At 42.7% G+C, this 144,179-nt stretch overlaps 1 protein-coding gene and 1 pseudogene across 5 annotated transcripts; one reads left to right on the top strand and one right to left on the bottom strand.

The window, feature by feature from the left end:
• Positions 1-6,915: 6,915 nt before the first annotated feature.
• Positions 6,916-91,328, bottom strand: PIK3R1 (phosphoinositide-3-kinase regulatory subunit 1). 5 transcript variants are annotated; one of them, XM_045809818.2, is made up of 16 exons: positions 91,189-91,328; positions 78,937-79,659; positions 33,981-34,073; positions 33,469-33,543; positions 28,046-28,177; positions 27,030-27,231; positions 26,744-26,823; positions 15,593-15,695; positions 14,791-14,889; positions 14,529-14,709; positions 14,234-14,359; positions 13,395-13,537; positions 13,022-13,198; positions 12,856-12,924; positions 12,115-12,285; positions 6,916-11,133 (listed from the first exon to the last, which is right to left on the bottom strand). In XM_045809818.2, the coding sequence occupies exons 2-16, from the start codon at positions 79,271-79,273 to the stop codon at positions 10,944-10,946; spliced, it is 2,178 nt and encodes a 725-aa protein (XP_045665774.1). In that variant the 5' UTR covers positions 79,274-79,659; positions 91,189-91,328; the 3' UTR covers positions 6,916-10,943. The 5 variants fall into 5 exon arrangements, with proteins under 5 accessions (XP_045665774.1, XP_087718227.1, XP_087718228.1 ...); XM_087862101.1 differs by having other exon boundaries at positions 33,409-33,543; XM_087862102.1 differs by lacking the exons at positions 33,469-33,543; positions 33,981-34,073.
• Positions 91,329-137,679: 46,351 nt separating this feature from the next.
• On the top strand, positions 137,680-138,037 carry LOC148110075 (small ribosomal subunit protein uS10 pseudogene; annotated as a pseudogene).
• The last annotated feature ends 6,142 nt before the right edge of the window (positions 138,038-144,179 follow it).

The raw sequence follows: 144,179 nt of genomic DNA on the forward strand, positions 1-144,179 counted from the left end.
GTCCTGTAGTGCCCTGCAGTACAGTGTCCCTGTTCACCAGAAGCTGGCACTTCAGGAAGGTCTCCTGTGCGTGTTGCATGTGCCCTATTGTGGCTGGGCTGCTTTTGCCTTCAGTCCAGTCATGTGCCATGGTTCACTTTGTCTGTTGTGGGCAGGGTTTGGTTCCTGTGTTGTTGTTGGGCTAGTCTGGGGCCACACTGGACTTGAGTTGTGTCGGATCAGGCATTTTGCCAGAGCTGCAATAGCATGGACCTGCAGGGCATTTTCCCTTGTTAGCCCTTGAGATGCTGTCACTGGTGGGCAGGCCCTGTGGTTAGATCAGATGCCTGTCACCAGGCCACTGTGGGGGCTGCATTTGTACTGGTGTGTGTGGACATCTTCCCCTCTCCCCAGCGTAGGAGGCACTTTGTGGTGGTGCTTGCCCCTGTCGGGGCTGCTTGCACTGCCAGGCTTATGGCGTTGGTTTGGATGGGCTCTCACTAAGGATGCATTGGAGGGGGCAAGTCTGCAGGAAGACGCAGGAGCAGGTTGGCAGTGTTACCAAGGTATTCACGGGTCTGCTGTGGGAGGGGACCTGGACCGAAGGCCTGGTTGCAGGGTTCACGTCTGCAGGAGAATGCAAGGGCAGGGAACCGTTAAAGCAAGCTAGGTGGAGAGTGTTGGTGCGCACTGGTTCCTCTAGGTGTCCATGTATCTAGGCTGGGAAGCGGGGAAGAAAAAACTCTATTGTTCTTGGAGAAGTGTCCAGACAATCCCTTCCCATCCCCCACCAGCACACTCTCAGAGCTGTTGCTTCTGTGTCTCATTTCAACAGGGCTATTTGTTGTGCTGTCTGTTGAAGGGCAGGGAATCAGTTTCCTCTCACCCTTTGCATCTGTAGGAGCCAAGACTGCAGATTTTTAAAGTTCTAGGTGTTAAGCTTGCTGATGGTAAGAACTCCTGAATTTTGGCCCCTCTAGTTTTCAAAGCTTCAAATGTCACTGAGGTTTGTCTTCCCTGTGCAGGTTCCCCATGCGTGGGGTGCCTGGTGTGACAGTCTGTTTCTTTCACCTCTCCCTGCCTACAGTGTCCTCTCCTCCTGTGGACAGTCCCGTGGGTCTTTGTAGCTCCTGCTAGTGTCTCCGCCCTTCCCACGCACTTCGATGTGGCCTCTTCTCTACATTTAGCCGTGGAGAATCTGTTCTGCCAGTCTTTGCTGGCTTTCCTAGGTTATTTACACTGATGTGGGTGTTACCTAGTTGAATCCATGGGAAAAGGTGAGCATGGGATCTTCCTACTCTGCTATCTTCCCTGGGAGTTTCTTGTGAAATTACTTCAGGTTTTTCCCAAGTTACCAAGAGTTTTACGTAAAACACGTAAACCTGCAGTGCCGTATTTTAAGCTAGTGACTTCAGTAGACTTCCTAAGCTTACACTATTACTTCCCCTTCTCTTCAGGTTTTAGATTACATATGTTACAGTTTGTGTATTTTTAAATTTTGTTTAACAACAGATATTTGTATTTGGGTATTTTGTATTTGTTTTGTAACCTTTAAACTGGAATTGCAAGTGAATTACAGCCATTACCATATTATGGAATCCAACTTTGTGGTTTTACTGTGACTAGCGAGTTTTACAGTGCCTTCGTAAGTTTTTATGATGTTAAATCGTGTCCTTTTATTTTCACTCAAAAAACTCCCTTCAGCATTTCTTGTAAGGAAAGTCTAGTGGTGATGAGTTCCCTCAGCTTTTGTTTGTTTAGGAAAGTGTTTACCCTTCCTCCATTTCTGAAGGACAGCTTTGCTGGGTATAGTGTTCTTGGTTGACAGGGTTTTTTTCTCTCAATATTTTGGATATATCATCATGTTATCTCTTGGTGTGGAAAGTTTCTGTTTAGAAAACTGCTAATAAACTTATGGAGGTTCACTTGTAGTTAACTTCTTTTCTCTTGCTGCTTTTAAAATTCTTTGTCTTTGACTTTTGACAACTTAATTATAATGTATCTTAATGCAGCCCTATTTGGCTTCAGCCTTTATGTGGTCCTTTTGCCCCTTGGATCTGAATGTTTATTTCTCTCCCCATTTTGGGGGAGTTTTCAGGCATTATTCCTTTAAATACCCCTTTTGTCCTTTCCCTTGTCTTGTCCCTCTGGGATTCCCATAATGAGAGTTTTGTGTTTTATAAATTTTGTAGGCTTCCTTCACTCCTCTTGGTTCTTCCTTCTCTTTGCTCCTCTGACTGAACAATTTGAAATATAAGACATTCAAAATCAACCATTCTTTTTTCTGCATGGTTTAGTCTGCTTTTGAAGCTCCTTATTGAATACTTCACTTATTATATTTTTTCCTCTGTAGGATTTCTGTTTGGGTTTTTTTTTTTTAATGGTTTCTCTTTGTTGAATTTCTCATTTTGTTCATGAGCTATTTTCCTAATTTCATTTAGTTGTGCGTTCTTCTAATTCATTAAAATTCTTTAAGAGAATTATTTTGAATTTTTTGTCTGACACTATTCAGCTCTCCATTTCTTTAGGGTCAGTTATTAGAGTTTTATTAGTTCCCGAGCTTTGGTGGGGTCATATTTACCTGATTTTTCATGATCTTTGATTTCTTACACTGGTACCTACGCATTTGAGTGATTGGTTTCCTCTTCCAGACTTCAATCATTTGCTTTGGCAGAGATAGGTTTTCGTTAGTCAGTTCAGCTCGGGTTTTAGGACATGTCTGCCCTTAACGTTCTTAGGCAGATGGAGCCTGGTGTTAGCATCTATTTTGGGGTGAGGCAACTGTTCAAGCTCCGAGGTCATCAGGAGGAGTGGGAGGGATGGTATGACACTGACTGAGAACAGCTGGATAGGACTGCTGTTGTGGTTCCCTGGCCAAGGGAGGCTGTAGAATGGGCTCCACAGTTGCCTGGATTTTCTGGTCAGGCTTACTAGACAGTCGGATTGGGTCCTATACTGAGCAGTAGGTGGGGCTGTGAATTAGTTTCCCTGCCCTGGCAGGGCAACAAGATGGGTCCCAGGGCCTGCTTGGCTCATTGTTTGGGGATCCAAATTAAGCAAGGGTGTACACTGAATATCCTGGTCAGGGGAGGCCACTGGTTTTATTCTGCAGATAGGGAAAGCCATGACTCTGCAAGCCCTCTGTGCAAGCCCAAGTGGAAGCAAGGCTGTTGGATGGGTTCTGCAGCTTCCTTTGTGTTTTGCTAAGGTTCCCTGGTCAGGCAGGCTGAAGATTGTATTCAGTGGTAAGACTATATGAATTAGTTTCTCTGCCTAGTGCACTGGGAGAAGTAGCTCTAAGGCCACTAAAGCTTTTTGTGGTCTTGACTTAGGCAGACCTGTGCCCCAGGGTCCCTGGCCGAACAGGCCATTGGCTTTGCTCTGTGGGTGATGAGCTTGGCCTGCCTGTCGTCTGGCTTGAATGATGCAGTTTACACGGCCTCTGGGTGTTTTCAGCTCTTCCTGTCCGATGGGCCTGCGGACCATGCTCTGCAGTGGATGGGACTATGACTCAGCCTTTCTGTGTGGGTATGGGCAGACCCGACTTCCGGGTTGGCAAAGATTTTTGTGTGAGGTCCCTAAAAGCAGGTGTCCCTGCACCCTGCCTAGGACCCTGGTCAGACAACACCCCTGACATGGTTCTGCAGATGAGCAAAACTGCTGGTTGGGAGCTACTACTTGGGCTCTACAGGTAGGAGTTTGGTCCGCCAACATCCAAGTGTTGGTTGGTGGAAACCCCTCCTCCTTTCTGTGTTACAATTTGATTGCCAGTGGTTGAGTCCTACAGAGTCCCCTGCGATCTCTATGAGACAAAACCAGAGGAGACGCTCTCAGGAACTGCCCCCCCCCCCATAACTGATTGCTGGATGTCACCCCGGCCTCTCTTGTTCCACTGGAGGAATTGCAGGCTCAGGGGAGATCTCTTGGCTTGGCGTTGCCCTGGCTTGGAGGGACAATGCGGTCAGTGTGCAGCTTTTCCTCTTACCCTTGCAGGGCAGTCCGTCTTGTCCTCTGTGGTGCCCTGGCTGCTTCAGCCCCACTGCCATGTTCTGGGATTCTTTCAGTGGTGGTCTGTTCATGAATGGGGGTTCGGTCATTCCTTCCCCTCACGAGAACAACCATGCCCCAGTCGTGGTTATGTCACTTGCTATTAATAACTATTCTAACAGGTGTCAAGTGCTATCTCATTGTGGTTTTGACTTGTATTTCCCTAGTGATTAGTGACAACGGCCACTTTTTCAAGTGCCTTCAGCCATTCGTTTGTCTTCTAAGAAAAATTTCTGTTCAGGTTCTCTGCCTATTTTTAAATTGGATTCTTTGGGGGGTCTTTGCCATTAAGTGTAATGAATTCTTTATGTATTTTGGACATTAACCCCTTATCTGATATAGGGTCTGCAAACATTTTCTCCCATTCCATAGCTTGTCTTTTCATTTTGTTGATAGTTTCCTCTGCTGTGAAGCAGCTCTTTAGTTTGACAAAGTCCCACATTTAGTATTTATTTTGTAGCTTGTGCTTTAGGGGTCATAACCAAAAAATGCTTGCCAAGAGCTGTGTCCAGGAGCTTTTTTCCTATGTTTTCTTCTAGGAGTTTCATGGTTTCTAGTCTTACATTTAAGTCTTTACAAAATTCTTATTTTTAGTCAGACTTTTTAAGGGGGCAGTTGAGAAAAAAAAGTTTTTAATGGTTTCTGTTCTTAACATACTATACTTGCCTCCTGCCATGCCCCACAGGATTTTGTAGGCCACGTCCTCTGACTCAGTGCCTCATGCTTTAGATAGACAAAATGTCATTTCCAAGTATACTGTCCTTCACATTATCAAGAACTTGACTTCCCGTTTTGACTCACCTGAAGTGACATCAAGCTAGGTAAATAGACATCAGCTAGGTAAATGGGCCCTAATTCTGCTAATGCGTTCTTGGCCATGGTCACTGATGACACAAGGGGCCAGTTCTTAATTGTCGTGATCTGCAGTCGCCAGTTCTGTTGTGGGTTATAACTGTGGCCAAATGGTAAACAGAAAACCAGGGGGTTGAGTCGTCTCATTCATCCACTGAATCACAGCGTCTGCGACTAGACTCACAACTTTACTTTCACAGTTAGGGCGTTAGAGGCCTAGATAGGTGAATTGAGTTGGCCAAGTTCCCACAGCTGGCTAAAGACAGAGCTAAGACCAGCCTAGCCTCCCAAACTGAAAAACAGTCTATTTTCTCTATAGACTCAATGCTGTGAATATAGATGATATCATAAAGTAAAATATATTTCTATCAGTGGCGGTAGCTTTTAATGAAAATACTGGCAGTACGGTTTCAACAACCAGGTGATCTTAAGCAGTGACCCTCCAGCGGCAGTAAGCATTAAAATCAGAGAGCTCAGAGAAAGAGACCGCTGGGTCCTGCTCTCAGAGTGAGTAGTTCAGGGCTGAGGACCTTGAATTTGCACTTGGGACAGGTTTCCAAGGAGTGCTGGGGCCAGTGCTGTTAGTCAGGAAGCCACCGGTCTAAAGCCAAGCTAGGCCGTGTCCTGCCCTCCGTGACTGGCCGCTTGTGCGCTGTCCACCAGGGGAGAACTGTGGTTACATCCCCATCGGGAAGAGTAACCAGCGAACTGTTCTCTGAACTTCTAGCGTTTCCCATCGGAAGGCTGTTCCAGCGTCGGGTGAGGAGCTTTGGCTCGAGTCAGACCACTGAGGTGGGGGTGCTCTAATTGTGGCATGAGCTGAGGAAATCATTTAACATCGAATGCGGATATTGTCTTTAAACTCAAAACTGTGGAAGGATTAAATGAGATAATGCATGGGAAGTGTTGAATGGATACTTGTGTGGTTTATTAATCAGAGATCAGCCAGGAAGGAAAACTGTAGTTCTTATAGAAGGGATTGAATAAATCCAGAGAATTGGTTACTTATGTGAAGGAAGGGCTCAGAAACCGAACAGGTGCTGGGGAGGGAATGCAGAGGATTAGCAACAGCGGAAGGCTGCCACCACCTCTTGGGTTAGACTAAAAATGGAGGCACTGACGGTACAGCTCAGAAGCCAGAGGCTTCTACTGAGCGGCAGAGCGTTGAAACCCTGGAGAGAAGGTTTGTCTGGAAAGCGTTGGTGCCATGGCAAGACTCGGGACCTAGAAGCCAGAGGGCAAAAGACCCTGGGGATATATATAGTTGTCTGTGATACGGAACTGAGGGGGCCGGGCCGGGGGGAGCTGGAAGTGAACTTGTAATTGCCACACTCCGTGTGTTAGTCATTGCTGCCAGGACTGTGTTTGTGAGCCCTTCTCATTTCCGTCGCTGGACCATGCTTTCCTGTCTGGGCCCCTGGCTGTGCCCCACGTTAAATGAGTGCCATATCCATGCAAAGTAGCATCACTGTAGATTTGCTGAGCAATCAAAACAAAGAGGAAAGTTATTTCACATTAACTAGATGCTACAATGAGAACCCTCGATCTGGAGTGTAGTTTAGCTCCCTCTCGAAGCCGCGTGTCACACCCCATGTCACACTTTGCCATGTTGAACATTGCTTCATACTGTCCCTGTACTGTGGGTGTTCAGTACATGCCAACTATAGAACAGAGACAAAAACAGCTGCCTCAACAAAGCATAGTTTGTCAAGAACAATTCTGAAGGTTTGGGGATGGATGGTGGGCAAGGGAAAGGACTGACGGACAGTGGCCACACAGCAAGAACGTGCTTTGCAATGACATCACCTAGAGATATTTGTATTCGTCATTAAGGATGTAGTGAAATTTTGCCAACAACACTAACCGGTCATTCTTGCGACTAGTGTCTTTCTCACTTTACAAAAATGAGATAATGTGATGATAGGATGAAAACAGGTAGGTGTGGGACTATGGGAACAGCAGCAGCATTTGTTAACCAGAAGAGGGAAAGAGCAGGTTTAGAAGTATTTCTTACATGATAATGGAAATTTCAAACCACAAGTTTCAAAACAACCTTTATTCTGTTTGAAGACCTAATACAATGCATCAAAGCAACGTAACAAGACATAGCTCCACTGGATCTGTAGTTTGAACAAAATGTCAAGGAGGCGCGCTCCCCCCACCCCCCAACCCAAGTTGCCTTGTAAAGGCAAAATTACAACTGACCATGACATCCTCCCTCTCGTCAAAAGACCAACTTTATTTTAACAATGTCATATAAACAGACTTGTAAAAACATTGAACAGATTGTAGCTTTAAAAAATACACACATATAAATGAGTTTTTTGTTTCGTTTTGTTTTTTTTAAATAGCAGCATCCTGGGCAGCTAATGCTATCTCATGGTGACAAGTTTAATGTTAAGTTGAATAGTGTTTCCAATGAACCCAATTCCGTTCCCTCGCTACTCATACTACTAGTATTTTATACAACTGGATTTGTAAAAAATAAGAATTTGGCATTTTTGAACTTTGTCCCATGTGAGGCATTGTGCTTTAAACTGCCCCTTTCTTAAAAGACCCTGAACTCACATTTCAGGGTCTGCTTTCCAACTACTTGGATAGCATGCATAGCAAAAGCACAGGTGTTAAAACCAGCAGAATTTTTCTCCCATTAAGGAACATCAGTAGGACTCTAAAACACGTTACTAGTTCATAACCAGCTATATGACAAAGCACTTGGTTCCCCACAGTGACAGCTCACATAAACACGTTCTGACTCGACACACTGAAAATGAGGATTTCCAAGTTAAGCGAGTCATTCAGACCAGCTCACCAAAAGGAGGGACTTTACAAAGCAGAGAAAGCCAAAGAATTATGAACTTCTCACTTCACTTGCAAACAATTTTCACCCTTAGAAGACAAAACAAAGCCACTTCAAAGGAAAAAAAACAACCCATACACATATACAAGAATTGTACTAGACATGTGCTTGTTAGGTATTTTAACTCAATGACTGGATCTGTTTTGGCTGAAAGGTGTACTGGAAACAGTCCATGCACATATACATATATACATATACCAAGGGCCATGAACTTGTCAGATGTTGCAAACACATGCTCTCTGCCTTTTCACACGGTTAGGATCTTCCTCTTGTGGGTAGCATCGGGTCCCTGTGCTCCCACCGTCCAGCCCCCTCACAGCCTCGCTGCCGCTAGCTTAGCTTCTGGCGTTTCTCTCTGGGACGCTACAGTGGGTGGGGGAAAAGCACTGCGTGCAGAAAGTGGGTTATCAGGAGTGCCTCTGCTATAGCCACTCGTACTCATGAGCCGCTCAGTCTTATTAGGACCGATCGAGCCCCAAGAGCCCTTCTGGTCAAACATGTAGGACGAATGTGGTGGGCATGCTACATGCAATCAAAAAGGCATCTGGCAGAGGCGAGACCTTATAGGTCCAGGATAACTCCGCATAAACAGGGACTGATGCATCCCGCCTTCACTGCTCAGAGAGGAACCTGCTGCATTTATGTCTGTGAGATGCAAAAATGAGGCAGGTGCCTAAAGACCATGCCATTTGGGGAGAGTGGTGAACCGAAAACGTTAACGAAAGCTATCTTTTAATGAGACATTGCATCTTAGATCTTGTATTTTAGATGTTAGGTGAAAACCATACTGAACATCATCCACGTATGTGCTACCAAAAGAGACCCCACCAGAATGCTAGTTTCTAAACCACGACTAAGGAAGTGGCGGACCCGCGTGGGAAGTGAAGGAGAGTGGTCAGGCCGACACTTACAGACTGCAAGCAGGGCAATCGCAGCCAGTCGTGTGGAGGTGAGAGGGAGACGGTCAGGACAGTCAGGTCTCAGGCTGACAGTCTGGCCGCAAGACTGACTCTTGTCTTGAGAGGAGTAGCCTCATGTAAAGAAGAAAACAGTACATTCTACAGTTGATGATGTCAGCTGCTAGACCGATTGTTTCAAAAGAATTTTTAAAAGCAACTACATTAAAAACCAAAACAGAAAGCCCTCCCCACAGTATCTGAAATGAAGCCGTGGCTGAATCAAAGGAAAACTGCAGTTGCGAGTGGAATTCCCCTAGAACCCACCAGAATAGGGACTGTCACACTGATCCTTTATCGCTCCCGACACACGGACGCTTGCCACCACACAGAACGGAGTTGGCTTGAGTACATTAGGGAGACTCTCCTTTTTGCCCCAAGTTGGAAAGGCCCCTCTAAGACCCCTGCCTCTCCCCCATGGTGACGCGGACCACATACGATCACTTGGGTGAACTGGAAGGACTGTCAGGACTCCTGCGGGGCCGTGACGGTAATGAGCTCTCTGCAGCCCAGCGCACTAGCAGCTCGGATCGTGGCTGTCTGCCTTGTGGGCTCCACTGAGTGGGAAGGTAGGAAAACAACAATGTGCAGATACAAATATTTTCTCAGGTCATGCTTTTTCTGAAATGAATGTTTATTGGCTGTAAGGGGTAATCTGATGTTAAAGAGACACACATTCTAAATGCAGCCAGTATACCTTGCAATCAGTGTTCCAAACAAGGTGCACACTGCCCCGGGAGGCTGGCTTCCTTCCTACGAACTACATTACCTGACCTGCCGCCACACTGCGCTCGGGTTCCGGTACGTCTGTGCTTGGCATTAATGTGTAACGACCAGCAGATCAAAGTGGGAAAACACTGAAGTGTAAGTTATTCACTTCTCCATAATCACGAGAAAGTGCATACCATCTCGCCACCCCTCCCACCGTCCCCCCTGTACATCCCTTTGCTACATCCCCCTCCCTAGATTCAAGAAGTTCACAATTCTTTATGAAACAAACATTACCAAGTACCGTATTTTAAGGGTCTTGAAACAACATTGTTTCCTCAGCGATACTTTGTCATACTTATATATCTTTCTCTTTTTTTATTGAATAAAGCAGCTTTGAAGCTTATCAGGCACTGCCCAACAAAACATTTAGTCCAAAAAATCTGTTATGAACTTTTAACCTTGGGCTAATAGCCAAGTACTCTGTACAAGAAAAACTGTAAAATATTTCATAGTTTTAATTCTGAAGCTTTTCTTTTTTAACTGGCATCCTGTACATTTCTTTTTTTTTTTTTTTTTAAAAAAAGGAAAAGAATCACAGACAAATATTAACACAAAAAAATCTGGGACAGTATTTTCAAGCAACAGAAACGGGCTGGGGCAGCTTATTCTGAAGGTACATTTAAAACTGATATAACGAGGACAATTAAGAATTGCATAGCACTGTGAATTTAGTCTTTAGCAGAACAAAACAGAAGCTATTTGGTGTTGATACAAATACATCTATTTGATAGTTAGTCATCCATTGTTATGTACATATTTTATATAATGAATGTCATTTAAAGTCCTGTTTTCCAAGCTCCGTTTGTCCCGTCGGTGGGGTGGTTTGTTTTTTGAAGTCTAAACGAAACACTTTCTGGCACTCCGCTACGACTGAACGTACGTGAGCTGACGTTCTCCCAAAATGTCTCTTGTGAGCCGAAGTGCCTTTCTGCTACATATCGTTCTTTTGTTAGAAAAGGAAATAATCCACAGTGCGGCGTGTCCGGGTCCACCGTGCACAGCAAGGCCCAGGCCCAGCCAGCCTGGCGTGAGCATTCGCAGGCCGGGGCTCTGGAGCCCATCCACCCTCTAGTCTCCAAGGTCCCCACTTTGAGCTGGTAAAGCTTCAGAAAGCATGAACAAGCACCATGGTTAAAGGCCTCTTTGTCCCTGCACGCAGAGATTTTTGCATTTCTTTTTGTCTTTGTGTTGTGTGTTGCTGTGGCTTAAATTAAACCAAAAAAACAAAAACAAAAACCAAAAAAAACCCCAAAAACAAAAGGAAGGACAAGCGCTCCAGATTAGAAACGCAGGGTCACCGCACGGTGCTAGGCTGCATGTCTTCCCCTCTACTCTTTTGTCGGAAGCTCGAGTCCCATCTGAAGGCAGATGGCTTCGTTTCCGCAGCGCAATGACAGGTCAGGCTGGAGAGGAGCCCTGTGCTTTCCAGAGGCCTCAGGGTGGTTGAACGTCAGGAGCAGGGTCCGAGGACAAGTGCTTCATCGCCTCTGCTGTGCATATACCGGGTAGGCTAGTGTGACGTTGAGCGAGTCATTGTGCTGCACGAGGGAGGTGTGTTGGTAATGTAGCACCAGTTCTTTCAGAGAGCTGTACAAGTTATAGGGCTCGGCGAAGCCATAGCCGGTGGCCGTTTTGTTGATGACGCAATGCTTGACTTCGCCGTCCACCCTGCAGAGGAGAGAGAGAACATACGCCTTTTGAGCTGCTCCTACCTAGACAATTGTTGACTCTGCGAGGTGTTGCTCCTCAGATCGTCATCACGGAAAAGCGTGCTCTGCAGGCCGTGCTCCAGGAGGGGAAGCCTCCCGGGTGAGCTGTCGCCTCGCGGCTGTCACTTACTGGGCGAGCGACGTGGGCCGGTAACTCAGCCTCACTGAGCCACTGTGTGTGCATCTCTAAAATGGTATGTACTTAACACGGTGGCTTTGAGAGAAGGGCTGGGGTGCGGGAAATGCATGAGCTTCCAACCATTACGAGCGGGGCTGGTGTGACGACCAGGGCTATCCTAGGACCAGTATTCGTACGCTTCTTTCGCGCTGGCCTTTCACTTTGCATGTATCCTGTATTCGCCTATTCTCTTGGCCTGAACCCAAAGTTGTTCTTACTTCCTCTGCTTAAATGGAGGGAGATCACGAATATGTCGTGTTTTTAGAACCTTTCCTTCCTAGAGGACACTCACTTTTCTGAAATGATAGCAGTGATCCAAATCTTATTTCTTAAGCACTGGGGGAATACTATGGAAAATAAAAGGAAAATATGCTCTATGATGGAAATGTCTTCTCTTGGGTGCGCTGACCTCAAGACCTGTTCCTGCTGTGGACCTGACCTGTGGGTGGAGCTCTCACGAGAATTACCTCCTACTCGAATGCTATTAGCCCTGGGAGGTTAAAAAAAAAGGCAATGTTGCTAGTTCCCTTGCAAAGACTGAAACGACTCCTGATTAAGGAGTAGGTGGATTAGGCAGGTTTCTAGGCTTCTGCCTAGACTTGAAACAGAGCCTGTCTTCGTCCCTGTTCTACACTATTGCACTGGGGGTTCTTCAGGATGGGAGCTTTTCCAATCCTTGCCCCACGGTCGGGTGGCTGAACGGACGGAAAAGCAGCGCGTCAAGAGCGGGTGACAGGACCAACAGCGGCTGGAGCTACGTACACGACAGAGCAGGCGTAGCAGCCCTGTTTACTGCTCTCCCGGACCAGGAAGGTGCCGTCTCGTTTCCCTCGGAGTAGGTTCTCCGCTTTGTTGCGGTTGCTGCTGCCCACGTTCCAGGTCTTCTCGTCGTGGTGCGGCAAATCCTCATCATCTTCCACCAGCGAGTATTGGCTAGAGAGGCCGGAGAGAAAGGGTCTCCGTGAAGGCCCGCCCCCTCCCGCGCCGGCCGCTTCTCCTCCGGCTTAGCCCTCGGTGCGGCCTCCCCGACCGAGAGCCCCGGGAAGTTCAACTCCCGCTCCCGTCAGGCAAGAACTACCCGGAGGTTCCCGGGGAGAGAGAAGGTATCAACCAATCCCGTCTGTGCAGGTCAGGTCAGGAAATGTAGTGGCTAGGGGCGCTGCCAGTTTTCAAATGGTTCACACAAAACATAGATTTAAGCTTTGGAGACAGACTGAATAGAACTGTGTGGTGGTGGGTTTTGCTTTTTTTTTCTTTCGTCCTGATTGTTTCAGAAACACATGGGATTTTTCAGATGTTCAGGGCCTTCGTTATGGACACTGTCATTTTACGGCACTGTCAGACTGGCACCCCCCTTTTGTAACCTTCTGGACAAGGAGACGTAGTTGACAGAGGATGTTCCAAATGAGGTAAACCCGCTCACTTTTCCACAACCCAAGCAAGTCCTGCGGTTCCCCAACATGAGCAACTGCGCTGCCGCCCCCACCGGCGGTAAGCACTTACTCCTCCGTGTTCTCATTGCCCAGCCACTCATTGAGCTTCTTCTGCCGGACGCCCTTCTGAGTCAGCCACCTGGGAAACGGGAAAGGCAGACGCGTTAATCACGTGTCCTTACTCTGCGCAGCCATCGGCTGTGGGCTTTCAGGGTTCGGCTTCCGAAGGGACTCACATCAAGTATTGGTCTCTCGTCTTTCTCAGCTGGATGAGGTCCGGCTTTATGCTGTTCATGCGTTTGTCAATCTCCCGGTACTCAGCCGCCTGCTTCTTCAAGTCTTCCTCCAGTCGTCGTCTGCTGTCCACAATTTCACTGATTCGGGACTTTAGCTTCTCATAATTATGCATAATCCTAGAGGCAAGAGAAAGGCATGGGTCATTACCTGCTGCATCACGACAGTTTCCCAGTGCTTTTCTTCAGGTCAGGAGTGCTTTCTCGGGCTGTCGTCTGTTTTGTTTTTAATTTTACAAAGTACAGAAAGCGAGATCATCTTTCTAGAGGATTCTGGTTATCTTTAGCACAAGGACAACCCCCATGATTCACCAACCTTTGTATTTCTTTCTCATTGCCTTCACGTTTAAATTTTTCTATGTATTCTTTGCTGTACCGTTCCTGGCTTTGGCACTGTTCTTCAAATATTTTTATGGTTTCATTAAATGCTTCAATAGCTGTTCTTTTCATTTGGATTTCCTACAATACAATGTTTAATAAGCCAATGTCATACCTTCCATAGAATAGGTAATGTGTTACTATGAGACGCTGTCAGGACATTTGCTGCTATTACTCTTTAGCATGTAAGGCCACTAATTCATAAAACCCAGTAAATAGTATCACAGAAGCACACACTTCCTTTGGGAATTTTCCCAGCCTATGACAGCTATGACAGAAGACTGTCTCTGACAATTTCCTATAGTTTTCATCACTTTAAAAGTCATTCCCCTCTATCAGCAATTTAAGGAATCCACGTTGCCTTCTACTCCCTCTGGTGGTCCTAGACACATCATGGCATAGATTAAGCCTCTAGGAAAATACTGCAGTAAATAGCGTCTCCTTTTTTATGACAGGGTATATAATAGTTAAATCTCCATTTTGGAGGTTAGACAGGTTTGTGGAGAGGGGAAAATGTTCAATCAGGAATTATGTCAAATCCACTTAAAACTCACAGCAACCTCTTATGAGTACTTATTATTCTGAAATAAGAGCTTCATTGGAAAGCTTACAGAGACGTATGAATAATAAACAGTGATTCACAAATAATTGACCTTTTCCTCCCACCTGATCAGCAGAAGGTCAACTTTTTACTTTCTTTTTCCGAAAGGACACAGCTTAGATTCTAGTAACTAAGTGTGTTCTGAGACTCTAATGTGATTTTCACAGAAAACTCACCTGGGAAGTACGGGTATAATCTTCATATAATCTATCATATTCCCGACTTTTTTCTTGAAATTGAGCATTATATTCATGTAATTTTTTTCCTACAGCTTCAATATTATCTTCTTTGACAACTTGATCCTGGAAGAATTAGAGCGAGAACTTCAGCTGATGAGGTATTTATAGTCAGTGTTTTGGCCATTATCAAACAAATCTCATTACATGCAATTCATCTGCTTCACCATGTTCTCTAAACATTTGAAAGTATCTTGTCTAAATACCGTAACATGAATATTTCAGTTTTGATTACCTGTTGGTATTTGGATACCGGATAAAGTAATTTCACGTCCAGTTTGGGGTTATACTGAGCTAGAGACTCGTTCCGGTAGTGGTTTATTAGTTCAACCACAGAGTTGAAGGTCAGTGGGTCAGAGAAGCCATATTTCCCATCTCGGTGGAATATTTTGATTAATTTGTTATTTCCTCCTTTCCTGTAGATACAATAAAGGGCATTACAGTCTTCCCTAATGTCTGCTTCCACACCTCAATCTTTGCTACGTTCCCTGACTCACCTTAGTGTAAGAGTATAGTCACCATGCATTTTGGTAGATGCGTCTCGTACCAAAAAGGTCCCGTCAGCTGTGTCTCGAAGTTTCTCATTCACTTCTTCCCTGAAATGAAAAGGACACACAAAGCTCACTTTGAGGATTTAGTGACTGTTTTCATTTTTAAAATAGCCTTAATATCACAGCAAAACTGAGCACAAGGTAGAGTTCCTCTATACCTCCCCCTCCCCTTCCACACTGCATGTATTATTTATATAGAAATGTTAGGAATTTCATCTCATTACAAACTGGAAGCTAAAAAACAAAACAACACAACATACCCACTTTCGGTACTGGTATATCTGTGGTACAAAGTTTTAATTTGTTTTTTTAACCAAACACACTGACAAACGACGAGCACAAAAAGACATGATCCCCAAAGGGACTCCTTACTCCCCCTTCAAAAAAAGCGACGAATAAAAGATGCCTTTGTCAAGTAGGTGTCAGATAATAACACGAACTCCGGACAGCTTTCCCTAGCGGAAAGTGACTTTGGACCCTGCCCTTAGGCAGTGCCACTTCGCCCTGTGCTTTCCTGACATTTCTGTCCATAATGAAACGTGTTGAGTATTTAATTTCCCGTGGCATCCAGGACCCACAGTCCCCCAGCGCTCAGGGACTTCTTTGGTCTTCTTTGGAAGACAACCAACTATGCTTCATGCTTATGTTGGAGGATATCCTAAAAATGGAACTTAGTGCGCCGGTGTGTTTCTTTCTCTAAAACTAGAACTCTCTCTCCGGTGAAAATTCAGAGTGCTTGTCGCCTTACCTTGAGATATCTCCCCAGTACCATTCAGCATCTTGTAAGGACATATTGTTATTCATACCGTTGTTGGCTACAGTAGTGGGTTTTGGTGGTTTAGGAGGCAATGCTGCAGATGAAGGAGAAAGAAAAAGTTGTTTGTTTGCAATCCCAAGTACACTTGAATACTTAGACCTACTTTAAGCTTCTTTAGAAAACTGTGAAATACGGCAATAGTTCCCAATTCTATGAAACAGGGTCATTTGTTAAAATAAAGACATCTTTCAGGGTATGGGTCAGAAAGTAGAAAAGAGGGAACAGCTTACAGATGAGCAAATAAACCGGGCTGGCCATGTGAATGAATTTCAGATTGAATCCAGAGTCCCGGCTTTTTCTACTTCCAGGCTCTAGTTATATTAAAGTTTCAGGCCTGATCGAATCCATCTAAAATAGGAAACCGTGAACATATGAGCAGGAGGAATCACATGGGTTGGCTTTAATTTCCTCCTCTTATTTAATTATAAAAGACAAATTTGGTTTCTGTCCTCCACAAATGCTGTAGCTGTAATAAAACTCATCTACAGCAATATGTTTTAAGAGGAGGAACTGGGTTTCTCTAATCTTAGTATTTCAGGCACTGTTCTGCCAAAAGCCACTTTAAGAAACTCATCTGTGACCTCAATCTCTTCAGTATTCACATTAATAATCTTTTGGATAAATTGTGCTCTATATGCCAAGACGGAGGAAAAATCCTACCCCTCTTCCTCAGTGTCAAATCACTATTCATGTATCAATTGGTGACAAATAAAAAAACACTGCAGTGTTTCTGAATTTCTTAATTGGGAGCAGGGCTAATATTGGAATACAATTTAGGAAGCAAAATAAGGCTAGCGTTTGTAGCTGAATTCTAAGTCACAAGTTTACAAGTTTTAAAGGACCATTAGTATTTCACGCAAAAATTTCAAGTCTATCAATATTTTTTAAAGGCTAGCACTAAATAAATAAGGGGAAGCCAACTCCTTTTCTCATTACAGTAACTTCACAGAAGAGCAGGCAAAGTCTCAGCGTTTGATTTAGAATAGTTTCAGGTCAGCTAGGACTGAGTTGTAATCACTGCCAGGTTTTACATGCTTTCTAAAAGTACCAAGTGTTATCACTGCAAAGTACCACCCTGTCCTAATCCACTGTCAAAAGAGAAAAGCAGCACAAAGGACGCATCCTTTTAATTAAAGGAACAGTATGAACGATACACAACACTATCACCCAAACAGCAAAGGACCTCGATTAACAAAAGACACCAGTGAAAAACTGGAATTCAATTCCTGTCTGTTCAAGTAAGAGAAAGCATTCAGCACATACAGCCTGCTCTGCTTGCTTCCACAGGCAAACAATTTCATGTCCAAGCTATGATCAAGCTAATTTTTATTAAATTACAAGTTAATAAACAGAAATCTAAAGAGGACCAGTTACAGTAGTTGTCAAAAAAAAAAAAAAGCCACAAAATAAACTAGCTTTCTAAAAGAATACTGCAGTATTACCTGGTGGATCCATTTCTATATAAAACATCAAGTCTGTGCCACAATTTCTATCTGTCTTAGCATATTCTAAATCCAGGTCTTCCATATTCCAAACAGTGTTGTACATTTGTGCGAGAGTTTCCTTGGCTGAGCTCAGTTATAAGAAAAGAGTCCGGCTTTCTTTGTAATGGTGTCTTGGAATTCATTTTAAAACCTATAAGGGGCTGCACTGTAACCTATTACATCACACACCCCAGCCAATCAAGTCAGAAAAATGTCACCAGACCACTCCTGCTTCATCATTTCTCTTCCACATCCAGCCCTAGCACAATCCCAACCTCACTGAGAACCTACATTTACTAGACCGGCAACGCATGCATGCTCGTCGTTTCCAAAAGGTGTTTAATTTGACTCTTCACCACCACCAGTGAGTTTTCTAATTCCTTTTTTATTACTCCTTGAGCATGGTACGCTCCGCTGTTGGCAGGTTGACAAAAGCTGATACGCTGCAGCACGGAGCTTTTTTTTTTTTTTTTTTTTCCCCTCACTGCATCTGGGTTTATGGAGAGTCTGATCATGCCTTGGTTTAAATATCTTACAAATGCATCAAAATGGTATAGTTAAGGTATATTTTACAGTCCTTAAATACCTCTTGTATATATTAAAAGCAGAAGGGATCAAGAACTCAGATATTTCACTCCTACAGAATGTACTGACAACTCAGAACTTAAACACTGTTACAAATGTACCACATAAGAAAGCACAATTAAAAGAAAAATCTCCTTCTACCACACACAGTAAAGTTAAAACTAGACCTTAAGGAATAACAATGAAAAATCTTAATAATGAAGATGTATTATTAGCACAAATTTAATGTTACAAGACTAGTCAAGGTAAGTTCTATCTTCCAAAAAGAAAGGCCATATATCAGAATGCAGAGTAGAGGGAGTGATGTTTGCAAACTATTTCTCACTGATTGATAGCATGAGGAGTCTGAAGATGGGCTTAATACTGCTTGAGGGGGGAGAGTGATGTAATCACTTTTGGGATTTTTTTTCTTCCCTCCATCTCAAATGCCTCACTCTGGGGACTATTAATCCTGGTTAGCAATATTTAAATCAATTCGTCTATAAATCTACTAGAGTTCTTTAAAGCCATTCTGCATATAATCCTGCCACCCTTACTAATGTACATTCCCACTGTACACCGTTTCTACGTGCACAGTATAAATCATAGAAAATAGTGGGGCACAGGCAAGGCATGCTCGGAGCACGGCTCACTTGTATCTCGTCTAGCTGAATTCATTTTCCCATTAATGAGGAAGGCAGACTCAACCCATACCCTGCAGCCCACTCCCAGGGGCACTGTTCTATTCCTAAACTCAAAGTCTCACAAAGTGGGGGGTGGGATATGTCCTCAGATAAGGTTCAGAAAAAAATGTTTTGGTTTAAGACAAATGTGTTTCCTCCAGCAAAAGCAGTCCTGCCAGCAGCTGTGGACAGGCTAACAGCCCAGAGGGCCACCCCATGCCGTTGGGAGCACCTGGTGCAAACCAGTCCTGCTGCTGGAACCCCCATGGCAAAACGACCCAGGGAGGAGGGAAGGGAGACAGGTGATTTTCCACGTATCTCCAAAGCCTGGCCCGGCACCAACTTCCAGCCAGGCGCTTTGTAATTACCTCCTTCCCCATTTCTAACCTAAACCCCATCGTTTCCTCCCACTGTGCCCCTCGAGGAAAGGGGGGAGTGTCTCCGCTAATCTCTTATCTGCTCTCCCCAGACAGCACTTAATCAGTCTCTCTCACACTCAACACACACACACCCCCCCCCCCCGCAAAGACAAAACTACAGAAGCGAACCTTTCATACAGGTACAAAAAGCAAAGCAGGGAAGCGGCGAGGGGGGCACAAGTTAAAGGCAACTTACTTTGCAGGTTATGCATGTCTGCAGTTTCGCGCGGCAACGCCAGTATCCGCCAGTGAAAACAATGCCCCCGGCTAGTCCCGCGGCGCCCGCTCCGTGGCCGTGCTCGCGCCGGCAGAGCGCAGGGGCGGCGCGGGACCCTCGGGCTCGCGCGGCGCGACACGGACGCCGGCAGCGGACCGCGGCAGCAGCGCCGCTCACCGCCCGCTCCCCATTGAGAAAGCCACTGGATGCCGGTGCTGTACCCGGGAGGAGGGGAAAAACCCCGGGGCTCGCACGTCTCGCAGATAAAGATCACGGCTTCATGATTAACTTGGGCAGGTTCAAATATTTGCTGAGCTAGGGATTTCGGGTGGGGGAGGGGAGCCCAAGTCAAAGTCAAAGTTGTCATCGGCTAACAAGTGGCCACTGCCAGCCCAACTCGGTCATTTTCGCCGAGGAAATGAGAAGGCCATTGTGAAGGGACCTAAAATAGTCTCTCTAACTAGCTGCAGCGGCGCGCGGGGCTCAAGTGGCCACAGTGAAGCGAGGCACTATGCACGGCCAAACACAGGAAGTGGCTGAGCTGGTTCAGCAAAAATAGAATCAAAGCCCTGCTTGTAAAGGCCTGAACCTCTCCGAACAGCCCAGAACAGCGTGCCTCGCTCGAGTCCACCTCCTCCCACACACTAGCACAGACGGCCCCGCAGGTGTACCAGGAGAGCCCCACGGAGGAACTTGGCAGGGTACAGGTTTGGAAAAGGCCTGCTGGCAGGGGGAGAGGATCCCGGGGAAGACTGCTGTAACTGCATGGATACTCTAGCCCGCGACCACGCGAACCCGGCAGAAAAATCCCGCTGTGCAGCCGCTTTTATGGAGCCGATTTCAACCCACGCTTAACTGGCCATAGGATTGTCTAATAATTAAAAGGCGTGTCTGCATGAAGTTCACGTGGCTGCCAAATGGCGCAAAGGATAGGGCCAGGAGAAGGGTATGCCTTCCCAGAGGATTTCTGTCCTCTGAGAAAGTTGCAGTGAACCAGACTAGAATGTGACCTAAGAAAATTTTCACTGGCATCAGCGAACGATGGACGGCTTTACTGCTATCCCCCAGAACCGTAACAATGTAAAATCACAGAATCACTAACTCTAAAACCAGAAAGTAATTCTAAAGAGCACGTGAAGCAAATCCCTCAGGCTACACACCTAACCCTAATCCACAGGGGTGAAGTGGTTTGCACAGGATCAAGGCACGAGCACCACAACCTAGCCTTCAGACTTTTGGTCCTAAACTCCTTTTTCTCCACCCACTGGCCCTGGTATTCACTTCCTTCTGCCAGAGAAAGTTAAAATTAACAAGTGAAACTGAAGTTAATTTCTTTTAGGCCACATGTGAGAAATTTCACACCTATAATAAACTGACTTTTTCTGTTTTTCTATTTTTAGCTTAGTTACATTTTTTTAAAAACTACCTTCTAATTCTCTGTGAAGAAACACAGTTCTGTCTATAGTATTTACCCTCTGGCTGTGCATAGGAAGGTGACCCCACGGTCCCACGCAGAGCTAAAGGGAGATCTCGGTGTTGACATACAGTGCGTGCAGGCGGGGCCCAGCTTGAGGACCACCTGCAGTATCCAGGAGTGTGCTAACCTCACGGTGCGAGTGGCTTTATGAACTTTCCTGTGGTGCAACTGTTAGAGCGTGAAAAACCTACCTTCCAATGGTAAGAAAAAAGTCTGTAAGTGAATCTTCCAGCTCTTGCCTGCTGATCCCAGGGACATACGGTTAGTTCCGATAACACCCTTGCATCCTCAGCTGCAGAATCTTGTCCTACTTTTAAAATAGTCTTTCTAAAGCTAGAAAGCTTGGAAACATCAGTCTCTTCAGCATACCTGTCTGATATTACATGATTTTTCATGTCAAAACCTTCCAAGATGATAATGTTTTCTAGTCCAACAGTATATTTTCCATCTCAGAAGAAAACTATCCACTGGAAAGCAGTACACCCTCAACTTAGAGAAAGCCACGTCTTAGAAGAGATTTGAGAACTTTGCCTCAAGTTTCTCCCAATATGTATAATCCTCTACCATAGAGCTTCTATTATGTTACTGAAAGTATGAGCTGAGTCTTTTCCCATTCAGTTTTAGTCTTTGAAAAGTGATGGACAAGACGCTCGCTGCTCTTCATTAGCTTAAAAAGGGAGCCCTCTGCTGGTAGAACAGAATCAGTAACTTCTTGGGAGAAAATGCTCAACTTTCTGCGTGGTTCATTCATTTCCCACTATGTCCAAAATTTCAGACAGATTAAACAGGATTTATTTGCAAATAACTAATCAAATGTACAGGTGTAGTATCAACTTGGGAAATGTTTTTCATGCGGCTGCTAAGCACTTAAAAAAAAATCTCACATTTTAATTTCAGCATCTGAGACCCAAACTCAGCCACACTGGACAACTTACACAGATGTTTGAAAACTCACTCTACCCTCTAGATTCCTCAAAGTTTTGTAAAACTCATTTTGGAGGCAAACAACAACAACAACAACAACAACAGGCCACATTTTGTTTCTCAACATGCATGACCTAGTCAGGAAAATATCTTGAATTATGTTTGAAAGGTAATAGAGTGGACACCATCTCACACGTACAAATCACCATCAGATAGTGAGTGTTCCCCAACCAGCTTCCTTCCTGCACGGCGTCTTCAAAAAAAGAAATGCAGTGAGAAGAAAAAAAAGGAAATGAACCAAAATCTTCAAGGGTTAAATGAATGCCTCCCTTCATAATTTTAACTTAAGACAAATGAGGACAGAAGGGCCTTTCAGTATGATGCAAATTCTTTACTCCACATCCAGTGCTCTTACTGATGCTGCACTAGGAGAATGTCCATTTGAATTTCTAAATAAACCCAGATTTACATATGATACATTCTACAAAATATGTGAAAAGGTGTGACTGTTGCTTAGCAGAATGAAGCACTCCTTCCCTCTCAAATGGCTGTCCCTGGAGAGAAGGAGTCTGCGTGGTAAAGACAAAAGCCACCCGATACCCCACCCATGTAGGCACACCTGCAATATGCTTCTTTTTCAGAACACAAATAAAACTTCCTATTTTTCGTTATAACCTAGTGTGGCTTGCCTCTGTTTACTCCTACCCATCTAAATATATGCATTTTTTTCAAGGTTTCATTTCTCACCTTTGAAACAACCCTCTAATGTCAGACCACATTTTAAACCCAATAAAAAATAAATCAGAGAAAAGTAAAACTCTTTGAAAGTCATTTCCCTTTACCTTAGTGCTTGCTTTAGTCTTGGTTGAAAACCAAGCCCAGAGCATTTAAAACAAGATTTATGAATCAGGCTCTTCAGGATGAATGTTTTGCAATGCGCCAGTGGTTAAACATTAACTCTGACAGGTGTAGAAGGGCAGGAGGGAGAAAGAGTCATTTATTTTCCACTCTGGGCTTGAGGGTGCAATATTAGACTTCAATTATGCTGCATTAATATTTCTGAATATATCCGTGAAATCTGAAATATGTAAATACACTTATAATGGGTTTCATTCAGAGCCACCCGTGTTAAACGGTCCTGTTTGTACCTTAGTTGCCCTACAGAGACCTGCGTTAGCTACCTGAGTACCAGCAGGGGAAACAGCACATGATGATTCAAGAAAACCTGCTGTTCAGCTTTAGGTATTTTTACGACTTTTAGTAACAAAGGCAACAGCAGACTATCCAAGTTCTGAGAACCTAGGGACTCTGTGTTTAACCTTTCAAACCTTAGTTCCCCTCCAAATAGGGGAGATGCTTGCTTCACGGGTTTACTGGATGTGCTAAATGAGTGGGTATGCCAAAGTTCTTTGAAAGTTGGTTAGTCTGTCAAAGAAATTTTTAAAAATTCATGTGGATGATTGTTATCCTTTGCTCTATGCTAGGAGAGGCTCAACAGGAGAGGAAGCCTTTGTCATCCCTGAGCAATGTGAGCTGAGCAGAGGAAAATATGAGCTAAGTTTAAGGGGACAAGATCTTAAGGGCATAAGCCCATGGAACGGGCTGATCACTGCCCATCAAGCAGGGAGAAGACCTTCCTGGGACATGAAGTAGATGGCCCTGTTTGGGGCTGCTGTGTACAGGTGTGCGTTCTGTCACTGCACAGAGGCACGTGGCAGGGGCAGGTACTACTGAAATCCAGGCTCCTCCACTCACCAAGCCACACACACGGGAAGAGGCATGATATTAAGTCAGGTACCTTCCTCCCTCCAAGCCGCGCACCCAGCGAGCAGCAACTGCCCAGTGCGTGTGTCTCCGGCAGCTTAGTGGTGAAGCCCAGGCAGGCTCCTAGAGGCCTGGCTCTGCTGGCTGGCAATGTGGGCTCAGGAGGGAAGGGCCTGATGGGACTGAGGAGCTGGAACTGTAGAAGGGGGCCCCCTCTGGTAGGTCCTTAAAGACCAGAGTTGAGCAATGGTAGAGAGAGGCTATAGGGTCATGAGTTTCAGTACTTATCACCTCAATCTCACAACCACCCCAGGGGAGAGGCATTATTCCCATTTCACAGACTAGAAAACAGTTCGGAAAGGCTGCGTTACTTGATATGAACTTGGCAAATAGGCAGCCAAGAGCTGATTCAAACCCAGGTCTATTTGAGACTCACTGTTCTTACCAGCGCATGATGGATGGAGTGACTCTGAGTTTTATCCCCCACAGCTATGAAAATTGCACTCGGGCTCTTTACTATATGTGACCCATACCGGAAACTTCAGGGGCGTTGGACTGGACACTAAAATCAGCCCAACTGCTCACGAAGGTTCCCCAAACCCATGAAGCCGATGCAGCACCGAGCCCCAGGCTCGAGTCCAGGACTGGGTCCCTCACAGGTGACCTCCCCCAGGTGACCCGGTTCTGGCACACACAGTTTGGTTAGCACCACGTGACCTCTCAACCTCTAGGGGCGCTTCAGTCTCCTTATGAGCAAAGGAAGAGCAGAGCAATGTTTTCAACTCTAAAGTGATGCTTTTTACGATACATTTAAAACATTTACTACTTCTTAAAATCTAGTGTATCAGGCCATTCTTTTTGTACTTTGCAATTTATTTTGATCGAAACTTTGAAATTCCTTGAATTAAAATACTGTTTCCTCTTCCCCTTTTCAAACTGTACCAATTCCATTTCAAGTCCCATTTTTTTCTCTAAGTCTTTTCTGTCTACTCAATTACCCGACAAAGTCACCCATCACATCTCTCCAATTCTCTTCATGTTTAGAGTCAGCACCCTCCCTCCCACCGCGTGCTAGTGGTCATTTCAAGTTCTACCAGGTAAAACCTATAAAAGATGTCTGTCTATCCCACAATAGCCTTGCTTCCATCTCCCCCCAAAATCATTCAAGTACTCATTTCTATTCACAACAATAAAGTTATCGCGAATGATTTATGACTGTTCACTGGAGATGCACCGGTTGTGCTTCCAGAGACCTCTGGTAACAGCACACGCTGGGGCAGTGATGAAGGAGTCGAGGAAAATGTCGGATTCTTATCAGGCCTAAGAAATCATTTCTCCAACCAAGAGTGCCCTGCCAGTCATCTGCATGACGCCGTTCCTGAATACAAAGGTGTTCAGGACGAGGACGTTCTTCCTGACGTAGATTGTACGTTTCCACAGGTCAGACACACTGAAGCACTTACTTTCATTCCACAGGGCCTATACATTCTTCAGGATAGCTAAGAGATACCACACAAAGGGAAAGATGGCTCAAACTAGCATTTAGAGATTACTCGGCTTCAATTTCCTTGAAGAGGTCGCATAACTCCTGGGATGGTCTAGGAAACGTTCAATGCATTGTTTACCATTCAACATGGCTGACAGGACTAACCCACCTTTGAAACTGGCACACCAGTTTCTTAGTAGAAGAACGCAGCAGGGTCTGTGACCTAGCAGGCAGTCTGAAGTGTGCACAGTGAAAAAGGGTGAATGTGAATTTTTTTTTTTTTTGGATGGAATTAGTTTGAAACTGATAAGGACATTTAACCGCTTTACACCAGTCAGACTAATTAAACTCCAACACAGATTCTCCTTGGTGTGTAGCAGAAATTCTCAAAAACTCTGTGATAAATTCGTTGGTGGGTATCTATCAAACCCTGTCTGGCTTTTAAGCTTCCATGTCTTCCCGTCTCCATAGGAGTGGGCACTGAGAAGACCGGGACCACCCCCAGCCCTTTACCCCCAGCAGGGCTCAGCTGTCCCTACTCTCGGAGACAGACCTCCACACACGCCCCAAGGAAGTGGGAGGCAGGGCTCCGCCCTTTGGCCCAGGGGCCTGTTTTGTTGTTACTAGTCTTCTTCCCCACCCATGTGTTTGTGGGGGGTGGGGGGTGCCAGCGGCAGTCAGTAAAGGGCTCAAGTGTCATGTTTCACACCTGCCCCTCCCCCCCCCGCCCCTCATCACAGGGTACTTTTAACCTACCACTGCATCTTTTCTATTGATCCCAAAGGCAGCCTCTGAACACCAACAAGGAGTTCCCAAATTCATTAACAAATGCGCCTAGCAGTCACATGAGATGAAACCTTTTGGCCGCCCCCTGGACTAAAGTCCTAGGGCACTGATGACAGACTTCTCTGATGCCATTCACCTACAATTCGGAGTATCCCCACTGAACATCCTGCCTGCTGTGATTTGGAACATTCAGAACGTACCACTCTCGCCTTATGTACAGTTTCTGCTGCCTCCCTACGTTTGATACCATATTCTGGTCCTGTCCACAGGAGCCCTTCCAAATACCTGGACCCTGAGTGGTTACCTACCCCGTCCTGCAGTCCACACAGGTGGGTTTTAAGCCGAAGCCCTACCTCCCTCAGTCCGCCCCGTCCAGATGCACACCGCCAAGCCCGGCTGTGTAACAACTACAAAAGCATGACGTAATTCCCCACGGCTGAACACAGGGGGTCCCCAGGCCATGTTTTTTACAGAGATGAACTGGGTAGTTTGCATGAGTTACCTGTAATAAAGAGTAAATTCCTGATGTTTTATTTTAATTCTAGGCATAAATTAAGACTATAAGCATCATCTCTACTGGTCCTGAAACTTCACTTCACTGTCTGAACCCTAACCTTTATTCCCAATAAAGGTTCTATTAGCTCATTTTTAACAAGCATATAGGCAAAGCAGGGTTGTTTAGACTTTCCACAGTAGAAGAAAAATACATCAGTTTAAATTAAACCCACTGCTAACGTGGTCTACATTTCCTGCTAACTGAATGCCAGTCTGCTTTCAAAGAAGTGTCTGGCCTGCTCTAACTTGCTGCAGTGAACACCCTGGTTTCATACTGCTTGCATTCTTGAAAATGTTTATTTGGACAGACATTTCTCAGCAGACCTGCTTCCAAGACACACATTCCAAAATACTTCAAATTATATAGTAATTATAAATCCCCTACTTTATAAGTATTAGAAAGGAAAACAGGAATGTCAACAACTAAAATGAGCTCCATAATTTATGCAACTGGGAGCAACAAAGTTGAGGGGAAGGGAGAGCGCACCCCACAACCCTCATCGAAAACCAAGATCATCCACAGATGCTGAAAAATCCACAGGTACTGAAACCCAGATAATACTTGCCACAGCCAGTACCACTCAAGCCGTTCTTCCCATAAATCACAAGGTAACACGTTATGGATCACGATTCTACCAGAACTTATGTTCCTCCAGAGAAGGTCTAAAGCCACCATTCTAAAAACGAGCCAGGAGAGAATGTGAAAAGTCCAAAAAGCATTACCTGGTGCAGGCTGTCGTTCATTCCACTCAGTTGAGATTAAAATTTCTATAACTTTTATGAGGTGTTCAGTATTCTCAGAGCTACAAAAAAAGAGAGTTTTCTTAGAAACCTTTTCTTTTTTTTGAAACAACAAACTTACGTGCATTTATACACATTCAAGTCCATGTGTCTGGTATAAAGGTGCACATGTATCTGTGAGCAAGTATCTTCAGAGTAAGTTGAATGATCCCCAGCTTAGGACTACCCCCAACACCCAAAAATACATGCTTCTCTCCTTTCACCTTACCTGGCTGCTGGGAATCTGAAAAGCAGAGGACTGAAAAGTTCAGAGAGTACTCTTGCATTCAGAAGATTCTTGCTGGAGGCTTGAGAGAGCTTGAAGAAATGTTTTAGCAAATACTGAAGCGTAAGCCAATACTGATGAGGTATGTTAGGTGCCCTAATGAGCTTCTTCAACAGCTGGATATACTCTTCAGAGCTTTGTACTTCTACAGAGTTAAAAAAAAAAAAAAAAAAAAAAAAAAAGAAGAAGAGATTGTTTCTAGATATCAGTGACTCAACACCTAGAACATTTCTGTTCTAGCTACAGTAGAACGAGTCCTTTTAAACGAAGTCGTCAGAGGCAGCGACAGGACATTTGTTCTTCTCATTAGAAAAGGCATTGTGAGCAAGTAGAAATCTCAAGTCAAATGGAAATGCAAGAAACTCTCGGTGTAAAAACACCACAAGAGGCTCAGGATGTGCTGGCAGAGGTCTGCCCTGTGATGCGCAGCTTCGAGTGTGACTGGCTAATTTGGAGGAGCCTCAGATAAGTATCACACGTTTTAACTTTGAAGGTTACGAACCACAATTTCCTGTCCCCAAAGCACTTTAACTGAGCGTTGGCTCCTGAGCCTCAGAGTCCTCCCCCCTCAACACATTTTGTAACGGCCACTCGAGGAAAATGGTAAGAACATCCCTGGTCAGTGGGTCCTAGTCCCAGGTTCCCTGAATCCAAAGATGGCACTTGGAACACTGTGGCCTTCAGTGACGTAGTGAACTTTGTTAATGCTGATAAAAGGTTAACAATTAGCCATTTCAACATGTGGCCAGTCTTCCTAAGCAACCGAGAATCTGGGTCTTCTATTGGACGCCCTGGTAAGGGAGGGAACTGGTGCTAATGGGGAGGAAGGGTGTGGGGGGGGGCAGAGTCCTACTATTTTCTAAACACCACTCTTTATATTATGCACCAGTTAATAAAGTTTACATGCACCTGCACATCTCCATATATGCTCATTGAGGTTTTCAGAACAGAAAACAAACCTTGGGCTAAATAAATCATTTCACTGTAAACGGCCACTGGAATGACAGGATTCGGTAAGTCCAAAAGATAGCGTTTGAAAGCGTCTCCTAAAACTTGCACATCGATCATTTCCAAGTCCACGGAGGCAGCATCTGTGACAGAAACATTTTAAAAAGTATTTCAGACACTGTATGTATCAGTTGGGCCCATTTTTCTGACTATTTGACTTAAATGTGACACAAGAAAGGGAGCAACAGGAGGACAAATATAAAATTCTTGAGTATTTATTAGCCGTTTTTCTCACAGGGGTTGTTCCCGGCATTGCAAATAGAACACTTTTCTTTGTGGAGGTCTGTCCCCTAACTTAAAAGCATTTCGCATGATGGCTTATGCCCATGATGCCAGGGGCATGTTCCCAGGAGGTGGGGCAACAATAATAAAAAATCACGCCCCCGTTATGAGCTGAATTGCGCCCCCCACAAGTCATAGGTTGAAGCCCTAAGTCCCACTGTCTCAGAAGGTGAATGTATTTCAAGACTGGGCCTTTAAGGAGGTGGTTTAGCTAAAATGAGGTCATTAGGGCCTGGCTCTGATCCAACCTGGCTGGTATCCTTGTAAGAAGAGAAAATGTGGACACACACAGAGACACCAGGAGCACAAGCACGGAGAGAATGCGTGAGGACACAGGGAGTAGGTGGCCATCCGTAAGCCAAGGAGAGAGGCCTCAGAGGAAACCAAACCTGCCTTGACCTGGGACTTCTAGCCTCAAGAATGGTGAGAAACTTGGTCTGTGTTGAAGCGACCCAGTCTGTGGCACTTTGTTACGGCAGCCCTTGCAAACCAAAGTAACCCCCGGCTATTTCCAAATACCTTCTGGAGGGTCGTTCTCTGACTGAGAAGCACTCTGTCTAGGGATGGCTAATCATTTAGTAAATGCTTCCTAAAACCTCAACAGGAAAGCATGAAATGCAAATTCAGAGATTGCCGAAATCTTGAGTTGCTAAATACTGCATCTCAGAATTCATATAAATTTAGCTCAAGAGAGTGACTGAACAAACAGATATACAGAATTTTAACAGTCGATCTCAAAAATAGCCATAAAAATATTTTTAACACTTTTAGAATGTTTTCCCCTAATTCTGAACTAGCTCGTAAGAAATATAAGATGAGCCCGTGTCCAGTAAATGCTTCCACCGGAAAAGAGGTCAGGCAATTCAGTAACGGGGTGATACTAACCCAAACCATGCTCTGAGGACTCAGGGCAGAAAGAGGGGCTGCTGGGGCAGGAAGGACCACGGGCATCTACATACGAGGAGAGCCATCTGGCTGCTGCCGAAGGCTGCACACCAGTGACGTGAAGGCTGCCTTGAGGAAGATTACCTGGAAACTCGTGTACTCACCGGAGAAGAGGTGAGCTGATGATGAACGAGATGCTACATTTTCAACAGTTATTCTTTCTAGTGTTAACAATTAGTTGGAAAAGAGCACCACTGGAAGTGAAGGGAACACTTCTGGTAATTCGAATTGTAATGTTAGGAATGGGTGAGACAGTATCAAGAACTGAAAGAACTTGGTGACTGACTGGATCAGGTGGTGGCCTGGGAGAGAAGGAGAAGGAACCTGTGTCCTCCAAGGTGTGGGAGCCGGAGCAGGAAAAGGCGGCGTCCTGGACGGCCACAAAGTGAGTGTGATACCATAAATCACTCCGGGTTCAACGTGAAGTTACAGAAGTTCCTGGGACACACCGTTATAAACCAAATCTGTCGCACTAACGAGGCCGACCTTACGAAAGAATCACAACACCAATAAAGCTCAGGAAAGTTCATCTGGTGGAGGATGTGCGTAGGTGAGCTGGAGGAAAAGAATAATTAAACTCAGTCAGTGGAGGGGCACAGGGTTGTACGGCGTGAGTGTTGTACAGAGAGCCAGCGACACACATCTCCAACAACGCCGGGACAGGCAGTGCCGGGTCTGTGCGCAAAGGACCCATGTGAGAAGTAATGCAACCATCAGTGTGCCTGTCAACCACAATTGTGTGTGCATCACTCGAGCGACATTCCACCGCCACTGACCACCTGACAAGCTGCTGGCCCCCTGGAGACCCTTCATGCCCTGTATGCTTCATTTAATAGGTCTCTTGGCCTAGGGAATTAATATCACCTAATTTGTTCATTGTCAAGAATGTGACAAACCATTTGGTGATGTGGTTAAAAAAAATAAAGAAATTAGGATGCTCAATATTCCACAGGCCCCACCCTCAGGCAGAGTTTCTACTGGCTTCTCTGTGCAAGAGCAGTATGGATGAGCCACGTCTCTGTCGTGCCACTTCCCGGACAGTATGGTAATAAGGTGTCTCTCTACTAGACCGAGAGTACCGCGAGGGCATGGGCTGTGGCTCTTCCCTGCTCTTCCTGCTTCCCTCGGTGCCCAGCACATAGGACGTGCTTGCTAAATGCTTGTGGCCTGAACTGCAGCAGGTCCTCAGAGTACGGTGAACTCACCCAAGCCTTCTCTAACACATGAGGTGTACTCCCAAGAGCCTTAAGCCTTTGAACAAAATCACCTTACTTCAAGCCTTGGGACTAGTCTCCGGATAAGCTCACTTTATGTCAAATCCCTGAGTGCTCATAACATAGTATATGGTTTATTTTTTGAATGTAACTTCTGAAGCTCCTTGGAGTTCCTGACTTTGTTCTGCAAGTCTCCTTTTCTGCAGACTATCCTAATGAGCTCCTCCAAGAGCTAAGGACATCTGTCATGTATGGGACGACTTCTGAGGTTAGCTAGGCAAGAACTACACCATCTTTAGCTCTAGGATGGAGATTTATACCCTCCACGCCCCAACTTTTCACTGAGTCTGCTCAAGACAGGTAAACTAGTAAGCTCTCCAGCACGTCACCCCTCCTCCCAAAGGGATGGAGCCCCCTCCGCAGCTCATCTCTACCTAAGTTAGTAGTTCTCAGTTGGGGTTTTCCATTTTATTGCCCTACCCCTACCCCAACCTCCACTCCTAAGAGACATCTGGCAATGTCTGGGGACGTTTTTGATTGTTACACTTTGGGGACCACGCGTCTGGCATCTAGTGAGTAAAGCACAGGTGTGCGGAGGCTGCTAAATAGCCTCATTTTTACCCGTGAGGTATAACTGACAGATAACGCTATTTATCATTGTAACAACAGGCTTTGATATTTGCATATGTGACAAATGATCACCAGTCAGTCCAGTTAGCATCGATCACCAGAGTTACAGAATTTCTCTTTCTTGTAATGAGAACTTTTAAAGAAAAGGCTTGCTTCCGGTTAAGAGAAACCAAAAAATCAGGAGAAAATTCAAGTGACAACAAAGATATAATTCACTTTAGGTCAATACAGCAGGAAAAAAAAAAAGAATATGGGCTTTTGGAGTGAGACCAATGTGGGTGCAAGTCCCAGCTTTGCATGCAGCAGTGACGAATCCTGCTATCAAAGCGTAATGTGGAGATGAAACAAAGTAACTTAGGAGGGTGGGTGCTGACAAAAGTGGGATGTTGTCCTCTACATCCATCCCTTTCAGACACTGGTAACTCACAATTGGTTAAAAGCCATGAATTCTTCTCTCTCTCGCTTGCTCGCTTTTTTTTTTTTTTCTCAAGTCTAAGTGACTTATCTCTGAGCTTCCTCCAAGGTATTACAACATTCGTATGGATTGAAAAATCCTCAAGCTATGAAAAGTCCTGGAGGACCCACTCCTAAATTTAGATAACGTTTACTCTTTCTCTTCTCACAAAATTCACTTTTATCACACAGAATCCACATGAAACCAGTTTTCTACGTGTGTTTTCATCTCAAGTGGCAAAGAAAAGCTGTCTATCAAAATACATTGCTGACGTGATTTTTGGTTAGTTATTCCATCTCAGAGGTGATGTGAAGATTTTTTTCTAAAGCTAAAGTGCATCATTTGTATTCGGTCACATTTAAAAACTTAACCACTATTTCTCAAATAACTCCCATCTCATCGTCTCTGATGTCTACACATTTCCTGTGACTGTTGTTCAGTCTGACCAATTTTCTGACCAAAACATGTATCTCAATTTCAACTGGCTAAGGACAAACTTCAGTTTCCTTACCACTCTGGTCAGGCTGTGACAAGTAAAGGACAAGTGTTTCACCTTGAGTTTTCTGCCAGTCAGGTCCTACTGACCTACTCTGGGGGTAAGGCAGGAGACCCAGCCGCCAGGGCACATGCCCTGCACATGTGGGAGGCTGGCTTCCATGCACGAAATAAAAATGAAAGCTTGAAAATTTTTTTTTCAAACTTCAAACATTTGGGTGGTGCATTTCAGGTGAAACTATTTACTGATAGAGATAGAATCTTTTTTTCCCAGAAACATCTTTTCTAGAAATTGTCATGAGCTGCCTCGACTTCACATTTTCATTTACTACATTCTTTGCACAAGTACCTGTCTAGAAGAGCTTCCTCCCAAACTAGGTTTCGTTCTTTTGGTTTCAGACGTCCAAATTCAATTACGAGAATGTGAGGCAGAGAATGATTTTTCTAAAAGAAAAATTCTGAGAGGGAATGAAGAATCTGAGAGCATCTACAAGTTGATACAGAAGATGAGTTGCTGGAATGATGGCCAGTACATTTATTCACATTTGTAGTTTCATTCCATTTGGAAAAGGAGAGAGGGAACAAATACTGAAGGCACCACTAGGTTGAATTAATTGATATCATTTCACCAACGGTGTGCTGCAGCTGGCCTGCTCCTAAGGGCCACCTGTGCTCAGTTCTTTCCAAGTTGGGGGTTTAGTGATAACACACCGGCAGCCTGAAAATGACCGCGGCAGGCATATTTACACCGTGGAAATGGGCAAATGCTACAAACCAGGCTTCCCCCACCTCCCTGAGAGTCGGGTTTACCAGCGCACCACTGAATAGAACAGTATCATGACGTTACTTAATATAAACATGACATGAAAAAGCAAATAAGCATGAAAGGAAGGAAGACTGAAAAAAAAAAAAAAAAGGAAAATGGAAAAGGTCAGAAGAGACATTTGTTAAATGACATAGACTTATAAATATTTTTTAAGCTGATCCAGATGAATCAGATGTAGCCAACTGCACGGTCAGAAAAAGATGGTCGATACGCAGAGCCAGAGAAATCCTAAGGGGGGTATTTCTCTCCTCTGCAACTCCTGCAGGCCCCAGAGGCTCCTGGCTGTGAGGACAGGCCATATGCCTGCAGGCAGGCATGCACACACACCCCAACTCAGGAGACAAACATCAAAGGTCAGCGCTGGTTTGCACTGTTACCATAATAGGGCGGAGGGAACTGTGTGTGATTTCCGAGCTTCCTTCAAACTTAGAACACTGCACGGTTAAGTTCAAGTTTTTGGTGCTTTACCTGAGACTGAAAGGTAGGAACCGTGTTTCCCATTTGTCTTTCTAGCTCCATGACACTCACCACAATCAAGAAGCTGTCGTAATTCTGCTGGGTTGCTGGAGCTCTGTGTTCTGTATAGAGTTGAACATTCCAGACCTAAGACACAAAACAGACTGAGCATGCAAAACACAGCTCTCTGGAGAACCTGTGAGCTTGCTGCCAGAAAGACGTTCCAGTTTCCATCCCCTATCTATTCTAGATGTGTACCAAATATTCTTGGAAGTGAACTCCTACTATTAATCTTAGCTGGTATGTCAATAATTTTGGCAAAGTCATCTGGCCACTAAAGAGCAAGTTAATTATATTTATTAAATTATGGAGAATTTAATAGTTTCCATACAGTAAGTACACGTTAATATGGAGTTAGAAATCAGACCAAGGTTATTTCCCCGCTACACAGCAACAAAGAGCTATCTGTGTCTAGCACAAGTAGCAAGAAACTAATGAATGTGCAACAGACAAATGTAAATTACAACACCCGTGAAATAAGAATATAACAAGGTACCGGAGGAGCCCCTCTACCAGTTGATTACCTTTCTTTTCAATGGCTTCCACTAGCTTCACAAGAAGAGGCGGAGCAATGTCGGGAGGGGCAAACTGCTCTGCAAGATCTGGAAGGGCCAAAGCTGCAAATAAACAAAATCTTACGATTATGTCTAATTGGGGTAATCAAATGCATGAGACAACAAGGAAGAGAATTTAAATACAAAACAATTTAGTTCTGACACTGGCAAACTCAGGCCTGAGCAAGACCGAGCCCGGTGCTGGGCCCTGCCCTTCAGAAGGATCCTCTCTGGCCATCTTCCAGCTGCACCTCTTCCTGCACTTTAAGGTTTGGGGGCCCAGTGGACAGGCCTGCTTCTCCCCTGTGACACACTCAGAATACTTAGCTAGAATCCAGGAATTCCCTGCCCAACTGGCCCCTCAGGGCCTCGGACCCAGGTCCATCCTCCCCAGGGCAGACTTCCCTTGGGGGTTGCCCCTGGGCCTGAGGCGCCTGGCTGGGGTGGGGTGGGCGGGGCTCAGGGGAGGAGGAATTTGGATGAGCTGAGCCGCAGCAGTGCCAGGCAAAGCCCGCGTGGGTGGGTGGTCCACTAAGGGGCAGAACTTGGAACCCGAGAAACCTAAATTCAATTCATTATGAAGGAATAACTGTCCAGGTAGGAGGATGGGGCAGATTTTACTGAACAGTTCATTAACAGGAGTTATAACTTCAGAATATTTAGACACAAGCACTTGGAAATGATCACTGGCCCCGTGACGTTCACATTAAGCCCCTGTGTACCTGCCACCCAAGCCTCTGTTTGCTGACATGTGTTTTGGTCAATGAGTATCTTAAGAGATGTGATGCTTTCACCAACAGTTTTTCCATGCTTTCTCTCCGTGTTTTACTGACTGCAATGATACAAGAAGAAATGGATGACACACAAAGAATGGCCTTCACCAGTACATTTATAACTGTAGTCTCACTCCAAAAATACACGAAACCATTTCAAGTAAAAATATTCATCTCATAATACACCAGAAGAGGGAGCTAAATATATTCACCTCACTTTTCTCAAACTGCAAAATACATCTAAAGGATAGTCTATATGAAACTATCTACAGGTGTGACCTTTTCATTAGCCACCAACACGTAACTTTTTCAACACTTAAGGTTCATTACTGTGCACTCTTATCTAGGAATTGTTCATATAATTTCAGAAAGATTAAATATTGAATTTTGTTTCAGTGAGATTTTAGTGGTACGATTCAAGGCATTTATTATGTTAAGATTTCGAAGGAAGCCCATCTTCCTAATACTAAAAGTCAGCACAGAAAAAGAGATTCATGATACAAAAGTCAACCTCAGAGAATGAAGTATGATTTGTATCACTTTACAAACCCTAAACCCTAAGTCTAAGAGCCTTCTACACTGCAGTATGCCCCGGCAGAGACAGACACATGTGACCTTGCCACCTAACTCAACTGGCCATTCAGGTCCCCAGGATAAAAGGAGAAGAGCTAGATGAGGGAAGAAAATCCCACAGCAGCACTGTCCACTAGAACTTTCTGTGATGACAGAAAAGCTCTGTTTGCTGTGCTATCCAAAAAAGCAGTGACTAGCCAACTAGCCACATGTGGCTACAGAGCACCTGAAATGTAGCCATGCAGCCGAGCAAAGGAATTTTCTTTTATTGATTTAAACTGAAACAGCTATATGCGCTAGTGGCCACAGTATTATAGAGCACAGTCCTACAGCCTGAGCGAGGACAGATTCTGTCAAGAGCAAACGAAAGAGCTGGCTCCGTGCTACCAAGACCCCTCCATAAAGCCATCCAAGGGGACAGAGCTTCCGGACATCAGGCTCATCGGCATCTGAGCTCAGGACATGCAAAGTCTGTCACAGCTTCCCGGGTGACTCTGTCCAGCTGCAACATCACCGGAACACAGTATGGACTTCATAAAGGAGGGACAGACACTCCAACTAACTTTCTAGATAGTCACGATGCAGGGAGCTGAGTGGGAACGCCGTCTCCCCTGTGTTCCCCATCCCCGCCTGAGCCTATGGAGCACCTGGACAACTTGCTGGGAAGACAGATTCCCAGGGATGACCACAAACCCCCAGAATCGGAAAATCCAGGAATGGAGCTAGTCATCCATTCTGGGTTAGTACTAAGTTTTAGGACATGCTATTATGATAAGCAAATTCAGGTGGGTAACCCCCTGAAAAAAAAAAAAAAAAACCAGCAATGACATCCCCATCCCCCCATGTCTAAATGTCATAATGGGAATATATTTGAAAAGCACTGAAAATAAAAATGTCTTGCAAGTTTCATGTAGTCTATTTCACTAAAAGCATTGTAAAATAAGAAAGGATCAACTGCAAATGAAAGAGCATACCACTGCATTTCCTCTGATAAACTATAAACTACTTCCTTTTGCCTCAGAAGATGATCAGCTCAAAAAAATGTCCTCCCCCATAAATGCCTTCTACAAGTGAGCAAGCTGATATGTATCATCCTATCCGCATATGTGACAGAAGAAAACAAGGGCAGAGAAATATTAATTAGAATTCACTGTAGTGTCTCCCCTTAGCCTTCTCAAACTTACAGGTCTTACTTAGCACACGCCAAGATACAAAAAGCTAAAGATTAACTAGTAAATACACAGTCCCACATGGCCATGCAAAAATCATCCAACTACCATGCCCTGTTCCTCTGTCCCCGTCCCCAGAAATTACTCAGACCTTTTTTTTTTTAACTAAAAAAAAAAAAATCTTTAAAGTTGGCAACTGAAAATAGTATTACTTAATAAAGGGTTATCTCCTTCCAGAATCTTATCAACACCATCATTTCTGCAGGCAAATTCGAAAGTTAAATTAACTGATAATTAAAGATTTCACCTAATTGCGATTGAAATATGCACCCAGCAGTTGTTTTATGACTGGGTTGGCAAATACTACACAGAAAAGGGTTTCCATCTCTCTGTTTGTTCCCTTTGGCTTGAAGAAGAAAAAAGAAAAAAAGTAAAACCTTCTTTCTTTAGTCCTTTCAATGTCTCTGTGGCAAAAAAATGGTAGTTTACCTTCAGTATCCTGAGCTACAAAATACCACGTTATTTCACTCAAAAACGGTTACATCAAGGGGCACCTGGGTGGCTCAGTCAGTTAAGTGTCCCACTCTTGATCTCAGGATTGTGAGATTGAGCCCCACCTCAGGCTCCGCACTGGGCATGGAGCCTACTTGGGATTCATTCTCTCTCTCTCTCTAAAAAAACAAATAAACTGTTACATCTAGTGTTGGAAAAGCACTGTGACAGCCATCAGGTCCCTACAGCAACAGCGGAACTTCTCTCACAGAGCACACGAGAATACGAAGAAGACAGCCAGATGTACTTACAGAGGGTACAGGTACTCTTCTTGTAATAGGTCTAGTGAATTTCCCACTGAGTGTTTAATATTGATAAAAGCTGTATTACTCAAATGTCTGAATCATTACAGCTGACTAAGGTTTTGCAATGGGAGTTTTTTAAGAAGAAAAGTTTTATAAGGAGAGACCTTATTTTTTAAATAACAATTCGGGGATTTTCTATTCTGTAGTATAAAATCTGTGATTCAATACATTTCCCCTTTCAAATATTTAAACACAGGGAATATGAAGCCCTACCCAAGAAGTCTTTAAAGTTCACATTTTCTACTTCAGGCAACAGGATCAATCAACATCAAAAGCCTAAAAAGTATTCTAAAGCAAAATATTAATTATTTCAACAATCCTAAAATCAACTATTCCTCTAATTTTATTAAGTACACAAGGCCAATAATTTCCTATTCCATTACATCCCATTTTAAGAAATTCCGAAAGGAAATTACAATTGCTAGGCACTACCAAATTTGGCAAGTTGTTCTTTGAAAGGTCCATGATAAAGCACCCATATCATATACTTCAATAAACTAAAACAGTGGAATTAAAAAAAAAATACAGGATATACAGATCATATATGGTGGCTATCAAAGAAAACACAAAATGACACAGTATGTTCCCCATGAAGTTTATATATAAATTCTTACTGGGTTTCATCTTTCAGACAAATTTTTATACCTGAACGAGGAATGCTTTTTGGCTGAAGCCTGCTATAGCCAGTGTGAATGCCTGAAGAGCCAAGTCCACTCTTCAGAACCTGGATGAATACACAGATTTGCCTACTACAGTCCAACACCAGTTTCTGTTCCTTTTTTTAAGTATTTATTTATTTGAAAGAAGAGGGAGAGGGAGAAGAGGAGGGACACAGGGAGAGGGAGAAGGAGAGAAGCAGACTCCCCACTGAGCCCAGAGCCCGACAAGGGGCTCCACGCAAGGCCTGTTCCCACCACCCTGAGATCATGACCTGAGCTGAAATCAAGAGTTGGACGCTTAACCGAATGAGCCACCCGGGCGCCCCTGTCCAACATCAGTTTTTTACTTAGTGGGATCCGTTTTCATAAAAAGACATCAGTATCACTTAAGGAGAAAGAAGGCAAGAAAGAACAGCAGAAGGGTCAAGAAGTGGTGAAGCCAAGACATATATTGTTTCAAAAGAGGAAGCAGTCTTCAACACTGATAGGAACACCAATGAATCAATGAATTAGGTGTTCCTGGTTGCAGAAAGAATTTTTGATGACACATCAGATGCTGCGTTTTCCATTAGTTCTATTTTTCTACCTTAACCCTGGCGACAACCAATCACATGGAACAGGAGAGAGCCTTCTCTCCAAACTCAGACCCTTCCCAAACCACGAACACGGACAGGCCTGAACAGTCCTGGGGCACCAGTGGTGTGTGGGAGACAGCGGCATTCCTCACATTAAACGGTGCCAACACCGCTACAAAGTGCAAGATGAAACCAGCACACAGCTGCACCTTTTGGAGGCAGTCCCCATAAAAAAAGATATTTCAGAGTCAGTGCCTGGCAGAGACGAATGGAAAGTTTAAGCTGAAATTCTGGACTCCAGAGACGGCCCGAGCCAAGTATCTCATTACCGATGGAAGTAGCTTGGAAGTACATGAAAAATTGCCACTTACCTTTTAAAATGTCATACAAATACACAGAAAAGAAAGCGTATATGCAAGGCGTGGGTCAGTATTAAATCAAGATGTTTGTTGATGAACTGTTGCTGAATCAAAACTTTCTGTCCGAAACAACCTCTCTCATTATTTCAAATGAAAAACGTACATTCTGGTGGGCAAAAATCTAACAGATCCCAATACTTGTCTGAAATAAACTGTATAAGCACATTCATACCTATGTCCATAATGGTTAATATCCTGACAGTTACACATCTTAAGCTCTCCTGGCAAAACCCCAACAAATACTGGCTAAGGACGGTATGGCTAAAAAACTAAAACAAAGCCAAAAACCAGGATGGGTTCCTTCACTTTGGGACACACCTGTTCAATCAGCAGTAGGTGCAATTATTAAAAGCACACACTTACAGCCAAAGAGACCTGGGATTTACTCTTGGTTTTGCTACTTACTGAGTGTACTCTTGGACATGTTAATTAACTTGAACCTCAGTTTCTTCATCTGCAAAATGGGAATAATTATGAATGCAATAGGGATTAAATGAATAATACAGATAAACATGGTAGGCATAGTGTCCAGTACGTAGAATGCACAAACTAATGGGTAGCTGTTATGAATTTACAATTATTTATGTAACCTTTTTCAGTATTATAGATTTTTAATTGCAATAGCAAATTTTAAGACCAGAAAGTACTATAATGGAGACCGAAGGAGTTTTCAGTACACTTTTTTAGACATTATTTGTTTATTTATTTGAGAGAGAGAGCAGGAGCCAGTGGGGGGGTGGGGAGGAACAAAGGGAGAGGGAGAAGCAGACTCCCACAGAGCAGGAACCCTATGCAGGGCTCCATCCTGGGATCATACTTGATCAGAAGGCAGCTGCTTAACTGACTGAACCACCCAGGCGTCCCTCAATACATTTTTTAAGGTGGCACGCTTAGAGGGTGCACATTTCCATCTTGCCTTTCATTGTAACATATAAACACAATTATCTTTTCAGAAGTCATACCTAAAATACCACATTATTTTCAATATATTGCACTTTTTCCCTATAAAAACTAATCTATTTGAGTTATACTAGTTTTCTGAATGTGAAAGAAAAATGAAGTTGGAATGATACTGAACTTGGTGGAAACAAGTACTTTTTTTGAGAAGGGAGGAGAAAAAATATGGGGAAAAAAACGGAGTAGAGTCCCTGTGGAAATAAATCTTCAGCCGTAACTACATTATGTTCAGAGATAACTAGTCAGAGGGAATTAAAAGACATGTCAACAGATTTAAATAGGAAGTTTGCAAATCTTTTCAGTCACCCTAAACTAATTAGTCTTTAATATCTTTATCTTCTCCCACTTATCCCTTCTGCTTCACAGCTTAGGAACAAATGAAAGGGATCTGAGATCTCTGCCCATTTCGTTTTATTTCTAGACCACAGCCTAGTATAGGAAACAAACAGCGGGCAAAGATCTTATTAAGCATAAGCAGACATTACAGCTGTGCTTTGGATGGCCTCAGCTAGAACCTCAGAGTTGAAAGATCACTGACGGGCGAGACTATACTTCACCTTCGACAGGCTAGACTAATTAATTGTGATTGTTACTGCCCCAACTGGAGTCTGATTTAAAGATCACAATTTACAGTGTACAGCAAAAAATTAAAATGCTGAGCAGGAGGTAAGTGAGGAAGAAAGAGACTCCCCTTTTTGCACCCCACAAAATAACTTATAGGTGAGTCCCTGGGACTTAGGGGGCTAGCGATTTATAAGGGAAGTGGGTCTTTTGGTCTGTTGGCTTAGAAAGATTTCATGTGAAACGTGACTGAAAAGCCCCAAAAGGGAAGGAAAGAAGAGAAAAATCATGGGACACAGCACAGCGGGTGCCTGACCGTTTGTCGAATGAATACCGACCGCTGCACATCAGTTAGGAGCCACACCCCCACACTAAGACATGCTTTCAGTTTTTATTCCTAGCAGTCCAAAGATTACCGTCCCCTTGTTACCCCGACTCAAAAGGCGAGGAAGTTGAGCCTTATGGAAGTTAGTCATTGCGTCAAGGTCGCAAAGCTTGTGAACAGTGTCCTGAAGTTTGGCTTGTACCTGTTCTTCTCCCCCTGAGCCGACAAGTTCCAGTAAGGAAAGAAACCTGTGAGAAGTCTGCCAGAATTTCCTCCGGTCTCCCTAGTTTAAAGGGAAACTATGACAATGGTGTTGTGTAACACACAAATATTTGATGCTCCATCCCACCAGCGAGCAGCCAGGGTGCTCTCCGGAGGCTCAAGTGCAGCTACCTGGTAACGTTAGCTCCTGCACTTCCCCCAAGTACAAGGCAGCACCTAGTCCCTTACCACCAAATGGACTCTAGGACACAAACTGAGGGCCTCAGAGGGGAGGGGGGTGGGGACTGGGATAGGCCGGTGATGGGTAGTAAGGAGGGCACGTACTGCATGGTGCGCTGGGTGTTATACGCAACTGATGAATCATGGAGCATTGCATCAAAAACCAGGGATGTACCGTATGGTGACTAACATAACAAAATAAAAAATTATTATTAAAAAAAAATCTTTTTCCATGCAGATCATTAACACCATAAAGAGAAAGCAATGAGAACCCCTTCAGGAACAAGAGGGAGGCAGGGGCTCCCAGGAACCCGCAGAGGCACTCGCTTCTCTCCCACTGGTCTCTGATAACACATTTCACAAACATATAAAAATATCATGTTAAAAATGCTTCAGAGTAATAAACAGGGTCTTCCAATGTAACCCAAGAAGCCCCTAGCTCTCGAGAATTAAAGATCCACTGGATTGGGAAGGCACAGAAGTGAGACAGAAACTGGAGACACGTGACTGGTGCCATGGGAGCATCTGGATCTCGGCTGGCCCCTCACTACGTGACTGACAGCAGGACGCTGAAGGACCCAGGGGCAAGTGCCAGAAGAGGGAGGGACTGCTAAAGAGGCAGATTCGCCCACCTGGGCGGACCCGGCTTCTTCACAAAGCCTGGATGGAAATCAGAAAAGAACTACCAGATTCCATTCTAGTAACTAGAGAGAGAGCTGGGCTTTTTCACTGACATTTTAAAACATACCCCAAAGTTGACGGAATTGTACAGTGAATGCCCATATATTCTCATCCTAGATTCTACAAGCCCCGTTTATCCGTTTCGTCCATCAATCCATCTTACTTTTGGTGACGTATTTCAAAGTAGGCTGTAGAAATCGGTTGCTGTGGACTGAACTGCTTCATGCACACCACCCCCCCCCCCCCCCGGTCCCTACGATGAAGCTTTAACTTCCATTATGACAGTACGTGGAGACAGGATTTTTGAGAGGTAATTAAGTTTAACTGAGGTCATGAGGATGGGGCCATCACGATGGAATGAGTGTCCTTCTAAGACTCTAGAAAGCTTTCCATTTCTCTCTCTGCCACGTGAGTGCAGGAACAGAGGGCGACTTTGTGTAAGCCAGGGAAGAGCCCTCACTAGAACCCAACCTTGCTGGCTCCTGGACCTCAGACGTCTGGCCACGTGAACTAGGATGAACAAATAAATGCCCCCTGTTTAAGCCACTCCGCCTATGGTATTTTGTCATAGCAGCCCAAGGCGACCAAAACGTCAATACACTACACGTAAAGAAAGCAAAGGAACTGCGAGTCTAGAAAAAAAATCAATGTCAAGTACAATTCTACGGGGACTTAGCAAACACCTTCTGAGCATCAGCATATTCACAAGGGCAGTGCTTTCTAAACTTTACTGTGCATATTAATAACCTGATTGGGATCTGGGGCGGCCAGAAGATTCTGCACATCCAGCAAGCGCCTAGGTGAGGCCCATGTTGCTGGTCCCGGGAACACACTTTGAGTAGCAAGGACTGAGGCTGAGCCCACCAGTCACAGAAGGAAAACCCAGATCACCGTGGGGGAGAGAATCCCAACAGTTAACTGGCATACTTCACACTTGTTCCCGAAATGCCCTGAGCTTCAGGGGCTGGTCTTACACCAGATCCCAGAAGCCCAATATCTAAGCACGTGTCGTGCAGATGGCGAGACTGACTCGGAGGGTCTAGCTATCAAATCGAATCAGCTCTGATATCATACCTAGTTAGAACCCGAAAGAGAGAGATGAGCAGCGGAGGCCCTCACCTCTGTGCACCTGTGTACGGCTGGGTGCGGGGAGAGGGGTCACGTGGGCCACAACTCGTTAAGTCGTTAAGTTCAGGCTGATGATTGGCACCCAGTTCCCCTGACATCCACAACAAAGCTCTTCCGCACTGGCCATATTCAAGAGGACACAGCTGTTTACACTGTGCTAGGAGAGGAACAGAATATATTACTACTACCCCCACTGCAAGGACTGCCACTACTACCACCGGCACGACGACACTGCTGCTTCTACTACTGCTACTTCTCACGTATTAAATGCTTGGTACTGGAAACCGTGCTCAGTGCTTCCTGTGCCTCATCTCATTTCACCCGTGCAACCTTGTGAAATATTCTAATTATCCCCATTTTACAGATAAAAAAAAAATGTGGCTAAGAAGAGTTAAGCATATTAGCCCAAGTCCTGCCAGCAGTAAGTGGGAAAGGAATGGTCTTATAGAACAGACCGACTTCCAAGCCAGCAGTAATCACTCCATGAATCTCAGGTGCCTCCTGAGGCAGATGCACCCCAGGACTCCACCCGGGGGGTCACAAAGCCAGGAGACGAGGGTAAAGATCGAAAAGCACTTGGCAAGAAGAGACCCCCCCCCAACCCAGTAACAACCCTTAGTGACAAGAGGTACACCGGGCCAGCTTCTCCCCATCACCTCTGCTTTATCAGGACTGAACCCCTGCTAGTCCACTCAGCCAGGCTAAATATTTTGAGGGCAGCATTTATTAAATATTTTCTCATAAGGCTAAACTAAGCACATTCTTCCCCAAGGATGTAATGGGTTTTATTCAGCTAAATATAGTTGGCTAGCTTATCACTTTTAGCAAGGTACAAATGGACTATTCTAGTTAATCATCAGGTGGAGAAAGAGCCCAGGAAATAATTGACAAATGCATGTATGTTGTAACTTCTATTACAAAGGATTCCAAAATGAAATCTTCGTAAGATACACTTAATAGGCATATGAAAGGAGTTAAAGTGCTCATGATCAGAGAGAGAAAATGAAAAGGATGACCTGTCTACGGGATTGGGAAGAAAAAGAAAATAAAGCAAAAAAAAGGCAAGGGGCCAGAAAATAATGAAGAGAAAATTCCCCATCAGAGACTGCAGAAAAATTACATAAGAAAATGAGTAGTCAGACCTTTTTTTCAACGAAAAACATTAAAAAAAAAATCACTGGTATGTGAAACTAAACTATCTATTTACAATAAAGAAATTGTTAGCAACTGCCAGCAATTTTAAGATAAAAGTACACACAACCCTTAATAATTGTGTGAGGAATCAGAATAAAAAAATAAAAATGAAGCAATATGCTTTCACTACCTCAGACAAACGTGATTAATTCTGGGGGGCTATTAAGTTTCCCTATCTCACAATATACTATAATTACTGGTGAAATGAGCAAGAGATTATTCACCTTTCAGCTACAGAAATTCATGCACTTATACCGGTTGCAATTTTCCTTTTAAGGATAACAATTTTAGAAGGGTCAATTTAGGCAGCAGTTGGACCCTATCATTAAATTCTCAAAAAAGCCAGGGTAATACATAGTACTATGCCATAGACGCTTATTTTTGCCAGACCCATCTACCTTGTTTTAAATATACAGAAGGCCCTACAGATAGAACAAAAGCAAAATATAAAATACATATCAATTACAGAAAGAAGTCTGACCATATTCCCACAAAGATTCTCAGAAATAAGCTTAAAAACAACAACAACATACAGATGAGTGATCTCTTTGGAGTGGGCGTATTTTCTCATTGAATAAAAGTCAGCAGGGGAAAAGTGGCTATGTCAAACAGGCTAGAGTAAACCGGTCAAAGAAGAGGAGTGAAGTCAAAAATTAAGGTGGACCCAGCAACAGAACTATTCAATCAGTAATTTGAACCAACACCTGAGATTCTTGACAGTCCTCTGCGTCAGTCTGAAGATGCCACGCTGCTAGAACTTCCCCCGGGTAAGCAGGGATGTCAGGACAAATGTGGGTCACCTGTTACGGAAATGCTGTGATGCTGTTCATGGAGAAGTGCCCCCGGGGGACGCCCTCACTGACCGCTGGGCAGCGGGCCTCTCTGCATTCCAGTCTCCGAGCCACCTCGTCCTAGCAAAGGTGACAGCCTGTGCTCTGCCCCTCTCCTGCACCACTTCTGCCTTCGGCTGATAGTGAAGCGATAGGGCCTGAACCACGGGAGGGAGTTTTGTACATTTTGTTCTATCAGATTAGGCCTCAGTAACTTTATGAATTATGAGCTGTCAACTTCTTTTTCATCTGCTATAGAATACGCTTCTTAGAAATCAGGACTATAAATAAAACAACAGATGTTTTTTGCTGGCTTCAACAGGAGCTTGGGTCATTTTTTTTTTAAAAGGGGCTAGAAGTTAAGTGAATTAATCCAAAAGAATGTACTAGGTTTCCCCCTGTTGGTCACTTTTTGCATTATTTCACTGAAGTCACAGATTCATTTTACTCCAAAAAACACTTTTTGGGGCCATTGTATGTAACCTCCAGAAGAAACTAGAAAGGGCTTTATAACACAGTGCATTCTTTCTGTGACTTCTATTTGAAACAAAACAAAACAAAACTATTAAATGCCTTACTTATGCTTGTTACTGGATGACACCAAAAACAATCGAAAAGCCACTGTTCAGCGGCAGACAAGAGGTGAGGACATGAGTTCTGGATGGCTCTGTCGGTGACAGGTTGGGAACTTTGAGGAAAACATTTAATACCTCTGGGCCTTCCCCTGAATATCAGTGATGTGATAAGGTTTAGCTAAATAATTCTAAAATAACTTCTAGTTCTTAAAATCGTAATTGGAAAATAAAAGTCGAGGAAATCACAGGGTCACCATAAAACCACTGAGTGACATTTCAACATGAATTACTTTAAAAATAACCCTATTCTCTTTAGCCATTATGTTGTTACACTGCATAGCTGACAAAAATCACAGGAAGGCACCCAGGAGAGGGCTGGCCAAAAAAAGTTACTTCAAATTGGGGAATCATTTGAATGAATTAAAAGAAAGCAAAAATGGCAAAATTTAATCATATTTCATTGGGCTACCTTAACCTATAATTTCTGACAAGGGGTGGGGAAACTTTTTGAGGTCATCTTTTCATGTGAGATACAAACTTTCACTTTGTCAGCACGAACACATTCAAAAAAACTAAAACATTTCTCCAATTTCTGTCTGTATGTGGCTCTAACAGAAGACAACTTACTGCATGTCCTTGCATGGATTCTGAAGTCATGACAGCTACAAATCAGAGAATGCAATCTCTACTCAGTTTCTACAGATCATGATTTGGAGGAATGGGGGTGGAGATCAAGAAATTGAGAGCAACATAAAAGTCAGGCCAAGGGAAGGAAGGAGGGAGCGCGGAGGGTGAGCAGTCACTGGCCTAGATACTGCTCGAATCGGCTGGCTTACTTCCATGAGTCATGCTACCAGCCTTGTAAAGGACATCGGTCTTATTCTGTGTGTCGGAAAGACTGAGAGGTTAGGTGACTCCAACAAGATCACTCGATCAGGGTCAGACAGAGCAGACACCAACAACCCGCGTCGTCTGAATCCAAGGGCCCTGCTCTTTCCACTTCACCTTCGATTTTTCCTACGGGTAGTTACTTCTCCTGTTCTCCTTCTCCTGAGTTTCCAAATTAAGTTGCTTGTAAATGCAGCCCCTTTTAACATTTTGATATTTCTGACCAACACATGCTGGGCTCTAAGAGACAGGAGGGAGGGTCCATGCAAAAGTGGCTCACGATCTATGCAGTCAGTTGAGTACAAATGTCTGTGATTGAACAGGTAAAGGGGTTAATGATACTCAGAGGAAAGTGCTCTGTTCCCCAAAATCTAGATCTTTGTAAGTTTATCCACTTCCTTCTGAGAGGACTTGGCCTTCAGTCTTTCAGAAAATGATACATTCTCAAACATGTGGTAGTAAGAAACAATCCCAAACCAAACAAGATCCGAATACACCAAGGGCTTCCCATCACATCTGAGGCTCTCGTTACCAATATGCTAATAATAATGGGTAACACTTACCATGCACTTAGTACGCGCTAGGTACTGCGCTAAGTTGCTTTAATGAAATTATCCCATCATGGGGCAGGTTCTACCCATACAGTTCATCTCCATTTTACAGAGGGGAACTGAGGCTCAGAGATGGTGGGTGATTTGTCCAGGCTCACACAGCAGTCAGAGCCAGGACTTAACTGACAGAGGTGATCTAGTTTAGACGTAAAGGTTCCTCCCCTCCAAGGGATCCTTATTTACCAATGGAGTGGTATCTCACTGAGTTCCTTTAGGGCATACAGTTTCATCTTTTTTGGGTACAGGCCAGTCCACTACTCTGGCAGCTGGAACTGCCTAGAGCCAGACAAAGTTAGAAAAAGAAGAGTTTTCTAGGTCAAGAGCAGATGTGGAAAGTAGAGAGCTCAAGAATAGCGGCTCTGTTCCTTGACTAGCCCATTTCTCTAGTTACGGTCTTTTTCCAATTCTCTAACATTCTACAGGATGTTGGGCATATCTGATCTACGCCTGCTAAGTGAGGGCAGAACTTGCCAGTCGTGGTGACAACCCACCCTCTCAAATCCTTGAAAACCACAGTGTGATACCAACCACTTCCATGGTCCTGTGTTCTACCAGATGATCATTCATTTTGGAAGAAACTACACAGATATACATGAAAAGAAACCCACCATAATTAACGGAAACGGTCACCAAGTAGAATGTATACCAGAAATTCAGAGATAGAATGACTTTTAATACTCCGTAATGATGGGGTCCAGATATAAGCCATACATGTAATTGAAAATTTTCTAGTAGCCGCATTACTAGTAAAAATAAACAGGAGAAAATGTAATCTTTCATTTAACCCTATTTATCCAAAATATGATCATTTCAACATATAATCAATATAGACGTTACTAATGGGAGACTTTACATTCTTTATTTCCTCTTTTACACTCCCAGCACATCTCCATTCGGACGAGCCACACTTCAACGGCTCAGTGTGACTGTGCCATGTGACTGGGGATCTGTACTGGGCAGCGCAGCGCCAGAAGACACGGCCTTCAGTTCTCCTCAGCGTGCGCGCTCTGCTGACTGCAGCTGACAAAAGTGCCATTATCAGGGAAAGGCTGCCACAGACCAGCTATGAGACAATCCACGGTCCATGGAGGTTCACGTCTTGACAGAACTAGCCTCAATAATGTCATTTGTAAGATCAGTGATCATAACATGTCCACTATTGGCCACAAGACAAATGACCATAAAAGGGGTGGAGGGACAGTGATGTCTACTGAGTCTTGAGGCAGCAGGAGCCGCCTGAGGGTGCTTGCTTTCTGATACGACGGTCCAAGGCTATGGATTTTTAAAGCCCTACACCTTCAAATTCAGGGTCTTGAATATGCCCCTTTCCAAAACATGCCATTTAATGAATCCATTCTTATAAAAACTTGGAAACTCTTTTTGCTCAACTGTGCCGGTAACAATATTAAGTGCATTTTGGGCTAAACTCCTGCTACAAAGGCAGCATGACAAAGGGCCGCAGACAAGGCTGGAGCGCGACATCTCGTCCTGTTAAATACCGTCTGTCTCCTAATAGATGCCCGTGCTACCTGCTCCCAGTCCCAAAACTGGACTCTTCCCAAGCACATGTAATGTGAACCTTAAACCCAGCTCCTAATTGATGCTTCTATGAAAAAGAGCTTCACAGCTCAAATTTCTGATTCCATTTTGGACCAGAAGAAAAACTCTCTCCTTTAAAAAGTCAAAGCTGATAATGTTTTTCCGAAATGTAAAATGTTTTACAAGTGGTAGAAACTAGTTCCCAGCTCAGATTCTAGGATAACATTACAAAACCCTAAAAGGTACTAAATCAAATATTATTTCGGCAAGGCAACAAGAACGTAGATTTACAGCATGCTCCTCAGACCTCTGGGCTCTTTCTGGGAGCGGGCCCGAGTCTGAAGGCAGTGGGGTTACCGTGCCCGAATTTCAAAGGAGATGTTTAAAAGAGCCTGCCCTTATCAGACACTTGGCATCTTGAGAGAGTTTATCAAGGTAACACAGCTTTCAACGTGTGGACTTTAATGGTTTTAGCCCTTGACTATGCAGGTCAGACCTCGGTTCCAGGTGCTACCTGATGATGATACGCAGGAAACTGGCTCTTGGGAGGAAGTGCATGGGCTGTAAAGTGCGTCCACACTGTGCACTGAACAGCTAAAGGAAGGCTAATTTTAGATGTGAACCAGCACTTCAACAAGGGGGCTAAGATCGCCAAGAGAACGGCAGCTTTGGAAGGTCACTCATAGAACGTGTCCCAAACCCATTTTACCACGATACAGAGGATGTGATCCATGAATATATGTTGACTGAATGCACTGATAAACAAGTCCACTTCTCCCAAATTGTCCAAGAATTCTTGGTCTAAGAGAACAACTTGAAGATGAGATCTAGGACAGACTATGACCCATGTGAGATTCTTAATTAAGAGATCTTAATTAAGTGTAATGTAAATGAAAGAACAATCACTTTAGAAGTACTGTGACCTGGGTTCAAAAGATACTTCGGTTTCTTTTCCCCTCAGCGGTGAAGTGTCTCCAGAGCAGACCTCTAGAGCAGGAATATTCATTACTGCACCTTGTGCTTTGTGGGGTGCCTGACACAGGGAAGTTTTTTCATGAACAGTGGTTGGGACTTCTCTAACTTGAGTCTTTCTGGACCTTTGTTTTCTTGGACATAAGCTACATAGACTGGGTTATCATTTCTAAGAACTATTCAAGTGCTCTATGAATTTTATGAATCGAACTTGCTGTTCGAAAATTATTGAGCAAGGGGCACCTGGGTGGCTCAGTTGGTTAAGCAGTAGACTCTTGACTTGGCTCAGGTTATGATCTCAGGGTCCTGAGATCGAGCCCCAAGTCAGGCTCTGCACCAAAGCCTTCGTAAGATTCTTTCTCCCTCTGCCCCTCCCCTCTCACCACCGCCTCCCCCCCCCCCCCGGCACCTGCGCACTCTCTCTCTAAAAAAAAAAAAAAAAAAAAACAACAACAACAACAAAAAAGAAAATAATTGAGCAATTGTGTTATATATTTCTGCTAACAATACTGAATATAAGCCCGGAGAAAATGTATCGTTGAGATTTTAACACCCAAAAGGAGAAGCCCTTTCCTTGCCCAGTACTTGAATATAATATATGAATACTTCAGAGATTACTGATGAACAAAAAAAATTAGGGTGTTGGAAAAATCAAAAACCCAAACAAACAAAAATCCAAATAACAGATCATATACGGTGAATGTTTGGAAAGGTTAATCTGTTCCATAAAAATTGTTTAACAGAGGAAGAAGAACACTGTTTTGCAGGACAATTAAAAGCATTAGCAGAACAGAATAATTTCAAATGTAGTGGGCACCTTTTCCCCATCCTCACTGTCGTGACTATATTACTGCCTCTGGAGACGTTCAACAGACAGTAACCACAAGCATAAATGGGCCACTGTAATATTACTGAAGGTTTTAGCCCCGTGTTAATGAGGGTTACTCTCTCATGGTTCCATCTGCCTTTCACCACCAGGCTCCTGGTAGACAGGAGGTGGTGACATTTGTGGGTAGAGGGAACTTTGTGGCTCCTCTTCATGAAGAGGCAGTTTCTATCATCCATCCGTCTATATTTCATTGAGTTGGGAATCCCTTTACTTGTTCATAGAATTCAAAATGCTGAAGCGGTAAAGTCACATGAAGTGGAGGTGAGCTAGGCCCGGCCCGGCCACGTAGCTCTCACCTCTTCTGCTTCTCCCACCTCAGACTGTGGCCCACGCAGTACCCTACATCCGTGGTGGTATATCGCACATTAGTGGCTGAACAGGCCCCGTTCCAGCACGTTGCCACTTCCCGCGTGGCCAGGCCCTGAGGGGGAGGCTCTCATCCACAGGACACGTAGGAGCAGCGCCGCTGCCCTGGCCCGGCAGGTCACCAACCTACAGCTGGCCAGGTGAATGAATGACCTTCAGAAGAGCCAGGCCTAGGCTAAAGTGAGAAACAGAATGCTTTTCTTGAGCATCTCCATCTTCCTTTCCAAACCTTTCCCCCAATTTGGCAATATTCTTCTCTATCATCTCACTCTCTTGCTAATCCTCCTCCCTGATCCGTGAGATTGTTCAGTGCCTCAGGGTCTCTCCGGTCTCCTGCAGGCTCAGACAGCAGCCTCTCACAGAAGGGTCTGATCAACGATCACAGTGAAATGGGAATGAGCAGCGAAGTTTCGTTACCATATAGAAATACAGGGTTGATTTTAAAAGGATCTCCAGCGACATTCTTCTAATTATAGAAATCCAGGCATAATCTTCTCTGAAGACGCACACCCACATATATGTGGCTCTTTAGTACTTTGCTATAAGTGAGTCATTAGAATGCGTCTCATTAGGATCATTAAAATGCTCTGGTCAACAGCAGATCTTGCAAAGCTGAGACCAGATGATCACTGAGGACACCACCAACCATGCCCACTGTTCGTACTTCAACAATCAACTTCATACCACAACAGTAAGGTTAACAAATATTACACTAATACTTTAAATTTCTGTAGCACTTAGAAGATGACAAAATGCTTTTATACCTATCCTTTTTTTGATCCTCAAACTAGAGAGAGAGAGAAAAAAAACTAGTTAAAGAGAAAAGCAAGAAAGGAGGTGGTCAAGGCAGAGAAAGACACAGGTTAATAAATAAATTCAGGCTGTTCACATTAAAGAACAGGAAAACATGTAGTTGGGGTCATCAATGTTGCTTTGAACAATGTGCTATTTTGAATAAACAGATACTTGGTTTTAAAGATTTCTGTGAATACGCCCTTACAAACTCTGTGTCCCTCCCATTTGCAAGCAGGTGCTTCAGAAAAAAGAAAGGATAAAACCACACCAGAAAGGCACTTGGTTATCGAGCCTGCAAAGCCCATGTCTTTGTGGTTTTTAAAGATGTTACCAGCATTTTAATGTGAAATGTCTTGCAGACTAAAGTCTCAATCAATCACCGCTTTTTGGGAATTGTGCAAAGCACAAATAATAGTCCACATGACAAAGGGACATTAATGAATGTGCATATTATAATCTCTCCATTACGAGAGCAATTAATGACAAGGAATACCAATTCTAGACAGAGTCGCAGTTTCACACTGACAGCCAGTGAGTTTACTTCTGCCCTCTGATTCCAAGAAGAGCAGTGAGAGCTGGGATCTTAAAAGAATATTACGAAAGCAGTGAAGCCGCCAATCAAAATGAAGCAGCAGCTCACTCCAAGCACGCTTAGGCGTTTTCCCCAACACCCCCCCCCCGGCCCCCGTTCTTCATAAATTTACTAACCCATTCCCCCCAAGGACTATTTCACAGAGCACGGCTTCACATGAACGTTTGGTCCATGAGGCTCCTGAAGAAGCAGCTAACAAGGAACATTTGTTTACCACCCTCCTGCTGAGGTGGACAATGTGGCTGCATCAGAGGCTGACCAGATAAAGATGCTATTCGCATAGAGCTTGGTCAAGAATGAATACTGCCAGAGACCCCAGAGAAGCCCTGAAATCACCATTTGTTCCTGCACAACACTAACTTTCCTTGATCAGCAAGAGTGGGTTACTTCTTCCACACCCATAGCATGGAAAAATCTTTATCTGACACAAATCCCACAAGGACTAAAAAGTGAGCACTTTGCAAATTAGACGATGAAACGATTCTCCTTAGGTAGTTTTAGAAAATGAGAGGCTGTTAAATTTTAACACTCACTTAAAAGTCTCAGAAGTTCAGCTCTAAGAAGCTTCTGGAGCAACCCAGTGACTAATGTTGCAGGCCATTCCAGAGTTATTTCCCTTGAAGGATTTCTCTCCCCAGCAAGATTAGCCACAGAGTAGCATCAGGTCCATTTGTGGCACGAACCATGGCCTGATCCGTGTCAACTAGGGACAAAGGCAAGAGAAGGATTTCGAGGTTACCCAGTGGAAAATTTAGGAATAAGATTCCGGAACCTCAGGAAATCTTGATTTAATTTAAGACACTACTTAATTTGCCTTGTTAAAAAAACAAAAACAAAAACAAAAAAGGCAAGACTCTGTTCATGCAATCTACTCCCCTTTATTATATAAAGTTTTAAGACCTAAAAGAAAGATAATTATGGATATGAACCATAGCCTGTAGCACTTCCAAGGGTGGCTTCTCTTAAATCACATTAAAATTGTAAAAAATAAGATACAATAGGTGACTAACGAAAACACTTAACAGTCCATTCAGGCCAGCTCCAAAAGAAGGGACTTGACTGTATAAAACAATGAAACATCTACACGATTCACTTTTCAATCTAGGATGCAGAATCATTCTTTTGCCAGTAACCAATCTCTCCTGGTCTAGCTTTCAATTTGCTGATAGTGCCAGAAGAACAGGGAGTTCACAGAGCTATCTTCAGAAGTTTGCTCAAACACAGACTGGTCAACTGATTTGTATAATATTCAAGTGTGCAGGTCCACACTGACTTCCCACATTTATGACCAAAATGGCAAACACAAATCACTCAAGACTCTGGTAAGGTTGTAAAAACACCCCCCCCCAAGAAAGGCGGGGGGATTCATGGGAAGATCCAATGTAGATATTTAATAGCTCCTGGAATGGATATAGATGGGTTTACAGTTCATTGTTTTCAGTAATGCCTCTGACTAAATCAACTTTCCACCTGCTTAATCAAGTGCTGAGAGAACACTGAAGTATGTAAGAAGCATGCATTTCATTTACCATAAAGAACTCCAATAAGGCACATGTGTGCAGCTGGAACTAACTTGCACCACATTTCGCCAATCTCCCATCTCATGGTAGATATTTGCAAACACCTCTCGAAGTCCCAGCTGTTTTTAGTTAATAGCTGATGTGGACAGCATCTTGCCTAACTTTCCAGACTATCATTTTATTAAAAAGAGGATTCTGAATCTTTTCTAATTAAGCACTTAGATCCATTTATTTTCAAGTCAAATATACGACCCAAAGATAAATTTAAGGTTAGCTCTTTTAAAAACACTAATATTTCACATTGAATGTGCTCCTGAGGCCAGAGGAAATGTTCTTTCCTAAAATTTCTAGCCAAGTCCTAACAAACCCAGTTTTTCTTCCCAAGAATATTTGTTTTCTATTTCTCCGAGTCTAGTTTAAAAGGGCTGGAACCTTTCAAAAGACAGAATTATTCCATTTGCTGGCTGGCTCTTTCTCCAAGTCCAGCTCCAATCCTATGGGACACATAAATCCTCATCTGAAATGTAGGGTAAGTGTCAAGAACCATACTTGGAAACTGGGAAACCACAGTTCAAAGCATAAACACGAAGACAGAAGTGAAGACCCACTTTAAATTAAAGCTCTAACAAGCAGAAATACCACTAACCATGAATCCTTTAGTCAAAAAAATCAAAAACATTCAAGGAAAAACCATACATATTATTACTAATATAGGGGGAAACACAGCAATGCAGATACTAATTTGTACTGCCGGGAAGGAGGGACAAGGTCTACAATAAATTCACATTTACCCTGAATGACTTCAGCCAGACATATAGTTCATTTCTCTCATCAAATACTGTATCGGAATAGTGTCTGGGAAAAAAACAGAACTAGGAGCAGCAGAAAGGAAGCTCAGGCAGAAGGCAGGAGGCGCCGACTTCACAGGCACAGCGCTGCAGAGACAGCCGCCACTGGATGGCAGCGCAGTGTCACCCAGGTAAGCTGCGGGCACAGGCCGGTCACGCAGCACCCGCTGCCCCAGAAACTCAGCGCTTGGGGTAACAAAAAGTAGCTCCTCTCCACCGAAGAGGCCAGGGGCCTCTGGGCTAGGAATGTGCAAACCCTCATTCTGATCATCACCCAGTGCCTCTATCAGAGTATGGAAATGGGGACTGACACAAAGCTTCTAAATAACTTCTAGGATTCTGACACTCAGAGCACGCGCGTGCACACACACTCCCTCCCTCCCGTTTACTATTGAAACATTATCATCCCAAGCCCAGTACAGCAAATTGAAACCACATTTTATTCTACTTTTTCTTGTTAACTTGATGGCTTCACCACACTTTTAAATGCTACACACTCTCCTCCCTCTCCCTTGGCATTTGATTTTTTTTTTTTTTTTTTTTTTTGGTGAAATCAGTAATCTCACCAGTGACAAGCTTTGCTTTCAGTAAGTGTATCTGCCAACTTAAACAGCGTCCCTAAGGCAACGGATAATGAAAGACACATGTAGGTACTTGCCCATCATTAGACACAAACTCCTCAAGTCAGCCTGAAATTGGGCCTATAATTCTTGATCCTTGGGTTCGGGACAACTGTCCAGAGTGGTCTAGGATGGTCTAGGTCTTAGTCTCAACAGCGGATGAGAGACGCAAGCGGCCAACCTTTCTCATCTGTGCTGGACTCACTGTCAGACGGGTCATAGCTCTTCAGTTCAATGGGGGAGATGTGAAGGATTGCTCAATGCCTGGCAAATGCTAAGGTCTCAAGACATCAAACCGTGAATTCTGCCTCATTCCTGTTAGTGAACTTGAGGCAGTGCTTTCCAAGCCCCAACTCATGATCCAACCAGAACATCTCCAAGGGCAGCCGTTCCTTCTGCACACAGCCAAGGCTCCACCAACTCCCAGCCAAGGTGGGGCCTACGGAACTGATCTTAGTCCCTCCGTGGATGACCACAGTTCACTCCTTTCTCCCTCTCTCTCCAGGCTGTCAACTGAGTACTTTCCTCTTTGGACACAGAGAGATTCTAAAACCTAAAAAGTCTAAAGAATAGACTAATAAAAAGTCTGGAAGATTTGAAAGGAAGGCAGGAGCTGTAGTTCCAGCTCACAAGAAGTTTCCTCCATTTTACAGCTGGGTCTACCATCAGAAATCAGCGGCTGATTAATCCAGCCCTACAGGAACTCCCCCTTTCTGCACAACCCAACCCCAACATGGAGACGGACTTCACGTTTTTATGCACTTCCTGTGAGTGTGAGTCAATGGCTCACGAAAGTCCAGCCCCCTTACTTCTGCCCAACAAATAAAAACCTGAAAGACCATTAGGCCTCAGAAAGGCTACTCATTATTAAAATTACTATTTTTTAAAAAAAAATATAACAGAGCACATCGAAAAACCAACTCAGAAACAGTTGATACCTTTCATCTTCTGGACCAAGAATCTGAGTCACAGCACGGAATCAGAGATGTGTTGCAAAGGTTTTATCAAGAATACATTTCCACTATACAGTATTAAATAGCTATTTTAAAATCAAATCGAAAATCCAGGAATTTAAACTTCCTTAATGACAAAGACAATGTTAGCCATCAGAACCACTGTTATCACTATCACCTTAAAGAAGCTCCCTGGCCAAAAAAAAAAAATAAATAAAAAAAAATAAAAAAAAAGTCCTAGGGTAGTTTAAATGGAATATGCTTATCTGAAGGCAATAGCAGTAACTCATTGTGTGCTGATAGGTTTTGAAGATAAAACTTTAATAGCTAAGAGTTGATTATTGTGTCAGGAAATGAATCATTTCCCCGCATTTCCCTTCTCCCTTGGGGAGTCACAGGGCTACAAGTTGTTGGAGCACGGGGTTAATTTTAGTAATATGCATATAAGGTAAACACCTCTTAGGATATGAATTAGGTTTTCTTTAGCTCAGTGGCTCTGGTAAGCAGGTTTGGAAAATGAATGAGTAACTTCCAGAACTCCAGTAGAGTCCATTCAAAATCCCCAAGCAGCACACAAGTCTGGGGACATGTAAGAGTTAACAAAGCTTTCCCAGCATGGCTACATGTCAATGCAAGAAGTCTCCAACTTACACAGGGACAATGTTTCCAAAGCTCATTTCTAAGTTAGTTGTGCAAAACTCAGAACACATTTATTTCCCCCTAAAGATATTATAAAGGGTGGTCAGGTCCCCAGATTTGACCACCAAAGTCTCTTTTACCCAAGTTATTTTGAATAACTACATGGGTGAGGACTGCACATGGGCATATTTCAGTGACATTATGGGTAATAAAAATTTTAGTATATAAATATGGAAACCTAATGCGCTTGATGATAATTTCTATATCTAAGTACATCAAGAGCAATGGGAATAATCCACTTCCCTTTGCAAATGACGTCAGAGGTAAGGGTGCCGACAGAGCAGCGGGAAACACAAGGGGTGAGAGAAAGCAGACAGAGGAGGTCTGGCAATGCCAGAGAGCAACACTGTGGAGGGGTGGGAGGGGAGAGGGTCTTCCTGCCTTGCTATCCTCTGCGGGGGCCCATCACTGAGATCGCAGACCCTGTTCCCTCTCTGACAATCTGAGGAGGGGGCAATGCAGCCCCAGCCACCCGAGAAAGGGCAGTGATGCAGAAGTGGACGAAGAGAGCGAAGGAAGTGACCTCCTCCTGTGTCCAGGTACCCTACTGCTCACACAGCTGGAGCGGCACGCAGCTCATACACCCTGCTTCCCTCCACCAGGTTTTGAGTTTCACAGGAAGCGCTGAAGATACCTTATTTAGGATGGTGATCCCAGTATCCAGCCCAGTGCTTGGCATACAGTAAGCACGTAATAAATGACGGTGAACTGGGGTGCCCAAGGAAATCACCTCCAGATCTCCAGGGAAACAACTTAAGGTCACTGGCATGACATGGATATTCAGCCATTTAGGCATTTACTCAGCAGATAGTCCATCATCTGCCTTCTGTGTGCAATGTTCAAATAATAGTGGTCCGACTGAGAAATATCCGTGTTAACCTTTTTTTCCAGCAGTTCCCATTCACAGAGTACTTGAAACACTGGTAAGTGCTGCCTATAAACACCTATTAAAATGCAGCTTTAGGGGAGGTTCAATCATGATGGCGGAGCACAGCCGTGGGAGCTATACAGGCCAGCAGTACCCTGCAGTGGCCTGTCGAACTCGCCAATGTCAACTGGAGAAAGAAACGGTTTCCTTACAAAGTCCAACTGCCCAATACAATATTCTAGAACACCACATTTGAATTTAAATCGTTTGATCACATGTGTTTAAGCACAGGATCCTGTGACAAGACCACTTAAGCGCTAGAGTAGATAATCTGGGCAGCATTAAAAAGCCCAGTGTATCTGCTTTTATGGAAACACACTATAAAAAGACCAAGAAGAGATACCACTACACACACGTGGAGGTTGAAAGAGGAGAACTTGAAAGGGGATACAAAATGGATAGCTGAAAAAAGGCAAAAACTGAAGAGAGATCAAAGTTTCACACGTACCTAAATTCTACGCTTCATTAATGTTAAGAATAAAACCAACCAGAACAGGAAAATGACTATGAATTTTAAATAATGAGTAAGCATATATTCCTTTTCCTAAAGGAAGGGACAAAAATAGAAGAAAAAGAACGTATCATTACTGGTAAATGGGCAGGTCTTTACAGAAGGAAATTACACAGACTGATTATAACAATGCACTCTGACTTTCCTACATAAAATGTTCATGTCTTAAATTCCCTGACAGTGTTCACAGAGCTATCCTCACCCTCAACTTTTCAAATCGGACAGCAACACCAGGTTATGAGCCTACTGCTGACATCTACAGGAAGCTGCTGGAAAATAGAAATATATTTTACTTTCTTCAGGAAACATTTCTTGATTTATTATGGACTCACTCCAAACAGTCTTCAGTTTGGTTTTTGCTTTTATTGACACTACTCATTTAAATTCACCAATATGTTGCTTTATAACAGTTTATATATATTTCTCACACATATATAGGTGTACTATATAAAAATTAAACCAAATAACATATGGTTCTCCCAATTTCCCAGTACTAAGTTCCCAATGCAAAGTGGAGTAAGGAATGTTTGCCCAAACAATTAACTGAATATGTAATGCCACCAAGGGTATCAAATAATTACTCGGGAAGTACCTAACATCAAACGGCTTAAAATTATAAATATGAACAGACCTGAGAGCGAAATACAAGGACACAATATAGGAAGAGTGGTGGCTTTATTTCTAAGTTTCTTAGGATATATACCAACACTATACACACACACATTGTGTATACACACACACACACACACACAGACAAAACACTAATCTGTAGGTTTATATTCTCAAGATTTGAAAGGTGTTTAGATATTGGGGACATGAAGGAGAGGTGGATTTAAGATGATATAGCATTAATAATAAAAAAAATCGCTACACCACTGTTTTATATTTAAATCCAAGCACTCTTAACTGAATTTATGTAACCATCCTAACATTGTGGAAAGAATTATTATGAAAAACATTTTCCAAGTTTGTAGCCACTTGAGACTTTTTGACAAAAACAATGCATTTTTTTTCTCTTTTTTTGGATTATCAGTGTACCTTGATGTTCAATGATTATGGGGAAATGACATCACTCAGGGCAGTGCTCTCTGTATAGTGCTCATGATCTGGAAACACAGATTCTGGAATCAAGAGGCACAGAGGCCAATGTCACCAAGCCCATCCCATTTTCGCTGCACAGGAAATGCTGGATTTCAAAGCTGGGAGTGAAGGAAAGCCCAAACTAATAGTAAAGTTAGAAAATGTTTTCAAAATCAAGCCTCCAACATTTGCCTAATTAAAAATGCATTTATCCATTTAATATTCCATTAAAACAGAATTCTGACAGTCTCAAAAATATGCTTTTAAAAGGAACCATGGGAGCAACACACCTCCTCTCTTTCAAATACCTACTACGATTTCATGAGACTGGTGACAAAAAAGTGAAAGCACAGAATAACGGTTCCTCATCAATTACACATTTTCAAACACCGCAGCTAAGAGAACCATCAAAATAATTGTTTTGATTTGGCAAACATCTTTCAGTTTTACTTCTTTTTTTAACCAATAGGTGGCAATCTTTATTGCTAAGACTGTTTAAGCAAAACAGTTTAGAAAGATTGTTTTTTCTCCCTCCTGTCAAGACTCAGAATGTCTTTTACTAATGACCTATTGGAATAGTGATTATTAATCATAAAATCTAAATAGTCGTGATTTATTAAGTTACTGTAATTTTGCCTTTGTAAGAAAAAAGAAGAAAAAAGACCTGACAATCTCTTCAATAAGAAATACACCCAACGGACGAAGCAAAATGAGTCTTTTTCCTTGGCATGGCTCTGATGGTGTTATTACTACAGAGGAAAGCAGAGAGTAAGTATAGAACATACCCAAATGCCATGTTAAAGGCTGCGGAATGGCTCCCCACCAAATGGTACAGGGAATGAAGACACACAATGTAAAAAGAATACAGGAGTTGACCAGACCACATCTTCCAGGGGACAGGACGTCCTAAGTGCAAATGAAGACACTATCTTAAGAAACAAAGCACGATGCCAGTGGTCTTTTGCTGGAGGACAACATGTACACAGGTGTTTGGCAAATTCACTGCCCCTTTCATTGGAAGTGAAGACAAGATTCAAGAATGTGTCTCAGAAAATGGGTCAATGTCACTGCCAGTGCTAACTTCCGTAATTTAATTAACCTAATTTCTTCTTGGGAGAGCCGGTAAGAAAACATAAAAGAATTCATTACTATTCGCCATAAAACACCGTTGCATACAATTTTCAGACGTTTAAATCAGCTCTAGGTCTTTATTTCCTGTGGCTGAACAAACATATCAATTAAGTAAGAACTACTTTGGTGTGCGCGCCAAACATGTTTTTAAAATTTTTGAATGGTATCAACGAGCTGTTGGTTTCCACCAGATACTTGGTTGTTAATACTCTAAGTACCTTTCTAGGAGCTTGGTTGTGACCATGATGCCTCATCCTCAGCATGGTAGAGTGCCATTAAATTCTATTTCACAGATGAGAAAACCAAAGTGAAGTAGGTTACTGTCTTTAGGATGCACAGTAAATTAGTCACAGTAATTAGGACTAACGGTAGGACAAGGGCATTGTTCAAAGCCCAGCCTGTTCACAAGTGTTCCACCGTAAGTGAGAACAATTGAAGGAGGCCACTGAACAAAAGTGCAATGGTTGCTTTGGCGCCTGCATCAGTAACAAACCCCATCTCCCATACAGCTTCCAAATGCCCTCAAACCCCCAAACTTAGCATCTTCGAAACTCAACCAGCTTGGAATCAACAAAGAATGAAAGCACATTTATCAGAATTCCTCAACTTCCCAAAAGGTGCAACGACTGTTAAATACATCCATTTACAGTGCAATAAATAATAATGAAATACAGTAAGAATTTGCTCATGTCCAAAAGTATTTCAAAATCTTCCTCAAACCAGGAGGCTCTTTTGAAGAGAGGGGGAAAAGTTAGCAAGACCCATCACACACTGTGCACTATGTTCATTTAGGATGCTGAAATGTATCTTTTCCTTTTGAAGACGGCAGCTGAGTCTCAGAGAACCAACCCGAAGCAGAGTGACTTGGATGCCTGATTTAATCTGGCAATTAACTCTGAGTCCCTTGGTCCCTTGTCTGTCCCTTAAATAACGAAAATAATTCCTTGGGTCACCAAAGGGATGCAGGGAGGTTGACTCCTTTGGACTTCTGTAGGAAGGGTCTATAAAGCCCATGGGCAGTGTTATTCAATAAAATATTACAGAAGTTTAGGTGATGTTCAGTTGAAGCTATTATTTCCTACCTCTAGTCCCACTGACTGCCACATGAGATCCAAGTGCAAAGAAGTTCAGTTTTCGAAAGCCTACACTGTCTTACAGTGACTATTAGAAAACAAAGGGAGAAAACTTAAAATTACCATGGATCTGACCAGTCAACTATTCAATGAATGGCAGCATTAATACATTCAGCATGAGCTACAATTATGGTTACAGCAAATACTCTTCATCGTACCATGAAATTTAACTTACTTGATATACAATATGCAGTTAGAAGACAAGTTTTCACAAGGACCACTGAGTGAGCTTAATGATCTAATTAAAAGCAGTACATCCTAAAGTCTTTAATTAAGACCCATTTAGGTAAGAAACTTTCAACACATGCTGCTAAGTCCCGCTGAGTGGAAGAACAGAATTTTCCACCACTCAGTCCTGCACCCATGCAAATAAACACACTCCTCACAACTGTGTTTCATGTTCAGATTCTTTTTTCTTGTACCTAACTAGAAGAAAAAAAAAATCAAGTCAAATTATTTTAATTTAAAGGGCTTTTATGTATAAATAAAAGATCAACAAGGATCAGTGATTCAGAGAACTTGGGTTTGCTCCTGATAAGCCATATTGTGGCTTCTACGCCTCTGTCCAATCCGCGGGCATGTAATCTCAGTCAAGATATAATAAATGCAGCTACAGAACACTCCAAATTAATGCTTTAATTTAAACTACAGCTGTTTAATCTTCTCATTGTAAGAGACCAGAATACCTAATGCTTGATTTTAGAAGAGCAGGAAGTAAACAAGAGGAAGAGAGGAAACTGAAGTTTCTCAATTGTCCATGAAGGGTAAGGAACCATTTTATGTAGTCTCAATTAGATAGTCCCTTGTCACTCTGGTCCACGTGACTGTTTAACGGAAGATTATTCAGAATCCGAATCCCAAAGCCAACTCCCATTTCTGCCCAGAGCCACCAAAGTTAACTGAGCACTTGCTTTATGCTTCAAGCGCTGGGCTGGGAGCCAGTCCTCACGCAGCCTCCGTCTGTCTAACAAACCGAACCGCCTCTACAGCCAGAGAAAGGCTGCCACTGGATGTGTGTGTCTGTCACAGCTGGTTTATGTGGATTTTCCTCTGTGAACATTCTGAGGAGGAAAGAAAGGTAGGCCTATTGATACAAACTCCCAGTGGGGGCCAGGATACCGCTCTCCTCCACTGGGAGGGAAGGGACATCAGCGACTTCTGCAGAAAAACCTGCGACCAACTACGGGACTGCCCAGGATCCAGGCAGAAATGGGTTTTTTCAGCTATAGCTGTGGTGGAACAGAACTTGGAGCTTCCTAACTCCACCCTCTTTTAATTCACTGGAACTTCCCTTCAAAAATGTTCTAGGTTATGATCTTCACATAGATGGTTCTTCCCAGAGATGAATTTTCTCTGAGGAAAATCCTCTCATCTAGTCAGAGCTCGTAAGAGAGGACACTTTTTTTTTCTTAAACAGGAAACACAACATCAAAACCTTTCAAAGTTTTATGTGTCTCATCATAGCAGCAAACAAATCTTTTCTTGATCAAAATTATACTTTAACAGTTAGAGAGCCCAGCTTTTACATGCCTATGAGAGGTTCAAAAATAACCTCTTCTGATAACCAAGAACAGAAACACAAGCATGTTTCACATAACACAGAGCTTGCAAAGGCCTCAAATGAGCCTTCCTCTTTCATCACGGCCTTTTGTAAAAATTGCGACAGTGGACCAGTGGGAATTCTGGCAGGAAAAAAGTCCCATCAGAGACTGGCTTTTTGTTTAAAAATAAAAAAAAAAAAAATAAAGCCATGCTTATGCAGAAAATTCTTGCTTTTTCCATTATGTGGTGTCTGGGGGAGGGTGGGAAGAGGAAGGCTTCTTTCTGTATCTGTAGAGCACTGTAATTTAAAATGAGTCATGTAAAACATAAATGAAAATGTTAACCTCTGAGACGGGGGTCAGCAAATTTTATTAGTGCTTAGATCCATTCTTCTCTGGCAAGCTTGACTAATCCCAAACCAGGGGCTTTCCCTATAGACACACTCCAACTTACCCAGAAACTGAGGGTTGAGTCTGAAAAATGGCCAGCTTGAGGAGGAGGCCTCAAGGCCTCAAAGATTGAGAAATCCTTGGCCACAGCTCAGCCTCGGGCTAACCCTAGGCTACCCCATCGGCCCAGCAGACCTCCCATTTCACAGCAGTGCATTTTCCCAAACATGAATACAGAGGATACCCGACTCCAAAGAGGGGTGGAATTACTTGTCTTAGTATCAGCTACTGCAATATGGTTTACCTCTATGTCCCGGGTCAGGCCCGGGAGAGCATCTGCATGCTTGTCTACGTGTGGAAGACCTCTCTTTCTGGATATCCCGCTGCCTTAAACCTATCTTGATGGTTTAAGGGAATCTCCTAGCGTCAAGGACTTTTCTTCTGCCTTCATCCCTCATTAGTGTGACAGGAACTGAAGAGTGACTGCTCTGCTCTCTGAGCAGGACGCAACGTGGGGTCACACGGAGACGTTCAGATGTCTGATCCACAGCCAGCCTCTCCGTCGGGGCTGATCTCCTCTCTAAGATTAAACTTTTACGAAACCACCCAATTAAAGCACAGACATTCTTCTAGATTGTAATTGCTATAAACGAGTCCAACTCTAGGTTCAAACACTGATAATGTTCTAATAGAGCAATACTTTCACCTGGAGGGAAGGAAGGTCATCGCTTTCACTTAGGGCATTTCATATAGTCTTCCCTCTTTATTGTTAAGAAAACTTCTAAAGATGATGATTTGGTACAAAGTGTCTCATCTAAGTCTCTGGTTTGATGTATGGTTCAAGGACATGATCTTGACAGAAACAAGACACTGGCCAATCAAGCATTTTTAATACCTAGATCTTTAAGATTTTTAAGTTAGTATGAGGGTAACTGAATATGGCCAAAGACTACAGAGATGTGAGACTCTATTTAAAAGTCTACGACGTATAAGACCCCTTCTTCCTAATACTTACTTAATATTTGCCTCCAGCATCAGTGATTGGTCTAATATGACATGACCTCTGGGGAAGTTCATACTGCTAGAGGTTCCTTTTCTTCTCCATTTCAGTTTGAGGGTGGGACACAGGACGATGCTGGAAAGCACACACCCTGAAGTCAGAGTCTGCATGCAAATCCCAGCTCTCGACCTTTTACTAGTATCTGCTTCTGGGCAGGTTTCTCGGTCTAAGCCTCAACCTAAAAACAGCAATGAGTGAGATGATGCAGGCAGGGCACACATCACCATGGCCGGTACAAAGCAAACGCTCAATGCGTGCCAAGCAAACCTTAAGAATCATAAGGAAAACGTCTCCAACTTTTCATCCCAGATGTAAAATACTTCATCTTACACATATTTAAGAAAAGAAAAAGGTAGCAACCAGATGCAATGAACTAAAAAAGGGTAATATAAAAAAAAATGCAGACAACCTTTTCAGCAAATAAAAAATTCATGTAATCATTCAGTGACATGCCTAAAAGTGAAAGGTCCAGAATAAGGCAACGAAATTAATCAGAGCCTACAGTGCCTTTGCCTGAAACATAAAATATCAACTCTGCGAGATGGATTTTGGGGAAAAGGCTAAACCAATCAGTCATGGTCTCTTCTTTGCAACTCCTGTAAGCAAAGCATTTTTGCCTTCATTTTAAGCTTCAATTACTAGAACTATTAACTCCTGGCCTTTTTCATTTCCTTCTCCTGGCAAATTATACATTAAATGTGAGATAACATAATTTGGAGATTACTAACTACATTTGCTAGGCTAGAGAATTCTAAACAATTCAGAATGTGAACTCCACATAGCATCTGATGGGGGCAAAAGATGGTCCCTTAGCGACTCATTGAATCAAAAGATTCTTAAGCAAAAGCTTCAGTTGTATTTCAAATGTGTTTTAGAAAACAGATTGTGTGGGGGTTGCCTGAGAGGTGGCAGGGACAATGGTTTTGTATTCTGGGAAAAAAGATCATTGTAAAACTGTCCCCATCTTTCTCTTTCAGAGTATACGAAAGGCAACTAGTCTCATAGCCAGACTGTAACACTACCCTTCCCCACCAAAAAAAATTTTTTTCACCCTTATAGGTAAAGAATACTCAAAATACTAAATACTAAAAGGATGTAACAGCTAGGCTGGAATTCACCAAAAGCAGTTAAGGGAATAAAATAGTTACGCGATTAGACAAATTCCCTTATTTGACCGCACTGCCACCAGAGAGGCGGAGGGCTCAGGGTCTGCTGCACAGACTCCGGAAGCCGGCAAAGACAACAAGAGTAAACACTGGGTGCATCTTGTGAAACTTGTCCTGAGTGCAGGCCACAGTTAGGCGATTCCAATCACATAAGAGCTGGATAGATATGGTCTGACAGGAAATGGGAGTTTCAACCTAAACAACTGTGAATTTTATGCTCCAATGTTTAAACTTCCTCTAAATGTTAAAGCTGACCGGGTTTCTCAAGTTTCCCTTCTGGGGAAGATTAGACCACAAATGACAGTTACAATATAACCGTACAAGTAACTACAAGCATCTGATGGCTAGTGGAGTAGCAAGCTACAACTAGATTTCAATCCTTTAAAGCTGATTTTAGTGAAATTAGCAGACTCAATTACAAAGGTACACTTGCATCACTAAATCAACAATGACTTGTCTATATTGCTTTATATACTGTGCTATCAGACATGTTTATATACATTATGGATGAATGCTATTTTTCATATTCAGATGTTATGCCACCTTCTAAAGATACAACGTCACATCTATAGGTATATAACATTTTGAGAAGCGCTAGTCCAGTGAGTGCTAACTTGAAGGTTAGTATTTTAATCATTTATGCCCCAGAGATTCCAACACGACTTTCAATCACCTCATCCCAGCCTATTGTTCTGATGAGGTCCTTCTGCTGAAAAGGAGAGTAACTCACACAATTTTTCTTGGGTCTATTTCCTGAAAGTCGAAAAACCTTGTTGTTTAACTCACTGCCTAATATCAGGCCACGTCACAGGTCACTGGCAAGCCAGGGGATCATCTGCCTTTGTCTCAGGGGTGCCCTCCCAGCCGATGGGCTGTGTCCAGGAATATCGCGTTGTCACAGGGCACGGACACTCCTGCCCGAGGCCCATTCGCTGTACAGCACAAATACTTAACCACGCTGGGGGGACAGGCAGATGGTCTGGGGCCAAACCCCAACTCCCCCACTAGCTGTGTGAGCCTGGGCTATCATTTAACTGAACTTCAACTTCTTTTCCAACAGGAAAATAATAAGGCCAATGACATAGAATTCTTACGAAAAGTAACAAGTTAACGTGGTACAATGTCAGCACTGCACCTGACACAGAACTAGCATTTATTGAACACAAACATAGGTAGGTACAAATCTACACTTCAATACTTGTGTACAGATACACACATACACATGGATGTTTATGTATGTACTTCTGTAAAAATTTTCATATAAGGTAAGGATCTTCCCCATGTCCATAATACTGTCACGCTTTCTCTGTAGTCTGTGTTTTAGAAGATGCATTTTATTTTTAGGTGTTTGGAAAATACACACCTTAGTTTTATTCTTCGGGTACTTATTCTTCAAAGTAATCAACTTCTGCCTTTCTCATCACAAAGTTTAAATGAAAAGCAATGTTTAAGTTTTGCCATGTGACATGGGAAGTTTAATGTAGCTTTCTGAGCCCCTGCTGATATAAGAGTGTCTCCTGACACTTCGGTCCACGGATCTATCGTCTTGCTCCCTCACTTTTCTTTTTCTTTGCCTTTCCGTGTGAAATATAAGAAAGCCAGACCCGAAGTTCTCAAGTCACCATTTTTTTCCCTCAAAACTCTACTAGTATCTTATGGCATTTACATCTATAAAGGAGAAGGAAGCCTGAATTGTGTTCCTTGATACTTAAACAGGTATTGTGACTCGATGCTTTAATGATATTTTTATACTTAAAAACTTTTTTTGGCCAACATGCATCTAGAGGTGGCTTTCCATTGATTTCCTATGAATGAGGTGGAGGACACGTTCAAATGTGCACACAGGCATGCAAGGTTATTTTTATGATGTTGCTCTCTTTCACTTGATATGATTTCCTGTTTATCAGCACTTAAAATTCTCATGTTAGATCTTCGGTCCACGGATCTATCGTCTTGCTCCCTCACTTTTCTTTTTCTTTGCTTTCTGGAAGAGCCTCATCTACATTTCTTGTTCACAACACTAATTTTATTTTCAGCTGCATTAATTCTACTCCTTACTGTCTCTCATATGGATTTGAAGGTACTACTGAAATTTTAATTTCTTTACACTCTTTTTTTTAATGCTTTCACTCCCATTTCATCCCATCCTATCATTTTTTTTCAACTCATAAACATTTAACTACTTTCTGCCCTGCTTTCATTAGGGCCATGTCATTTTGAAGAAATCGTTGGTGGAGGTCTGCTCTTTCTTCAGATCTTCTATTTGATCCCCCTTTCCCTTTACGGAGCAACACTGCTCAGCGGGCTCAGCTGTACTTTTCCTGATCAGTGATCACTGTCGACCCAGAAATCGACCCAGACCTGGCGTTCGCTCTGAGCTGCCCCTGATCCGTCGGGTGCTGGCTTCAGACGTACAGTTGGGTGGCCAGTTAGGATGAACAGTTCTCAGCCCAACTCTCAAGTGCAGTTTTCATTCCAATGTAGTTTCGCTAGCCTGAAAGAAAACCTTCTTCTACCTTCACTGGCTGGCTTTCTGAGTCTGTGAATGATGGAGAACTCCATCAGTACTCAGACCCTCAGTCCGAACGGAGGTCCTTCTAACCCTTCCCCACCTCCAACGCTTTACTTTTGTGGGGGAAGATTCTCAGGACATGAACAGGAACAGCCCCTGTCCTACCACCCCAGCCTTGCCCGGTTATTTTCTGAGTTAGGATCTTCCACTGAATAAAGAAGCACCACTGGGGGAGATTAGAAAGAGGAAGGGAAGGGCATTCTGGGGATAGCTGCCTAGGCTCTTTCTGAATTACGGGCAGAGAGTTGCGGAGGACAGGACTCTGCCTCTCTATTTATAGGTGGTCAGAACTTACTCTGCCTATGTTTTTAAACCTGGTTCCGTTTAGTTTACTGTAGACATTTTCCCTGCTAGTTCTCATTTTTATAACTCTTGAGAATATAAAGTGTTTTTCTCTACCTTCTTAGGGACTCTAGTGGGAAGCCTCAAGAGGCTGTGTCAGGACCCTCAGGCAGAGACCTTCTTAAATGAGGAAACTTTCAAATGTTTCAAGGGAAAAAAAACATAAGCAAAAATAAAAGCATCTAAGAGGTTTTGCCAGCACTCATCGCCTTTGAGACTATCTCTGTGCAATGTCACATTGTCCTTTTAAACACCCAGAAATAAAATTCACCTGTGCCTTTCACGTGCCCTCACCCACCCTCCTTGCCCTTGGAATTCTGGAAACAGAAACACAATGTTTATGTTATAAACTTGGCAGTGACTGACTTTCCTAAGAAATAAAGTTTGACATTCAAAGGAATTTAGCCATTTAGCCAGTCTTTAAAATGGCATTTACTGCTAACTCTGACAGAACTTAGGCTTAGGTTTAAGACTTCAGATTCATTTGAGTCAGTTTGGGATTTCTTGTAGTTATGGATTTCAAGTAGCCACTATCTACATGCCAAAACAGATAATTCTTATGCTGGACGTACTCAGCTTTCTGGCATTTAAATAGGTAATCACCAGCCTGCACTCCATTTCGATCAAAATGACATAATTATAAGACAGAAAGAAGAAAATCTGAAATTCAGGGAAACATGTGAGACAGACAGTAACTTTCTCCCAAATAACAGGCATGGAGGGCAAATCATTTATCAATGGTATGTAACTTCTGAGAATCTGATCAAGGTCTATTTCTTCCCAAAAAAACCCACATACACATACATATACCCAAAACTTTGTCTTAGTTTCATGGTCTCATCAGTCTTTTTGTAACTCAAACCTTTAATATATTTAACAGACATGAGAAAATGCTGTGAGTTGTATGTAAAACAAAGATAATTTGTTGTGTGGTTGTATGAATGTAACAGCCAATGAAACTTAAAAGATAAAACAAACATAATTAAAGACCACCCCAAAAGCTGAAACTATCTGGTTTCTTCAGTTACTGATAACTTCACAAAGGACTGCTTAACAAGATCCACACAGCTGCCTACTGGTAGGCTCCGAACCCTGGGAATGCCCTTTCTATGAAGTCCCCTTCTTTTTAAACATTTACAAAATCATTTGAGGTTTAGCTTCTTAATCTGGAAAATGATTATAACAATGCAATCTTTGCAGGGTGGATATAAGAATCAAATGAAAAATGTCTATGAAAAGCCTACCAGAAAGCTTGGCAAGCATAAGTCTGCAAATTTTATGGTCCTTTTCAAAAAAAAATTTTTTTTTTAAATTTTAAAGCCTTGGTGACATTTATTTTGTTAGTTTAAGGTACATTTTGAAAAAGGCATTTTCAACATTTAAATAACATCCATGGGCAAGTGTGGTATAAGGACTACACTCTATACTTCTGATATAGCCTAGCCAAATTCATTACATCTCATTCCTTGGTACTTAGCAGAAGATCAGTATTATTTAGCAATAAAGTCACCTTGTTCTAACCTTTTTGAATCCATCTTTCTCCTTCAACAATGGGAAATTTACTTTTTCGCTACCTAAAAAAGCAAGTTAGCAATGTTGTAAAATACTTTCAAATTATAAAGTGATGATACAAACATTCAACTCTGTTTCTACAATTAGGACACAGGGATAGAAAGATGTATTTCGAACGAACCGTTCACTGATAAAGCAGCAACATTCTTAAACATTAAAAATTACATTTAAAAATAGGATAAAAATAAACCTAGCGGTGTTTAATGCGGATTCACAGTAGACTGTCTTATTTACAACCTGAAGTAATTTTGAAAACTGAATTTGCCAAAAGCCAGCTACAAGCTGGGGCTGACTTTCTGTCACAGTGTCCATGGTACCATATGCCAAGTCGGAGGGCACTGTGGCGCTCTCCCTCCTCGAGGTAAAGCTTGGAGGATGAGGACGACCACCCCAACTATCTGGCCCATGTCACTACAAAGCTATGCGAATGTGTCACCTCTCAGGCACATACTCTGATACCTCTACCACATACATCTGAAGAGCTCTGAAGAAACGAATCTTCATAACCTGAATAGACAAATGTTAGAACCATCACCCTGTCTACCAGCCTTGGAGAATTTAACAAAAAACCCAGAAGACAAAGCCTTAGGAACTCTGAGCTCCTATCATGTCAACGCATTCAGTTACACCACAGAGACACGGTACAAGGCAGGCATTCCATGAATATCTCCCGATTCACTCGTGAACTGCAAGGTGTCAAACTGGAAGTCACAAACCCAGTTAGATGTCAGCGATTCCTGAGAGTCCGCCAGCAGAGCGAGAGCACAAATTCTCACACTGGTGGAATATATCTTAAGATCATACAGTACGCAGTTTCGCAAAATCTTGCTATTAATTTGGCACCTTTGTTAGCAATAATCCCATCTGATCTCACAGCCCAACCTCCACCTCAGATCTTGCGATGAGGTGGCACGAGCACATCTGCCCAACCATCCTAGCTTGTTTTTCCGACCTAAGTCCCTTCACTGCTTACCTTTCTTCTGCCTTCTGGGCTGAAGTACTGGGGAAACGCTACTAGTGACAACTTCAGTTTTCTGGATTATGTTTCTCAACAATTCTTATGAGTAGGAATACAGAAATTTTTACTGACCAAGTGTCAGCAAGATTAAAAGAAAAATACAGTCAAAAGTCAGAAGAGATAGTATTTCTTATTTTACAATTAGAGAATGTTAGGATTGGAGGGATTAAGGAATTTATAGGAAGCAGAGTAGAATTTCGACTCAAGTAATGTATCACAGAGATTTGTACTTCACTGATACCAACATCTCTGCTATCTTGAATATCACATTTGATCACCAAATTACAAACAGTCTCCTACAATACGGTTTAATAAATTCATAGTCAGAACTTCACTATGCATCAAACTGTGACAGGATAAAAGAATCTATAGGCACCATGTAATACACGTTACCAACTAGAAATAGGTGAGCAGATGAATGCCAACACCCCCAAGCAAGACAGTGTCCAGAAAAGGTATTCCTGAAAATGACAGCCATACTTTAGAGGGCATAGAGCCACTGGGACAAAGTTCTGCATACATAATTAAACAGAAAGATCTGCTGCTTGTTTTTATTTTCAACTGCAAAGTTCTGTTTTATCAGATCATTTTTAAAATGTACAGTGCATGGGATTCTCACAGTAAAAACAAAATACTGTGGTCGTTTATAGAAATTAGTAAGGAAGAATAACACGCTTATAAAGTATTCTGACACTATTCTGTTAAACTTGACATTTTAGGGAAATTATACCCAAGGAATTAAAATAAAGCCAACTGCTAGTACACTCTGACCTCCTCTATTAGATTCGTTTCAATGAAAGCCTAAGAACTGTTTTGGTACGGAACGCCATAAAATCTACCAAGACCTCAAAACATTAGATATAATCCATCATGCAATTATGCTTCTCATTTCTAGCTATCACACCAAGTTATTTTCTCCCTCTTCAGCCTTCAAACCAATTTTATGTCATTCCTCATGGAAATTTGTTCGCAACAAAGACACACATATATGCAACAGCCAGCTCTGCTGCTAACATCTGTTTTCTTTTACTAAGAAAAACATAGATATGTAAATGGCATCACGTATTTCGTATTCTTTTCTGCCAGAGGTACAAAATTCTCCCCTTTCTGGATGCTACTTAGCAGATGTTAGGCACGATTTGTTGTTGACTTTAAGAATTTCAATTGTTTGTTTTCTCAAACTCTGACTTACTGCAGAAGCGCTTATTAATCAGAATTTCTCCTGTTTTAGACAAAGATGCATTCACCTAGAAACCAGAGAAGACGGACGTCAAAGTTATCAAAGAATCTACTGACAACTAAACTAAAAAAGAAACATTTTCAAAATACAGAGTTCTACTTTTATGACAAGGAAAATTTTATTAGAACATCATCATTAGCTTGGTTGCTAGGAAACAAAATAGGCTCACTCCACTTAACAGAGATCCTGTTCAAATCAGAGGTGTGAAGGCTTTATTTAGGTAGTACAGATACGGACTTTGGACCCTTTACCCATTCTGGGGGGCGGAAAAAAGAGAACAGAGTGAAATGTCTAAAGCCAGAAGCCTTAATGAAATCATCTGAACATGTATCTCACCTAAAAAAATACAACCTGCGTATCATAGCTCTGTGATTCTGAATGACACGTGTCATGGTAACATGGCAGAAATCTTTCCTCAAGGAATGTCTTACCTGTAACCTTGAACTTAACTGTCGCCAGCTCCAGGAAAGAAAAAATGAAGCCCTTCTGGTCAAATAACAGACTGGAGGAAGGAGGGAGGAATGTCTCCCTCTCTGGGAGTACCAAGAGGAACTCCCTACTCATCCCCCCTTAGGGTTTGCTTTTAATGCCTAACATGGCCAGCCAGGTCAGGCCAGACCTTTTCTTGCTAAAAAAAAGCAAGAAAGAAAAGGAAAGAAATGAAAATCTTTTCTCTGTTTGTTAATTTCCTTCTCAACTAACCGTGGATATGCCAATTATTAACAAGGGTTACTTTCCTTTCTCTTCACATTTCTGGGGAGACAAAATAATTAAATTTAAAATTCACAGGAAAAATGTCTTAAGAATAGAAATGTTGGCACTCGAGCAGGAGAACTATATTATAACACGTAACTTAATACAGGAGTAATTCCTTTTGGGATTTTAAGAGAAGTGGTTAAGCTCATCTGATTTTATCAAAAATAATTATCACATTTGTTTTCTCCAGACCTACTCTTTAATCAGTTATATTGATGATATCTTTTGGAAATGTATTTCATTTCATCTAAAAACACAGAGGTCAAACACTTAAATTTTTATATCTGGGTAAAAATCTCTAGCGTTCTGATTAATTTTTCCAGTGGGTCGTTAGAGGCAGGGTTCTAAGGCCTTGATCTTCAAATACCCTTTAACCAGACGTGCTTTCTCACAAAAGCAGCATGGTCAATGCAGAACCGGCAGTCAGCACCACAAGTCCGATGTCTCACCCCACACCATTCAGGGGAGCTCAACAGGACAAAACGTCACAGCAAAGTCTCACTTAAGTAGGAGAAAAGGTGAAGAACGTTATGACAAGGCAAAATCTCAATGAAAGCAGAACTCATAAAGGCAGGAATTTGTGAAGCAAAGCAAATTACTTTCACAGGTACTATGTGGGTGAGCAAGAGCTGTATGTTATGACCATGAGGCTCAGCAAAGGTGTGTAATTTGGGATCAGGTCACTATCTTCTGTGCCTCTGTACAGGGTCGTCAATTTATGTGATTTATTACAGTCTTGCTTTCTAGACGAGGAATGACATCCACGGAGGGGCACTCAGATGCTGAGTGTGAGAAATGTAAAAATCACTTGGCCAGGGAAACCTTGAAAACAAAGATAAGTTACAAGCTTTTTTCTTTTTCTGCTTAGAAAGAAATCTGATCAAAATTTAAAATAGGCCTCACCCAATGTGTGCTTTATGTTTTATATGTGGAACCAGCTGTGGGACTCACTGTCAGGGTCTGAAGTGGGGGCCGGTAAGGGGTGTGGGTGGGGGACGGACGTCAGTATGAACTCGGATCTGTGAGTGGTTTCTCAAGTTAGCAGATTCCAGTGTCCCAGACACATACTAACATGGTCACTTGTCTATACAATAAACTAGATTCTAGTCACTAGAATCCCACTAGTCTACATATCGTGCATTAGCATGACTTTAATGAATAAATCGCAAAATACTGTCTCAAGAAATAGCCCCAGGAGACAGCTGACTATGAAAGAAAGGAATGCATTTTCATTCCCCTATCCCTACATCTCCACCTTCCTCATCTGCTGTGTGCAGAGAAATAGGGACCGTGGTTGAATGGGGTTGTGGGTTTGGGAATGGAATGCCGGTGTCGGAAGAGCCTAACGCACAAAGAGCTAGAGTGCTGTGTTTCCACAGCATGGCTCCCCCTAAGGACCACGTGACAGCCACTCCGCACGCCCTTCACCTGTGCGGAACACTGAGGAGGTTCTCTCCAAAGTAGATCAAACAGGGCTTCACGAGACTGTGGGAAAGTGTAACGTGACACTCCTCTCGGCAATTTTAGCCCCCAGGCAAAGGGAAGGAGATGAAAGGAGGGGAGAGGGAATAAAACCTGTGCCTGAGGACACGTGCTGATCTTGACACATGTTCTAATCACTTTACTTAAGTGGCTGACAGAACCCACTATCAGCTTAACACGCTTTCCCACTAGCAGAACTACCTATCCTAAGCACTGGAGTAGAAAATAACAGTTTTGGAGACATAGTATGCAATGGTCAAGGCCAAAGATGCAAGATTCCTCAGATGTGAATGATGTGAAAACAAAGCTGTGATTTCTAACAACAGAACGGGCTGTTACAGCCTCGTGTGCCTGTCCGTGACATACAGAGTGCATGGCTCTCCTTTCAAGTCATCTGGGATGTGAAACATTTAGAGGAAGAACCTCAAAAGCAAGCCTGTATCCACTGAGAACCCATTGCACTGTTCTAGATACTTGGGATCATGGAGGAACAACCAAGAGCCCCACCATCATGGAGCCTACAATCTAGCAGAGGGAAGAAATAATAAATACTAACATGGGAAGTAAATTCTATAGCAGGTTAGATAATAAATGGTTTGCAAAAGCAGAGGGGCAGGTCACCATGTGAAGCAGGGTGAGCAGAGCCAGCCTCCATGAGGAGATGTGAGCAGAGGGGAGAGTAGGGTTGCCCAAGGGAAGTGTGAGGAAGAGCTGGCCAAGAGGAGGGAAGGAAGCACAGCCCTGAGGTGGGAGGGGGAAGCACACGCCATCAGAAGGCATGCTATCTCTCTCGAATCTTGACCTCATTTTTCATCGCTACTTCCCAGCACAAAACAGGGATGCAGTTCATGTTTACTGAATGACTTCGAAGCCGGTAAATGCAACAATGTCCAAAGAACAAATTCAATTCAATCGACAGACTGGGCTTCCTAAGAGACTTTATGCAAAATGTACCGGTGGAAGGTTTAGCAGATGCTCAAATGAGTTTCAAAAGCTCAATTTCACAGCTTTATTTCCAGGAACATTCAAGGAAAAGTGGAAAAGTGGGTTCTATTATGTAAGGAGGAATCCCTCGCACAGTCTACTTCTGGCCAGAGTCCAATCACAACTTTCTTTTAAGAAGAGAGAAGGCTGCAAGAGCAGGAGACAAGAACCACACAATTAGCACGCAGGCAGGAGTGAGCACCCTCTCTCTAACCCCTGCCCATTACGGGGGAGTGCCAACTCTCCCTGTGACACTATCTCAACAGGAGCCCTGCGTTTGATCCCAGGCCTGGAGGGTAACCTTCTAGGTAAAACAAAGTCAAACACTACAAACAGGTTAAATCAAGTGGGGGGGGGGGTTTAAAAAGAAAAAAGTGCTGAAAAATTCAATTACAGTAAGAAAAGAACGATCCTCTCTCGCTGTCCCACAATTTGTCACTGCAAAGGCTTCCAAATTAACATCCACATGGGCAAAAGAAACCAGAATCCCATGGTTTCAACATATATGTTTGTCCTTATAACTACTTTCCTTATCAATGTGACATGCAACTAGGAGGAGCTACTGAATTCTCATTTCAGACAAATCCTATTTAAATGAGAACAGAAGACTAACATTTCTGGGAAATCTAATGTTTAGTACTACACTCCCCTCACGACCTCCCCATACTGCCTCTTCAACCTTTTAGTGACTCCTGATTTCTCATTTACATTTAGGCCCACTCTTGTCTAATACCTGAATGCACATTATCATGGGTTTCTTTCCTAAATTCTGCTAAAAATTTTCAATTACTCTACCTTTTTGTGTGTTACAAAGAAAAAAGAAAAGGCTGTGAAAAATCTCCATTGTCACTACATCACATGAGAAAGCAAGCCTTGTAAAATAGTTTAGGACCTAAAAAGAGAAAAATCATTTTGCTTATAATGAAAGTTACACCTAATAGCAGTTACCAAATGCAATTTTGCTCAGAAATTATTTTTACAAAATCTGTGTCACTAATCTTGACAAGATGCCCCCTCTTCCACCTTTTAAGGAATCTTCTCTAATCCAACACAGATACTTGTAGGATTCTGTCATCTTTTGTATCCTGGGACAAATTAAATAATTTTTCCTTTTGAATCAGCCTACGTTAAGTGGTTTTTTTTTTTTAACTTCAAAAATAAACAGCCAAATTAAAAATATGTAGTTTGGTGGGGAAAAAACAACAATGTATACACCTTTAATCTGCTCAGTGAAATGCAATGGTTGACAAAACCTTATCTACGCAGTCGAGGTGTTCTGACTTACCTGCAAAGAAAAATTAACTTTTGCTTTTCAACTGCAGACATTATTTGGACATTATTTATAAAGTACGGTGTCATGTTTATCAAACAAGTATCTCTTTTGGCTCGGACAGGGGAGGGAAGGGCGTGTCCCTTCAGGGATCTCTAGGCAGGAATGCTTGACTTCTTTTTTTTTTTTTTTTTAAAAGATTTTATTTATTTATTTGACAGAGAGAGGGAGAGCCAGCGAGAGAGGGAACACAAGCAGGGGGAGTGGGAGAGGAAGAAGCAGGCTCCTAGCAGAGGAGCCTGATGTGGGGCTCGATTCCATAACGCCAGGATCACGCCCTGAGCCAAAGGCAGACGCTTAACGACTGAGCCACCCAGGCACCCCAGGAATGCTTGACTTCTACAGAATATTCTGTCGTATTATGACCCTGTGCTAAAAGGCAGCTCTTTCTCCTTGCATTCTGCTCCTTTATTCTCGTGTTACCTCATTCATATGTGCTGGGATAAGCCAACGTTAAAGAAGGCATAAGAGCGTCAGAATCCCTCCCAGAGATACACTGTAATGCCACACGCAGTTGTATTTAACATGCAGCTGCTGCGGTTGGGTGCACCTGTTTCAAACCTACCTTGCCAAACCTTTCTCAGTCTGAGAATTTAAAAAAAAAAAAATTGTGAGAAAAAAAAAAGCTTGAAATTTACTAACGAGGAAATGAGTATTTAACAAAGGTCATAACAGCAAAGCTGAGCAAAGGGCTTGTCTCTGCATGACACTGAACAGCAGAAAAACCTTAAATGACCAGCTGTGCACAAAGCTCGAGTGTGGACCATCTCCAATAATAAACAAGGAGCGGGTTTTGAATCAAGGTGGTTTCCATTTAAGAAAAGCATTCAGTAGGGGGCGCCTGGGTGGCACAGCGGTTAAAGCGTCTGCCTTCGGCTCAGGGCGTGATCCCGGCGTTCCGGGTTCGAGCCCCACGTCAGGCTCCTCCTCTATGAGCCTGCTTCTTCCTCTCCCACTCCCCCTGCTTGTGTTCCCTCTCTCACTGGCTGTCTCTATCTCTGTCAAATAAATAAATAAATAATCTTTTAAAAAAAAAAAAAAAAAAAAAAGAAAAAAGAAAAGCATTCAGTAACCCCCCCCACCCCGTGACAGCCAAGCACACTACAGGCAATAATGCTACGGATGACCCTGCCCCTCAAGGAAAAGAACTCCCTCTGCATCTACACTGAGTATGGGACTAGGCTTCAGCTTCAGCCAGAGTGTTTCTGGAGAGGAAACCAAGAGGGAGATACCAGGTTATAAAAACAATGCTTTCTTCTCTGCTGAGTTCTGTGGTCACTTTATTGCTCTTGACATTTTTCCATACAAATCCAATTAATGTTGAATATACTGACTTATCCTCTACTTTCCCCAAATGATTATTGTAAATCCATTAGTATCAGTTACAAGAGTTAGAATGCACAGTGTTTAATTCCACAGCAACCATAATAACACGGTTTAAAGATGCTCACGAAACAGGTTCTCATATACCATCATCTCCGTCCGTTTACAATTCTCTACCCCACAAACACCAATCTCTAGTCCTGTAATGACTGACCAAGCTTTTATATACCATACATAAATTCAGATAAATTTGCCAAAATGAGTTCTTCCTCGAGTGTGACAGCCTGACAAAAATCTCAGACTTTTCCTAAAAAAATAAAACAAAAATGCCATGAAGCAATCACTCATGAATACTGACCTTGCTGTTGTTCACCGTCTGCTTCAGCTTTCGAAGAACCTGGTGCAACAGGAAGGGGTCGAGGTGGTCGGGGCTTTGGTGTGGGAGGAGAGATTTTTTTTCTTCCGATATATTCAACATAAGTTCCCGGAAAGTCCCCTCTTTCCCCGGTGGTTTCATTATAACCATTTAACCAGCCAATTTCTTCAGGCCTGGCTTCCTGTCCATCACTGAATCCAAGAGCTACTAAGGACCCTTTATTCACAGTCAAGATATCACCCAAGTGCAAGTCAATATCTTCTTCTCGTTCCTTTTTGTAATCATACAGCGCTCGGTACTGGTAGCCCTCGGCACTCATGGTTGCGAGTCTGTGACCATGCAACAGAGGAGTCTGGTGACACGCTGCAGTCTGATCTTACGTTTCTATGGAAAGTGAATTCTGAGAGTATGTTAAGATTCCTAATATGTGCCCAGCAGAGGACAAAGGACAACTCTCCACAGGTTTAAGAGGAGAGGTGACTGAATGTCCGGCTGTCCATCTGTCCTCCATCAATGGTGTGACTGAAGACAGGGTGCCACTTCCTCTGCGGCCCACAGTCCTCCCACTGGCTTCCTTTTCAGCAGCTCGTCAACACTTGGCCTCCAGGCTGATTCTCGCAGCGAGGCCCAATCTTTTCTGACACTCTTGTCACACTGTCCATCTGGCGTCTGATTTGACTGTGTCACTCCACACGCGAGCTTCACCTAGCAAAGGAAAAACAAGACTTATGAATGAACATCACACTTTGCCATCTGTGTGAATTTGAATTTCTATTTCCATTCAACAAGTATTTAATCAATTTGGCATACACACACGGGCCAGTGCGCTATTGCTCAACATGATATATACAACAAAGATTAGTAAGACAGTCCCTGCCTTCCAAGAACATGAGGCAGGGGTGGGAGGTGTGCTGGCATGTGGCAATGTCTCTCAGATAAGCATGGTACACAAGGAACCATAACATTAGGTAAACAGCAGAAGACAGGCAGAGACGAAACACTGTTGGGTTCCACTGAAGGAGAGACCACATCTCACCGCGGGGATCTGCAGACAGAATGGAATGTGTGGCAGGATCTTAGGTACAGGTGTGACTAAGCGAATGTCGTATTCTGGGAAGAGCTAGAACAGGCAGTCCAAAGCGTCGGAAGCCAAAGAGGGAGCACTGGAACTGGATTAGAAAGACAGGGAGGGGTTATATGACATGATACACGCCTGCACTGAGCTCGGGAATACTGTGGTCTAACTTCGGGAGCCACCAAAAGCGCTTGGAGAAAGGAGAGCAACAATGAGAGATGCACTGGAAGAATCTCAGTCTACCTATGGTGAATGGCACGGACTGGCGGGGGGACAGAGGGGTGAAGATGAAAGCTCTAGGACAGTGGTGCGGGCAAAGGCCCTGAGGGCATGAACCAAGACAGCATCAGAAGATACGGAAGGGGAGGAATGAAGCAAGAGACCCTGCAGAGAAAGCAGGAGTGGATGTGGTGATGCCTGAATCAGAGTCAAGACGGAACAGGAGCAGATGGCCAAACCCGAGTTAATTCCAGTGGGCTTTAGGGGGTGCTGGGCATACAACTGTTAGTTTGGTGGGGGAGAGAGGGAACCCACCACAGATCTGATCAGCTGCAAGTAAGGCAAGGCTGAACTAAATGGAATGGAGGAACTCCCAAGGAAAAAATATCGAAGGTTAAAAAAATGATCTATGGATCAAACACTGAGGTTCACTGAATGCAACCTTAAAAGCAGAGTCAAGGTTTGGAGACAAGCTAAGTCCGGGAAACAATGCATAAGAGGATTTGGGTGGGACAAGGTGATCCCTAAGACCAAATCCTGCAGGGGCCTCCAGCAGGGGGAAAGTGAGGCAAGGCTAAGTAACCCAGGGCTCTGCCCATCACCACATCATCACTGACTTCTGAGAAAGCAGACTCCAGTCTAGAGACACTGAGGACAGTCACTAGAATTGAAGGAGTTAAGATAATGAAGAGGAAGTAGAAACGGCTGCCAGAGATTACCCTGGGAAGATAGCCTGGTGTAGGGGGAAACGAACGGTGCAAGTTTTTTTGTTTTTTTTTTTTTTCTTTTTTTTTCTTTTAACACAGTGGAGGCGGAGAAATTAAGGACTCGAGAGGGAAAGTCAGCACGTGGCCTGCCAACAGCACAGGGCGCTCGGGTACACAACACTAAACTCCGGTCACTTCTCAGCACTATCTTTATCATATAGGATAAAAGCAACTTCAAGGTTTCAGTTAAGCTGGCCGAGTAGCAAAGCAATAAACAAGAGCCACAAAACATCAGTGAGCTCTATCAAAGAGAGCTTCGTGTGTTTTAACAGGGGGCCACTTGAGAGGTTTAGTATTACAGGAAGTTGTCAGTATATGCATCTTAATACGCAAAATCCAATCACAGCTCATGATGCTGGTATTCAGAAGTGTCAAGTATTCAACTTTACGAGGTTAGAGCCTCTTAGTGGTAGTACAATAACACTCTTAGGAGAGTTAACATTACAAGAAGCAAAAACAAACACTGGAAACCTCTGAGCAGTCAGAATATTAATTTGAGAGAGTATTCTAACTTTGTATGTCAGTCATCAGATTAAAAAAACAACAACACAAAACTTCAGCAACCAGCAGGATGTATTAGAAAAATAAACTAGATTATCTTTGAAGACAACCTCTCCTTTTGATGGATCCAGAATCAAATTAAATATTCACTGCAGAAATTCACACAAAAATGTAGGACTAGCAAATCTCATTTTTAGTACTAATGTACTCTGTACAAATGAGACACAGAACTCTAAAGAACACGAGCATTTACATATCCCTAAATGCCTGGAAACCAGGCAACATGCCTAAGAATAATTTAATTCCTCCAAATCTGCCTTGAAATTTTTGTTAGCTTTTCCTGGCAATGTAGGTCTTTTTGGGGGAAAAAAAATCCTCAACTAGTATGTTGGATAGATCTTTCCACCAGCTGCTGCCTATGGCTTGTTCTATTTCAACAACCCCGTGGGCCAGTTTGGTGAGATTCTCAACAGAATGGGTAATATAATATCTACCCTCTCGCCCTCCCGCCCTCCCTCCCTCCCTCCCTGTCTCTCTCTCTTCATCACTCTCTCCCCCACACAGTCCTCAGCCACCACCAGGCCCCTGATCACAGAACACCTAGGCAGAAATGCATGTTCCTAAACAGGGGACACCATACTAAGAAGAGGCCCCATATCTGATCAAGGTTTTACCAACCCAAAAACTGTGCATATGTTAGCCTGAGGATAAATCCTTGCAAGGAGACAAAGAACCCAGAGGAACCTGATGACCGAGAAGAGCAATCCCCAACCCAGGCGCCGAAGACCTAGATGTCTCTACTAATTCCTGTCCCTCGCCGTTTTTAAAAGGAGAACCTTACTTTCTGTGTGAGAATATTGCGCAGAATTCTGGGCCTTCACCTGATTTAAAAACAAAACAAAACAAAAAACCAAAACCCAAAACCCAACAAAAAACCCTCATCTTCTATGACACTAGGGTTATAAGAACAAACCATTCCTGTCTTCTGGGACTCCACCACGTCAAGGCCAGGAAGAGCAATCCAAACAATTCAAGGTTGGCCAAAGTCAGCGCCAACTAAGAGGCTGGACAGCAACCTTGTAAGAGAAGAGGGAGCACTGACTCGTCACCTGGGCGGCAACTGGGTAGCGTCCTGTGGCACAGTGCGTGGCGGCCTTGGCCAGGGAGAAGGGGCAGGCACCTGGACCACGATGCAGGCTGCAGACTTCCTGACGGCCACGCCCATTTCGATGACTGTCCCTGTCATCGTGGTCACCATGTACCTCTTCCTGGGAACTGCGTGTGCACCAGCTCACTCAACCACTGCCATCTAATGCTCGTTAGGGGCTACACGAGCATCAACACGTTCACCACTCAGCATAACCCGGAGGCAGCACTATCAACACCCTCACTTTACAGAGGACGAAACTGAGGTACAGAGAATTGAATACCTTGGCCACGGTAACACTCAGCAACTGGGAGGTGGAATTACAGCTCACATTTAAGCAGTCTGGCTCCAGGGCCATGACTTGACACCACTAGAACCCACTGCCCAAATTCAACTTGCTTTGATGACCGAGGACAGCCCAGGTGTGTCCACAGGGTCAAGGATGCTGATTCTCTGCCGGCACATTCTGACCCCTCAGATGAACCCTGAATGTCTGCTTTTTATTGACCCTCTGTGACGGTGGCCTCACTGATAGCGTTTGTGGCTCTTTTACAAACACACCTGCCCAAAAAAGCCACGATGACTTGGCAGCAGTTCCATCAAGTTCGGGACCAAGTTTCTTGGACAATGCAAATTTTCTTTCCAAGAGACTTCAGTAAATGCATCCTTGCCAAAGAAGTCTATAAACTCGTGAATGAGAGAATACTGGGTACATCACTTCTGGAATCCTGCCCACTTCTGCTCTACGAGCTGAAGCTTCTGCCACCTGTATCCCTCTTGGCATCTATGCCCCCTATGGATATCCCAGGCCCTTGATTACACGATTTCTAACAACTCAGCTCCTCCCTAGGGGAATATGTAGAGCATTAACCCATAGTCACAAGAACTATCCTATCCAGACAACTGGCAAGTTCTTTTTTCTCTTATACTCACGTTCTCCCCAGGACTACAGAAGACTCAGCAACCTGAAACATTGGCAATACCTGTGTGATGTAACCCTCCCAGGATCAATTTGGAGCCCGAACTACCCACATAGACAGGATATATGCTGCCCAGATTCACAAGATTATGCCTCCAATCTCTTTGGCTACATTCACCGGTCCAACGAACTATTTCCATCTAGCTCCAACATAATTGTTAACACAGTAAAGGTTTTATAGGTGGGTAATACCCACCTATCCATAATTTAATGTTTTCAAATAAGCAATGCAATCTTATGATTTAAGCTCCAAGCTAGTGCATACGTAAGTTATAGTAACAAAAGATATAAAGGAATTTTATAAACAAACAACTAACTTATTCTTACGTAATACTGCACGCAACAGTTCCAAATTTCTTTAATGGTAATTACTGTGTTCCAGTCTTTCAATCCTTTTAAAGACTGCCTGCCTGCAACACACCATTAATCAATGTGTATTTTCTCTCTCTGCCACGATACCGTGCCATTCCTATTTTGTTTCTCAAAATAAAATGTGTCTGATGCCTGACAATCAGGAACCCATGACTTCTTAATGTAGAAAGGCCTGAATGCAAACTTTCAGCTTAACCCTCTAACCCGCAGGCATTCTGGCAAAGAACCAAACAAAAATCTTTGAAAAGTCCTTTGACTTTGCTGACTTACTCATTCCCCCTTTACAAAGGACAAGGATTTAGCAAACTTGGTGGGGAGACAGGAATAGAGGATATTTTTAAGTAACTTGAAATAAATCAGGAATAGGCTCCAATCCTATGATTCTATCCTGTGATTCAATGAGCAGTTTCACACTGGGTCCCAGCACACAGTGGGTCTTCACCTCGGCTGCAGGTGATGGAGGGTTCCTGGGTTGGCAGCCTACACTTCCTGCATTCCATCTCTCCATCCTCCCTGGGCTAGTTCTGAGCCTAGGGCAAGCTCCCAACCTAAATTCACAGTCTTTTTAAAAAGACAAATTATCATTTAAAAATCTCTTCACCTGTCCAATAGAACATCCTGGAAATCATAAAAATCAAAGTTAGAGCGAAGTTAGATTAAGCCTAAAGTAACAGTTATCAGATATCCCCACTCATTTTCAAACCAACCAGAATGTGTTGTGGGCTGCGATGCTCAGTGCTGCGTCCACACTGTGGGCAAGCAGGGTGTCTAACGCAAGACTCTGGCCTGCAGCCCTTCTGAGGCTGGAGGAGCAGTGGGGATGGGCGGGGTACGGGACAAGCCCAGATGAAACAACTAGGACGCAGGACTCTCCAGAGGCAAAGTGATGACACCAGCCAGAAGGCCTCAGGCGGCCGAGAAGAGAGGCCCAGGCCCAGCTGGAGTCCTGACCAGGAGGCTGGCAGAAAGATGCTGGTGCTCCTGCTGCGGGGCCTGAGAAACACACCCCACCACCCAGGCAAGGCTGTGGGGTTGACTCTTCCAGTTCGTGGGGCTGACCATTCCAGTTCTCTGCACCATCACGGGGAAGAGGCCGGAGGAAACGGCGGTGGAACGAGAGGACTGAAGGAGATGATCTGAACCCTCTCCTCTCATGAAAATACAATGGTATTTTGCGAAAGTCTTAACGAGAAGATTAGTATAAGCACTGAGCTTCAGGCACAGACAGCTGTCCCCATCACTGTCTGGATTTTTAACCTTGGGCAAGTTACTCAGATCTCTCTGTGGCATAATTTTATCATCTGTGAGACAGATACAATAAGCAAACTTACACCTCCCGGGGTTACTATGAGAATTAAATGAAATTACATATATGAAGTACTTAGCTCCGTGCCCGATAATTAGAACTTAATATAACATAGTGTTTACTACAGGCTAGGCACAGCTCCTAGAGTTTTGCATAGATCAACTCACTGAACCCTTACAACCATCCTAGATACAATTACTGTCCCCATCTTACAGATGAGAAAACAAGCACAGAAAAGTTAAATGATTTGTTTGATGTTACACAGCTAGTAAATTGCAGCTATGTTATTACTGCTACCATTACTACTATTATTACTACTAGTATTCAACGTCCCTTACTGCCATTTATACAATTCTTATTTGAAACAGGAATATTTGCTAGGAGTTTTTGTTTGCACTGCTTCTAAAGGCTTGTAAACTCCTGTAAAGGAACCCTCAAGTTAGCCTGAAATAAAACTCTCTGCTATCCCTTTAACTCCTTTTCAGAGTAAAGTAGACACAAAAAGGCTGCCTGTGGACTTTGCCCACCTAGTTCTCTCCCTGCCTGAGGGAGAGGGGTGGCTCTGGAGGTCGAGGCAAAAGAGACCTGGGACTGTCTTTTCCCCACCAGATGTTTTTTCCTGCTTTATCAAATATTAGTTGCCCAAAGAGCTGAGGGTCCATTTCTGGGCTCTCTATTCTGTTCCATTGGTCTATGTGTCTGTTTTTGTGCCAGTACCATGCTGTCTTTGTGATCACAGCTTTGTAGTACAGCTCGAAGTCCGGCATTGTGATACCCCCAGCTTTGTTTTTCCTTTTCAACAGTTCCTTGGAGATTCGGGGTCTTTTCTGGTTCCATACAAATTTAAGGACTATTTGTTCCAGTTCTTTGAAAAACGTTCTCGGTATTTTGATCGGGATAGCATTGAAAGTGTAGATTGCTCTGGTGCTGGGAAAATTGGACAGCTACATGCAAAAGAATGAAACTTGACCACTATCTCACACCATACACAAAAATAAACTCCAAATGGATGAAAGACCTCGATGTGAGACAGGAATCCATCAAAATTCTAGAGGAGAACATAGGCAGCAACCTCTACGACATCAGCCAAAGCAACCTTTTTCATGACACATCCCCAAAGGCAAGAGAAACAAAAGATAAAATGAATTTATGGGACTTCATCAAGATTAAAAGTTTCTGCACATCCAAGGAAACAGTCAGAAAAACTAAGAGGCAGCCCACGGAATGGGAGAATATATTTGCAAATGACACTACAGATAAAGGACTGGTATCCAAGATCTACAAAGAACTTCTCAAACTCAATACACGAGAAACAAATAAACAAATCAAAAAATGGGCAGAAGATATGAACAGACACTTTTCCAATGAAGACATACAAATGGCTAACAGACACATGAAAAAATGTTCAAAATCATTAGCCATCAAGGAAATTCAAATCAAAACCACACTGAGATACCACCTTACGCCAGTTAGAATGGCAAAAATAGACAAGGCAAGAAACAACAATTGTTGGAGAGGATGTGGAGAAAGGGGATCCCTCCTACATTGTTGGTGGGAATGCAAGTTGGTACAGCCACTCTGGAAAACCGTGTGGAGGTCCCTTAAAAAGTTAAAAATTGAGCTACCCTATGATCCAGCCATTGCGCTACTGGGTGTTTACCCCAAAGATACAGACGTAGTGAAGAGAAGGGCCATATGCACCCCAATGTTCATAGCAGCAATGTCCACAATAGCTAAATCGTGGAAGGAGCCGAGATGCCCTGCAACAGATGACTGGATTAAGAAGTTGTGGTCCATATATACAATGGAATATTACTCAGCAATCAGAAAGAATGAGTTCTCAACATTTGCTACAACATGGACGGCACTGGAGGAGATAATGCTTAGTGAAATAAGTCAAGCAGAGAAAGACAACTATCATATGATTTCTCTCATCTATGGAACATAAGAACTAGAATGATCAGTAGGGGAAGAAAGGGATAAAGGAAGGGGGGGTAATCAGAAGGGGGAATGAAACATGAAAGACTATGGACTATGAGAAACAAACTGAGGGCTACAGAGGGGAGGGGGGTGGGGGAATGGGATAGACCGGTGATGGGTAGTAAGGAGGGCACATATTGCATGGTGCACTGGGTGTTATACACAACTAATGAATCATCGAGCCTTACATCGAAAACCGGGGATGTACTGTATGGTGACTAACATAATATAATAAAAAATCATTATTAATTAAAAAAAAAAAAAAAAAAAAAAAAAAAAAGAGACCTGGGAGGGGCCAAGACTCCTCTACAACAGGGTTTGGTGGCTGGCTCCGTAGCTTCCCTCAAAGAGGAGAGTCCTCTAGAGACTAAAGGTAGCTAGCTGCGTCCTGAGGTTTCAGCCCTAGCTCCCCCAGGGGAATGAGTCCAGGGTCTGGACCACTGGGGTCCAGCTAGGAAGGGGAGGGGCAAGGCATGCCTGACCAGGAACCTCGCTTTATTAACTCACTCTTGCACGCCGTGGAGTTTCCTCACACTTGGGTACTCTGGAGTGATCCTTAACCTGAAAACTATTTTGACTACAGGTGCCTGTGGGTATGTATTTGATTTACTTTAAGGAAAACAATGCTGGGAAGATAAAATCTCCAAAGATGTTTTTGTAGCAGGATTTTTTCTTTTCCAGCAAAAACTATGCTATGCTCATTATACACTTGGGGGGGGAAAAAAAACCCAACCCAACTAACATAAGCCAAACAGACAAGTTTATGAGTAATTACGTAGTCTATGTCTCAGTTCATTTGGCATAATGCACATGAAATGGCCTTTAATCGCCATTCTTTTAGGCAAGTAATTCCAATAAGAGAGTTGGCTGAAGCACAGCAAGAAATTACATTAGGATGGAGGTGGAAAAGACAAAGAAAAAAGAGCAATAAATAACGTGAATATTTTAAAAATCACTTACAACCTAAGTTTTTGATTAAAAACGGTTATAAAATTTATATTGTCCCTTCTAAGATAAAAAACTAAATTGATAAGCCTTTCCTTCCACTGACGAGTAACCTCATTTTCTGAGAACTTCACTAAGAGGCTCAATTCTCTTGAGTTGACTGGCAAATCTCTGTGCCCTCCAAAACAGAGATATTTGTGGGGAGTCCGTCTAAAATGTATAATGTACAGAAAAAAGCACTTTCCATTTTCTTCTGCACGGTGTATACCCACAGGTGAGAGAATTAAAAGCAAAACCCCAAATGCAACCACTATCTCAGCTTTTTATCACCTACCTGACCATAAAATCAGTTTCTTTACATCTGCTCATTCACCATCTCTTTATTCAATAAAATGCATTTTGGAAATCACACAATGCAAACACAACAAAAGATGAACTGAAATTGTCCCTGTCTTCACGAGCAAGTAGACAATCTTTCAGAATGGATGCCTTTTTAGAACATGACCCGTGAACTAAGAGAAAAGGGAATTCTGACCAACAAACTACCTTAAAAATTACATGGCATTCATGGAAAAATTTAATTAAAACATATGGTCATTTTTAACAACACAAGATTTGGGTAGGTGGTGTACGTTTGCATTTAAGATACAAAGCCCTTCAAAAATTGCCTGAGGTCCAAGTGGCAATTCCGCAAGATGAATACATACTACCAGCACCACTACCAACAACCAAAACATGTATTAATTATAACTTACTGGACCACTGCTGTTCCCCAAAACTAACTTTTTATGCTGTGGGGATTTCCTGATCTTTATAAATTCCAAAAAAAAAAAAAATAGCTAAGCAAAGACAATATAATTAACTGATGGGAAGTGAAGTGCTTTTTCACACTATCAGCATCACGCATGTGGAAGGACACAGTGATAACATCATTTTACAAAAGCAGATAAAACAGGGGATAGACATTATGTATGCTAGAGTTCTGTTATGCAACTGACAAGAACAGGTCCCAAACCAAGATGGAAGTTAAAAAGCAAAAGCACGTCACACTTTGAAATATGAGATACACAGATCTTCCTTCCAATCACAAAAACCTATACACTGTTATGAAAAAAGTATGACTACTACCTACCTGCAACGGGCATATAAAAACTGAAGAGGCCAGCAATGACATAATCCAGCAATTCTGCAAGGCAGGTAAGTCTCCTCCACTGACCTTTCCGGTTTAAAGCTTGATTCTGAACCAAACGCATCTTCTCAAACTTTAGAGGGACACTGCCTCCCTCAAACTACCTTTAGGGTATTTTCTTTGTAACAACCAGAACACTTGCTTCCCAAAATTTAAGCAACTTCTGTTTCTAAGAAACTACCCTCTACTGATTTGAACTGTTTATTTCAAGAACAGTGTGATCTATCAAAAACCTGTAATGGCGGGTGGGGGGTTCTTTTTTAAAGATAAAAACTATTTGTGGCCTTCTCTGCAGAATTCACCAAATTCTCTGTGATTTGCACCTTGGAGATCCATTACTTTAGCAGTGTGCCTCAGAAATGAACCTGTCTCCTCCTATCTTTTCTGGCTAATACGTACCCATCTTTAAAGTTGCAAAACGTGACCCAAGCTAATGAAACATTAAAATACAATTCAGCATAAATGCCTGGGTCAATAAGCTCTGTGAATGTCCCGCCTAACAACTAAAACTTGAACCTCATTACACTGAAATGACAATCTTAATGCTGCACTCAAAACCCGGAACTGCTTTATCCAGTCGTACTTCGCACTGAATGACAAAGAGAAAAAGAACAGAACAGAAAAACAAAAGAAAAAAAAGTGTCGCTTCCAAAGTCATAAAAAGCCCCAAATAAAAAGTATACTCATACTCGGATACCAACAGTGCTGCAGCTCCACCAGGGATTAACGGTGGAAGTGAGACCTTTTGGATATTAATAGCACTCAGGGAAGCATAAGAAATTCCCCAAATCCAGTTCACACGCTTTCTGCATTCAACATGTAACAGCCATTCCACTCACACCCTTATATTTCATGCTCGAATTCTGGTTACCAAAGTTATGTATCTGTACAGGAGTGGCTGGCCTGAGCTTTTCAGTTCTCTTTGTCTTGTGATCTGCGGGGCAGTTTCTGCTCTTGGGAAGTGAGTATCAGAGCTGTGGTTGCCAGACAATTCCCCACGATATTTTAGCTCAGGCTTGCCATACTCTTGCTTTCCCTAGCCGGCTCCATATTGCTGGGCAGGTCCCTCCAGTCTCGCCCCGCGCTACAAAAAGCTGGATTTCCGCACTGTTCGAGGACCCCATTAAATATGCCTCCAACAACCTGTCCAGGCCCAGCTGGCACTAGACGCCTCTAGGGCCCCAGCGACCAGCCGCCCCGAGGCGCACTTCCCCCACCCCGGAAGAGAAGGAAGGCAAACTTCGGAGGGCGGGGGCTCGGGGCGAGCTCCGGGGACCACCGCCGCCCCACCCGCTCGGGGGAACGGCCCGAGCAGCGACCCTGGTTGCAGCTGGAGGAGGCGGGGGGAAGCTGCGCTCCTTCCCGCTAACTTAAAGGCAATGGTCTGGGCGCTCTCCTCCGGTGAAGGACCCCGGAAAACTGCAACAAGGCGACAGTAAGGACCCTCAGAAGTGTGCGGTAACGAAGGGGTGGGGACAAGCCCGAGATCGCCTGCAATTCGGGGGACGAATGAGTCCAGCAGCGTGCAGAGCCAGCTCGTTAGAGGACCGGGGAAAGGGGAGCTCGGAAGCTGCCAGAGCTCGCAGGACGCTGGCCGAGAACCCGCGATGCCGGCGGCCGGCCCGCTTTCCCCCGGCTCGGCTCTGCAGAAGCGGCTGCTGGTGACAGGAAGAGAACGGCGGCAGCCGCGCGCGCACGCACTGCCTCCCCCTCCCGGGCACACACACACACCCGGACCCGCTGCCGCCGCCTACCTCCCCCGCCGGCCGGCTTCCTTCCTCTGCGGGGCCCAGGCTGCAGCGGCGGCCTCCGACGCGCCTCTGACCCGGCCCCGACCCGCCCGCCGTTCCCGATCCGAGCTCGGCGCCTCCAACCCGCTAGCCCGCCGCCCTCGTCGCGACCGCCGCTTCCTCCAACTCCGCTCCAGCTGCTCGCGACTCCTCTCCGTCAGCCCGCAGCTCCAGCGCCGGGTCCCGGCCCCGCCTCCGGCCCGGCCCAGAGCGCCCCGCCCCCGAGCACGCGCCAACCAGCGCGCGCGTCTCCGCCCCTCTCCGCTGGCGCCGCGCCCTCCGCCGCTGCCACTCACTGTGCCGGCCCGCGAGCCGTGCGGCCGGAGGGGCGGAGCTCCAGCTCTGCGGACCCTTCCTGCCGCCGGGCTGGCCTTCCGCCCCCGACAGCGGGGATGCCCCGGGCCGCCTGGCCGCGCGCTACCTCCGCGGTGGAGCGCTTTGCCTCTGCGCCCACCCGCGGCATATGCAGCCGCGGGTGTCTCCGGGACCAGAGGCGGTGGGGTTGGGAGAGGTGGAGGACGAGTTCAGACTCAGAGGCCACGTCTCTAATCGGAGTGTCTGGAGACGAACCCCAGCCTTCTTCGAGCCCCCTGCGCCCAAGCGGATACCAGGGGCGGGGAGCACTCCGATTCCAGGGCTCGTCTAGGCGGGGAGGCCCTGCAATTCCCAGCCTCGCCAGCACGGCCACCGGAGTGGGCGGAAAAACCACGCCACCCGCGTGGCACCCGGGGGTGAACGAAGGGTGAAAGGGTGAGCCGGAGGGGCTAGTGCCCGCAGCCTGCCGCGAGCTCCAGCAGCCTGGCACCACCGCCACCGGGAGCCAGGCGGGCCAGCGAAAAGGAAAGAGAGTTTGATAAGGAGGGCGCACGCTGACTAATCCCTTCCAGTCTTTGCATCGCGGATTAAATGTAGGTCGCTCAGGCGGAGCCCCTCTCCTTGCTCAGGGTGTCGGGAGTGGAAACTCACGTGAATAAGACGGTCCTGTAAATTCGCCTTCAAATGCAGATTCTTCCACTAAGAATCATTACTAAGTTGCTCAAAAAAAAAATCTGATGTTGATTCGGACCTTCCAATGCGGGTAAGATGGAATGCCAGCAACCTGTGTTCAGTCTGCCCTTTACTATTAAGCCATGTTAAGAGTCCGCTTTTTAAACCTCTATTCCCAGATTCCTCTTTTCAGCAGTTTTGAGATCTGCACCCGCCCAGCCTGCTTGCCCTAGGGCCCTTTCTACAGCTCTTTCCCCATTTCCTTGCAAGGATATTCCCCCCTCCCCCCCTTTTTTTAAACATTTAAACTTTTGTCAAACTTTGAATTTGGTGCCTTATTCTTGTGGGTGTTGGAAGTAAAGAACATCCTGAAATGTCTTGAGTATCCTCAGAAAATAAAATCATTTTTAAACGTGACTCACACTCTAATAGAAAAGTAATTTCCACTTTAGGTATCAGGTACTAGCCTTTCTATTATTCCAACATGTCTCTTGAAGTGGAGACAGAGAGAGAGCTACCCCCATGTTTAAGAATTCACTTTATCTAAAAGTTTACCCAAGCAACGTCCTTTCCACCTACTCTATGAAATGAAGGGCCTCATCTACTATTGTTTGCCTGAGCATTGTAAATGAAATGAGGTGTCTCACGCTGTGGCACAATTATTTTGACCCAATCCAGTAAGCTGAGCTATAACTGCTGTGATGTTCACGATATTTCCTTTAGGCTTGGGTCTGAAGAAACCTTACCAGCCATCTCCTTCTTTTGTACATGATGAGTTCCTGGAAAGGGACTTATGTATCTTTAGGATGGAGTTCTATTCCCCCAAAACCTAAAAATGCATGAAATCTTTAAATGAGCTTCCTTTTTTTAGATGGTCTACAGCAATTTATGTTGTATCTTCTTTAATCTTTTCCATCATACTGGACCCATAAGTCCAAAGAGTATCCCACGGGAGGACAATAGGGATCTTTCTTGATAAAGTGAATAATTTCAGTCTTTGTTTGATCTGTACTGATACCTGCCCCCCAATATCACTAACATTAGCTTTTTAATTTTCATTTTCCATTGATTTCTATGAAATAATAAAAAGCAACAAAACAGCAGTACTCAAACTTTAAAATAAACCTTTTTCCAAAATAAAATCTTATCTGGACACGTAACAGATAACTGTTATAAGAAGCCACGTGGTGAGGCCAAGGGGGAACCTCTAGGTCTCTGGGCAAGCCTCATTATTCTCTCCTGGGGATGTGTTAGAACTGCAAATTCTCTGTCCTTACTGAATCAGAAATCCTGGGGCTGGAGCCTAGCAATCTTTTTAAATTAGCTTTCCAAGGAGTCTCATGCAAGCGAAGGTTTGAGAGCCTCAGCTCTAGGCCTAGGGTATCTGGGAACACACACTGAAAACCACTGCAAGGAAATGCTCAAATGGGCACAGAAACACCACCATCCCATCAGTAGCAGCCAAACTGCTGTCTGGCAGGTTGTGCCACCACCAAGGAGCTCAAATGTCAGAGAATGTACAATTTCCCAAAGGGAGATAGGGATGTCATGTACAACTGGTGACAGCAAAGGTGGTTTGTAAGTCAGACCTAACTGAGAGCAGAAGTCCCAGCACCCTGAAAGGCTTTCAGCAGCCACAGTGAGCTAAGCGTCCTCCCCAAAGACGACTGGCAGGATACTCCCATTTGCCACCATCACTCCAGCTACTATAATAAGGTGAGTGCTAGAATACCATTCCTTTAGATTTGAAACCCAAGTATGTAGTTTAGGGTGCAAAAAAATAAAATAAAACAAACACAACAAATGCCTTAGAGCCTTACTTCTCAAAGAGAGGTCCATACACCAGCAGCATTGGCACTATCTGGGAGCTTGTTAGATAGGCAGCATGCCAGGCACTATCCCAGACCCACTGAATCACAATCCGCATTTTATCAAAATCCCCAGGTGACTGATGTGCAATTTAAAGTTTGTAAGACTCTGTCTCAGCAGGGGTCCTCAATTCTGGCTACAGGGCTTATAATTGCCTGGGGAGTTTATACAAATCCCAATGCCTGGTCTGTACCCCAGAGAGATTATATCAAAATGGCTGTGGGCAGATCACGGGCATCTGTGGCCTTTATAGCTCCTCACGTGATTCCAGTGTGAAGCCAGGACTAAGAACCACTGCCCTGAAGGACCCAGGTAGGAAAGGTACCATCAGGAAAGCCAGTTGGGAGAGACTGGAGCCCAAATGGCTGGTCTTACAGGAAGCAGCTGGTACTAGCGTTCCACTGATTGTTACCACACAGGAACGTGAGCCCAGATTTGCCAGACCTTCCAATTTTCACAGAGAAGCTGGAAACCCAGATTTCTATAGGCAATTTCTCAATTACTAAATGCTGGCAATTAATTCAACATTTTTTGAAACCTAGGTTAGGCTACGTAAGTGTGATGACCACCAGTTTATGGTTTTACGATGCCTCACATCATAAAATTAAGTGGACTCCGACAAAAAAGAGGACACCCAAGAGGACAACTTGCTTGTTGGAATGTCACACTTCTTCTGGTCTACAGACCCGTGTATTTTCACTCTTCTGTTCTCTATGGCACCCAACACTGGAGGCACTCAACAGCTGAGATAGGGTAGCGGTGAGATCCCCACTCGAGCCACGCTGGGGCCCAACACTAAGGAATTGGGCCTAACATTTTTATTTTTCCTCTCTCCTGCCTTAATAGCTGAAACGCTTTTCGGCGGGGAGAAGTCAATCCCTGTATTACTCAGCTTAAGATCTTACACTATTGTGAGTTAAGGTTAAACACGTATTAAGAGAAACATGCAAAAAAAAAAAAAAATGGCTGGAATGCTTCCGAGTAGAGTGAGAATTCATAAGGCCACTATACTTCCCATTCTGTTGTTTCTGAGCCTGAACAAGCTGTTAACCATGGTGAAGTACTAGAAAGAGTGGCAGCTTCCTGACTGTACCCCAGAGAACATGTCAGATCATAATCACCTGTACCCCAAGTTCTCTGATCACCATCTGTACCCCTGGGCATCCCTGTCTACTATTTTAGTTTCTGAATCCTCATAAACTGTTGGAAAGAAGACTCAACAAATCAACCAGTATGAGATGCAGCTGAACGAACCACCTTCCTGGTAATTTCCGTTACATTTTACTCTATATCTGATCTCAAATTCCCTCGAAATAAGAAGCTGGCCTTCAAAAAAAAAAAAAAAGTTGCAATACAGTAATCTCAGTAGAGTCGATAAAATCTGAAACATAGAAACAAATTTCTGCCTATTTTCTTGAATGCAAGGGCCACTCTTTACTTTTGTGTAACTCCAGCAGCTAACAGACTTCTTGGTACATAGCGGCACGCAGCAAGGGAGAAAGGCTTGGAAAGCTCAAGGAAACACAATGTAAATTCCTAGATTTATGGCTGTTAAAACACTAGTATGCAAGTGCGATTCAGAAAGAACCTCTGAGAGTCTGAGTAAGTCACAGCCAGATTTGGGGACAGAGCAGCAGGGCTCCCCAGGGTCCTGGGTCTACAGTCTACCAGCCTACAACTGGTGCTAAAACATCAGCAGGCATGGAGCAACTAGAAAACCACATCCAAGGAAAAATGGAACTTAAGTGCCGATGTCCCACCAAATAAAAAATTGACTGGAAATGGATCATAGACCTAAAAATTTCAGAGACTACGAAACTCCTAAAAGAAAGTATATTTTAGAAAAGATTTCTTAAAAAATTAGGACACAAAAAGCATCAACCATAAAAGAAAAAAAAAATCGATAAACTGAACTTCATCAAAATTGAAATGTTTTGGGCCCCCCAGGGTCCTGGGTGGTTCAGTCAGTTGGGTGTTTGACTCCTGGTTTCAGTTCAGATCATGATCTCAGGGTGGTGAGACTGAGCTCTGCGTTTGGCTCAATGCTCAGTGTGGAGTCTGAGATTCTTTCTTCCCTCTTCCCCTCCCCCCCACTCATTCTCTCTAATAAATACAATATTTTAAAAAATTAAAATGTGCTATTCGAATGACACTGTTATGAAAATCACATCTTGGAAGAAAAATGTTTGCAAAATGTGTATCCAACAAAGGACTTGTATTAAGAGTACATTAGGAAATCGCACAGCTCAATAATGAAAAAGCAAACACATTTTTTCAAAATGGACAAAAGACTTAAACACTGTACCAAAGAAGATCTATGGATGGCAAACAAACTCATGTACAGAAGCTACACATCTTCAGTTATTAGAGAAATGCAAATTAAAACCACAAGGAGAAGAGATTCAAATAGAAACTTGTATGCCCATGTTCATAACAGCACTATTCACAGTTGCCAAAAGCTGGAAACAACCCAAGTGTTCATCAACTGATGAATGGATGAACAAGTGGTATATCCATACAATAGAGTAGTATTTGGCCATAAAAAAGGAATGGAGCTCTGATCCACATGATAATGTGGATAAGCCCTGGAAGCACTGAGTGTAAACGGAGGGATATTTCCTCTTGGCTTTGGAAAGCCTTCTTGATATGTCCCAGGAACCCAGTGGAGTATACCTCTCTAGTAAGCAGCATGTTTGCATCCCCTGCCTCAGGAACTTTCTCTCTGGTGCTGTCTCCCTCTTACTTTCTCACATTCCTTTGCATGGGCTCTGTGAAGCTACCTCAGTTTGCTTAAAAATCTTCTACAAAGTGTACAGGACACATAGCTTTCTGAACTAACATCACACTCCAGGCTTGCCTCTTAGAAACTAAAACAGAATCACCTTGTTTAGACTTGGTTGATGCAAGATTTTCTTCATCACTATTTACAGACTCTCTCTCTCTCTGTCACACACACAAGACACGCACGCGCACACACACACACACTGCCACATCATGTGTTGTTAACACAGATTTCTTTCTCAGACAGTCACTTTTCCCCCACCTTCTGGAGCCACCTTACTCCAACACAAGCAACCCACTTAGATCCATAAGCATGTGCCAGTTGAGCTATGAAAGCAATTCTGAAACATTCTATTTTTTTTTTTTGAAAATGAGCTTGCATTTGAAAAGTGACAAGTGTAAATACAATGATAAGCAAGCAAATAAATTGTATTTTTTGGTGATTCAAATGACTGGAAATTTAACCCATAGTTGATTATATTCCACACCCAAGCTTTGAGTGCTGGCACAAATTGTTAGGGTGCTGTTACAGCTGTCTGGGTAAAAGGATTTGCTTAAATATGCTCGTGTTGGCCCTGCCAGCATAAAAATTAAGGGCAAAGTCATACCGATAGATAATGAGCCCTTTATCAAGGAAACTGTGTTGGACAATCTCACTGCTCAGAAAGAATTTTTCAAAAGCAACTCCAGCCTTTGTTCCCTCCACTGGAGGAGATCCAGAACTGTCAGTGCTTCTGACAGAACCTAGCCCGAGTATTCAGACAGCCTCGCAGAATAAAGGAAACACATTACCATCAGCCTCCCCAATCCAGCTCCAAGCACACAGCCTTTTCTCTGGGTCTTGCCAAGCTGTGTATGCAAAGAAAACACTTTAGATCAGGTAAGGGTGTATTCTGACAGTACCATTTTTCTAAAATTGGTTAGAGCCTTTTATTTTAACACTCAAAATCCTTGCTGGGTGGATATATCATAATGTTAACAAGGATTTCCTTTCTTCAGTTATGAATAAGATGCATCTTGAAGGAATGACCGACTACTCATAATTTAGGGTGTTTTGCAGGTTATCAGTTTCTTTAGCCACTAATGTCTTGTTTCCTGTTTTAAGAAGGGAGTCGTGCTTATGATGGCTTTTATGCTGGGTTTCAATGTTGAAAGAGGACTTTCACATGAACTGTTTTATTTGATGCACACCGGTCTGGGTTGTAGGCAGAGCAGGGATCGTGATTTCCATTTTACAGATGAAGAAACAGACTCAGAAAGGCTGTGTGCTTTGGCCCAGGTCCCCTTGGTAAGCAGCAGAAGCAAATCTCCACTTGGGCCTTCTGCCTTGAGGACTGTCGTCCCTGCTGCCTCACTGTTCAGTGATACCTTCCCCCTTCCGGTTCATGTGCTCCTTATCCTGAATTTGTGATAGGCCACTTCAAGGCAACCTTCTCCAAACTACTGCGATTATCAACTCATCTATCATTACCACCAATCAAGGAGAAACTCTGAAAGGGCTCCCAAAGGATTTGGGCTCAGCAACATAGAATTTCAGACCTCTGGGACCACCTGGGCTCTCTCCTTGGGTAATCCTGAATTATGGAGCTTGCCAAGTGCCTTCGGCCTCTAGCTTAGCTCTCTCATTTTCAGATAAGGAAACTGGGTCCTAGAGAAGTTAGGTAACTATCTCTGTGCTATAAATTTGGTTGATGCTCCAAGCCACCAGCTCCTGAGTGACAGCATCATGACAAGTACCTGAGTCTCCTTGACTCAGGCATTCGCCTCACTGTGCAGCTTGCGGCCTCACTGGTACCATACCGGTTTCGTTAGTGCCTGGTAAATACTGGCCAAATAGAAAAGGCACTGCTGAGTTACTAAAGAAAAGATTTATGGTTCTTATGCATGCTTGCAGGCCTGTCAACAATGCCCTTGTAAAGATTATTAATCTTGTGCATAACTTAGGCACTGTGCCACTTGAAAAACAGGAGAAACTATGCAGGCTGATGATGCAATCTAAGGCAGAACTTCTTTAAACCTGAAATGCTATACAATACTTGACCACAGAGATCTGTGGCAAAGGAGCTAGCAATCCCTATTTTTTAAATCACTGAATTCAAAGGGAAAAAAAAGAATACACATCTGTTTCCAAGTCATTTACCTGACCGTGAATGACGGCACACACACCCCCGTGCCCACCGATACCTCCCTGCCACGGTCCATGGTGGAGCCCATTAAAACTGTTATCCTAAAATTGCCTTCATTCAGGGAATGTTCCCTCACCAATCCCTGTGCAGTGCTAAAAACCTAGTGTTACTAAGTCTGAGCAGCTCAGTCTTCTCCCTGGCGTGAGGCTCAGTACTTTGACAGAGGTGGTTCTGCCACCCTTTTCCTTATGTGTTCTTCCTTGGAAGGGCGCTCCGGAGCCGGCCTACCAGCAGGCTACCATGCAGAAGGCTGCAGGACCATTCGTCTAGATCCAAAGCAGCATCACCCAAGTGAGCACCAGAACCGCTGGTGTGCGGTGTGCCGAGTTCACGCGCTTTTGCTCTGCTAAGAAGCTTTAGATCTGCCTGTGACTTTCCACCAGTAGAAAGTTCACGAATAGAGAAGTTTTCTTACAAGGATAGGTCTTTCTTCACCTGGTGGGTGAGCGGCTCTTGCCCTCTCACCACCTCCCTGCAGAAGAGGTTGTTGGGCCAGGCTCATCAACAGAAAAACACTCCACAGAAACACAAAATGAAGCCGAAAAGAGGAAGAAGAACAGGAGTTAACAGCACTTACTATACATTGAGCACAGGTCCAAGTGCTTTACACACATAAATTCATGGACTCCCCACAGCCGCCCAGGGAGGGATGTCTAGCACCATTTCTCTCAGTGTTTATGGATCAGGCAACTGGGCACAGAAAGGTTAGGTAGCTGGGAGAGCTGAGCTGTGAACTCAAGCAACTTCGGTCCAGACAACGAGTTCTAAACTAGGGGTCTGAGAAACTACACCTTGCAGGCCAACTCCAGCCACACCTATTTTTGTAAACAAGTCCTGCTGTCTATAGCTGCTTTCACATCACCACAGTAGAGTTAGTAGTTGCAACAGGGACTACACGGCCCACAAAGCCTAAAATATTTACTCTCTGGCTCTTATGGAAAAGTGTGCGGACCCTGCCTCTGAATTACACTGGGGAAGAAGGAAGACTGTCCATCTCACACCTTTTAAAGATACATCTGAAGGCTATTGTTATACAGGCTAACAATTTAATATCTGGAAGACGGCTTAGCATCGATCTAATTCTTCCCTGTCTGATTTAAAGATGAGAAAATGGAGGTCTGGGACAGAAAAAGAAATCAGCCCTAGATGACACTGAGTGAACAGTAGAGCCAGGTCCAGAATCCAAATCCCCACCCCACAGTTCTGCTGTGTTTGAGATAACACCTCAATTATCAAGGAGCGATTAGTTGAAAATGAGTTGAGAACAAGACTGGAAGAAATTATAGGTACCATCCAATAGATGGAAGTTAAAGGTAAGTATGGAGAGCCCAAAAGGGAGAAAACAGAGTTCTTGCTGATAAAGGGAGCAAGGGCACCGAGGCAAACCGCACCTGCTTCAAAGCCCCGTCAAGGACCAGTCCTGGCAGGGCCACTCAAGTCTGCCTGTGCTCCCAGCCCCTGGCTTCTTGCTCAAATAACAGAGATGGTCTATGGGACACTCAAGAATAGATGAGTTTATGAACGTTATTAACCATATTATTTTAGTCCTAACTACACATTTCTTGAGGGAAATTCCAAAAGTCATGAACACGTGAAGTGTACAGTCTGCAAAGAGGGCCCTACCCTAGGAAGTCTGAATGGAAATACTGGCCTGGTTATTTCCTAGTTGTTTGCCATACTCATCCATAAGAAAGCTCATGGAAGATCTTTATTTGTGATCATTTTCACCACCAGTAATTGGCACAGCCCTCATTTCATCTTGGAGCTTCAAAAGAAGACACTGTCAAAACCAGTTTCCTCATGACTTTTCATCCAGCATGTTCTGCTTTATTTCTCAGGGAACAAAGCACATACTTTTCCCCAATGCAACCGAAATCTCCACTCTCAGCTACTTCTGTTTGGGCTTTAGGGAGTCTCAGTGTTAAGCAGATACTAATGAGAATCGAAAGAGCTAGGATTTGTCACATAATTTCCCATCTACAGAAATGCAAATGATAGTTTAAAATCAGTACAATCTCAGAGCTAGTACATTGCTTTGTCGAATCAGCTCAAAGCTTCGTAATCCAAATACTACAGAATTGAGAGTCTCCTGACATTCACCACTATCTAATATAAAGTTTTAGAAAGCTTGGAGACTTCAGACGCCATAATAACAGCGGTCTAGAGAGACGGAATATTTTGTAAAATTATCAACTTGCTTGAAATTGTTTTCACTTAGATCTTGTGGTTTGCTTCTGTTAATTTCCTCAACTGGGATGTGATGGCAAACCTGCATTACTCGCCGAGCCCCTGCTTTTCCAGGACTTGCCACCCCAGTCCTACCACAGTTCCCAAGGACTATCACAGAAGCATCCATTTCAGCCCCAGTTCAGTGGGGTCAATGAGTCCACGTGGGCTGATCCCAACCTTTCCCTCAGGTCATACTTCCTGGTCACAGGGGACTCGTCCAAGGAGGACCCCAGGCCCAGCTGTGCCAGTGAGTTCCCTGGAGTTTGTAATCACAGTCAGGTTCGCTTCCCTGAAAGTCTGAGCTCTGAAACTTAAGCCTCAGAAGCTATCAGTTGCCAGTTCTATTACGTTTGACAAAAAAAGTAATGGAATCTGGTTTGTGAGGAGAGAGAAAGAAGGACAATGCAGATGTGCGGGTTGGCAGAACTGAGGGGAGATAACATCAAGTCATGAGTTTGTGATTTTAGTTTTTCTTGGAACCTACCTGCAAATTCATCTTTGTATTCTGTGAGAGACTTCTATAGCCTTACAATAAAATGTTCCTTTCATTTAAGCTTATTAGAGTGAGGTTTCTGTCATTTGGCACTAAACATCTGAAGGAGTATGCAACGTGAAAAATTTTAAGGAGAAGACGAAACGTCAACAACTTTACTAGGAAAAGATGTGTATTTACTAGGAAGGCTCATTTACTCGTTAGTAAGCTGCTTGAAGTTACAATCCAAGGCAGATCAATCAAGCCAATGACTTGAATTTAGTATTTAGTAGTTTCCTGGTGGTGTTGCTATTGTTTGTTTTAATGCACAATAAATAGCAAGAATTGGTGAATGACGGGTTGAAGGCCTAGAGAAAATAGAAGTAAGGCACAAGATGAAATGAAAGCAGACTCCACCTGCCAAAACTGAAGCCCCGCCATCCCTCTGACCAGGTCTGGTTCTAGTTCTTGCTGCTATCCCAACAAATAGCCCAGTTATCCAGCCCGGCGTGTACGCAGCACCCAGCTAACCTTCCTCTCTCTTTTCCCCTACGCTGAGTCTGAGACCATAATGTCATCATTCCACCAGTCCCAGAGGTACAACAAAACAGAAATCTCTCCTATTAACCCATCTCTTTTCATCTCCATTGCTCCCAACCCAAAGTTACACCATTCAGCAGCCACTGAATCGGTCTCCTTTCCGACGGCAGACCTAGCCTTCCTAACTCCAGGGTCCTAGCCATGGGATGCTTTCTGAAATGTAAATCTGATGATGACATTCATCTCCCCCTCAACACACACAGTACACATATTCCCTTTTAAACATCTTGTGGTTACCCCCAGCTGGAGGGTCATGATTTCCAATAAAATCACCTGGAAGTTTCAAAAACAAATAACAAAAAAATTAGGCTTGGGTCTCACTTCCAGGAACACGGATTTAATTTTCTGGAACGAGATTCCCTTATCAGTATTTCTAAAATGCTTCCCAGGTGATTCTGAAGAGCAGCTGGAGTTGCAAAAATTGCTCTATGGGTATAGGCCAAAATCCTTAAGATGGGCTGTGCAGTCTTGCCCCTGCTTGCTTCTCTCTGCTCTTCCTCTACCACATCCCCATCCTTTGTTCTCCAGCCACGCGGGCCTTCTTTCAGTTCCTCAAAACCACCACACTCCTTCCTGCCTGCGTATAGGGCCTCTGAGCAGGGTCATCCTGTGACACGGTCTCCTTATTCCCCAGATCTGCACTTGGTACCACCACCTTAGGGAAGGCTTCCTTGGCCTCCTTGATGTGGTCATCTCCCCCCTCTGGGCTCAGCAAACTCTTCCTTTATAGCAATAGTCACAAGGCGGCTTTCTAGGATGTGTGAATGATGTGTGAATAATGTTTGTCTTCCCCAGTAGACTATAAACTCTGTGTGGGCAGGGACCACGTTTGCTTTGCTCACCACCCCATCACCAGTCCCTGGCCTACACCTTAAGACAAGGCTCTCCTGGTATGTGGATGAGGACCAAGTAAGAGAAGGCTGATGTTTACTGGGCACAGGCCACCTGGCTGTGGAAATTAAAACTGTACACAAAGATTTTTTTGTTACCAAAGTAGCAAAAACTTTAAAGGGTAACCCAAGTCTGGGGCAGAATGCACAGTACAATACTCCGAGGGGCATGTGGTTGACGGCGGGTTGCATGAAGAAGGGGGTGGAGTGTAAAAAAATCTCAGGACAGGTGAAAGGTCTGGAGGAGAAGCCTCTGCCCCTTCCCAGTCTGCTCTCTCATTTTCTCCCCCGAGACCTCTGCCTCTGGCTTAAGCAGCATAGTCTGAAAGCAGAAAAAGAGAGCACTTGCCCAGCAGCGCTGTGGGGTCACCAGAGCGGACTGTGGGTTTGTTTGGATGGCAGAGGGAGAAATCACCCAACTGGACACCTAGTTGGGTAGTCAGACTTGAAGCCAGACTCCCCAGTTTCAAATGCCTGCAGGTAGCCTTGCTACTTACTCGCTCTGTGACCTTAGAACAAGTTACTTCTGTTCTCCAGGCTTCTGTTTCCAGGCTGCACCATGGGGAGGAGAACAAAACCTACCTCACAGCAGGTGTGTGAGATTACATCATCTCTTTATCATGGTAGTGACAGATATAATGCATTCTAGCTAATATAAGCACAGATTCTAGGAACACAAGCCTTCTTCAGCCATTGTTTTTATAATTTTATGCCAGCCCTAAAAAACGCTGCCAGGTTCCCCATTTTTGCTTCCGTGTTGGTAGATTTGCAGTTGGAGTCCTGAAACTTACAGGTTCTTAACCATGGCAGCACACAGCCTCTGAGGCACAAGCCAAACTTTCTACCATCAAATCAGAAAAAGCTACTGGTTTCTGAATGAAATCAAAGTGCAGCACAGTTACGACTGCGGAATTTTAGATAAATCACGATTGTGCAGAGGATCCGCTTCCCAACTGTGTGCCCTGAAATGTCACGGCTGAGAACACCCATGAAGCTGTGCTATCATCTCCGCTACCTGTAACAGCCCTGAAGGCACGTCTGTCACCTTCTGGAGCAAAGACAGAAAGCTTTCACCAACATCCCTTCCTTGGAGCGTCACGCAGGCAACCATGCCACACAGAACCTCCTCCTCCTTCTGACCCCTCGCTACCAGCGCACATGCGTTCCTGTGGACGTGGATGGGGGCATCCCGTTTATTCACACGCTCTGGAGTAAGTTCTGAGCGCACAGTAACACTGGAAGGCTCAGAGAATTGATATATTACACATTTTGGTAAAACATCTTTTTTAACCAGAAAATCATTTTTGTTACAAATCATGAAAATTTTAGCTACAATTTCAATTTGACTAGCACTTGTGGGAGGAGTGATGGTTCATTTTATGTGTCAAATAGACTGGGCCATGGGGGGCCCCGACATGCAGGCAAACATTCTGGCTCTGTCTGTGAGGGTGTTCCTGGGTAAAGCAGGTTGTCTCTCTCTGATGCGCGTGGGTCCCATCCAATCAGTTGAGGAACTGACTACAACAAAAAGGCTGACTCTCACACCGGCAGGAGGGAACTTTCTCCTACCTGACGTTGAGCTAGAATGCTATTTTTTTCTCTAGGATTCAAACGAAAACACTCCCTTCCTGAGTCTTAAGCCTGTGGGCTTTTGGGTTGGAACTATACTCCTGGTCCCAGGCTTTTGGACTCATATTGGAACTAAATCACTGGCTCTTCTGGGGTCTCCACCTTGTTGACAGCAGGTCTCGGGACTTGTCAGCCTCCACAATCACATGAGCCAATTCCTTATAATACGTGTCTTTTCGTGTGTGTGTGTGTGTGTGCATACATATACGAGCGTACATTTTTTGCATATATCTATGTTCTATTTGTTCTCTGGAGATCCCTGACCAAGACAAGGAGCTTAGGAGAAAGCCTTAGTAAAGCTTTTTCTGGCTTAGTAAATTTGGAAGACCAAATGTATGACTTTTTTTCTTGCAAACGAAGATTCTGAGGATTTTCGAGAAATACTCAACATTGTGAACATGAGTCACTCACTATACAATGCTGTGGGGAACAAAAGGGGAATTAACACGTATGGAACACTCACTATAAGCCAGTTACTTCCACAAACAGTGACTTCTTTCTCCACAAACAGTGATTTAACGAATTAAAGCAGTATCTACCGACCTAAGAAATTAGCTTAAGAACAAGTCCCACGCGCTAGTTCTATCATTCATCTTTCCCGGTAAATATGGAGAGTTTACGAAATTGGAAAAGCCCTGAATAAGGCCCTGATACAGGCTCAGGCAACAGCCTTCTCTTGCTTAGGGAAGTTACAGAAACTTCAAAGGAGAAGGTGTGATTTCTTTCATTGTTGTTACTGAATGGTGATGTTAAAAATGCGGTTCTTCCTGACAAAACTGCATCTTTGTGATGCAAAAGATTTGGCTTGACATTCTGCCTTCCTGACCCCCAACAGCCCGGATGATGCCTTACCATATCACAGGACCACATGGGGTCACCCCCTGGAAAGGCAACAGGTCCCTGTCGCAGACTTAGGCAGGCTCAGGGACATCTCCATTTTCTCACAGGCATTTCGTAAATCACAGGAAGCCTTCCAGACTCAGCAACGCCCCAGTGTAGAAACTACATGATGTTATTGAAAGACATGTGGAAAGGGTCAGAAAGTTGGTTTTTCTGACCTGTACCTGAAGAGAGTGACTTGGAGTCTTATGGCTCCCTGGTGCGATCTTTCTGAGACTTTTCTCTGTCTGCCCAATGGAACCCATAACAAGGCTGAGGAGGAAAAGGTCTCTTGCTCACCTCTCTCAGCCTCATATATAAAAAGAGCCAAACCTCAGTGACCCTGCCAAAGTCATAAGCCCGAACAGTGACTGACAAAATGTTGTATAATGGAAAAGAAGCAATGGCTAGAATTTACAAATAGAGACTCTATCTATGTCATTTAGTTAAGCCACTTAACTTCTCTGGACCGCAGCTGAACAACTGGAGTGGGGTGAGGAGGGCTGGGAAGGGGGGAGGAGGGCTGAGAGGGAGGAAGTGAGTGGGGTAAGGTGGGCTGAGGCGGGGAGGAGGGTAGGGTGAGGAGGGCTGAGAGCTGGGAGGAGGGTGGGAGCACAGGATTTCGGAGACACTGGGACCTTTAAAAACCAGCTTTTCTGTTATCTCTATATTAGAGTGGGTTTATCGGTATGATAAGCCTTTCAACTTATCAAAGGTAAAAATGTGGTAGCTCACAAGTCACTTCTTCATCTGGATGGCAGGGTTCTGAGCTTGTCAGCCCTCTGGTTTAACAAATATTGTGGAGCGTGTGCGAGAACACAGACCCATGCTAGCTTCTGGATGTACAAAATCAACTCATGAACTTGTGGGGCCTTGAGGAGGACCCAGGTTACTGGTTTAAGATAATATACACAAAGTTGTTATTCTTAGAGAAAAACACAAAAACACACGTAGCGCTGTTGAAAAATGGCTTTGATATTCCTTGCAACAAGAGGGGGCCAATCTTAGCAACTCGTTTGTAACCAAATGAGTCTTGCAACAGCGGTGCTGTGTTTTGTCAGAGGTTAGGTTGGAAAAGGCTTCTGCCTGGTTCTTCTGGGACAACTGCTGTGGCGGATGCCATCCACCACGTAGGAAGTCTTACTATCCTGAGGCGGCCATGCTGATGGAAGTGCTCTGTTAACCACCCCTGCTGAGCTCCCAAGGGACTCATCTGTGGGCCTGCGAGAGCGCACAGGCCAGCCTTTGATGACAGCCGCCTCACCGGTCTCCCCCTGCAACAGCACTGCCACCTGCCCACGCGGAGCTCTTCCTGAATTCCTGGCCCACAAGACTGGGAACAGAATTAAGTGGTGGTTGTAGCTATTGGTTTGGGGATTATGCTGCAATAGCACCCAGAACAGTATCTTCACCCAAATTACTCTTGAGATAATTAATCCAGAATCACAGTTACCACAGAAACATTTTTATTACCATAAACTCTTCCAGTGGGTATACAGTCCATGCTTAAGGAGAGAAAGAACAATGGTACAAGCGACCTAAAACCTTCACGAATGCAACCATGCATGCAGTGCTCTAAAATATATATATTTTTTCTTTTTAAAAGTATAGCCTTGAAAAGTAGTCTCTGCCCAAACTAGAAACATATCCATGGAACAATATATTTTAAAAACAAAAATTTAAGAAAATCGAAACCGAGAAGACCCTTAATTTCTATTTACATTTTTGGGAAACCAAGACGATCCTTTAAGTAACAACTACAGTTGTACTACTTCACTTTATCAGTGCTCCTCAAGACAACTGAATTTTTCATTTTTGTTTGGAAAAAAAAAAAAAGTCATCCTGAGTCTTTATTTACTCTAACCACAGTGAAACACATTCTGGCCTGGTGATCAGAGGAAAAACACGGGAAGATAAGAATAGACTCCCTGCCTCCCACCCTGTCAGCTAGATTCATGGCACACAATCCTCCCATCATAAATGCATAGATATTTTCAACACCATCAAGATTCAAGTGCTCTAAATGAAGTGGCAAGTGGAGCATGAGCCATCTCCTAAAAATGACAGCTTCATGACTCGATGGACCTAACGCTTAACGGAGGATGCAGCTTCCTTCCAGTCACTGCAAAAAATAGCTCCATTTCGACAGGTGACAATTTAAGAGTCCACCTGGCAGAGCAGCTAGCAGCTGACCTCGCCTCTTCGTTTTGGATTCTCTATCTGCAAAGTTGTAATTATACTCCTGACCTACCTTAACAGTCACTGTGTCAGTTGGGGGAGGCTGCAAATAAGTTAAAAAAAATTCTGAGAATTCAGAACACTGAATCAGCTTTGGAAATATGACAGTTTTCAAAATAAACCAAACTTTATTTTTAAGTTCATGTTTAAAATTTTGCATTCACCTTGGCCATGGCTGCTGGTGCTACTGCCTCCCTTTTGTCATCTGAATTTTAATGTTCACCGTAAGAGTACAGTAAGTACATGTGTGTGGATGGGGGGAAGGTGTCAGCAAAGAAACATAAAACTTGAGGTCCTTTTGTGCTTGGAACTAATGAATGGAACAAGTAGGGAGACATCTGTTTACATGGTTACACTAACCATAGATGGTATGTAAAGTTCTATATAAAAAAAAAAAAAGAAAGTGAGGGGTTATCTAAACAAATTCACAGTAAGGCTCCTTTAAATAGCAAGTGTCATTTTTTTTTCTGAAATACACTTAGAAATATTAAAGTTTGTCCTGTGTAAAAACTTTTCAGAAATACTTCTTTGACAAGAAAAAAAAAAAAAGCCTGTATCAAATAATTTTGGGTTCTAAGCCCATGAGGAAAAAACATTTTAAAATAGTTGCTTTTCTTTGTTAACCCAACTGTGCAAAGTTCCCCAATTATTTCTCCTTTTCTCCTATGTTTATGAGGTCTCATTCTTCTCAACTTGGCTCCAAAGTTCCTTTCTCTCTGAGACCTTCTGATCTTCTTCTGTGAAATCCCTTCTCCCTTCTGCTGGGCTCCCACTGGACTTCATTCATTTCTCTCCATAAGCAATTCCAATGCTGAGCTAAAATGGCTTGCTTATATCCCGTGTCCTCCCTTAGACTGCGGCTGATGCATCCGCCTTCATATCCAGTGTACGGCTTGCTATGCAGCAGGTGCTCAGTCGATGCTGATGGACGTGTGCTTGCATCTGTCTGCCATCACTTTGTTTCCTCTGCATTTCTAGTACCTAATCTATCTTTTCCTCTTAATATTTGTGATTTTTGCTGAGTTTTGAGTTTTGATTCTATAGTTTTTTAAAAGATTTTATTTATTATTTACTTGACAGAGAGAGAAACAGCGAGAGAGGGAACACAAGCAGGGGGAGTGGGAGAGGGAGAAGCGGGCTCCCAGCGGAGCAGGGAGTCCGATGTAGGGCTCCATCCCAGGACCCTGGGATCATGACCTGAGCCAAAGGCAGACGCTTAACGACAGAGCCACCCAGGTGCCCCTGATTCTACCGTTCTTAATTAAAAGACAAGATCACATCTGGTGGTGCAAGGCCTGCAGAACTTGGGTGTGCATGAGAGCTGAGTCACTACCTCCTATTTCTGCCTTTGCTCTTCACATCCACACCCCACCCTTGCACTCTATTTTCACTCCTTCCTCTCATTTCCCTTTCAGAGCACAAATGAAGGTGAAAAAATGGCATCTTACTCTTCTATTTGTACTTGCCAAATACTATGCTGAATCCAGCCATAATTCTTCAATTATTCTGAAGAAGGGGGTCTATCGACTGCAAAATAAGTTTCCTTGTAATCTCTGGTTATAGCAATCCTGTTCTATTTTGTTCAAGTATGGTAGGGTATATGTAAAGCTCTGTTCTGTACTTTTTCTGGCACCAAGAAACAAAGGGTGAACATATTCCAAAGTCATTACAAGTCATTTTTTGAAGAACATCCGATGGTGTGGGGAATGGTCACCAGAGGTGGAAAAAAGCATGGTATAAAGGAGAAACGGATTCAATTTAGGTATATTGAAATTTTCTCTTTATCTGTGTACATGTGCATATATAAAGATAGAAAGGAAACCCATTAAAAAATCAATGCTAATTCAAGGACATGAGACTTATACTTTCTTGATTATACTACTTCTCTGCATTTCTCAATTTACCACAGTTATAATATGCTCTTTTTCTATAACCAGAAAAAAACCCCAAATTCTGACATGTTAAAGAAAGATAACTGAAAAAGTTAGAAACAAAATAGAGTGGACATTTAAAAGAAAACCCACATTTTGCATTGTAGCCTGAGAGAAGGGGAGACTGAAGACTTTTTATTGTAGTATTTTTTTTTTTTAATGCACTCAGTTTTTAAATTCTCAAGAGCGGACAACAGCATACACAGTAAGGCCCGGGTACCCATCACTCACTCGGCTTAACCCACTAACCACACTGCCACGGTTCCTTCCTCTACTTTCCCGTCCCCATTTTTTCTTCAAAGCAGTTTTTTTAGGGATTCCAGTTGTCTTTTCATTTGTTTGGATCTATTTTATTTTGTATAGCTGGGTTTTCTCTTTTGGGATCGCATACAAAACCACAAAGCTTCTCAAGGCCCACTCATGTGAGACAGCATCTCACTTCTCCAAGTCTGTGCCCTTAACCCCACCCTGAGACGAATCCTACTGAGGTCTCCGTGAGCAAACAATCTAGCAAAAGCAAAGCGATATGGTATTTACTCAACTTTCCTTCTGTCCGGTGGGTCAGAGAACGGACTCCAGGGTCCAGGATAAAGCCAGGCCTTGCTGGGCCTTGGCAGCTCAAGCCGCTCCATTGTGATTCCAGATTCGGGGTGTAAACACATGCAGTGTTTAACCATCGCCAGTTTGCTTTGAATGTTTGATAGCCGTGACTAGGGCTCAGGAAGAACACAGTAGTGACTTCTTTGCTGGAGCTGAAGCTGAGGCTTTATTTAGTATTTGGGCAAGCGGCACTGGCAGCTGCAAACCCTCAATGGGCGCTTTCTAGTCGCAGAGCGGGCGGAGTTGCTGGGAGCTGAGGGTCCAGGGCGCCAGGGAGCCCGCTGGGGGAGGAGGAAGCAGGACGGCTCAGCCCAGGCCAACCCCAACCCAGTGACAGGTGCTGAGGAATGAGGAGGAGGAGGAGGGGGAGGAGAAGCCCCTCCCCACCCACTCCCAAGCCCGGGCTTGGTGTCTGACACTAACTGCCTGTTTTATTGCGTTTTTGTTTCAGGAATACAGAACCTTGGCAGGCAGAGACGTACCCCCTGGCTTGGGCTTTCTCTGGGAGGCCAGTAGGGATGGAAACGATAACAAAGACCCTGACTTTACTCAATGACCAAGACTCACTCAGATAACAAACCAACACAGGGGCTGGCAGAGAGCCTTCCAGACCCTTGATTAGAGTGGGCAGGGGGGCTGCATGGAAAGAGCTCTAAGTTGTATTTCAGTGCAACCAAAGGAGATTATCTTCTCCTGATCTGGACCAATGACCACGTGTATTAGTAACTATCATTTACTGAGAACTTTCATGTGTCAGGTACTGAATTAGGTACTTCGTGTTCATTGTCTTGCTCACTACAACCCTGCAAGGGTTTGTTGTTGTTTTTCTTTTTTTAACAAAAGAGAAAATGGAGTGTCAGAAAGGTTAAGTAATTTGTTCAATATTATTACACAGTTTATAAACAGTACAGCCAGAAATCCAATCTTGGTATGACTATAAAATAACTTTCCCTCTTTCTTGGGGAAACACACAGCTTATGCCTTGTAAATTTTCAATTCAAGGTGCCAGGTGACTGTGGCCTGGAACAGGTGAGTTGGCCATGGGAGTATAGAGTAAGTCAATTACTTCTATATACAACAGTATTTACTCTTCATTATAGAAAAATTCAGATGAGATAGAATCATTTTCCAAAAAAACCACAAAGGGCAACTGACTCTGTGATGAGGATAAAGAGGAGGACAAAGATGATGAAGGAGGAAAGAAGCTTGATATGGAGTATCATTTCTTCACTGCCCATTACACTTCTACACTGTACATACACACCATTTCCTTGGATGTCTATGGTATTTATAAAATAAAAATAAATAAAATAACCTCAGGCATAAGCATAACTATTATCTAACAAAACACTTTAAATTTTAATCACCTCTGTCTCTCACAAGGACACTTCTTTGGCTACTTCTATCTTGTTTAAATATTTTATAGTATATTTTTGTAAATTAAGAAAATTGCAACAACTTTGTTACTGTGTTAGAATGTCACTAAAAATTGTCTGATAGTCAACTTACTTTAGTGGGGAAAAAAATGAACAAAGTGAGCAGTGTGCCTTTACCACCTTGAACTGTTATTTAACTAGCAATCTGAGGATCAAGCTTTTTAACATCTTATCAAGGTCCTAAATTACTTAGGTATATCTTTCCTGTAGATCACATTTGCCTAATCTTTTTGTTTTGTTTTGTTTTGTTTTGGGGGGGGGGAAGATTCAGAATGCAGAGTTCAATTTGATCCAAAAGAATCTGCCTCCAAATCTACCCAAGGAGAAAGATGGAATAGGTAAGATGGGTTAGGTGAATTCACCTCAGGGAAAAACAGAAAGGACTTTCCTCAATGGAAATACACGGAGGGACATTTTGGAAGAAATTTTTAACAGACATATTTATTTTATCCAACGTTCCAAACAGGACACCAAATGGATACTGTCTGGTGGTGGAGGTGGTAGGCAAAGGGATCGTATTTATAAACCTATGTATGCCTGAAGCCCATGGCAGTGGTCATAAAAACGCAATGACATAGCCCAGTGTTTCGAATCTTTTCAAGAACAAGAATCTCTTTTGAAAGTCAGAAAAATTCCATGGCTCCCCATATGATAGTAGCTGTATTCACTGACAAAATAAAGAATTATAAAATAGGGATGATATTAATCACATGACATTATAGCTTCCACATACATCTGGAAAAGCAGTGGCATATATGTGTGAAAACATGTATCTATTAAGTCTGTAGATAGTGCATAAAACCTTATAATAACCTCTGGGCCCCTCAACCGGAAGACATGAGCTTCTTCTGCTCCCTCACCCTACCCTCCTTCCATGCCATCACTAGGTTCCTGACCTAGGTCTTCTCTTCTAGCAGATGAGTTATTACACCTAGACTTCCAGTTTCTATGGATCCACTTCCTCCTCCTATCTCCAGAGAACTGTGTGAGAAGGAAGTACAGAGGGAACTCCAGGTGGGCTGTTGTGTTGACCTGACTGTAGTTCTGGTGCTCTTCCAGAGACCCACCAACTCTTGGTCACACTGGCCAACGTATCTCTCAACACCCACCCCTAACTCTCTGGAAGGTGTACCAACTCCAAAAGTACCAGGAGTGTGGAATAAAGAGTGTTTGTGTCTTAGTGTCTTAAATTTGTCTGTGGCCCATAGTGCAGACCAAGCTCAAGTATAAGAAGGGTGTGAGCTCTGGGTTCAGATTCTCTCCTAAGGTCACTCATGGGTCACTCTGTCCTATGGTGGTGGCATCTTAGATATGATGCATGCCTTTTTGCTCTCAGAAAAGCCTTTGCTGCTTGGCAGATCTGCCTTCCACCTCAACCCCTTGGTTCCCCTGAAGGCAATTCTGATTTTCTACCCCAGCTGGGCTGCCTCAGGAAGTCTTAGGAAAAATCGAACACTTCTTTCCCACCTGCTCCTTCCCAGCCTGGGGTGCGGAACCTGGATTCTTAAGAAAGACATGGGCTTCCTCTCCTCCCTTTCCCTTATGTCACATTAGCAAAACAACACAAAAATGCAAACCTGTCCTACTCTTGACTGATACTTAAACCATAACATTTCAGATCTTTTGGTTTAGGCTTTAACTTTTGGTAAAAGTACAAAATGCAACTGAGAGCAGAGGTCACTGGTTAAGCCTTATCAGCAAGTTGCCACTGAATGAGCTTATCAGATCCTTTCCTGGTGGCAAATCTCTATAATAGTGAGAGGGCAGAAAGAGGACAACGCTGAACCTTGCTCCTTCAACATAGACCAACAGTCTGGAAAAGCAAAAACAGAAAACTAAAGGTTAGATAGATTAAGAGTAAAATTAGGGTCTTGCTTGTCTAATACCACAGTCAGCAGAAATTCTTTTCAAGGGCAGATACAGATGGTTGACAGACTATGATTTATTTCATACTGGACGTAACCAGAGTGTAAGACTCCTGAGAGGTGCTCAAGATTGGGCCAGGATGGGAAAAGAATCAATGCCACTGAAGCAGCGAGTTGTGAGCTGGCCAAGGACTTAGCACTCATGACATTTCTGATGCTGTTTAACGTGATTTATATCCAAGAGATAGAAGCTACTATTATTATGCCCCCATTTAACGGATGGGGAAATCAAGGTCCAGAAAGATTAACTTGCCCTACCCACTTAATAAGTGGCAGGGCCAAACCCTGAACCTAGGCAGTACGGTTCCCAAATCAGAACTCTCCAACAATACCAGGCTATGGATCAGAGAGGTGGAGGCAAAAGCACACCCTGGTTCTGGTTTAAGCACTGCCTCTAGCTATAGGACTTTAGGGAAAGTCATTTCAGCTCCCTGGCCTTGTTCTACCAACTATAAAAACAAAAAGAAAAACAAAAAAACCAGTAGCTGACACAAGGTTCTCCCACTGCTCCAACATTCAGTGATTCTACAATGAACACGTAAGGCCAGAAGATCAGACAGCCTATGCAACTAATGTATGTACGCTGAGGGTACACATTATTCCCCAACTCCCACCCCCAGAGATTTATGTGCCCAGAGATGCTTTCATGCCTTCCTTTCCTGACCCTCACTGATAAGGGTGGATGATGGCAATGAAAACAGAACTCTTAGGAGAGGGTGCTTCTGGAATCGGTCAAAGGAAAAGAGAAGGGGAGGAGCATCGGTGGCAGACAGAAAACCTGCTTCGTGCTTACTGACATGATCTTGCCCAAGTTATCTTCTCTGAGACTCAGCTGCTATATCTGCTGAGGTAAAAGTAGCTGCACAGAGGGGTTTTGTGGGGATTCAGTAAAATAGGTAAAGAAGCAAGGTCAGCACCTAGCACACAGTAGGTGCTCAGTTAAGTTTTAGTTCCAGTTACTTTTTCTCCCTTCCCAACAAGTAACGTGCAGAATCCAGAGTTGCAGTGGCAACAGGGATGCCATTTAACTTCATGGCCCTTATTTCATCCCAAACTTCTGTTCCAAGACAGCTCTGGATCTAGGTGAAAGGGAGTTACATCCTTTTTTTGCGGACATCTTGAGGCATCTGCCTAGCTCAGGGGGAATTAGGTGAAGGTGCTTAATAGGTACAAACTTCCAGTTATAAATGTTAGGAATATAATATACAGCAGAGTGAGTACATTTAACAATACTGTATTGTGTACTTGGAAGTTGCTGAGATGATAGATCTTAAAAGTTCTCATGGCGGGGCGCCTGGGTGGCACAGCGGTTAAGCGTCTGCCTTCGGCTCAGGGCGTGATCCCGGCGTTATGGGATCGAGCCCCACATCAGGCTCCTCCGCTGTGAGCCTGCTTCTTCCTCTCCCACTCCCCCTGCTTGTGTTCCCTCTCTCGCTGGCTGTCTCTATCTCTGTCAAATAAATAAATAAAATCTTTTTAAAAAAAAAAAAAGTTCTCATGGCAAGGAAAAAAGTTGTAATTATCTGAGGTAATGGACTTTAATCTTATTGTGATAATAATTTTGCAATATACACATATATCAAATCAGTATTTTATAAACCTTAAACTTATACAATGTTACATGTCAACTATATTTCAATAACTGGAAAAATAAATAACAAAAAGGGTCATAGGGCCAGCCCAGATTCAATGTGGGCCTACATAAGGTCACGAATACTAGGAGACATGGTTCATTGTGAGTCATCTTTGGACACTAGTTACTGCAAATGGACAATGAGTATTCTTCTAGTAATTTCCATTTTCATTCCTTTGAATGAAACAGAACCAGATTCTGCAGCTTAAAACAAAAATCTCCTTATTTAATATATCCCTAATCAACCCTAAATATAAAAGGGCAGAATCAGCAAAAGAGAAAAATATGAGAGAGGTCAACAGAAGTCATTTATAGAAAACCAACTGCCTGTTTCTGTGTGCGCATGCACGTAGGTGCACACGCTCATCTTCAAAGACCTCAACATTTTTGACAAAATCAAATTTTATTACTTCAATTTTTTAAAGACATATCATTCCATTTATCACATGTCTATATGTATTGCTAGGATATGATCTTTTTAAAAATCCATGATAACACTATCACCCTTAAAAATTAATACTTCCTTAATATCAGATCAACATTCAGGTTTCCCTAATTGTTTAATAAAGGACTTTAATTTTACATTTTTAAAACCTCTGATAGCAAAGAATAAGGTGGGTGAGAGGTTCCAAACTATATAATATACTCATAAATTAGATATTCAATCAAAATATTTTTTAGGGGCGTGGGTCCTCAAAGGGGGCATAGTCCATGAACTCAAGGAAGAAATCAAACAGACGCATGGAAGCCTAAGAGCCTGGCCTTCCTCTACCTGTTGCACTCCTAGTTATTTTTTCCGATTAGCTCTAACTTGGCCTCTTCTCTTACCCTAACTCTATCCATTCCACTGGACAGACTTACTTGCCTCTGGCTTCTCATAGCTCACTGCTGTGATCTTCCAAATATCATTTACTCTGGAAGATGGGAACTTTTTGTTGCACGGGGCAGACAGAATTCTACGATGTCCCCTAATGAACCCCTTATATGATTCCCTCCCATTGTGTGTGAGCAGGATGTGTGAGTGTGAGGAGAAAATACTCCCATGGCTATGTAACACTGTATGGCAAAAGGGATTTTACAGATGTCCAAATGGGTTAACCTTAAAATAGTAATGATTACCCTTTCTTTGGCTGGACTGACCTAAGGTCAACTTTGCAAAGAGAGGAGGCTCTTCCAAAGACACAAACTGTGAGAGGGATTTGAGGCAAGGGAGATTGCTAGGCTGGTGATGGAGGGGGCCGCATGGTAAGGAATGCAAGCAGCCTTTAGGATCTGAGACCAGCCCCTGGCTGATAGCCTGTAAGGAACTTCAGTCCTGTGACCTCAAGGAAATGAATTCTGTCACGCGAGCTTGGAGTAAGATCCCAGCTCTAGATGAGAATGCAGCCCACATGAACCCATGATTTTAGCCCAGAGAACCCATCTGTACTGTACCGAGACTTCTGACCTGCAGCACTGTGAGCTAATAAGAGGATATACTACTGTTCCAAGCTGCTCAAATTTGCGATTTGTTACACAGCAATAGCACCTGATACATTATGCATATATCTTCTCCACGGAATTGTGATATCTTGGAAGGCAGCGCCCATGTTTTAATTATCAATATAGGCCCCTCTGAGCAAAGTGTCTGTTGGAACAGTGGTCTAATAAATGCCTACTGAACAAAATTATAAATTAATCATAAGTGTTGCATTTTGCAGCACTGTATAGGCAATTAGAAACAAGGAAGCACTGTACTGAATCTATTTCATTAAGTGTTCTTCAAATGCCCACTAGGTGCTTAGCACCATGTGTGAAGTCAAGTTCCTCTCAGATAACATCCCTGATTCTCTTGGTCTTCCAGGTATCCTTATTATATAATACCGGGTTTTGAAACATTACTGATGCAGACATAATTAATCATGGCTATCGTAACAGTAGAGGTAAGATCTGATGGGGAGATGAAAATAAGAGATAGGAAAAATTTCAAAATTTATTTTGAGGAATAGCTTTATTATGCTGCCCTGAAAGAACTTCTGATTAATACCACACTTGATTATAATGCAGGGCAATGCATTTATCTCTTCCCAACATCTTAGCTTAAATGTTTAAAAAAAAGCCAAAACAGCAAATAGCTTTTTTACTCTGAAAAAGTTGAGGCATTATAGTGTAACTGGAAGAATTCCAGTCTGAAAGTCTTGACATTTGACTATCTGGGCAGCAACAGAGCATGCACTCAAAATGAGAAGACAATGACATGATGCTTCAACTATGCTTTAAAGTCCCCCATGCCACCCATTGCGGCAGGGTGGGGGCAGGGAGCTTGCATGGTGTAAGAAAGAGTATCTCGAGTGTGGATGAAGACACTAAAAGAGCAATATCCAGAAGCCTCCTGTTGGCCATCCTGTTTTAACTCAGAAAAATAAAATGCATTGGTAATTTTGGTCCCATCTACAAATGGAAAAATCCTTAGAGAAAGGGACTTTCTATTCATTTAGCAATCAACTATATGCTAGGCACTGCTCTATATGGTAAGGATACAGCCATGAACCTGCCTGTGGAGCCCACAATTTTAAGTATATTAAGTAGTGGTCCCTGTGGCCAGGGAATTCAGTTTAACAAATGTCCACTATGTGCCAAGCATGGAACGTAGAGGTGACTTTTTTCTTTTTTTTAAAGATTTATATATGTGAGAGAGAGAGCGAGCAAGCGCGCGCACTCGAGTGGGGGAAGGGGCAGAGGGAAAGACTCTCCAGCAGACTGCCCTCTGAGCACAGAGCCCAATAAGGGACTTGATTCCATGACCCTGAAATCAGGACCCGAGCCAAAACCAAGGGATGCCAAACTGACTGAGCTACCCAGTAGCCCCTAGAGGTGGCTTCTTAGTAAAACTGATGAACTTTGAGCTTCATAGTTGCTTATTTTCATGGGCCCCTTCTAAAGTATAGGTGTCTTCCTCAGAGATTTGGGGCTCATCTGGGTGCGTGGCATACTGCCCCAGATAGGGGTTGCCTTCTTCATTCTGGGTCTCTAGGTAAAGTCAATGCGCTGCCAGAAACCGGACCATATTTGCTGGCCCCTATTGACATCCTGTACTACGTGGGGCCTCTGCAAGTATCTGGAGCCCAACCTCGGCACCAAGGAGAAGGTTCTGATTGAGATGCCTCTCCACTCCCTATGTAGTGCTCTCCATACTAAGGCTGCACCAGGAGCATCTTGTACTCTGCAATCTCCCTTCCCCTGCCCAGGACCACTAACAGGATGCTGGACCTGGCTGAGCTGGACCAGCTCTGGGGCAACGGTCCAGTGACATCAAAGATCTGAAGCCTCTAAGGGCTCTGCCTAGGACGGGCAGGCACCTCCAGGACAAGAAATTGTTTCAGCTGTGGCATGACCAACAAGTTTTGAAGCTCCAAGAACCTTTTCTAAACCATCAATAATGAAAAACATATTGCTATCTACTATGCCAGAAGACAAAATTATCTTTCTCTCTCCACAAAATGGTATTATAAAACTTTTGCCATGTGAAGAAGGATCAAAGAGTATAAAGCCAAAAAAGTAGGGAAAAGATTTATTATTAGGGGAGTCAAGCAGTGAAGGTGTAATAGTAACAATCATCATTAATGCTAATTATAATAATGCTATTTTCTGGATGCTTCCTAAAATTTATAATTTGTTATGGTTTCTTTTTTTCATTTGAAATAGATATGTACTTTTGAACCTAATCTCATATTCTCTTTCATAAAAAGGGCTCCATTATTTGATAAGCTTCAGGACTCCTAAGAATCTGGATCTAGCCTGACAGCTCCTTTTCCTGAAGAAGTGAGTAGGAGAAAGGGCATAAAAAATCACTAATATCATGAGAAATGTGGGAATTGTCCCACAGCTTTTCTTTACTCCATTAAATCCTTGCCCTCGCATACTTGGTCTTGAATTTATTAAAGAAGCTTAGAAGATGCAAATGTCAGTAAGGACCATTTCAAATATCTAAATACAAAAGACCCGCCTGAACTGACCTCAGGGAAAAAGCATGGCTCCAATTCTGTCTTCCTACCCTGGAAGAAGGCACGTTAGGGTAGATTGGTTTTTGGAAGGTAATTGCTTTAGAAATGTGGAGTTCCAGAAAATGAAAGTGTATTATTTCTTGACTACATTTCTTTTAAAATTAGTTATTAATACAGAGGCGCTCACTCTTGAATGTCTTTGTAATGACACATCAACCGCTATTTTCCATCAATTCAGGAGGGAATGGCAAGGCTGAGAGCCAAGGAAGGGAAAAGAAATGACTGCCCATTTTGTGGCAACTAAACCAAAGGACTCTTGATTTATCAGTACATTTGGCACACCCTTTTTGGGGGGTGGAGGGGTGATCAGGAGTTGGAAATAAAGGGTTGTAAATTTTCTAAACGCAAGCCCTCTAAAGTAGGCCAATTGGTCAGCTGCGAACTTGGCAGGCGTGATGAAGCATGTGTGCTGGGGCAGCTTCAGAACACGATGTTCTGGTTCACTCTGAGAGCAAAGGAAAGTGGAAGAAGGGCTCAGCCCAGGACAGACAGGGCTCAGCACAGACATGCAAGAGGCCAAGAGACAAAGCCAACACCAAGGAATAAATGCAACTTGCTTACACTTCTGGCCACAGAATTAAAAGAGAGAAAAAGAAAGAGAAGGAAAGGAAAAACTATTAAAGCCCCCAAGAGAGGTGCTGTGGTTCTGATGTTTACTTGAACTAAATTCTGGAAAATTCGGAGCTGTTGTGTGATTAATGATAAAGAGTAATCACTGAATGTTTTATGTAACAGTAATGATGAAATTCTGCAAAAGTGCTTGGAAATCATGCTGAGCGTATAAACTTTGAGACATAAAGATGTGTGGCATGAAGAGAAAAAGGATATTAAACAACAACAACAAAATAATGGCTTGAGGTATAGACTTTCAGGTCCAAATTTAATAAGGACCTTCTAGAGGCTTTTTTTAAACCTGTATTTACATTTCATATGGTTTCAGTGATTACTTAGCCGATAATGAATAAAATGATAATGTATAATATATACAAAAATAACTTAAAATATTTGCAATCTTTGAGTATGCAGGCTTCTCAGATATATTCAAATGATGATTTAAGAAAGTAAACTTAATACTTAAAATTGAAATAAGATGAAATAATATTAAAAGCTCAAGAAAAATAAGGAACCAATAGTAAATTACATTTTAATTCATAAAACATTTTGCAAATGGGTACTGATTGCCCAAAATCTTGAGATTTTTTTTATTCAAATGATTTTCAATTGTGCTAAGGTTTTATTCCATTAGATGGAATCATTTACAACTGGTAACATGCAGCAAGTAAGTTCACATATGTTTTTCTTCAAATATCCGGTACTGTCAGACGCTTGAAAGGACAGAGATTAAGCTAGTGATAATTGTTTAATTCCAAATGTATACTATCACTTAAAATTTTTAAGTTGAAAATAATTTCTTAAGGAATGTCTCTATACTTGACTTATTACACAAAAGAATTCAAGTATATATGAAAAAATTTTACTACTCTTCCACGTAGCAAAAAAAAAAAAAAAAAAAAAAAAGTCACCTTATTTATCAGTGTAAAAAAACCAGAGACCATAGTGGCCAGAAGACTCAGCTGGTCTTTGTAAAGGAGTTTATAGCTTTCAGCTGAAAACTGTAAGTGAGAATTCTCATTCTCAGCTGCTGGCTCCCTGTGAGCTACCCGTGGCCTCTGGCCCCATTTCCATGGAGACAGATGTGGGAAGGGTAAAAATAAGTGAAGGGGGAAACTTTTCTTTTAAGGAATTATTTCCAAATCCCTACTCCTCCAATACTATGAGTGTCCAAGTTAAAACTGACCACACATTAGTTACTGAAATTCACATTCACTTCTTGGAGGTTAAATGACTGAAAATAACATATATGATTGTAAAGGTATGTTTGCATGAATTAAAGTAAATGCCTGCCCTATTTGGTACTACGTAAGCTCAAAACTGAAGCTTGGAATGAAGGTAAAATGCCTGCTGCCATTCAACAATGGACAGAGAGAATCCTACCATGTTTCAGCGTCTAACCACTATTTAAAAAAATCCTACCGGCTTTTTATTGGCTGAGAGCTGTGAATGTTATGTGCCAGGACGCTGCAGACCTCTTTTGTAAGGGTGGGAGTGCGGGTTGGTGGTAACCCAAATATCAAAAGTTGGGAATTTCACCAGGGGGATTAAAAAAAAAAAAGTGTTGGTTTTCCTCACATGTATCAATTAATCCATTGCCTTGCTGTAGGCTTTTGTTCCTGAACATAGTACTGTAGTAAAAATAAACAGGATGCTCAAACGGCTATTGCTAGAACTGTCAGTTTACAGCTCATTACTAGTGGCCATTTATTGAGTCATGACTGCATACCTGCTACTGTCTGATGTATCTGCTCAGTTAACCATCGCCTATTAGGAAAAACTTTGCATTAGGGAGAACTCCAAACGTACACAATAGAGAAGAGTCTGATGAGCCCATGTGTTCAACACTCAATCATGGCAGTCATCAACTCAAGGCCACTCTTGTTTTGTCCATACCACCACACGTTCCTCTATTACTTTGAAGCGAAGCTCAGATATTTTTATTTGTGACTATTTTAGTGTGTATTTATAAAACATAAGGACTCAAAAATAAACAATAGCATTATCACACCTAACACTAACAGTATCACACCTACAAAATTAGTAATTTCCTAATAACAGATATTAAGTCAGAGAACTGAGTTAATTATTACTGTTATGTTACTCATTGTTCGCATTTTACAATTACGGAAAGTGAGGACAAGAGAAGCTGAAGACCCTGCACAGTACCACACAGAAGGCAGGTCGGAGAGCTTACTGAGAGGTTCAGGTGGAAGACCACCACACAGCCCATGTGTAAGGCGACAAGGCTTACAGTAAGTGCAGTAATGATACTAACAGTTTTTGTGTTAGTTACTGTGAGCCAAACTCTGTTCTGTCTGCTTAGCTAAGCTTACTTAACCCTCCCCACAACTCGGCGAAGCAGGTACCACTCCCTGCATCTTGCAGACGAAGGCACAGCGCTAGTCCAGGGTGCAGCCAGTCAGAACAGACGCTCAGTTGTCTTCATTTCCTGTCTTTTATCTTTTTAAAACATTTTATTTATTCATTCTTAATTCCAATATGGTGTATATTACGTTCAGGTGTACAACAACTGATTCAACAGTTCTATATACTACTCAGTGCTCAGCAGGGTAAGAGTACTTTTAATCCCCTTCACCTATTTCACCCAGCCCCCCAACCCAGCTCTTCTCTGGTAACCATCAGTTTGTTTTCTAGAGTTAAGAGTCTGTTTCTTGGTTGGTCTCTTTTTTTCTTTGTATATTTATTTCTCAATTCCACATAGGAGTGAAATTGTATGGTATCTGTCTTACTCTGACTTATGTCACAGGCATTATAGTTTCTAGATACATCCATGTTGCTGCAAATGGCAAGATTTCATTTTTTTTTTATAAATGAGTACAATTCCATTGTGTGTGTGTATACATATATATATGTGCACATATATATGTGTGGAGTAGTGCAATATATATATTCTATATGTGGAATTCCATATATTCCACTACTTATTTAGTCATCAATCAATAGACACTTGGGTTGCTTCCATATCTTGCCTATAATGCTGCTATAAACAGAGGGGTGAATATATCTTTCGTATTAATGTTTTCATACTCTTTGGGTAACTACCTAGAATTACTGGATTATAGGGTGGTTCTATGTTTAATTTTTTGAGGAAATTCCATACCGTTTTCCACAGTGGCTCCACCACTTTGCATTTCCACCAACAGAGCATGAGGGTTGCTTCTTCTCCACATCCTTGCCCACACTTGCTGTTTCTTGTGTTTTTTATTTTAGCCATTCTGACAAGTAGGGGGTCATAGCTCATTGTGGTTTTGGTTTGCATTTCCCTGATGATGAGTGATATTGAGCATCTTTTCATGTGTCCATTGGCCATCTGTATATCTTCCTTGGAGAAAAGTCTGTTCATGTCTGCTGTTCATTTTTAATTAGGTTATTTGCTTTTTTGGTAATGAGTTGTAAAAATTCTTTATATATATTGGATACTAACCCTTTATCAGATAATGTTATTTACAAATACCTTCTCCCATTCAGTAGGCAGTCTTTTGGTTTTGTTGATGGTTTCCCTTGCTGTGCAATAGCTTTTTATTTTGAAGTAGTCCCAATGGTTTATTTTTGCTTTTGTTTCTCTTGCCTCAGGATACCTATCTAGAAAAATGTTGCTATGGCTAATGACAGAGAAATTACTGCTTGTGTGCTCTTACACGATTTTTATAGTTTCAGGTTTCACAATCTGATCTTTCATCCATTTTGAATTTATTTTTGTGTATGGTATAAGAAAGTGGTCCAGTTTCATTCTTTTGCATGTTGCTGTCCAGTTTCCCCAACACCATTTGTTGAAGAGATTGTCTTTTTTCCAATTGCATAATCTTACCTCTTTTGTCAAAGACTAATTGCCCATACAGTCATGGATTTATTTCTGGGCTCTCTATTCTGTTCCACTGATGTATGTGTCTCTTTTTGTGCCAGCACCATATTGTTTTGATTACTACAGCTTTGTAGTATATCTTGAAATCTCAGATTGTGATACTCAGAGTTTCAAGATTGCTTTGGCTACTTAAGGTCTTTTGTGGTTCCATACAAATGTTAGGATTGTTTGTTTTAGTTCTGTGAAGAATGCTGTTGGGGATTGCTTCGAATCCGCAGATTGCTTTGGGTAGTATGGACATTTTAACAGTATTTGTTCTTCTAATTAATGAACATGAAGTCTTTTTATTTTTAAGTATCATCCTCAATTTCTTTCATCAATGTTTTATAGTTTTCATAGTACAGGTCTCTTACCTCCTTGGTTAAGTTTAGTCCTGAGTATTTTACTGGTTTTGGTGCAACTGTAAATGGAACTTTCTTAATTTCTCTTTCTGCTACTTCATTATTAGTATATATAAATGCAGATTTCTGTACATTGATTTTGTATCCTGTGGTCTCACGAAATTCATTTATCAATTCTAGTAGTTTTTTGGTGGAGCCTTTAGGGATTTCTATATACAGTATCCTGCCATCTGCAAATAAAATCTTACTTCTTCCTTACCAGTTTGGATGCCTTTTATTTCTTGTTGGATTGCTATGGCTAGGACTTCTAGCACTATGTTGAATAAAAGTGATGAGAGTGGACATCTGTGTCTTAGGAGGAAAGCTTATAGTCTCTCACCATTAAGTATTATATTAGCTGTGGATTTTCCTACATGGCTTTTCTTATACTGAGGTATATTCCCTCTAAACCTACTTTGTTGAGGTCTTTTTTTTTTTTTTTAAATCATGAATCACTACTTTGTCAAATGCTTTTTCCGCATTGATTGCAATGATCACAAGGTTTTTATCCTTTCTCTTGTTGATATATCACTTTGTCTTTTTACCTATCTTTAGATCTATCAATCCATGCATCTATAGATCTATTTATGTGACTACATAATACATTTTCATAGCTCAAAACTCAAAAGGTTCAAAATGGTACTCATGGAAATATTTCTATCACCTCTGTCCGACTCCCATGTCCAGAGACAACCGATATTTTTGGTTTCCTGACTGTCCTTCCTATAGGGATCTTATGCACGCACAAGCAAACGCATATCGTTTCTCTATTTTTACATGGAGGGCAGCATACTATATATACTGTTCTCCACTTATGTGTTTTCAGTTAGCATGTTTTAGAGCTTTATTATTTTCTTTTACACAGAGCCCACACTATGCCATCCTGCCCATTCACATTGAGAAGTAAATCCAGGTTTGAGTTTCTAAGTCTCTAAATCTTAACTGCATCCTGTAATAAAAAAAGTACTGAAGCCAGATAGTACACAAGAAGGATCAAGTCACTATCAACTTATGTGATCAGGAGTAGATTCTACAAGGAATGAAGATTTGAGTGATTACTGGAAGCATGACAGACAAAGATTTGGAGGGACGGGGGTATTTTAACTCCAGCAGAATAATATAATCAAGTGATCAGAAGTAGATCAGTCTGGCCAGACAGAATTGTCATGTGGGGTGTAGCAGGCAGATCAGGTTGAAAAAGGAAGTTAGATCAAATTCCTAATTCAATTAAGTACATAAAGTCAGAATTTTAAGAAAACACGACATACTACAGATGCATTTCGATGGGCTGAAGTCAAGGAAAATCAGGGATGTGATGCTCTTAGATCAAGTCTTGCTATCCGGTCGGAGCTGCCTACATTAGGAGATAGGAACGTCTCTGATTTAGTATCAATATAATTTGAGGTAAGGTGTGTACGCAATTTTGTTAATTCTGTAAGGTTTAAAATGAAAACTAATAGTTTCTCTCCACCCCATCCATTCCTGAGTTCTACTACTTTCAACGTTTTTCAGGCTTTTCTGGTTTTAACTTCCTTTTTTTTTTAGTAACATCCTTAGTAAAGCTAAATCTTGATTTAGCCGTGATTTTCTCTACTAGGATTTGGCTCTTTTAGAACTACCACCTGTAGACTCAAGCACACACAAGCACTTTCCCACTCATTCCCCCCCAACATAAATCTTCAACAATTTTCGGCTAAATCCATGCACAGTGTTTATATTACTATGGCCATGTGAATGGTGTTCTTCCCTGAGTCACGCGGCACAATGTGAACACATTTCTTGTCTTGCGTAGCTTTTAAATTTTCTAGGAGTTAATTGCCTTTTCTATATTTGAATAGTTTCTACTTACCTATCAATAATTTATACCCAAACTCTCCATTTAGGTCTCTAGAATACCCCTCAATATGGTGAAATTCAATGGGTAATTTCTATGTTCCATTTCTCCCCCTTGGAGGCATCCCTCTTACACTACTCTATATTCTTGCTTCTATCTAGCCTACTAAAGAGCTGTTATCTGAGAATTCACTTAAAAACATTCTAGAAATTCTTACCAATTTCTTCTTTTGTTGGATACCACCTTCCTTTTCCTCTTGAGTACATAGGGCGGGGCTTGTCAAAAGGCAGACCATGTGGTTTTGGGGGAACCCCAAGGGCAGTTATGTGTAAGTCTTACCGGTTTTCTCAGACAGACTCATTCAGGTGTCTGATAGTAGGAGACTGTGGATAAGATTGGCAGCCAGAGTTTTGACTGTCATGTCTGTGCCAGAGACAAGCCTTGGGGAAGGGAGCAGGTTTACTTTTCAGTATGAAGAAACTACCTTAATCACTCTGTTTTCAACAGAGAGCCTTGCTTTTGCTTTCAAATATTCCAGGGGCCTAAAAAAATAGCTCTCTCCTGTCTAGATGGATGAAGGTTGAAAGTTGTACTGCCAGACCATAAAACTATCAAGACTATACAGGATAAATCAATTAAATTTTATAGTTGACAAATATCTGAGTGCCTAATCTGAGCAAAAGCTTTGTTGGAAACTGAGTGAATGCATGCTTCGTTTCCAAATTTCTTGGAACTGGAAGCTATCCTTTAAGGGAAAAAAATAGGATCAGAAAGTAGTGCTGACACATAAAGTCTTGAAATTCATTACTTTGAGAGGACCTAGGCTAAATGTGAAAGTAATTTCAAAACAGATATACGAAAGTTCACAAATGTCAGCTCTATCAAGAGAAACTAAAATGTTTAGAAACATTTCTAACTTCTGAGATTGTTGTAAGCAGAACAACCATAGTTTTCCACAATTTTGCTGGCTGAGGAAAAAATATTCCCGGAACGCCATGTGCAGTTCTTGAGATCTACTAAGTTCTAGTTTGAAGAAGTGTATCTGCTATTATGTTTGTCTATCAGAAAATGTTTTCTATAATATTCAAATTAAGTGTATTGTGGAATGATCCTCAAAGACCAGCACTTCTTTAAGTTAGTCTCTGGGCATACCCAAGGTCAAAAAATTTTTTATAATAATTCTAAGACATTATTGGTCTTTTTCATTGTGTTGATATTTACACAAATGTTATAATTCATGCTGGTGCTTTGGCAAGAACCAAGACAGTGGCACCAAACTATACTAGCAAACATTTTCTTTCTTTACCAGCAGGCAGACAGTGGGGGGAGGGGGGTTCACTTAAGAATGTCTTCGATAAAACAAACAAAATGATTACTCTTGTTATATCTCAACTTAAAAAACTTTAAAATATATCCTGTGTGACAAAAGAGGAAGTGAACATAAAACTCTCTCTCGGTATACTGAAGTAGGATGGTTGTTTTGAGGATAAGTGCCCAATTGTATGGGTTGCAAGCCAAGTAGCCATTCTTCACAGAACACTTTTTTATTTAAAGGAATGACTGACAGACACATTATCATTTTCATACTTGAGTATCTGTCATTCTCCCCAAAATCAATGAATTGAGTCTGTCACTTCAAGGGACACAACTGGTAGTATTTGTTGCCAATGATAAAATTCAAGCTTTCGAGTGGAAGTTAGAACTGTAGAAAACGCCTATCTACCACTGTGAGCTTGACAACAACCTAATACTTAAAGATACTGCCTTTGAGATTGGTGGTTATGTTAATCATTGACTTTTTATGTTAAAACAATAAAATTGATAATAAAATGTGTCAAATTCGTAGAAGAACCACATAACTCAGAGAACCAGTATTTTCCAAATGACCTGATGCATGGGTAAAAGACCATTCAAAATGAAAGGTAGACAAAATAATTTAAACATTACAAAGTCACCTTTAAGAAACTACTCCGTGGTGGAAACAGTCAAAAAAACTAAGAGGCAGCCCATGGAATGGGAGAAGATATCTGCAGATGACACTACAGATAAAAGACTGGTATCCAAGATCTACAAAGAACTTCTCAAACTCAATACACGAGAAACAAATAAACAAATCAAAAAATGGGCAGAAGATATGAACAGACACTTTTCCAGTGAAGACATACAAACGGCTAACAGACACATGAAAAAAATGTTTAAAATCATTAGCCATCAGAGACATTCAAATCAAAACCACACTGAGATACCACCTTACGCCAGTCAGAATGGCAAAAATGGACAAGGCAGGAAACAACAAATGTTGGAGAGAATGTGGAGAAAGGGGATCCCTCTCACACTGTTGGTGGGAATACAAGTTGGTATAGCCACTTTGGAAAACAGTGTGGAGGTCTCTTAAAAAGTTAAAAATTGAGCTACCCTAAAATCCAGCAATTGCACTACTGGGTATTTACCCCAAAGATACAGACGTAGTGAAGAGAAGGGCCATATGCACCCAATGTTCATAGCAGCATTGTCCACAATAGCTACATTGTGGAAGGAGCCAAGATGCCCTTCAACAGATGACTGGATTAAGAAGATGTGGTCCATATATACAATGGAATATTACTCAGCCATCAGAAAGAACGATTACCCAACATTTGCAGCAACATGGATGGGGCTGGAGGAGATTATGCTAACTTAAATAAGTCAAGCAGAGAAAGACAATTACCATATGGTTTCACTCATTTATGGAACATAAGAAATAGGGAGATTGGTAGGAGAAGGAAGGGAAGAATGAAGGGGTAAACAGAAGTGGGAATGAACCATGAGAGACTATGGACTCTGGGAAACAAACCGAGGGCTTCAGAGGGGAGGGGGGTGGGGGATTGGGATAGGCCGGTGATGGGTATTAAGGAGGACACATACTGCATGGAGCATTGGGTGTTATACGCAAACAATGAATCATGGAACATTACATCAAAAACTAAGGATGTACTGTATGGTAACTAACATAACATAATAAAAAATTATTATTAAAAAAAAAAAAGAAAAAAAAGAAACTACTCCTTGGTGAGTTTTGGGGACATATGAAAGAAAAATACCCAGAAAGACTTGAAAAGACTATTAAAATACTCCTCTATTTTTCCACTATATCTGTGTGGAATTTTCTTTTTATACTTCTACCAAGACAACATATATCAACACGATCAAGAAATAGAACACTGTAACAGTGCTATTCTTGTCACTAATTTTTTTGGAAAAATAGTTAATATCCATAAAATACACTATTTACATAAATAGGTAATGAGTTTGTTGTTTTTCAATGAATACTTTTTTCTAATGCAGTAAATATTGATAAATGATACTCAACATAAACAAAAACTCAAGGAGTTTCTCAATAATTTTTAAGAGGGATCCTGAAACTCAAAAGTATGAGAATTAAACAAACCTTAACTGATCTTTCTGCTCAGGGCTCAATCTTAAATTGAGTCACGGGTTTGGGTAGATGGAGAAAACAGATTTGGAAGCGATGACTCAGCATTTAAAAAAATTTGGCAAAGCAATGGTTCCCAACTGGGTGCGATACTGACCACGTGCTCCTCCAGGGACACTTGAAATGTCTGTACACATTTTTGCCTGTCACACTGGGAGGGTGCAGGTGTGGGAAGGGCGGGTAGGTGGGGGGAGTTGTTACTGGCATCTAGTGTGTAGAGCCCAGGGGTGCTGCTAAACATATTGCAATGCATAATACAGCTCCCACAGTAAATAATTATCAAGCACAAAATGGTAGTAGACTGAGGTTGAGAAACCCTAGAGCAAAGTGTAGTAGATAAATATAAAAACTGCCTGTCAAAACAAAACAGTGATGCTAAATCAGTTAAGTGTATGCATCCAAAACACCACATTTATCCATCAAGATACATACAGATTAGCATAGGATAGCACGTCTAAGCCATGAAACTGTCTTCTGATTTACCAGTGAGACCAGTCTGTCATTTTCTAAAGGCAAATAAAGGGCTAATGCTTGTGCTCTGGCCTATCATTAAAACTCTAATAAATTCTTAAAAGTTCAGTCTATCACGCATTCGACATATAACTCATGTGTGGTAATGTATATCTGTATTTCTGAATACACAGCAAAAGTGAGGTCCGTAAGCTTTAATGCTAATTAAAAAGACACAGTAATTAAGAACTTGTTCTCTGACTCAAGGCAACATTCTAAGGTTCCCCAATTGTTCATAAATACAAGACTTAAAGAATCAGCAAGAAATCCATTAAAAACAAACAAACAAACAAAATACAACAACAAGAGAGTTAGACTATTCTGTTTAGTACTAAGGGAGATGGTTAATAATTGTTGGGCCAACCAATGTCATCATTTTGGCAGGAAGGAATTATCAACTCCCAGAATCTCACAGTAGATAAGATCCTCCTATCAGCCAACTAGGCATACCTAGCATTGTGGATTGAACTGTGGGCTCTCCCCAAACCCCTAACCCTTGGTTGAAGTCCTAACCCTCTGTACCTATGAATGTGACCTTATACGGAAATTGGATTTTTGTAGATGTAATCAAAAGGGTCAGAGTGGATTAGGGTGCACCCTAAACTCAATGACTGATATCCTTATAAGAAGAGGACGATTTGGAGTCACACGCAGAAGGAAGAAGTCCGCGTGAAGACAGAAGCAAAGATTTGGGTGACACAGCTACAAGGCAAGGATTAGGACTTGGATTTCCAACAAGCACCATAAACCGCGAAAAGGCAAGATAGGATTCTTCCCTGGAGCCTTCAGAGAGAGCATGGCCCTGCTGAGATCTTGATTTCTGACTTGTGGAACTGTGATACAATAAAATTCTCTTACTTTAAGCCGCTCAGTTTGTGGTACTTTGTTACTCAGCAGTTTAAGGAAACTAAAATATCTACCAGTCTATACCAGAGTTCCTTCCTTTTAATCCTTTGCTGATTGTTTTCTGGCATTGGTTGGAGAAGGTCCAGTGATGGGACACTCATTAAGCAACAGAATAGGCAGGTTCATTGCTGGATGGTTCTAAAAGCTATGAAATTCTTCTTTACCTAAAGAGCAGACAGACTTTTCCACTTCGTTGCTTAAATTGTTTTATTTTTATCAACTATCGGTCTAGAATTCTGTCATCTCTAATACACTTATCATGATATACTTTGGCAAATGGGTCACTGAAAATTCATCTCATCCGAAGGCAGAAACCAAGATTACCAAAGGGTAACTCAAGGCTTTATTTAATTCATTGTCTTCAGAAGAGACAGTAACAGAAATGTGTGAGCTTACCCACTGAGCTCGGAGGAATCACTACCTCAAGTGAGAATGACTGGCATCATCTAGAGCCATACAAATTCAGTTGTAAAAATGTTTGCAGGGGGAATCTGGCCCAATGGACGGGGGCCCAGTTTACATGACATGGTTAAGTGACTTTTTAACCTTCACGAAATTAGTAAGGGAATGAGAGTAGAATCCAGTCCGTTATGTATCAAACTTCTAGTGGTTTTTCCGACTTCCGTGCACAGAGCCTTTCCCGAGCACACTGCTGGAATACTTATCATTTACTCCGTTGTACACTGTCTCTTGTAAGGGGAGATCTTAATAAGGTGTTTAATAAACGCTCACAAATTAGTTTACTTCCGTGCCATTGAGTGTCCTTCTTTCACAGCAATTGAAATTCTATTTATAATAAATTCACTCAGTATTCACGTGGGCGATGCATACATTTCAAAATGTTCAGCTGCAATTTGGATCTAATTAGTTGACACTTTGAGTACTGCCAAAAGTTTTTTCATTCAGGAGTGGATTGGCTGTTTCAACAACAAATCCTCAAAAACATCTGTAGAATAAAGCCAACTGACAAAAATATTTATGTTACAGTTTTCAGCTGTGACATAAGGGGACATTCCGTCTTATGTGCTTTGCATTTATTGCAAGAGCTTTGGCCACAAAGATGCTCTGTGGAAGGGCTTTCCTCATTATCATCTTGTCTTGTCCTTCCTTTCTGTTGGTTCAAATTTACAGGGTGCCGTAGCTGGAAAATTCAATAGCCTAACTGCGTACTTTGTTTTGTGTCTCCACATCTCATTGTCCGTAGTGAAAAATTAAAAGCAAGGATGACAGCCGCATTGGAAACCACTTTTAACGCTGAGGAATGATGACAACAGCAGGTGGTGGCTAATTATGACGAAGACGCTAAGAAGAAGGTGATGCAAACTCAGCAGCTAACAATTACGGAGCGCTCACGACCGCACAGCTGCTGTACCCGACGTGGCATCTCGTGCGGCTCTCTCAGCAGCTCTGGGAAGTAGGGATGTGCTAGCCCCATTTTGAAGATGAGAAAACTGAGACTTACGGAGATTAAGTTACTTTCCCAAGGTCTCAGAGCTCCTAAGTTGGGGGGGGGGCAACATTTGAAACCAGGTCTGACTTGCAAAGTCACAATTTTCCGTGGACTTGGTGCTGTTTCTGGAGAAGAACGGGGAAGAGCAATGACACAACACGAAAATCTGGCTTTCTACAGTCAGAGGAAGGGAGTATCCAAGGGACTGTGCCCTTCTAGGCGGGTATCCTGTAGCAACGTGTAAGAAAGCCCCAAGGCGATTCTCTTGCAACTAAGCAACCCCCTCATTTTTGTTTAATTCCCTACTACTGTGCAGGGCTGATGTTGCCCAAGTAATTGTTACAGTTATTCATTCTGATAATTACTAGTAAAAGGACGCAGACCTATTTCTATAGTCTGATACTATGGGCCCTTGACCCCAGCAGCCCTCCTCAAAGGGATCTGGGCTAGGGAGGCTAGACTCTAATGCACAGTGTACTATGTAAGAGCTCTAGAACCAGACTGTCTGGGTTCAATGATCAGCACAGTGAATCCCTACCTGTGTGATCTCAGAAAAGTTTTAAAATTTCTTGAGGATTCAATTTCATTCCCTTAAAATAGGGAATACCTCTGGGGGACCTGGCTGGCTAAGTCAGTGTAACAGGTGACTCTTGATCTCAGGGTTGTGAGTTCAAGCTCCACTTTGGGTGAGAAAAAAAAAATTTTCTTTTAAAGATTTTATTTATGTATTTAACAGAGAGAGCACAAGTAGGGGGAGTAGCAGAGGGAGAGGGAGAGGCAGGCTCCCTGCCGAGGAGGGAAGCCCAATGTGGAGCTTGATCCCAGGACCCCAGGATCATGACCGTGGCCGAAGGCAGACACCCAACCAACTGAACCACCCAGGTGCCCTCGCCACCCGCAAAAAAAAATCTTAAAAAAAAAAAAAAAGGGAATATATCTAAATCCTCCCAGAGTTGCTGGGTAGATTAAAAAAATCCACATATGTAAAGCGCTCAGAATAGTGCCTGACATACAGTAAGGGCCCAGTAAGTACTGGCCATTGTCGTCACCGTCACTGTCATCTCTCGGCCTCTTGTGGAAATCAAAGAGTTTGACTCTGCTGTAGACTCTTTTTTACTATGGAAAAACAGTCTGAAGATCTTCATTTATATCTCAAAACTTCCTTAGGGAAATTTTTTGTTTGTTAGAGAGGGAGTGAAGCAGAGGGAGAGGGAGAGAATCTTTTTTTTTTTTTAAAGATTTTATTTATTTATTTGACAGATATAGAGACAGCCAGCAAGAGAGGGAACACAAGCAGGGGGAGTGGGAGAGGAAGAAGCAGGCTCATAGCGGAGGAGCCTGATGTGGGGCTCGATCCCATAACGCCCAGATCACGCCCTGAGCCAAAGGCAGACGCTTAACCGCTGTGCCACCCAGGCGCCCCGAGAGGGAGAGAATCTTAATGCCCAGTATGGAGCCCGATGCAGGGCTCGATCTCACAGTCCTGGGCTCATGACCTGAGCCGAAATCAAGAGCTGGACGTTTGACCAACTGAGCCACCCCGGTACCCCTTAGAGAAGTTTTAGTAAGTATTAGAACTTTTATTAATTGCTATTTATGTTTGTACTGAAGAGCAATAATTGTCAGGATAATGTGATGAGCTGGAGAAGTTTTACAAATTTTAGTTTTTATGAAATCACCTTTTTGAAAATAATTCATTAAGCAGCTTATTTTTAAAGAAGCTACTTTTGGGGCACCTGAGTGGCACAGCGGTTAAGCGTCTGCCTTTGGCTCAGGGCGTGATCCCGGCGTTACGGGATCGAGCCCCACATCAGGCTCCTCCGCTATAAGCCTGCTTCTTCCTCTCCCACTCCCCCTGCTGTGTTCCCTCTCTTGCTGGCTGTCTCTATCTCTGTCGAATAAATAAATAAAATATTAAAAAAAAAAAAGAAGCTACTTTTTGCTAGAGGTCACATAATACAACATACAGTACACTGCCTGGCACAGGGTGGGCACTTGGTGACTGTCCCTACTACTCATGTAGTATCTTCCTGTCTGTTCTGCAGGCCTTAGTAGTACACTTTATCACATAGTGTGCTTTTCTGTTGTGGATTCCAGTATTTGTTATAACTTGTGACCACTGAAAAATGGTGACTTTTTGAAGTAGAGCCACCAGAATTTCTCTGTCTCTGAACCTTCTGGCTAAAAATATCTGCCTTGCCCTTTTCTCTAAAGCTGGAATTAGAAAAATTTAACCTGGGCGTGCAAAGAAATCAATTAGAGCACGGAGCCCCTTCATGACAGCGTTCGGTTGGGTGCTGCTTATGATACCAAGGCTTCCCATTTCATGTTGGTCCATAGAATCGGCCTCAAATGTCACTGTGGACGGTCTTCTGTTAACATCGGCTCAAAGTAAATAAGTGCACCAAAGCATTCATTTTTCAGCCTTTTTCATGATGAGGAATCGACAGCAACTCCGCAAGTAGGACCCTGGCATGGACTACGTGCTCTAAAGCACTTCCTCCGCATCAACAGACGTATTCAGTCTATGCTTTCCTGGTCTTTCAAGAGGGAGTCTTACCACGGTCCCAACGTATCACACATTTATTTTAAATGTAAGCTAAGATATGGTTATTACTAATACATGTTAATTTCCAAAACAACCACCACCAGGAAATAAGAAAAAGAGGACAATTATAATCACCTGTGCAATACTACCACAAACCCAAACTACTGTGGACATTATGCTACCTAGCCTTGTAGATTCTTTCTCTCGGTGTGTATCATTTCTGTTGTTATTTATATTTGAGATAATTTTGAAAGTTTAAATTTTTATGTAGTTGATCATCGGACCTCTTTCCTACTTGTATCGTACTTGATGTCCTTTCCCATGTTAAGATTATACCACTGCTCAGTTGTATTTGCATCTGTTACTATCATGATTTCATTTCTTTCATTCGAAATTTTAATCTATTTAAAACTGATTTGGGTTTAGGGATGAGTGAGAGACCAAACTTTGTCTCTCCAAATGGTTGGCCTGTTGCTGAGACACAATTTATCAAATAATCCATTCCTTCCTGTTGAGTTTCAAAGTTCACCTTCATGACATAGCAAATTCACGTACAGCATAAGGTTTGTTGCAGTATTTTTCACTCTGTTTTACCGATTCATCTATTCCTGCATAGAACCACTTCCATTCATTATTACTGATTTAGTATTATTTCAAAATTTGGCAATTTTAGTTATGAGGCCTGCATCTAAGTAATATATACAGAGTATATACATTTAAATGGTACAAATGGTATAGACATACAAATGGTGAAAAGTCTCCTTCCCTTTCCTTTTCTGCCAGCCACTTCCTCACCCTGAAGCCAATCACCATCTCTTACATATCCTTCCAGGGCTATTCCATGCATATGAAAGCAAAGAAGTAGGATGTTAAAACGGTACTTTCAGCCAAGACCCTAAGATGATAGTTATTAGACTGCCAGATACAAAACTGAGTGCCATACCAAAACATAAATCTTCAAAGGAAATACTGAGAATCCAGTTTCATGACCCTTAAATTTCATACCCACATTGAGGATATAAAATGGTGGGTTGCTGGTAAAAAAAGGAAAGCGAGCTTTATGTGTCATTGTGAAGATAACGTCTTCAGAGAGAGCAGTGCAGTGTTTCCCATTTCCTACCCACCTCAGGCCTTGTGAGAACCTTCCATGGAACTACTTTGAGAGTTAGACATGCGGCCCTACCCAATGACAGAAACTGACACCAGTAACAGTGTCTCAGTCTCAGATAAGAACCAGCAAGGACAGATGGGCTGGCTACTGAAGGTAGAGCCATACGAGAGTGTGGGTCATGGGATTTGGGTCTGCAAACTCTGAGTCTGTCAAGAGAAAGCATGTGTGAGTGATTCTCATGCATCACATGTGGGCCACACAGGAGACATAGAGACAGGGAGGGGTCAGGGGTGATGGAGAGGGACAGTGAGTGTGTATGAATTCATGCACAATAATAATCTGTCTAGGTGGACAAGAGACCTTGGCAGTTAGAAGCTAGAGGTGGACTGCAAGCTTTCCAGGAGGAAGAGCAGGCAGTGTTCCATGGAGACTGCACCACACACATCAAAGGAAAGCAGGTGAGATATCTCCACTGCTAGAAAGGATGCCGCTAAAAGGCCACAACAGTGAGCCCTGAGTAGGGTGACCAACTATCCCAACCGACCTGGATTGAGGGAATTTCAGAGACACAGACTCTCATGTTAAAACTGGGAAAGTCCAGGTAACTCGAACAAGTTGGTCACACTATCCCTGAGTAAAAAGGTCAGTTTCAAACACCTATCAGATATAGAGAGTGTAAAGCCATCTTAAGGCAGTAGAGTCCAGTTCTTACTCTCATGTTCTCCATACCTCTCTCACCTCACCCTGGAATGGTTCGAAACAACATGAAAAAAGAGAGGCACAACTAACCTGGAGAGAGCCAGTCTCACTTGGGAGAATGGGTACAATAGGAGGAACTAGAAGATGGCAGCTTTGTGACACATGGCTGGCCATTTTAATTACTTACTTTGAGATGGTGATTTGAAGTGATACAAGACTTTGTATAATTCACAAATGATCAGAAAAATCGCGGAACAGAATTCTCATCCAGACGTGGGAGACCTTCCCTACTCAATACATTTTAATGGGACACTGGGACACAAAATCAGCCATGCTACTTCAATTTCAATGTGCTAGGTTTTTTTTTATTTGTGAGCTTTAAAAAAAAAATCCTACAAAAGTGTAGTATGTTAAACATCCTAATCCACTGTTTTCCATATAATAATGAATTTCAGAATTTATCCATTATACTTTGGACAGAAAGAGCTGCTTCATTCTTTTTTAATGTTCTATGGTATTCCATAATTGGGTAATCCATGTTTTACCCAACTACTTCCCTCATGGTGGCTATCTAGGTTGTTCTCAAGATACTCCAGTCCTCCTCTTCGAGGAAGACGCGGTCACAGATACAGCAGAGCTTTGGACGCCCTGCTCCCGCTCCTGACTCCCCACTGTTCGCTCTCACCAGGAACAAGTCGGTCAGAAGCCGCGCTGCCGTTATGGTTTTTAAAGACACTGGGAAGACACCCGTGGAACCGGAGGTGGTGATTGACCAAATTAGAATTACTATCACCAGCCACAATGTAAAATCTTCGGAAAAGGTATGTGCTGACTTGATCAGAGGCGCAAAGGAAAAGAATCTCAAAGACAAATGGCCGGTTCAGATGCCTACCAAGACTCTGAGAATCACTACAAGAAATACTCCTTGTGAAGTTTTTAAGACTTGGGATCGTTTTCAGATGAGGATCCACAAGCGACTCAAGTGATTTGCACCGTCGTTCTGAGATTATTAAGCAGGTTACTTCCATCAGTATTGAGCCAGGAGTTGAGGCTGAAGTCACCATTGCAGGTGCTTAAATCAACCTTTTTAACAAACTGATTTACAGTTGTTAAAAAAAAAAAAAAGATATTCCATTCTTACACAACCAACTGTAATACCAATTTTATACAAGTCTGAGTATAATCTAGAAGTGGACTGCTGGGTTAAAAGATCATTTAAACTTTTGCTGGTTACTAATGAATTGCCACCGAAAGAGTATGCACTCATTTACACTGCACTTAGAAATGTATGACCCAACACATATCTCCCCAAACACTAACATATGTGTCACCAAGCTGACCTGATAGGTGGAACCAGCACAAGCTAACTTAAATTTGCATGTCTCTTACGAGAGGGAGAATCACTTCACATGTTGAAGAGCTGCTTGGAGTTTCTCATTTAGGGCTGGATTAGCATAGTAGATTCCAATGTGCATTTTAATTTTAAAAAAATTGATTTTTAGGACTTAAGTGATAAAGGAAATTAATCATTTGTCTTTTACGTGTCTTATAAATATTTTCAAACATTTAATTTTTTTATTCATCTGGTTCATGGTGTATTTTTATACAGAAAATTGGACTTTTGTATATTCTAATTTTTTAATTTTTAAAAATAGTTTCAGGGGCTTTGGTTCCTACTCAGGGAAACACTTCATACTCTAAGATTATAGAATCATCCTTCCATATTTTACTATTTTAATAATTTGTTTGTATTTAAATCTTTGATCTCTCATATATTTTGATGTAACAAGGCATGGGTTTTTTTTCCCCAGTTGTCCTGATGCCATTACTCAAATAGTCTCCATTTCTCCCCACTTATTTGTAATGGCATTTTATCATAGAATTCCTCCCTAAAAGTCATCAGGCCCACATTAGGTTTCCCAGTTGAATTTTACCCAACCACTGTGGAACAGTTAACCCAAATGTTATTCAAACTCAAAGGAACAGAAAAAAATTTTTCATACAACTCAACAGATTTTAGGAAATGGCTCTTTGACAGGTTTCTCCTTTAGTCTTTGGAAATTCATATGTATGTTTTTTTTCCCCCTCTTTCTTAAGGAGTCAGTTCTGGAAAAGCACACATTTCATCCAGATTTTTTTATTTTACTTGTCTAGAGCTTAGTTTATCATTGTTTATATTTCTTTTGCGATTATTTTCCCATTCTTTTTTCCATTTAGTGTATTTTTCTTTATTTTGTTCTTCATAAGATTAGCGAGTGGTACATTTCATTGAGTCCGTAATTCTTGGACTGATTTATTGGTTTTATATTTGTGTTTTTTTTTTGTTTGTTTTACTCTGTTCTTGGGTTTCCTTTGTAGTTCATTTTCTAATTTTTTGAATCAAGTACTTAATTCCTTGTCATTAACACAAATACAAAATTTCCTTTCAGCATGCTTTAGCCCTACTCCACAGTTTCTGCTATGTAGTGTTTTATTATCAGCATTTCTTAGGCATTCTCCAGTTTCTGATTTGATTTCCTTTTTGTTCCAGGAGTTGTCTAGAAAGGAGTTTTCCATTTTGACACACATGTGGTTTTTTTTTTTGTTGTTTTTTTTTGTTTTGTTCCCTAGTTTTTAACTTTAAAAGTTAGTTTTATTTATTTGTGCTCAGCTAACTTTCAAAAAAATGTTTAGGTGGAGAAATTCTTTTACATTTCTCTGAAAACTAGATATTTCTGGAGATAAAGAAGGGGGTGTAGGGGTGTGCGTGTGTGTGTGCATGTGTGTGTGTGTGTAGGAGCAGTGTCAGGTGGAGAAAGAGAGTCTGTATAAATTCCTTATCCAGAATCATTTCCTTAAACCCCCTCCCCCAGCCCCTGAGGAAAACATGAAGAGAGAAGGGAGGTAGAAAGGGGATGATGTGTGGAAGGTTTTGTTGCAGCAACTGTGGATTCCACCAGCTAACGCTTCTGTGTGGCAGAAACCAAGCCTCCCAAGAGACAGGCTTAGGACCATTTCCCTCATTACTAGGCCTTCGTGTTGCCATGCTGGGTATGAGTGCAGAGGGCTAGAGCTGAACTGCTCTACTGGAAGAGATTTATAGAGATGATGTGAAGAATGAGAAAGAAAGTAGAATCAGCAGCTAGAGGCAAGAGAAAGCCTTCAAGGAAGAACCAAGATGTTTACTGATAGCTGGATGAGTTCTCCTCAAAGCCTTCAGTAAAAGATCTATTTTTCACCATTGTAGTGTGAAGCTGGATTTTCTGGAGGACCTTACTGAATGGACTGATGTGATTTTGAGTTGTATAAGGGGTGAAAGCAGAGGCAGTCAGTAGAAAGTTATTCTACTTGACTTACATTTTTAAGGTCTTGATATAAAAAGTGTGTCCTTCTAGTTCAAGGCATGAAGAAAGGACACTGAGAGGAGACTGTGAGACCCTGAATCTAGTTTTGGCTTTCTCACTTTCTGTGGGATCTGGAGATCACTGACACCATTAGGTCTCAATTCTTCTGGAAGAAGATTGTGTAATAGCAGCTTACTCTTCATCTCTTTCTGGAATATTCCAAGAGTTAAGAGCTCTGAATAGGGTCAATGTACCTGGCTTTGCCCCTAACTGTCATCTGGTTTGATCTTGAGCAGGTTACCTAATCCCTTTAGGAACTGAATTCCTCCGGTGTAAAATTATAATAAAATGTTGCCTGTTTCAAAGAGCTGTGGTAATGATTAGATGAAGTAATTTTTTAAAAAGCTATTTATCAGAGTTCCTGATGCAGGGTAAGGACTGAACAACTGATACCTTAAACAAGTTAACAGGCAACTGAAGGAATAAATTCGTAAGAGTACAAGGAGTTCTAGACCAGGATGAATAGGCTTAATTAGCTTTGTAGTTGTGGGCAGTTCATCTAATTGCTTTTGTCTCTGACTTCCTCACTCAACTGAACTGTTAATTATTCAGAACATATTTTGATAGACATCACAAGTCACAATACATCTGGCCCTCAGTTTCCTCACTGGCGTAATAATAGGATGAGCTAGCTGGTTTTTAATATCCCTTCCATCTCTAACTTTTCATGAGATCATTATAGTTGTTACCCTCAACATCTGTGAGCCTGTGCTCACTCCTATATATTCTGCTCCTAATTATCTACACTCTAGCTATCAACACCACCAGTGCTCTTCTACTCTGGGATATAGCATAATATCCACATGGCTCAGACAGTCAAACACACTCATACACATTTCACTCTTCTGCATTTATTCCAGGTTTCCTTTTGACTTGATATCACTAAGATCACTGGCCAGGAGCTCTAAATGGGCTCACGGATGACCCCTAAAATCTGCAGTCACTGAAAAAAGGCTAACACACTTGTAAATAACTTAGGGCGGATTGTATTTAAAGTCATTATATGTGTTCTCTTGAATTAGAAGGTAAAGGTTTGGTACAAATGGAACTTTGATGTCTGATCACTATGAATTTGAATGGTGGCTGATTGTACTTCCCAGTTCTGGGAAATTTGGCTAGTTAATTAATCTCTCGAAACTTTAATTTCTTCATCTGTATAATGGAGATACTGACAGCCCGGCATTAATTTGAGAAAAATAAATGAAATAAAGATGTAAAAGGGCTTGGCACACTACTCGATGCATTCCTTCCTTCTCTCTTGGAACAGGAGGTATGGATGACAAGGTATGTCCATCCCAAGAGCCCATGATCTTGGAACTCTTCTGGTCTAGTACTGCAAATGAATGGTAATGCCATCCTCAATGCTACATTAAAAAAAAAAAAATTGGTTAAAAAAAAAAAAAGTATTTCAGTGAACAAAGCCTCCAAGGGTTATTTACTACAGTGTTACTCAGCATTTGAAAATTCTGCAACCTACCCCTCAATTTCTAACTGTCCTGTGTAACAACATGTGAAGGGGAGGGGGTGGTTGTGAGGTGTGTGTGAAGGCTGGGAGTCTTGGGGAAAGGACTGGGAGGGTGACGGAACTCTCAGGACCCACCCACGTGATGGCATGAAGAGTCTAATAGTAAGGAGGGAAAATGGGGGGGGACTAAAGGAAAGCAAAATGCTGATAAATTGGAAAATAATTATTTCGTTATTATTATCGAAATTACTTATTATCGTTACCTGGCTTTTTGCTCCATCCCACTGGTAGTAGTGGACAGACAGCCCACTAGTAGAAGTAGAGACTCTAACAAACAGTACACTCTCTCAAATATGGACTAGGAGAGGCCCATCTTAGGTCTGATGACATGAAAAAGAACAGCAAAACTGAATAACTGAAAAGCTTGAAAATCCAACTGCTGATTAACCGAGAGTTGGCTCTAAAAAGAATGAAAACATCTGCTGGCTTCTCTGAAGAAAAAAACAATCCCTTTGGGTTCTTCCTGCAACAAATCCTGTTCTCAATTTTCTGTTTGGGAGTCATCCAGGAAAAAAATGACCTCTCCCATTCTAGTAATGAATTTCTATTCCCTTTTGAACTTTAAATATGTTAATTTAATCCTCACATGGTCACCAAAAAGTATGTATTGTCAAACCATAGATCTTGATACACTGCTTCAGGGCTCACCCCGACCCTGTGACTCGGATCTCTCTACTTCTAAACACAGAGCTCGTCAAAAGGAAAGATGGCCTAGCCCGGCCAGGCTCAGGCCTGTCCCTCTGGCATTTACAAGAATTCTGCCTTTTTGTCATGCTGTCCCTTCACTGAAGTGAAGCATTCCCAACCCTCTAATGATTTCAGAAACTGGCTAAGAACACTAGGTAGCATGGGACCAAAACCACACTACTACTCATTTCTGGACTTGAAATCGCCAGCATTCAGAACATATTCTCCTACAACACAGTAAATACCTCCCAACTGGGATTTTATCTTTTCTTTTTTATAAGATCATTCAAGTGTTTGCCCTCATTAAAAAAAAAAAATACATGATATGTTAATCTGCAGGCCAAAAAGCATAGTACTATCTTGAGTGTGTGTGAATACTGAGGTGCTTGGATGGGCCTGTGCTCCTGGGAATACCAAGTACTTGCTGCCTCTCAGTATTTAGCTGGTTAGAAGTAGATTTTTTTTTTAAGCTGGGGAGCTATCTTTCTAATCTGGGATTTGCTGGCATTTAGTAAGTACAGGGTCCTTTCCTGGAGGCAGAGTCTAGAAGCTTTAGGAAATTCTGTCCCTGTTGAAGGAACTCACCCTTTCCACATCCAGACCTATCCTCCTGGCCAACCTGAAGCCCCCAACTTATGCAAGTAGGCCAAAGATGCACATAAAGAAACTTGGATCAACAAACTTCTCTGCTGTCTTCTATTTTTATGTGTCACTCAGCTGCCCATTGTTGCCCCTATACATTCAAGTATCTCCAAACTCACTTAGTCTTTGGGGTCCTCTGTGTCCTTTAAAAAAATTTCTCTGATCCCTCTTTCTCCACAGGGGCCAGATTTTCACTTCTCTTCTCAAGCTATCCTGCCTATCTCTTTGGTCCCCTTTTTTCCACAGGGAAAATCGAGGCCATCATGTAGGACAACTGTAAAACTCAGGAACTCTTTTTTATGAAGTATCTACCTCCCCGCCACCCCACACCTCTTAAGTTCATCAGCAGAAGAGCTATCCCTCCCCGAACAAAGCCTATCCCTCTATAATGCGGTAAGAGGTTCCACAGGATTATAATGTGGGGAGAAATGAGGTTCCATGTGTCAGCTAGAATCCGTATTTCCACAACCTAAGACCACTGCTTAGGGAATGATGTCCCAACATCTCTTCTCCTAAGTGGATCTCACAGCTGCATCTAGGACCTTCTGCAGGTACTCATTATTATCAAATGTGGGGGCCCAAGAAGGTCTATGATGAGAAACAAATGTCTGAAGTTCTTGAATACTCTATTCCATTTTCTATTTTGGATTCTCCATTGTGAACCTACCCAAGATTTCTACTCGACAAGTTAAAAAATTTCTTGTTAGTCGTTATCTAACTGGGATTTAAGAGAACAAGGTCCACATTTCTCCATATGCGGGACAATCAGGAACAACTTCAAGTCTGTCAACAGTAGGCTGATAGGAAAGGGGGAGAGAAGCTCAAGGAAGTTAATAAAAATGGAACTTCAGAAGATCCTCGACAAGAGAAAACTATCTCTACATATTTGGCCCTTCACGCCAAATCCATCAATTTTGACAAAAGTAAATTGTATTTATGAATAGGTCTGGTGAAAAGTTTTTCAGTGTCATCACCAAGTCTT

The sequence above is a fragment of the Ursus americanus genome, chromosome 5 (assembly GCF_024610735.1).
Source record: "Ursus americanus isolate L20-20 chromosome 5, mUrsAme1.1.p, whole genome shotgun sequence".
Lineage (NCBI taxonomy): Eukaryota > Metazoa > Chordata > Mammalia > Carnivora > Ursidae > Ursus > Ursus americanus.

Bases quoted from the DNA above. Each gene is read 5' to 3' on its own strand.
- PIK3R1 (XM_087862101.1), bottom strand. From the start codon at position 79,273: ATGAGTGCCGAGGGCTACCAGTACCGAGCGCTGTATGATTACAAAAAG. The intron at 33,544-33,980 runs GTAATCAACTGG...TTTGTGTCTTAG, and splicing joins GGAAGCCATTGAAAAGAAAG to GTCTGGAATGTTCAACTCTA. The intron at 13,199-13,394 runs GTTGGTGAATCA...TCTTGCCTCTAG, and splicing joins AATGAGAAAGAAATACAAAG to GATTATGCATAATTATGAGA.